Here is a 144,179-nt window from a genome sequence, read left to right on the forward strand (position 1 = left end):
AAATAATAATAAGAATAATATGATTTTGAAAGATTAAAGAGCCTAAGCTACATACGAAATCACAATCAATGCTAAAAAATAATACTCTCTATCATGGATAATAATGGATACAAAGATATGTAGCATGAAGGAAAGGGATGAAAAGAAAGGGGTCAATTTTGTGTCATTTTCTAGTGAAAGTATTTGGCACGTTGTTTGATTAGACTTGGGCAATTTATAGAAGGTGGACGACAAAGACCTTGTTTGTACAACTTCAACATTTTCGGATTCTGCCATCCATGTAGGTATATAATACCAACATCTCTTTCAATTTCATATGTATTTTTGGTGAACATCTCTTTCAGTTATTTTCTCTTAAAAAATTCTTCCTTGATATCAACTTTCTAATTCAGTTTTCCCACATTTTTTTTTTAGGTAATTAAGAAAAATTTCTGTTTGCATGCAATGTCTAGTACACTCATACGTAATATGCGAGAATATCAAGGATATCATATTGGAATAAGTAAGTTTTTTCATCAAAAGTGGGTACTACCTCATGCACAACTTTTAAATCTTATACATGCAAATTTGCCCTATTGAATTCCAATTTTCTACGTTTTGAAGTTGTGTTTCCATACACCACTATATTTAGACTAATATCACAACCTAACCGCTCAAGACATGGCACATCTGTCGATGAACGTCCGTAAATGAGCTCAACCCGACCCAATCCCCCTCCCCCTTCCCAATGACGGCATTCGAGTCCAAGTGAATTTCTCTTGTCGTGACTCTCACCCAAACTGAAATGTCCGATCAAATATTATGACCATGTTTGATATGTTAATTTCTAAATTCGAAACCTAATTGTTAAGCTAATTTAATTTTCTTTGATCAACATAATGCCAGCCAATAAAAAATATCAAACGAAAAATCGACTATGAGATGCGTATGGATTTATTCATTGGATAAGAAAAAGTGTAGAGAAGGGTGGCCAACAACATTATTGTTAGGTAGGTGATACTTAAGTTTTAATTGGACACAAAAGAAAACGGCGTTGCATCCTCATGCACTGGCAGGAGGGCTGGTTTTGCCACCAACACATGCATTTGCCATGATCACAAAGTTTGAGGCCACTAGATTACATTTAATTAGGAAGTCGCAATCAATGTCACGAGAACATACTTTGGCACTAGCCTCTTCTACTGCCATTGCTGAGTTAGGAGCCCTGTTAGCATGAGGACGTTGCCTTCTAACACTAACACATTTGCCATGATCGCAAAGTTTGAGACCGCTTGGATTACATTTAATTAGGAAGTCGCAATCAATATCACGAGAACATACGTTGGGGCCAGCCTCTTCTAATGCCACTACAGAGTTAGGAGCATGGTTAACATGAGGACAATGCCCTCCAACGCAAACACATTTGCCATGATCGCAAAGTTTGAGACAGCTTCGATTACATTTGATTAGGAAGTTGCAATCAATGTCACAAGAGCATACATTGGGGCCAGCCTATTCTAATACCACTACAGAGTTAGGAGCCTGGTTATTAGCATGAGGACGATGCCCTCCAATGCAAACACATTTGCCATGATCGTAAAGTTTAAGACCGCCTGGATTACATTTGATTAAGAAGTCGCAATTAATGTCACGAGAGCATACGTTTGCGCCGGCCTCTTCTAATGCCATTGCCGAGTTAGGAGCCTTGTCAGCATGAGGATGGTGCCCTCCAACGCAAACACATTTGCCATGATCGCAAAGTTTGAGACCACCTGGATTACATTTGATTAGGAAGTCGCAATCAATATCACGAGAGCATAAGTTGGCACCGGCCTCTTCTAATGCCACTACCGAGTTAGGAGCCTTTGTCAGCATGAGGACGTTGCCCTTCAATGCAAACACATTTTCCATGTTCACAAAGTTGGAAGTCGCAATCAATATCATGAGTGCATACATTGGCACCAGCCTCCTCTAATGCCACTGTCATGTTAAGAGCCTGGTCAGCATTAGGACGTTGCCCTCCAAGGCAAACACATTTGCCATGATCGCTAAGTTTGAGACCGCCTTGATTACATTTGATTAGGAAGTCGCAATCAATATCACCAGAGCATACGTTGGCGCTGGCCTTTTCTAATGCCACTGCAGAGTTAGGAGCCTAGTTAGCATGAGGACGATGCCCTCCAACACAAGCACATTTGTCATGATCACAAAGTTTTAGACCACCTGTATTAAATTTGATTAGGAAGTCACAATCAATGTCTCAAGAGCATACGTTAGTGCTGGCCTCCTCAGCTTTTGCTGCTTCCACTTCTGCAGTTGATCCTAACAATACTGATACACCTAAAGATAAGAATCGATAACGCAAATATTAAATAGTTGGAATATAGATTAATAAGGAACTAATCATGTGCATGTAATCAGTTTAGTAAGTAATGGAGGGACTTACAAATTGCAATACTGCAAAGGGAGGCAAAACCGATACCGAGAGAGGCGGCCATAGTTTTATGTGATAAGACTAGAAGGTGTGGCTGTTGATGTCACTGATGTGAGCTACTGAACTTGACTCCCTCTATATTTATACTGTGTGATATGACCCCATTTGCCCATTTTTGGACGTGAGATGGATTGTGGGCTATTACTTTGTTCCCTACTCGGATTACTTTCCTTCGAAATATATCTTTTTATTTCTTCTTCTTCTTTATTTTGCTCTGATATTATTATATTTCTTCTATAAATTGCAGATTTATTGGCCAGATTTTATGACAATTAGTCTACCATCCGAATTTTTTTCCTTGAAAACGTAACTTTGTATTTGTTCTATAAATTACAGATTATATACCGAGTCTGGCCATATTTTATGACAAAAGAGTGACTTGGTTACGTACCAAGCAAAAGCTCATTTCATTTGTTTAGAATTTCCCCACGAGTCATGTTTGTGTGCTAGGTTTCTAACACTAAATTTTCTACATTAATATCCTCAACTTCTTTTTCCCCTAAGTTTGAGTATGTCTGTGAGTTATTTCATATCTCAATTGTTTCAAATTTACAATCGTTCTACCTTCAAATTTTTTGGGTCACATTTTCATACCGTATATATGGATATGACAAAGCCATGCCATGAACAAACTGGATGAAATCTGTAGGTAAGGGCTTATTTTGCGTCATTTCTTGTGAAAATATTTGTCAGGTTGTTTTGTTATAAGATATTAGGTAAATTAAAATAAACTAATTTTCAAATATTCAAAAATAAAAAATAAAAAAATAAAAAGAGGTAGAAATTAGACGATTTTTTTTTCTATAATATTGAAAAATGTAAAATAAGTATAAAAAGTAAAAGTGGAGAAAAGGTAATGCTGAACTTAACTTAATATTTAATTTCTAAGCACATATTTAAATGCTAAAAAATAAAAGTGGAGAAGGAATAATAGTAGACTTAACCTAATAGTCGTGTTGATTTTTTTAATCCAAGTTGAAATGCTTCTATAAAAATTCAACTGCTTAAGACATGACATATCAGCTACCATAGACTTTTATATGGAGTATTTTCTATTTAAACATATACAGCAAACTGTGTGAATTACACCAAATTAAACCACCCCGACGCAATCCCCCCACCGCCAAAACGCCGACATCCACCAAATCACAAAACACAACTTGAAGCCTTTTTTTTCCTTCTCAATTCCTGATTTATTCATTTTTAATTGTTTCTTCATTTGATACATTTTTATTTTTCGTATTTTAATCTTTTGATCAAATATGCCTGCCAATAAAAACTATCAAAACCCAAAATCACAATACAATTATAAAATGCGTAATTGCGTATACATTTATTCATTAGATATGAAAAACTGTAGAGGCCAACAGAATTACTGTTACGACCAGCTAGTTAAAGCTTTAATTTTAATATGAACATATAATTTCTTTAACCAACACCCAGGAAGCCAGACGCATCTTACGCTGGTGCATTTGCCATGATCCTCATGCACTGGCAGGAGGAGGGGTGGTTTGGCCACTAACGCATTCGCATTCGCTATGATCGCAAATTTTGAGATTGCCTAGATTACATTGAATTAGAAAGTCATAATCGGTGTCATGAGAACATACGTACGTTGACATTTTTAAGAGGACGGTGCCTTCTAACGCAAATGCATTTGCTATGATCACAAAATTTGAGTTTGCCTGGATTACATTGAATTAGGAAGTCACAATCAGTGTCAAGAGAACATACGTTGACACTTTATGCCTTCTAACGCAAATGCTGCCATGATTGCAAACTTTAAGGTAGCCTAGAATTCTTTGAGTTAGGAAGTCACAATCAGTGTCAAGGGAACCTATGTTGACGCTTGCATAGGACGGTGCCTTCTAAACCAAAAGCATTTGCCATGATTGCAAAATTTGAGGTCACCTGGATTACATTCAAAATTTTCTAGTACCACTGCTTCCACTTTTGCAGTTGATCTTAAAAAGAGGGAGATTATATTCACACACCCCAAATTACTTTCCTCACACCTAAAAAGTGTTAGTGGTATGTAGAATATAAAAAAATATTAAAAAAATAAAAATGTAAGAGAAGTAATTTGATGTGTGTGAATATAATCTTTCCTAAAAATATTGACATGCCTGAAATAAATATCATGCAAATATTAATTAACTAGATCAAAGATTAATAAGAAAATGATCTTGTACATGTAATTTTAGCAGTGGGACAGAGACTGACATATTGCTATGCTGCAAAGGGTAACAAAGGAGCCCATTCCGGAAGAAGGAGCCATAGTCTTGCTGTATATTCTGGCTTGTATATATATACACACACACACATGTAGTAGAGAATTTTTGTTGTGAGCTCTTCATCCTAAACCCTTATATTTATAGTCGATATAATATGACTTTATTTTGTTTAGAAAAAATAAAACTAATATGAGATCTATATTGATTTTGCTACCTACCCAAATCACAAAACACAGCTTTAACTCTTTTTTTCTTGTCAATTCCTTATTTATTTATCTTGTGTCCACTGTAATTAAGGTTAATTGGGGAGGCTGATCATTTCACTGGGGGACACTGAGTTTCAATCGCAGCTGCGACTCTCACCCATACTGAAATATTCGATCAAATATTATGACCACATGTTTGATATGTGTTAATCTCCAAACCTAATTATTAAGCCAATTTAATTTAATTTGATCAACATAATGCCAGCAAATAAAAAATATCAAACGAAAGGTCCCAGTACAACTATGAAATGCGTATATATTTATTCATTGGACAAAAAAAAGTGTAGCGAAGGGTGGCCAGCAACATTACATTGTTGTTAGGCAGCTAACACTTCAGTTTTAATCGGACAAAACTTTAGGCAGCTAACACTTTAGTTTTAATTGGACAAAACTTAAGAAAACGGCCTTGCTATGATCCTCATGCACTAGCAGGAGGGCTGATTTTGCCACCAACGCGTATGCATTTGCCATGATCGCAGCGTTTGAGGTCACCTGGATTACGTTTAATTAGGAAGTCACAATCGATGTCATGAGAACATACGTTGGCACCAGCCTCTTCTAATGCCACTGCCGAGTCAGGAGCCTGGTTAGCATGAGAATGATGTGCTCCAATGCAAACACATTTGCCATGATCGCAAGGTTTGAGACCACTTGTATTACATTTAATTAGTAAGTCGCAATCAATGTCACGAGAGCATACGTTGGTGCTGGCCTCTTCTAATGTCACTACAAAGTTAGGAGCCTCATTAGCATGAGGACGGTGCCCTCCAATGCAAACACATTTGCCATGATCGCAAAGTTTGAAATCTCCTAGATTACATTTAATTACGAAGTCGCAATATCAATGTCATGAGAGCAAACTTTGGCTTATTTACCATATTTTCATATTAATTATCCCTAAGTTTTGTTATGGAATTGATTATAAAAGAGCCTTATTACTTTCATTTTCTCAGTTTCAGCCATTCTGCGCACGTAGGACGTTTTTGGTGATAAGTCAACTTTCGGGAGGAGTTTTGATGCAAGGCTAAGTGGAGAAGGAAGCTAAGAGGCTGAAGATTATTGTATCCGAATTTCATTATTTTCCATGAAGCCATTCATTCCAGTTTTACCAATTAATCCCGCAGAAGTTGTTTTCCCGTCAGAATTGTGCAGCTGTGGGAGAATGAAGATTTGAAGGCCTTCCCGATTTTTCCCAGTGGTGTGAGATATATTCCTGGAAAGATAAGAGATAAAGCTACGTTTCTTATATTTTTACAGAATTTTCCAGAAGAGAAATCAATCTGGTGTGCAAGACAAATGACGTGTTTCCCAAGCATTTGTGTCATTAATTGTTTAGGAGTTTGTTTTATTTAGGAGAGTTTCTCCCAGACATTTCAGGGTTTTTCTAGTATAAATAAGGTCCCTAAGATCTCTCTGTAGAGCCCCCGCATCCCCATATCACCCACACCATTACACCATTCACCATCTCTGCAATTTGTGAAGAAGAGCTTAGGGACGTGCTTTGCCATGGATTCTAGGTTCTATCTTTCTTTTATTTTTATTTCTATGTGTAACTAAGTTATTTTCTAAGGTTTATGATGAAGCCATGACATGAATATTTGCGAAGTACTTTGTTAATTATTATCCGATTATATGCCATGTTATATTCTTAATCTTTGTGGGTATTTTATTCTAGATTCGGATTTCTAATGATTGATCACCTTTAAGAATTTTGCATCTAGATATTTAGATAAATCTATGAGGATGACCAATCAATTAGGTTTACTGGAACTAAGATTAAGAAAAGTAGACAAATTAGTGAGGATGACCGATATCAAGCTAGTCCTACTTGGTTGACATGATTCTTCTACGCTTAATGGGTTTTTATGTGTTTAATTGTATGCCTAACCAATAGGATATAATTATCATGTAGAGATACAAGAGTTGATGCTTAACCACGGATTAATTCATACCTTAGAAAGAACAACCTTTAACATTGACATGGTAATTGACATTGACATGGTAATTGGATAGTAGTTGGCTCTAGGAAAAGTAAATAAGATTGTTATTGGTGGATTCATAACCTTAGGTTTTCTTGTGTCATTTGTGATTTTAATTAATTGTCTTTTATTTTTCTTGTTAATTATAGTCTTAATCAATTATTCAATTCAATCTATTTGTTGTTTGTTTAATTAAGTCTAATGTGATTAATCGGTTAGATTGGTGTTAAAGCAATCCATGTGGGATCGACCTCGTATTTGCATATATTACTACAATTGATTCATGCGCTTGCAAATACATTCAATGCAAATACATTCGCCATGATTGCAAAGTTTGAGACCACCTGGATTACATCTAATTAGGAAGTCACAATAAATGTTACGAGAGCATGCGTTGGCGGCTGCAGTTGATCCTAACAATACTGATACACCAAAAGAAAAAATCGATGACGCAAATTTTAACTAATTAGAATATAGATTAATAAGGAACTAATCTTGTACATGTAATAATTTAGTAAGTGAGTGAGAGAGACTTACAAATTGCAATACTGCAAAGGGTGGCAAAACCGATTCCGAGAGAAGCAGCCATAGTTTTATGCGATAAGACTAGAAACTTTGGTTGATGGGAGCTATACTGGCTGACTCCCTCTATATGTATACTCTGTGATATGGCTCCATTTGCCCATTTTTCGACGTGAGATGGAAAGTGGGTTATTATTTTGTTCCCTCCTCAGATTATTTTCATTTGAAATATGTCATTAATTGTATATTTTCTTCTTTTTTCAATCAGATATCATTATATTTCTTCTATAAATTACAGATTTAATACTAAATGTGGCCAGATTTCATGGCAATTAGAATCTACTAGATTCTTTTTTTCCCTTCAAAACGTATTATTATTTCTTTCTTCTATAAATTACAGATTATGTACTAGCCTGGCCATATTGTATGAGTGATTTCATATCTTAATTGTTTCAAATTTACAATAGTGCTACCGTCTTTTTTTTTTCCCGTCACAATGTCATAACATATATATGGCTATTACAATGCCATGCCATAAATAAACAGGACGAATATCTCTAGATAAGGGTTTATTTTGTGTCATTTTGTTGTGAAAGTATTTGTCACGTTGTTTGGTTAGAAGATATTTGATATATCGAAAATAAATCAAGTTTCAAATATTTAAAATTAAAAAAATAAAATAAATAAAGATGCTTGAAACTAGATGATTTTAATTTGTTTTTAATATTTAAAAAAAATGTAAAATGAGTATAAAAAATGTAAAAGAGAAGAAAAGGTAATGATCAGCTTAACCTCATTTTAGACCCAAATTTAAATGTCAAAAGATAAAAGTGGAGAAAAAGTAATAATAAACTTAACCTAATAGCTGTGTTTAATTTTTTGGATCTAAATGCACTATTTAGTAATTCATCTGCTTATGACATGATATCTCCACTATCATTGAATTTTATTAAGAGTTTTTTTATTTAAACATAGCAAACCGTCTGTTAATTACTTCAAATTAACTAACCCACCCCGACGCAATCCAACTTGAAGCCTTTTCCCCCTGTCAAATCCTGATTTATTCATCTTTAATTGTTTATTGATTTGATACATTTTTATTTCTCATATTTAGTTTGTATTAACTATTTATTCATTAGATAAGAAAAACCGTATTGCAGCCGATCAAGAAAGCCTTTCTTAATTAATAATGTCAATAATTCTGGGCCACTCTTTTTTATTGTCAATGTTTGATCAAGCCAACTACAGAAAGGAAATCAAAAACCACAACTCAAATATGAATTTGGTATCTAATTTTATTCATTAGATAAGAAAAAACTTAGCCGATCAAGGTCGGTTTTAGGGTGTCCAACTACATAATGCAACGTTCAGTAAAGGGACAAAACTTAGTTAGGGCTAGAGACTGACAATTCCGATGCACGCTTAAGTTCCTTGGCCTTCCATTCGGTATCGACAATCAGTGTGACGGGTCCTTCTACTGCCACTGCCGAGTTAGGAGCCTCGACAGAAGGAGGAGGGCCGGTTTGGCCTCCGATGCAAATGCATTCGCGAGTAATAGTATTGCAAAGTTTGAGGCCACCCGGTGGACATGTAATAACATATTCGCAATCTACGTCACGCAAACAAAGTTTGGTATCGACGGTTTTGTCTTCAGCTTCAACTTCTGCCGATGCTCTTAATAATAGTGACACACCTGAAAAATAGATACATATATATGTGTAAACAGTAAGAAATTTACAAACTAGCATTGTACATGTAATTTGAGAGAGAGAGAGAGAGAGAGAGAGAGAGAGAGAGTCACAGATTGCAAAACATAGGGTGACAAAGGAACCCATTCTGAAAGAAGCACCAGTAGTCTTGCAGTATAGATGATGAAGAATCCAAAATTTGATTTTTGTTGCGAGCTTCTCATCTAACTCCCTCTTTTTATTCAGTGGAAGATGACTTAGTTGATTGTTTTATGAGTGAAAACGCACGATATTCATTAATTAAGCATCAAAATAAACGTACAGAGGATAGATCACAACCTAGGTGAACCTCTGAAATCTTAATTAATTGATTGTTTTTATGTAATTAATTTTAAATATTTACTCCTCTAATTAAATAGATAAATTAATATTTCATTTTTCGGTTTAAAAAAGAGAAAATTAGAATCCCCCACTCTTTTTTTCATAATTGTTATTAAACATTTGTTTCTTTTAAAAATTTGATTAAGACGCTTTAACTAGTGTCCATCTATTCATTTTTAAATTTATTTTATTTACATGTCATTAGTTTATTTTTTAAAATAAAAATGCTATATGTTGATTTCCCACTTTATCCTTTTAGTTGATAAGGGGAATTTTTTTGGCTTGTCAGGATTTATACCTTTTTTAGGGATATTATTAATGGCTATTAACTAAATCACCAATATTATCTATAAACTTTGAATTTTGATTTTTTTTTTTGGTGTCAGGGTTTATACCTATTTTGTTGGCTCGTTCGCATCATAAAATTATTATTGAAATATAAAAGTTGTTGATAAAAAGGATGAGTTTGGAGTCTTTGGATTGAGATTAGTGCTATTCGGCATGAGATATATAATGTGAATTTTAAATTGAAATCAATTTGAAACGTATTCAGGTCAATTTGAAACATACCAATAACAACTTGAAACGTACCGATGATAAATTGAAACGTACCCATTTCACCTTGAAACGTTCAATAACAACTTGAAAAATACCAATGCTAAATTGAAACGTACCCATATATAAATGTGAATTTTAAATTGAAATCAATTTGAAACGTACTCAGGTCAATTTGAAACGTACCAATAACAACTTGTAACGTACCGATGCTAAATTGAAACATACCCATTCTAACTTAAAACGTACTAATATATCGGTTTGAAACGTACCAAATTATCCTTTAAAAGAAAATGTACCACTAAATTCTATTTCCGAAATGTACCATGGTACGTGAAAAAGATGGAAAGATGGGTAAAAAGTGTGCTAAAACAAGAAGCATACCCTTTGATATGGATACTTAGATCAAGAGGTGTGCATAAAATGAAATATGAAGGAAATGAATATGACCAACAAGGGAGAACAAAAGAGGGTTTGATCGGTTGATCGAGGAAAGCAATGACATGAAAAAATTGATGATGGTTGTAGAAGAAGATAGCACGTTAGTTACTTGTATGGTGTGGAGTTAGGAATAAAATGCACGTTAGAAGCATAATTAGATCAGGTTTGATGTGTTAAGATTTTTAAAACTAATCTACTACATTTTAGGAGATTTGGGATATTAACATGATAATTATTAATTAATTAAAGGTACATCATAATGGCAAATCGTGTAATATGCATTAAAAAGATGTTACTTATAAAATAAGTGGCACCTTAATTGTAGGAAGAATGTTTAATCAAATTCTTAAAAGAAGCAGATGTTTAATCCCATAAATTAAAAAAAAAAGCGCCTATATCAAAACTACCCTTTAAAAAAAGAGTGTTACTAGACCCACCCCATTGTCCTATTTCTACACCCACGTTATAATCTCACCCACCATAAAAAATAAGAAAAATAACCTACTATCTTCCCACCCACCATTGTCCCCAAAGTACCCTTCCAATCTCCACCCTTGACACCGTTCACCAGCACAGCCTACCCCTTCCCATAGCCATTATTGACTGATGAGAAGTACAACTTACCCCTTGACATCCATATTGCTTCTCTAGCCTGTTCTCCCATCTATTTTTTTTAATTATTTAAATAATATTTTAATATAAGGAAAATGATTATATTTATATGATTGAAATAGAGGGAAGTAAAATAGCGACCACCCTTCTGCAATTTTTACCACCATCCCGACTATCCCCATGGCTGACCACAGAGGTGATGCAACAATAGAACGAAGAATCAGTCGCTCAACCAATCATAGAATCAAAGCCGAAAGAATAAAAAATGAAATCGGTAGAGAAAGAAACTCCGATGACATCCATATATGGCTTGATGCATTCAGTGTGTTTGGGATTTGTACTACGACGAGCTCGACGAATACAAAGATCAATTCGTGATTCAATAATTTAGGATCCAATAAACATAAATTAAAATTAGAAGGAATAAAGTGACGACGAGACGTTTGGGAATTGAGATTACGAGTTGCTAGGAGTGTGGGTGGAAGTGAACGATCTGATCTTGTTTCCCTTAGTCCTTATTTGACATTTTACATGAGGATAAATTGGTAATTAAATTTTTTAATAAAGAATGGGTGTAGAAATAAGACAGAGGGGTGGTAATAGTAGCACTCTAAAAAAATAGTTTAATTATTTGATTGTTTAGAAAGCCAGGTCTTAGTAAATTTATTCATTCCAAACCAAAAATCACAACACCAATATGTAATTAATTTTAAATATTTACTCCTCTTATTGTATAGATAAATATTTCATTTTTCGGTTTTTTTTTAAAACCTTTTTTTTGTTCAACTTCATTTTTCGGTTAAAAAAAAAAGTTTAATTATTTGATTGTTCAGAAGGGTAGGTCTTAGTAAATTTATTCATTGCAAACCAAAAATCACAACAGCAATACGAAATGTGTAGTGATTTATTCCTCCTTTTTTTTTTTTTGGGACAAAGTGATTTATTCATTAGTTAAAGAAAAAGTGAGGCTGATTAACATTAATTAGTGCAGAGGACGATGATCTTCCTACATGCTTAATTTCATTGGGCTCCGACGCATTCGCCATAAGTATCATAAGTTTGAGGCCACTTGGAATACATTTAATTTGCCAAGTTAAGCGCCTCATTAGCTGGAGGAGGGTCTTTGGGGCCTTCAACGCATTCACAATTTCCATGAGCACAAAATTTGATGTCACCAGGCGGACACTGAACTGCGAATTCACAATCGACATCTCGCCAACATTTGGTGTCGACAACAACTTCTCCTACTGCCGTTGCCGAGTCATCAGCTGGAGGAGGTCTTTTCGGGCCTTCAACGCACTCACATTTTCCATGAACACAAAATTTGATGTTGCTTGGCGGGCAATGAACTGCGAAGTCACAACTGCTTCTTCTACTGCCGTCGAGTCATCAGCCTTTGTCCCAATATTTGCTTCCACTTCTGCAGATACTCCTAATAACAATCCTGATGCACCTGAAATATATATATATATATATATATATATATATATAAACATCATGAAAATATATTAATCAAAAGAATTAATATCAAAAAGAAACTAATAAGAGAGAGAGAGACTCACAGATGGCAATACTGAAAATCTAGACAACGAAACCCATTTTGAAAGAAGCAACAATTAGGATTTAGGGTTTATATAAATACGACGAGGAATGTGAAATTTGGTTTTTGTTGTGAGCTTCTCAACTGAGTCCCTCAACATTTTATAGTGGATCAAATGACTCCATTTATGGTTTAAAAATGAAAAGATGGGAAGATATTAATTAATTTTAAGAAATGCAGTTTGCTCCTTTTATTATTGGTCAAAAGAAATGTATCCCATCATTCCCATTAGTAAAAGTACATTACAAGCAGAGAAATTATTAGGTGATACCGTAGCATCAGTTGACAATGCTGAGTGGTGGTATTGATCCGCTAGAAATTTGACACCTATATAATTAAAACAAATTGGTGTCTGCCGTTAAAGGCTTAAAGCCCAATTACATAGTAAAGACGGTGTTGAATTTTTCTGGCAATGGTCAAGACCGAAGAGGCCGGCATAACGATCGCTAAGTCCTCCATTCTTTATACCTGCAATTTGTGTTCATCAATACATAATTTTGACAATGAAGACCATTCCGACAGACATGGCCACTGCCACAATAGATTTCAATTTTGTGAGCACCCCTTGAAGATGGGAGAAATCTAAACCTAGCTAGCTAATTGAAGATGGTGGTGGAGGGAGTTAGGTCATCTCCAACTGAAGGGTCCAGAGGGTCAGAGGGCCGAAAATAACCCAAAAACTGTCTCTAACTGAGGACTAGGCCAAATGGCTCGTGGAATCTGAGAGGGCCCCCCACAGAATCTAAAAGCGCTAGAGGGTTGGCCAGAAAAAATTTCCTATAACTTCTATTTCACAAAATTTGTTTCATTTTATTTTAAATTCTATTTTTTTCCTATAACTTCCTAAGCCATTATACAACATTAAATTAAATTAAGTAGCATGAAACAACATTAAACAATATGAAACAACATTAAATAACATTAACCAACATACAAATTATACAACATAAAAAAAACATTTAACAACATGAAACTTAAACGATATTTTTTAAAACATTTAACAACATAAAACTTAAACGCCTACCCCATGCTTCTTTTGGTCCAAAGATGTGCAACAAGATCATGTTGTAGGTACTTGTTTGTGGCATGAGAACGTATCATTCTATAGTACCTCATGTACTCATTTATAGAGATAATACCAGTTCTTGGATTGAAAGGAAAATTAGGCCCATCATATATTTTTGCACGAGCCCTTCTTGACCTATTTGGATCTTCTTGGTCGTCATCGGACTTTCGATTAATATACCCATCTCGCTTATCCTCCACTATCATATTGTGTAATATGATGCAAGACATCATGATGGAGTCCAAATTTTCTCGACTCCACCCTCTTGCTGGTTCGCTAATGATTTTTCAATGGCTAACTGACGTCAACTAGCCGTTGGTAGCTGACATCATGCTGACGTCACTTAGCCGTTAGATTTGAATTTAAGTTGTAGTTTTTAAATAATAAATTATGTTTGGCCCTATGGTCCTCGGTTAGAGACGGTTTTTTGTGACAGGGCTAAAACGAGCCCTATGGCCCTCGGTTGGAGACGGAAGCAAACATGGCCCTGCATTGTTCATTAAAATATTAATTTCTTGGAGGGCCAGAGGGCTAAAACGAGCCCTTTGGCCAGCCTTCGGTTGAAGATGGCCTTACTGGAAGCCAACAAATCGCTTGAAAGTTTGGGTGCTCAGCACTTGTTGTAATCATCCATTGAATATAAAGGAAAACTAATGAAAACAGTTTGAAAATTTTGAGATTTAACGATAAGGACAAAATAAAAAGGTAAAGTAAATAGTACCATAATTGGCTTTTTAGTGTAAAAATATGATTTTTCGTTAAAGTAAATAGTATCGGGAGCTATTTGTTAAAGTTCTCTGAATATAATTGACGAAATCAATTTCTAATTTTTTTGTTCTTTTGATTTGGTTTGGTATTAGAGCCTTTAGGGCTCCATAACTTTTCTTGATCTACTTTCCTAATTAACCAACAAGCTTTCATTGCAACACCGCTCCATTGTTCTTGATCCAATACCTGAGTAGTGGTGCAACCAATTCAACCCTAAACCCTAATTTAGCCTCTGGACCTTCTTTGTATTCGCGTGTTTGCTTGAATCCGGTAGGAGGATTTGGGCGTTGACGGCAGAAGCCGAATTGTTTTAACCATACACGTGTCAAATTTCTAGTAGATTAGCACCACCACTCATCGCTGCCAGTTGGTGCTACAGAATAACCTAATAATTTCTCTTACTAAGTGCATGTATTTTTCATAAATTTTTACAGTTAATGCTAGAGAAAAACATTGTTAGACTAAATTTATAAATTAAATGATGTGTCAATAATAAGAAATGAGCACGTTAATTAACAATTAAATAATAATCCAATTATCAACTTTCATGTTATTTTGTTTACAAAAATTTGATCTAAAAATTTAATTTCCTTAGCATTACCCAATTTCCATTATATTCTTTGAACCGGCCTAATTATTTTGGTTAGAAATATTTCCTGGTATTACAATATAATTTAATTTTACTTGGTACAACACAAAACAAATAATTTTATTTGATCATAATTCTTGGGCTTTTTAAATTAGGAGCCCACTTTTCTATCTCGACATTGCAAAAGAGTTTAATATATTTTATGGTAGTTAACTATCAACAGATCAGAGTGGCGCAGCGGAAGCGTGGTGGGCCCATAACCCACAGGTCCCAGGATCGAAACCTGGCTCTGATATAGTAGTGGCTTCCGGTGGCGTTCTATTTTTCGACTATTTTTTTTCCTTCCATCCCAAAAGCACTTTCGTACATTATCTTCTGCCTTTTTAAGTAGGGCCTTTTTGGATTTTTCTCTCTTTCCCAGAAGCACTTTTGTACTTATCTTCTGGTTCTGTATTTATCCTCGAGGAGAAGCACTTTTAGTCAAACTTCATACATCATAAACAGATTATGAGAAACACATGATCGCGTTTGGTTTGCATGTATTTTTAAAATGATTGAAATTGTTTTTAAAGAAAATATTTTTGGGTTTCAAAAACACTTAAAGAGTTTTTCCAGGATTTACTTGCATGCTTAATAAAAATTAGTTCTAAAAACATTTTCAACAAAAACGCTTTCGATCATTTTAAAAACACATCAAAACGAGCAATCTGTAAATACAATTTTTGCTTATAAGGCTTTTTCCTGTAGTTTTTCTTTTGGCTTTAAGTTCATGTCAAGATTCTTGATAAAAAAAATGTTCATGTAAAGATTCCTCTCTCTCGATCGTTTATATATATAAGGCTTTTTAGTTAGAATGATCCTTAAAATTTGCATAACTCCTCATTCGGGTTACTGAGATTTGAAATTGATAGAATTGGTCCCTGAGTTTGTCCACAATTAATCATTTTGGTCTTTCTGTGAAAAGTTTTCATAAAATAAGGACAAAATGATAAAAATACCCTCAACTTTTGTCAAATCATTTTGGTCTATTGTTTATTATATTGAGGGTAGTTTTGTCATTTGGATTCTTATTTAACATACTTTTTCACTAAAGGACCAGAATGATTAATGCTGGACAATCTCAGGAATCACTTTTATTAATTTCAAATCTCACAGATTAAATTAAAGAGTTAGACAAATCCCAATAACCTTTTGGCTAAAAAGCTTATATTATAAACACGAGTAGGCCAACGAGCCTACAACTGCTTTCTCAGCCATTCCTCTTAGCTATCTCTTTCGTCTTCTTCCTCCTCTCCTCTCAGTTCTCCTGTTCCTTCTCTCATGGCAGCAACAACATCATCAAGTACTTCTGCAGAAGCACTTCCCAATCTAAGAATCGTAGTAGAAAGCAACCCTTCCAATTCACGATTATCTGAGTTGGGTATTAACTCATGGCCCAAGTAAGTAATGTTAATTTCTCTTAGCTCTCTCATAGCGAGATCATCAGTTGTAAAGTTCGTTTATCTTCCTGAACATTTGCTTTAACAAAAACAATAACCTAAACTACTCTAACACGGGGAGAGGTCTAACCACATATGTTGTTTTTCATGATCATTTGATATTACAATATATGTTTCCTAGCTTGTCCGTCTCTCTGAAGTCTTGACACGCTTAATTAATTTGCCAGATATACTTTTGAACATTGGTTCTTAAAGTATTTTAGCTGGCTAGTACATCAGGATAGAGATTCAAACTCGTGTCCGAATTGAGGACCGGCCACTCAAACATGGCCGGTCTAACCACATATGTTGTTTTCATGACCATTTAGTTGATCCGTCCTTTTGAAATCTTGGCAATTAATTTGTTAGCTATACTTTCGAACTCGAGATTCTGAATGGAGATATTAATTTGTGTAATCAGATGGGGATGTCCACCGGGGAAGTACACATTGAAGTTTGATGCAGCAGAGACATGTTATCTGTTGAAAGGCAAGGTGAAGGTTTACCCTAGAAAAGGCTCGTCGTCATCTGATGAGGAGTTTGTAGAGTTTGGTGCTGGAGACCTTGTGACCATTCCCAAGGGACTCAGTTGCACATGGGACGTCTCAGTTGCTATTGATAAACACTACAAATTCGATTCTTCATGATCATATCATCTTCATCATCTTAACTAATTAACTAATTAAGCTATCTTCCATTAATTCCTGTAGCTTCTAGTTAATTTGCTTCTAGTTTATGTTTAAACATGAAGGGCCTGTAATTAAGCAAAAATTCTACAATGCACCGAAGCACTAAACGGTTAAATTAATATGGGTGGATTTTGAGTTTCTTAACGTTCAAATACTAGTGCATTTCATACACCAAAGTGTTGTAAAAAATCCGTAATTAATTAAGTTCTTGAATCCAAGATAGGAAAAAGGGATTAATGCAGTAGTTCTACTTTTGTTAATGCAAAGTGATCTTACTCCCTATGCGGATGAGATTATGATTTTATGGAGGTGCTTTTTTTGTTCTTTTTATTGGGCTGGTTTGGTATTGCTGTGCTTTGAAAAAAAAAACTATTTTTGCTGTGCTGTGAGAATAAGCAGCTGTGAAATAAAGCAGCAGAGTGTTTGGTAAACTTTTTTGTAAAAGTGCTTTGGAAAGAAAAAAAGCAGTATTATAGTGTTTGGTAAACTTTTATGTAAAACAGATGTGGCAAAGAGCCGATTTTTCAAAGCTGAGTTTTGCAGCTTCTTGTTTTTGGCTTTTTTTCATCCAAAACTGTGAAAAAAAGCTGAAGCTGAATGTTTACCAAACACAAAAACAACTCCTAGTTTTTTTTAGAATCACCTCAGTACCAAAGCAGGCCATTGACTGATCAGCTTATTTTTTAGGTTGTTGACTGAAAAAGCTTACTTTTAAGAGATCTTTCAGTGTGTTAGGAACACGGTCTTTGTACAGTAAGTGTCGTAATACAAATAATTTGATCCTTAAAGAGAAATTTCAATTGCTTGTATTATGATACTTGGTACACCTAGCTGTATTACTGGTACACTGAATTTTATTTTCTATTTTTAAATTGGATTTTTAACATGCAATACAATATTGCAGAAAAGCCTCCTTTTTGTAACTTTGAGCACGTGAAACCATATTTAAAATTTTCAGAGATCTCGGAACTTTTTTGACAATGTAGACATACAAATAATACAACAACAAATTAACAATACAATGCAAGCAAAAACAGATTTTTTTTGCTTTCAGTTGCTCTCACCCAAAATGCACACGATTCCAAATGTTACATGTGTTTTTGTCATCAGACTTTTGGCCAGGGAGTTTAATGAGTCAAATGGAAGAGTTGAGTTGGACGAGAGAATATTTTGATAGGGTTTCTGAGGGAAAGCATCATGTGTTTGTCCTCTTTGCTTCTTTTTCATCACTCCAGTGTGAATGTGACTAGAATATTTGATCATATCATACGCATGATGTCTTTTTATATCTTGTTTTCCTTTTCCCAGTTCTGCATGCTTTCGATGCCTTGACCATTTACGGTACTCCAAAAAGAACAATCTTTTCAATTTTTGTGCAGTTCTTAATATGCACGTTCATATTTTTACTAAAATCCAAGTGCTTTTTAGGAAGCACTTCTGAAAAAAGCGCAAACTTATAAGCGCTTTGGTTGGTAGAAAACACTTTTGGCCCTTCATGAAGCAATCCGGAACACTCACTAAATTATGAATCTTTGCAGTGCTATACTAAATTAAGGAGAAAATAATGTTAAGAACTCTTCAATTCCCATTTCCTTTTTCTGTTGTTTGTTTAACGTAGTATTGATTTTATGTGATATGGTGGTCTTCGAATTTCCGTTGATGATATCGATTGATTGTTGTGGTTATGTAGAGACCCACTGTGGAAGTAACCGATCACAAGGCCCATGGTTCCATTCCAGAGCCTGGATCAGTTGTCCTTGCTAGAGTAAGGGATCATCAACAAGATCATTGCATAACATAGCTCACTTTCTCCAATCATGAAGCAGATTGTTGGACTGATTCGTGTATGTAAATCTTGCCGACGTTTCTTTCATCATAGCAGGTTACCAAAGTGATGGAAAGGATGGCTTCAGCTGATATTATGTGTCTTGGCACGAAGTCTGAGCGGTATATGCAGTATTCCCCTTGAATAATGACTACATAGGCGTTGCATTTATCTCGTGCATATTCGGTTGTAGCTTGTCTAGTGAAGTTAGTTGCTGTTCTGTTTCGTTTTCAAAACGTCATTTGGTTTATAAGCTGTTTCTATCAACAGGCTTCAAGATGTAAGAGCCACCGAAATTGACAAAGTAGATATGCTTTCGTCTTTTCGCCAGGGTGACATTGTGAGAGCTCATGTTGTATCCTTTATGTGTGGAATGCCCCCGTTAGTACTAGGTTAAAAACATTGTCATGCAGATAAGATAGTTGTTAGCAGAGATGACGCCTTTCCGTTGCAGATAATTTTTTTTTTTTGGGGTGAACTTCGGTGATATGTTTAATACTACGTCAATTGTGCTTGATATTCATATTGCAGTGATTAGTTACGGAAACTGTTTCCTTGATTCTTTCAGTAAGCTGTCGCTTGGAGACGCTAAGGCTTATTATCTGTCAACCGCAAAGAATGAACTGGGCGTTATTTCTGCAGAGTGAAGCAGCAGCAGCAGCAGGTATATATATTTTCTGCTAGTGTTCACTGAATTTTTTGTTAGTGTTCACTGAATTTTTTGCTAGTGGTATAATCTTTTGACGCATATAAATGATTCATTTACAAATAGCGTTTCATCCTCATTTCATATGTGCATCGGCGTTTCACAAGTAACACTATCAAATCCACATGATGTGAACTCGGATGTGATTCTCTCTTTGTTCATCGTAGGTGAAATGATGGTGGCAAGAAGCTGGACAGAGATGCAGTGCCCCGGGACAGGGCAAATCAAGCATAGAAAGGTCGCTGAGGTCGGAGGATGAAAAGATGAACAGAGAATTAATGTGTTGTCTTCTTTCTTCTCCTTTCGTTCCTTTTTCGAAAGCGTGTAACCTTAGAGTTTCTTATAGATGGTGCTCAGGGAAATAGGTTAAAGTCAGAAGTTATGGTAGTCTGATATAAGATTTTGTAACTCCGTCGACTCCCCCATGCACCTCTATGTGAAGGTTTTACAAACTAGCAGTCCCCTGTTTACGGGGTCGCTTGCGTTTAACTACTTTGAAAAATTGTGCAAGAGACTGCGGTTTCTTGTTGAGTTGAGTTGTACTTGTATATGCTGCATATATTCATCCTATTCCAATATCATCATTCATTCATTTGAGTTAAGAGCTCACGAAAAAACTTGAGATTAAATTAAAATGTTTCATATAAAAGGCTAAGAATCCACCACACCAACGCGGGGTTTCGAAAATTACAAAGATTGATTCGGCATTGCATTTCCCTTATACCATGGAGATTGTATCCTCTTCACTGTCCGTGTCATCAACCGGATCTTGCATCGGCATCTCTTGGGGACAGAAGAAAGGCTTCGGAGGCATCTGCAAGGCTTCGACTTCACCTTCAAGCATCTCTACGACTTTGCTCATGGAAGGGCGATCCGCCGGCTTCAGTTGTATGCACCACAATGCAACCATGATCATCTTCTTGGCTACTTTCTTATCATTCTCACAGGCATCAACAATTTCAACACTCAATCCCTTTTCTAGTTGATCATAAATCCAGGAAGAGAAGTAAATTTGGCTTGAATTTTGTGCATGTGCATTCAAGTTCTTCCTCCGACCGGTCATTTCCATTAGCAACATTCCGAAGCTAAAAACATCAGCTTTGTACGAAACACCTCCGAGGTTTCTGTAGAACATTTCTGGAGCTATATATCCCATCGTGCCTCTTGGAGCAGTAAGAGAAAGAGTGTTATGATCTCTAGGGGAAAATCTCGCAAGACCAAAGTCGGAAATTTTAGCAGTGAAGTTCTCATCAAGAAGAATGTTGTGAGGTTTGATGTCAAAGTGTAGAATTTGCATATCACATCCCTCGTGTAGATATTCGATCGCACGAGCCACCCCACGAGCTATCTCATGCATTCTATCCCAACCAAGAACAACGCCTGTTTCCTTCTCTGAAAATATATATTTTTCGAGAGATCCTTTAGGCATGAAGTCGTAAACAAGAGCTCTTTTCGATTTCTCAGAAGAGAATCCAATTAGTTGCACCACATTGACATGATGGATTCTTCCAATTATGGCAACTTCATTGATGAAATCTTGCCCTTCATCTTTGGATCCACTCAACATCTTGACTGCAACACGATGACCATCCGACAGCTCTCCTTTGAAGACGGAACCAAAGCCCCCCTGTCCGAGTTTATCTTTGAAATCCATTGTAATCTTCTTAATATCTGAATATGAATACCTTCTGGGCATAAGATCCTTGTATGCATCCAAGAATTCTTCAACCGCCTCGTCCTTTCGGAATTTTTTCGAATAGACTCCTTGACTCAGTTGTTTTAGAGGAACTACTTCCATGGAGATCGCATCCTCTTCACTGTCCGTGTCATCAACCGGATCTTCCATCAGCATCTCTTGGGGACAGAGTAAAGGCTTCGGAGGCATCTGCAAGGCTTCGACTTCACCTTCAAGCATCTCTATGACTTTGCTCATGGAAGGGCGATCCGCCGGCTTCAGTTGTATGCACCACAATGCAACCATGATCATCTTCTTGGCTACTTTATTATCATTCTCACAGGCATCAACAATTTCAACACTCAATCCCTTTTCTAGTTGATCATAAATCCAGAGAGGGAAGTATATTTGGCTTGAATTTTCTACACATGCATTCAAGTTCTTCCTCCGACCGGTCATTTCCATTAGCAACATTCCGAAGCTATAAACATCAGCTTTGTACGAAACACCTCCGAGGTTTCTGTAGAACATTTCTGGAGCTATATATCCCATCGTGCCTCTTGCGGTACAATGAGAAAGACTGTTACGATCTCTAGGGGAAAATCTTGCAAGATCAAAGTCGGAGATTTTAGCATTGAGGTTCTCATCAAGAAGAATGTTGTGAGGTTTGATGTCGAAGTGTAGAATTTGTATATCACATCCCTCGTGTAGATATTTGATTGCACCAGCCACATCGAGAGCTATCTCGTGCATTCTATCCCAACCAAGAACAACACCTGTTTCCTTCTTCGAAAATATATATTTTTCGAGGGATCCATTAGGCATGAAGTCGTAAACAAGAGCTCTTTTCGATCTCTCAGAACAGAACCCAATTAGTTGCACCACATTGACATGATGGATTCTTCCAGTGTTGGCAACTTCATTGATGAAATCTGGCTCATCACCTTTGGATTTCCCCAACATCTTGACTGCAACACGAAGACCATCCGACAGCTCTCCTTTGAAGACGGAACCAAAGGCCCCCTGTCCGAGTTTATCTTTGAAATCCATTGTAATCTTCTTAATATCTGAATATGAATACCTTCTGGGCATAAGAATCTTATATGCATCCAAGAATTCTTCAACTGCGTCGTCCTTTCGGAACTTTCGAACTGCATCATTCAGGAGCTTTTTCCAAAAGCCTTTTTGACTGACTTTAATTTTTGTCTCAATCATCATTTTCTAAAACAACTTTGCCTACAATCTCTTGTACTTACAATAGAAGCAAAATTTTCAATTAAGCCTCTGGTAATGCAGACTCAAGAAGTCCAAAATAACAATAAATTGGCCTCTGCAATTTCTATGTATGGCATAGCTGCTTTTGCAATAACAAGAACTTGGCTTCCTCCCTTCATCTATAGTGGTCATCGCTTACATTCAAACTCATAGCCTATAATCATCAGAATCAATCATTTTCCATCCTATCTGCAATAGAGAAAAAGATACAGGAGAGAAAAAATCATCATCTCAAATTTTGTTTCTTTATGGAGGAGGATGGGGGGCTTTGATTAAATAGTACTAAAACTTTTGTATACTTTAAAATTGTTCTCAATTACTCTATAAAAACAAATAATGGGACACGTTCAATCAGAAAAAGAGGACCCTAACACGTTATTAAAAAAAAAAAAAATACAAATCCTATAGCAAAAACAAGCAACAAAAAAAAAAAAAAAAAAACATAGAACACAGACCTGGGAAGACCCAAGGAAGATGCAGTGGTGTAAAATGGCATAAGGACAGAGTTGCAAAAGTTTAGATGATCAACTTTGTTGTGATTGTGACCTAGAAATCGAATCGGCGGGAGGTGAAGTTTAGGAAAATTGGAAGAGTCAGGAAGGCAGATAGGAGGGGGAGGTAGCAGAAAAAGTCAGGAAAATTGGGTTGAAAGATGCCTCAGTGCTGTTGATGAGATTTCAAAATCTAGAGCATTAAATTAACTTAGCATAAATCAATGACTGAAGAAGTAAGAGGGATTTGCAGGTGATGTAAAGTGGGAGGAGAGACAATCTTGGTCCAGATGAAATTACTTGGAAGTTTCCTTGGAAGACTTTGACAGACTATTCGATGACAATGATGGTTGACAGGTGCATTTTAACCCAAAAGACAAAGAGACACCAACATTCAACGAATTAATAATTTAAAGTTGAAGGGTAGACCTGAATTTTTATTACATAATTCGTTACACATAACATATAAATAATATGGAAATAAAGGATTTTTGATCAACACGATAACTAATTAAGTCATACGATAACTAATTAAGTCATATGATAAAAACTTGTTATCAAATGATTGGTTTTTTTTTTTTTAACAAAATATATTATCTACACTAAGGGGGAGGGGGGTGGGCTTAGCCTCACAATGGGCTAGCAATAACGTGATTCAATCAGTTATTTGTTAAATATTATTTTCTCTATTTTAAACACGTTTAAAACATCTTAAGAGGCGTGTAATGCCGGTTATAAAAAAAGTATTTCGCACACGGATAATAATATGATTAAATTAATTGTCAATTTTTTTTTTTAATAAATGATATTATCTACACTAAGGGGGAATGGATGAGTTTAGCCTCACAATAAGCTAGCAATAATATGATTCAATCAATTGTTTATTAAATATTATTTTCTTTATTCTTAATGTAAATTTTATAGAGAACAATTTTATTATGTGAATTTAATTGCTTTAATTGGTTTATGAGGGATTTCTAGCATGATCTAAAATTATTCATTTACTTCAAATATTTGACTTTTCTTTTATCAATTTACGTATCTAAATATATCTAAAATATATAACTCGCGAGTAGCACGTTGTAATTTTAAAAATACATTCTGCATGAAGGCTAGTTAAAACTAAACGCGTTGAACCCATGCGACACGTTTGAATTTCATAATAAGAGACAACACGCATAATGATGCTAGGATTTTGACAAGTCCATACAGAAACCGCACAACAATTTCTGCAAAGACCAAATGGGAAATGTATTATTTTCACATAACGCATTAATTGACCAATTATTCACACCAATGGAGTATGGAGTACGGAGTTTGGATGAAATTACTTACAAGTTTCCTTGGAAGACTTTGAACAGACTATTCAATGACGATAATAGTTGATAGGTGCATTTAGACCAAAAGACAAAGAGACACCGGCTGGTTTGGAGTTTTGGCTTATTAAAAAAAAATCTAGAACGTATTTAATAAAATAAAAAGATGTATTTTTTTTTTTAAATGTTATCAATGATAGTAGAAAAATATAGAAAATCAGAAGTAGAGTTTACCATATTTCTAAAAAAATGTTGTTTTTTTCAAAGCATAGTGAACAAAGACATTTTCAAATGACAAGTATAGTTCCGCATATTTTACAAAATTACAATCTTTGTCCCTGTATTATTCTTATTGGTAATTATTATACCACATTAAATACCATAGTTATTTAACATATTTACAGCAATTTTATATAAAAATTTACCAAACATTAAGATATATATATATATATATATATTTTTTTTTTTTGTTAAAAACACTTTTACAAAAAAAAAGTTTACCAAACACTCAACAATTTTATTTTACTGCTTTTTATTCTCACAGCACAATAGAAACAGTTTTTTTTTATTTTTTATTTTTTATTTTTATAAAGTACAACAATACCAAACTAGCATTTAATACCAAATACATCGATTTCAACTTTCAGGTCTTCTTTTCTACTTTTTATTGTAGTTCACTACTTTTTTTTCTTCTTATTACTAGCGATATTAGTATTATTATTCAAAGCTATATTGTTTCGTGATTACAAGCGATATTAATATTTGCCATGAAGATGAAGATGAAGATGGTAGCTTTTGAATCTGGAATACGCAAGTTAAAAGGAAGAAAACCTGTCCAACCAGGAGGCAATCCACTATCAATAGCTCACTCTTATTTTCAACCAGCTCGCATTTTGTCGTGTTTGTTTGTTTCACAACAACTTTTTGGGCCGGGCTTAAGTTTTTGGGGGCAGACATAGGCCATTTAAGTATGCATCCTAAATAGAGGTTTTTGGGGCACAAACTTAAACTTAAATTCGGATTGGCCCCAAAACTTGAAAACGAATTTATCTATGCATGCAAGTGGCCATTTTCAATTGTGATGGAAATATGTTGTACCTTTGTATAACGGCGTGAGTTTGAATTTCGTATTGGCTAATTTAACATCTAACTTACTAACACGATCGTTCAACTCAAAAAAAAGAAAAAAAAACTTACCTATGCATGAGATTCCACTGTAACAATACTCCCATAATTACAAACTACCACACATTTAAACTTCTCCACATGCCAAAGAGAGCAGCATTATACTAAGAAGGACTACGTATCTATAAAAAATTGAGCATAAAATAAGTGATTCAAAACCCGTTTCAACTCGTTCCAAATTTCCGAGTAATAAACATTTATGTAAAACAGATGTGACAAAGAGCCGATTTTTATGTAAAACTTTTTGGTAAACTTTTATGTAAAACAGATGTGACAAAGAGCCGATTTTTCAAAGCTGAGTTTTGCAGCTTCTTGTTTTTGGCTTTTTTTCACCAAAAACTGTGAAAAAAAGCTGAAGCTGAATGTTTATCAAACACAAAAACAGCTCCTAGCTTTTTTCAGAATCACCTCAGTACCAAAGCAGGCCATTGACTGATCAGCTTATTTTTTAGGTTGTTGACCGAAAAAGCTTACTTTTAAGAGATCTTTCAGTGTGTTAGGAACACGGTCTTTGTACAGTAAGTGTCGTAATACAAATAATTTGATCCTTAAAGAGAAATTTCAATTGCTTGTATTATGATACTTGGTGCACCTAGCTGTATTACTGGTACACTGAATTTTTTTTCTATTTTTAAATTGGATTTTTAACATGCAATACAATATTGCAGAAAAGCCCTCCTTTTTGTAACTTTGAGCACGTGAAACCATATTTAAAATTTTCAGAAATCTCGGAACTTTTTTGACAATGTAGACATACAAATAATACAACAACAAATTAACAATACAATGCAAGCAAAAGCAGAATTTGTTTGCTTTCAGTTGCTCTCACCCAAAATGCACACGATTCCAAATGTTACATGTGTTTTTGTCATCAGACTTTTGGCCAGGGAGTTTAATGAGTCAAATGGAAGAGTTGAGTTGGACGAGAGAATATTTTGATAGGGTTTCTGAGGGAAAGCATCATGTGTTTGTCCTCTTTGCTTCTTTTTCATCACTCCAGTGTGAATGTGACTAGAATATTTGATCATATCATACGCATGATGTCTTTTTATATCTTGTTTTCCTTTTCCCAGTTCTGCATGCTTTCGATGCCTTGACCATTTACGGTACTCCAAAAAGAACAATCTTTTCAATTTTTGTGCAGTTCTTAATATGCACGTTCATATTTTTACTAAAATCCAAGTGCTTTTTAGGAAGCACTTCTGAAAAAAGCCCCAACTTATAAGCGCTTTGGTTGGTAGAAAACACTTTTGGCCCTTCATGAAGCAATCCGGAACACTCACTAAATTATGAATCTTTGAAGTGCTTTACTAAATTAAGGAGAAAATAAAGTTAAGAACTCTTCAATTCCCGTTTCCTTTTTCTGTTGTTTGTTTAACGTAGTATTGATTTTATGAACTTGTATGATATGGTGGTCTTCGAATTTCCGTTGATGATATCGATTGATTGTTGTGGTTATGTAGAGACCCACTGTGGAAGTAACCGATCACAAGGCCCATGGTTCCATTCCAGAGCCTGGATCAGTTGTCATTGCTAGAGTAAGGGATCATCAACAAGATCATTGCATAATATAGCACACTTTCTCCAATCATGAAGCAGATTGTTGGACTGATTCGTGTATGTAAATCTTGCCGACGTTTCTTTCATCATAGCAGGTTACCAAGGTGATGGAAAGGATGGCTTCAGCTGATATTATGTGTCTTGGCACGAAGTCTGAGCGGTATATGCAGTATTCCTTTTGAATAATGACCACATAGGCGTTGCATTTATCTCGTGCATATTCGGTTGTAGTTTGTCTAGTGAAGTTAGTTGCTGTTCTGTTTCGTTTTCAAAACGTCATTTGGTTTATAAGCTGTTTCTATCAACAGGCTTCAAGATGTAAGAGCCACCGAAATTGACAAAGTAGATATGCTTTCGTCTTTTCGCCAGGGTGACATTGTGAGAGCTCATGTTGTATCCTTTATGTGTGGAATGCCCCCGTTAGTACTAGGTTAAAAACATTGTCATGCAGATAAGATAGTTGGTGGCAGAGATGACGCCTTTCCGTTGCAGATAATTTTTTTTTTTTTTTGGGTGAACTTCAGTGATATGTTTAATACTACGTCAATTGTGCTTGATATTCATATTGCAGTGATTAGTTACGGAAACAGTTTCCTTGATTCTTTCAGTAAGCTGTCGCTTGGAGACGCCAAGGCTTATTATCTGTCAACCGCAAAGAATGAACTGGGCGCTATTTCTGCAGAGTGAAGCAGCAGCAGCAGGTATATGTATTTTCTGCTAGTGTTCACTGGATTTTTTGTTAGTGTTCACTGAATCTTTTGCTAGTGCTATAATCTTTTGACGCGTATAAATGACACATTTACAAATAGCGTCTCATCCTCATTTCATATGTGCATCGGCGTTTCACACGTAACACTATCAAATCCACATGATGTGAACTCGGATGTGATTCTCTCTTTGTTCATCGTAGGTGAAATGATGGTGGCTAGAAGCTGGTCAGAGATGCAGTGCCCCGGGACAGGGCAAATCAAGCATAGAAAGGTCGCTGAGGTCGGAGGATGAAAAGATGAACAGAGAATTAATGTGTTGTCTTCTTTCTTCTCCTTTTGTTCCTTTTTCGAAAGCATGTAACCTTAGAGTTTCTTATAGATGGTGTGCACAGGGAAATAGGTTGAAGTCGGAAGTTATGGTAGTCTGATATAAGATTTTGTAACTCCGTCGACTCCCCCATGCACCTCTATGTGAAGGGTTTTACAAACTGGCAGTCTCCTGTTTACGGGTTCGCTTACGTTTAACTACTTTGAAAAGTTGTGCAAGAGACTGCGGTTTCTTGTTGAGTTGAGTTGTACTTGTATATGCTGCATATATTCATCCTATTCCAATATCATCATTCATTCATTTGAGTTAAGAGCTCACGAAAAAACTTGAGATTAATTTAAAATGTTTCATATAAAAGGCTAAGAATCCACCACACCAACGCGGAGTTTCGAAAATTACAAAGATTGATAAGGCATTGCATTTCCCTTATACCATGGAGATTGTATCCTCTTCACTGTCCGTGTCATCAACCGGATCTTGCATCGGCATCTCTTGGGGACAGAAGAAAGGCTTCGGAGGTATCTGCAAGGCTTCGACTTCACCTTCAAGCATCTCTACGACTTTGCTCATGGAAGGGCGATCCGCCGGCTTCAGTTGTATGCACCACAATGCAACCATGATCATCTTCTTGGCTACTTTCTTATCATTCTCACAGGCATCAACACTTTCAACACTCAATCCCTTTTCTAGTTGATCATAAATCCAGGAAGGGAAGTAAATTTGGCTTGAATTTTGTGCATGTGCATTCAAGTTCTTCCTCCGACCGGTCATTTCCATTAGCAACATTCCGAAGCTATAAACATCAGCTTTGTACGAAACACCTCCGAGGTTTCTGTAGAACATTTCTGGAGCTATATATCCCATCGTGCCTCTTGGAGCAGTAAGAGAAAGAGTGTTATGATCTCTAGGGTAAAATCTTGCAAGACCAAAGTCGGAGATTTTAGCATTGAGGTTCTCATCAAGAAGAATGTTGTGGGGTTTGATGTCGAAGTGCAGAATTTGTATATCACATCCCTCGTGTAGATATTTGATTGCACCAGCCACCCCGAGAGCTATCTCGTGCATTCTATCCCAACCAAGAACAACGCCTTTTTCTTTCTCCAAAAATATATATTTTTCGAGGGATCCATTAGGCATGAAATCATAAACAAGAGCTCTTTTCGATCTCTCAGAACAGAATCCAATTAGTTGCACCACATTGACATGATGGATTCTTCCAATTGTGGCAACTTCATTGATGAAATCTTGCCCTTCACCTTTGGATCCACTCAACATCTTGACTGCAACAAGATGACCATCCGACAGCTCTCCTTTGAAGACGGAACCAAAGCCCCCCTGTCCGAGTTTATCTTTGAAAGCCATTGTAATCTTCTTAATATCTGAATATGAATACCTTCTGGGCATAAGATTCTTGTATGCATCCAAGAATTCTTCAACTGCCTCGTCCTTTCGGAATTTTTTCGAATAGACTCCTTGACTCAGTTGTTTTAAAGAAACTACAATCATCTTGAATTCTGAATAAAAGTACTTTCTTCTTCTAACATTCTTGCATGCATCCAAGAACTTTTGAACTGCATCATTCAGGAGCTTTTTCCAAAAGCCTTTTTGACTGACTTTAATTTTTAATTCAATCATCATTTTCATGATATCCGAAAACGAATACCTTGTTATTCGATTCTTGCAAGCAAGCAAGAATTCTTCTACTGCTGCATGCTTTGGGAACTTTTTCCAGTACAGTTTGTAGCAACAGAAACCCAACAAAATAACAACGCCGAGTATCATTCGCGCCATCAGAAACGCCCCTGCCATAAGAACACAGGAGGGTATTAGAAGTTCATCCTGTCATTGGAACTTCAATTTTCAAAATCCACCACGCAATACAAGCAAGTGTTACTTTTATATATCTATATTCTTTGGAATTTAATTTCAGCTAGTTAAAGAACATAAACATTCTTGAAAAAGACTTACCGATGATCTTGGCGGCTTCTAGGAGATCTGTGTGAAAACAGAACGAAGGGAAAAGATTAAACTCAGCAATTTTAAGAGCAACATAACAACATTAGCTATTAGAAAATGTGGTGCTAGTCAAAACTTACTGCGCTTCATGTCTTCACCGAAACCTGCAAAAGTTCATTAGTGTCAGTTAGAGATTGAAGAAAAAATCTTCATTTTAATTCATATAAAATTAACTTGAATTAGTGACTGTTCGCCAAAGTGATGAAACCATACTCACAGTGGAGGGATTGGTATCGGTCGTAGCAGTAACTGTCGAGGAGATATCCATCCCAATAAAGCTCTATACCGCTTCTCAAATGATCACGGATGAAAGAAAATGAAAGGCCACTTCCAGCTTGTGTGATATCATAAGAATATTGAACAATTCCGGTCAGATTACAAGAGGGTTGAAGATTGTCCACTCTATCTTTCACCATAATATAAGAATATGAGGTTGTAGCAGATGATGAGTTGGTAGTACTGCAGTTGATTTTTACGTAATCCGGAGACTCAACGGGTGACAAGCAATCAAAGAAAGATATATAATCGTGATCACCAACTAGCGAATATCCAAATTCATATCCATATCCATATCGATATCCATATTCGCTGAAATTATAAAACGTTAACCAGTTGAGTGGCCTAAAAGGGCAAGTATCGTTTAGCAAGCCAGGATCCACAACATGGATTGTACGATCCTTATAGTTGATTGGCGCTTTGACATAATATGTAGAATTAAAGAGATTGAAGGTGGTGCGATTATGCTCGCACGATAGCTCAGCTGGATAACGGGGGCAATTAACTTCAGAACCGTTTCTCAGGCTAAAAGGGTATCGAATGTCTAGAAGATCTCCACATGAAGCATGCCTCCGACACTCCTTAGCATCATGACACACTACAAAGCTGATAGCTATAACACATGCTAGTAGCCGGATTCTTCTCAGCATTGTAGTAAGCGATAAGATGAACGGAATTGAGGAGGAAGAAAAAGAATGAAAGATTGTCCTGTTATTTAGGACGGATTCTGCATATTTCACTTGGACTTTTGGTTAAGCAAGAAACATAGTTGCTTAAACTTACCAAGAAAGTTCCCCTGCTTGGAAATTCTTCTTTAAAAAGCATTTATGCTCAGAAGCACTTCTAGTAAAAGATTTCCATTAGAAGCACATTGAAATTTATAATAAAATTGTAAGTTTATCTTGGAAAAAAGTGTTTCCCAAAAGAACCACATAGCAAGTGCTTCTTCCATAAAGTACTTCATATACTTTTTTTAACCAAGAAGCACTTTTAACTTTTTGTGTTAAACATAGTCAGAAGCGCTTTTGATGATCTGAAAGCACTTTTGGAGAATGCTTAATCACAGAGACAGACAGTGATTGATGAGATGACCAAGACTAGTCAAGTGATAAGGCAATGGGTGGACACCAAACAATATGCAAACTTACAACAAGGCAAAAACTTTGAGAACAACTGCCTTTGGCTCTGCTGAAAGAGTAGAGATGAATATCGATAGCCAACTCCTCCAACCTCTGTTTTTCTTGCTGGTAATTTTCTTCGCCACGGCCATTAATGTCGTACCAAGCAAAGCAGCAGCTGATGATCATGGCACAGACTGCCCAATTTCACGGTGTAGGGATGATGGTCCCGTTATCAAGTTTCCCTTTCGCCTAAAAGACGATCCCCCACACTGTGGCCATCCACAGTTTGAGGTTTCTTGCTTGCAAAACAAGACAATGATTCAGCTCTCATCGTCATCGGGACTGTTTCCCATACGAACAATAGATTACAAACGGAAACAGTTTCGCGTCTACGATGCAAATGGTTGCCTCCCCAGACGCCTTCTTAACTTTACCATCTCCAGCAACTCATCTCAGCTCTTTGATATCTCCCGGCCCTATGATTACCGGTCCTATGATTACTCCTATTATTACCGGCCCTATGATTCCCTGTATTTCGACTGCGCTGCTTCATTAACTACTACTCTGATAGCAAACTTTACATTATTAAACTGTTCCACAGATCAAAACTTGACCAGAACCTTCAATGCGAACTACTTTCCTATCAGCTGTCTCAGTGTCCCAGGGCACCAAGTTCTGGCTTTTCCACCCGAAGCTTCTGTCGCTGATTTGCCTGTGCCAACTTGTAGCATTTGGAGAAAACTCCAATATCTTCCGTTACGAAGAGTGGATGGTAATAACAACCGACACAATTGTGGCGTGGGCAGTTTTCTGTGGCTGCGATGGAAATCATGGGATAATTTCCCATCATGCCAATACTGTGGACGATATTGCCATCCCAATAGCAGCACCAATCAGTTGGAGTGCCATCGTCCTCCACAACATCAAAAAGGTACTTCCCCGACCTTTACATTTCGCTTCAGAAATTGCAACATATATCCTGAAAAAATTTACTTTGTTTCCTCAATTCAACTCATTTTGTTTAACTTTTCTCCTTGTAATTTCAGGCCATGCATCAAGTAGGACGTCGATTATCTTGGGAGCGAGCGTAGCTTCATTTGCTCTTATATCAGCGGTGGCAGCAGTAGTATTTTTTTTCCATGTAAAACGATCAAAGAGCGTACAGGAGAAAGAGAATCAACTCAAAGTTGAAAGGTTCCTGAAGGATCACAAATCTCACGTACCAACGAGATACTCCTACGCCGATATTAAAAAGATGACAAATGGATTCAAGAAAAAGTTAGGTGAAGGAGGTTTCGGAAGCGTTTACAGTGGAGAGCTTCCAATTAATGGAGTTCCAGTCGCCGTAAAAGTCCTCGCTGACTCGAAAGGAAATGGAGAAGATTTTGTTAATGAAGTGGGAACCATTGGCAGAATTCATCATGTCAATGTGGTTCGTCTACTAGGTTTTTCTGCCGAAGTAGGCAAACGTGCGCTTATTTACGAGCTCATGCCAAACAGGTCCCTAGAGAACTTCATCACATCTAAAGATCAATCCAATAACACTTTGTTTGATTGGCAGAAACTTCATAACATCGTCAATGGTATAGCGAAGGGAATCGAGTATCTTCACCAAGGGTGCGACCGCATGATCCTCCACTTCGATATCAAGCCTCGTAACATACTGTTAGACCATGATTTCAGTCCTAAGATCTCGGATTTTGGTCTGGCTAAACTGTGTTCCAAAGAAGACAGTATCGTATCTATGACAGCTGCTAGAGGCACCGTGGGCTACATTGCACCAGAAGTGTTTAACGGGAACTTTGGGAACGTGTCACACAAGTCAGATGTGTACAGTTTCGGGATGCTGGTGCTTGAGATTGTTGGAGCTAGGAAGGAAACTGCTCTTGCTTCTGGCAACAATGAGGTCTACTTTCCAGAGTTGGTCTACAATCGTCTCGTTCAAGGAGAAGAGTTGGATTTGAAGCTAGATACCGATGAGGACACTCAGATTGCTAAGAAACTAGTGATTGTGGCACTTTGGTGCATCCAGTGGTACCCGGTGAATCGCCCTCCCATGAAAGCAGTTGTTAGAATGCTAGAAGGAGGCTCTGAAAACTTGAGCATGCCACCAAATCCATTTGCTTCCACAAGTGCACAGACAGATCAACCGAGAACAACACTGTCAAGTTAACTAGTCACACTAAATAATTGTGTCCTGCATATTTGTAAAAGTAGCACGAAAGCAACAATTAAAAGAGCTTTCTAATAAAATTTTACTGCCTGGTGGCTAGTAAATTATCATTTTACCATGTTTTCGGTTAGAACGGTCTATTAGAATGTGAGAATCCATCGTAAAACCAATTGACAATGGATGGAAATGCCATATCTTTTAAACTGTTCGCAAAGCTTTAAAATCTCAGGGCGTGTGGCGGAATGGGAGTCATTCCCCATTCCTGATTATTCTTTCGTTTACCAACTTAAACGGAATGTACAGTTCTGTGGGCCCACGTAAAATCAGGAATTCAATTCCTGATATCACCGGAATTGGATTACCTGGACGAAGGTAGTATTTGGATTGAATTGGATTACCTGGACGAAGGTAGTATTTGGATTCCGGGGAGAAGGCTCCATCCGGAATCAAATTATTCTTCCCAAAATGCCCTTCACCTTCAGTACTCCTTTCCATCGCTCCTGCGCTTCACCTTCATCGCCTGCGCCACACCTTCCATCTCCCCGTGTAGCCATGCCTTACTCCCCTGCCACTGCCTTACAAAACCCAACCCTCAAATCACCCAAACCACGGATAATAAACCCACAGATCCAGTGAAGAAATCACTCAAAATCTAGAAAATCTTGAAATTGAATTACTTGGCAGGTAGGATGGGTGGTGATTATGGGGTAGGTTGATTGGGAAAGATGAAAGCGAGGGGTAAAGGGGAGGGAGGAGTTTTTATCTTCTGCTGGGGAAGATGAAAGCGAGGTGTGGTGATTACGAGAGTTTGTTTGCTTGACTCACCGCCTCACCATTTCCGGCATATAAACAACTCCCTCTCTCTCCCATTTTAACTCTTCACTTTAATCAAATTAATAAAAATAACTAATGAAAATATTATTAAAAAAAAATATGGGAAACAAATAAAACAAAGAGAATAAGGGCATTTTAGTAATCATATTAACTTCTATTCCGATTCAGGTGAATTAGTATACAATTTATATGAATTTCGTTTCAATTTTACTCCGATTTCAGAACATTTAAGTAAATAACTTCAACATGAATCTGATTCTGACTCCTTCTCAATTCAATTCATCCTCAATCCAATTCCTCTATTTTAATTACGGTTACATAAACGCGTTCTCAATTTGAAAATTATGCTCCCAACACACATCCCTTATCTCATGTGTGGCAGCACACGTAAACAATACATATCAAATGACATGAAAGCACATGTTGCAAACACTTGAATAGTCCGCTCTTATAAATAGAATGCAAGTATTGACTTCAAAACTAATTGGAAATAGATGAAAGGTCCACAATCATTTAAACTAAGCGCGTTGAGCCCATGTGACATGTTTGAATTTCATAGTAGGAGACAACACGGGACTTTGACAAATTCATCCAGAAATCGGAATGAGGATTATCTCCGGATATTCTTTGTTCGGCTTTCAGAAAATTTTAATCGTGTTCGTTCATCATACATCGTGTAGTCATAAATCATTTTAATTCTTTTTATTTCAAATTAAACACAAACAGTACTTGACAAAAACTGACTGTATCATGTACGATAAATAGACATAATTAAAAAAATTTCAAAATCTTCACAAAAAGAATTCGAAGAGAATTCTCATTCCAGAAATCGCACCACAATTTCTGCCAAGACCAAATGGGAAATGTATATTTTTTCATATAACGCGTTAATTCACCGATTATTCACGTCATGGAGTATGGAATACTTTGTCAGAAATTGTGGTCTTTGTCTTTGTAGTGTTCCGGATGAAATTACTAACAAGTTTCCTTGGAAGACTTTGACAGACTATTCGATGACAATGATAGTTGACAGGTGCATTTTATCCCAAAAGACAAAGAGACCAACATTCAACGAATTAATAATTTAAAGTTGAAAAGTAAACTGATAATTTTTTACATGATTCGTTAACACGAGACATAAATAATAGGAAATAACGGATTTTGAATTAACACGATAACTAATCGGATCGTTATTGGATCACATTATAAGAACCCGTTAATAACATATCATTAACAAGTTTACACGAAGGTGACACGCTAGTAAACCATTTCAGCACGTTAAGAAAAAATTATTTTGATGATTTTAATTTTTTAAACTATTAAAAAAAATTACTATAAAATACAATAACCTTAGTGTGTGTGAGTGTGTGTATATATTGTGTTCTAAATATGTATTATTGTATTATTATTCTATGTAAATTAAAAAAAAATTAAATCTTATTTATTTATTTTTATACTAAAAAGTGAGATTAAAAAAATTATAAACACATTAAAAATAAAATATCAAGTAATTTAAAAAGACCAAACACATTAAAAAAATTATAATATTAATTTACAAGTGCGAAAAATATATAAAAAATATGTAAACCGATCGCACCATTTACGCTTTGAGGATGGATACATCGTCGTTTCAGTTTTTAAAACCATACAAACCCTTGTGAATGGTATTTTTAAGGGAGTTCAAAATAAATAAAAATCATAATCATTAACGTACGAGTCTAAAAAATGTGAAATCACATATAAACGCTCATGATTGTATCATTTACACTTAAACGATGGTTACATGCTTATTTAGATTTTTAAAACCCTCCAAATCTCATGAAAAACCAATTCCCTTCACTTTGCATATCCTTGAACATTTGGCTAACTCCCTTCATTTTGCATATCATTGAACATTTGGCATTTTTTGGTAATGTAACTAGGATTCTCTCCCCTCCTCTCACATTCTCTTATTTTGTCTTTCTCTTGCTATAAAAAATTAATTTAAGATGTTGACGTGGCCATCACATGTCTCTGTGTCCCTCGGTATCAACTTCTGGGTGTTCTACCCTCCACTTCTTTAGATTCAGTGCTAGTTACAGGAGAGATTTTTCAGTGTGACCGGTACACGGGGTGGTACACCACGTGTTACTATACAAATGGTGGGATATGTGTTTTAAAAAGTTAATAACTTAAAAAATAAAATTTCTCACCATTCTTATTAAAACACGTGATGTACCACTTATGTTCCCGTCACAACTAAAAATTTCTCCAGTTACAGCTTGCATCACGTTACGTTGATTAGAGAAATTTATTTTCCACTACGAAGTGTCGACAGTGTTAAAGTTTTAGACAAATGGTCAAAGATCAACTGGGGCCATCATCATAGGAGGGAGCATTAGCTTGTTTTGTTTTGCTTTTGGCAATGAAGTAGCCGTAAGAGAGAGATCCATTGCCAGAGCAACCTGACTATGTGTTACATGTGCGCTTCAGGCTGCACTCTTCCACCATGTAGTTAGACAACCAAATTGGAGAGATGAAAAGGAGAATCAAATGAAGATAGAAAGGTTCCTAAATGATCACAAATTCTACCTAAACTGTTAAACAAAACTTAAATATCTCAATTTATTTATGCTCCCAACACAGACTCTCTATCTTTCTTGTGGTAATACACGTGAACAATACATATCAGGTGACATAGAAGTACATGTTACCAACACGTAAATAGTCTACTCTCATAAATAAAATATAATCATTCAACTCAAAACCAATTGAGAATGGATAAAAAGTTCACAATTATTTAAACTAAACGCGTTGAACCCATGTGACACGTTTGAATTTCATAGTAAGAGACCATACGCCTACTGATCCTAGGGTTTTGACAAGTCCATCCAGAAATCGCACAACAATTTCTGCCAGACCAAATGGGAAATGTATTCTTTTCACATAACTCATTAATTGACCAATTATTCACACCGTGGAGTATGGAGTATATGGATGAAATTACTTACAAGTTTCCTTGGAAGACTTTGAACGGACTATTCAATGACAATGATAGTTTAGGATTTTGACAAGTCCATCCAGAAACCACACAACAATTTCTGGCAAGACCAAATGGGAAATGTATTCTTTTTACATAACTCATTAATTGACCAATTATTCACCCCAATGGAGCAGGGAGTTTGGATGAAATCACTTACAAGTTTCCTTGGAAGACTTTGGACAGACTACTCAATGACAATGATAGTTGATGGGTGCAATTAGACCAAAAGACAAAGAGACACCAATATTCAACAAATTAATAAATTAAAGTTGAAAAGTCTTAAGAATTTTTTAGGGCTGGTTCGGAGTTCTGATATTTTAGAAAACAGCTTATTAAAAAAAATCTAGGATGTGTTTGATAAAATAAAGGATTTTTTTTTTTTAAATGTTGTCAATGATAGTAGAAAAACATAGAAAATCAGAAGCAGAGTTTACCATGCTTCTAAAAAAATGTTTTTTTTTTTTTCAAAGCATGGTGAACAAAGACATTTTCAAGTGACAAGTATAGTCCCGTATATTTTACAAAATTACAATCTTTGTCCTTGTATTATTCTCATTGGCAATTATTATACCACATTAAATATCATTTATGTTTTTAGTCATTTAATATATTTACAACAATTTTATATAAAAGTTTACCAAACACTAAAATATTGTTTTTTTTTTTGGTTAAAAGCACTTTTACAAAAAAAAAAATTTACCAAACACTCAACAACTTTATTTTACCGCTGTTTATTCTCACAACACAGTATAAATAGTTTTTTTTTTTTTTTTTTTTTTTTAAGTACAGCAATACCAAACTAACCTTTAATACCAAATACATCAGTTTCAACTTTTATGTCTTTTTTTTTCCCCTACTTTTTCTTGTAGTTCACTACTTTATTTCTCTTATTACCAGCGATATTAGTATTATTATTCAAATCTAGCAACTAGCATTCATGCACGCGCTCATGCGCATGCTGAAGACATTTTTTGAATCATGACGTGCTACGCGTAACTTACATATTTTAAATTTATTTATATGAGTACATTGATAAAAGGAAAGTCAAATATTTGAAGTAAATGAATAATTTTAGATCATGCTAGAAAAAAAAAATCCCTCATAAATCAATTAAAGCAGCTGAATTCATAGGAGGGAGGCCATCATCATAGGAGGGAGCATAGCTTGTTTTGTTTTGCTTTTGGCAATGAAGTAGCCGTAAGAGAGATATCCATTGCCAGAGCAACCTGACTATGTGTTACATGTGCTCTTCAGGCTGCACTCTTCCACCATGTGGTTAGACAACCAAATTGGAGAGATGAAAAGGAGAATCAAATGAAGATAGAAAGGTTCCTAAATGATCACAAATTCTACCTAAACTGTTAAACAAAACTTAAATATCTCAATTTATTTATGCTTCCAACATAGACTTCCTATCTTTCTTGTGGTAATACACGTGAACAATACATATCAGGTGACATAGAAGTACATGTTACCAACACGTAAATAGTCTACTCTCATAAATAAAATATATCATCCAACTCAAAACCAATTGACAATGGATAAAAAGTTCACAATTATTTAAACTAAACGCGTTGAACCCATGTGACACGTTTGAATTTCATAGTAAGAGACCACACGCCTACTGATCCTAGGGTTTTGACAAGTCCATCCAGAAATCGCACAACAATTTCTGCCCGACCAAATGGGAAATGTATTCTTTTCGCATAACTCATTAATTGACCAATTATTCACACCGTGGAGTATGGAGTATATGGATGAAATTACTTACAAGTTTCCTTGGAAGACTTTGAACGGACTATTCAATGACAAAGTCCATCCAGAAACCACACAACAATTTCTGGCAAGACCAAATGGGAAATGTATTCTTTTCACATAACTCATTAATTGACCAATTATTCACCCCAATGGAGTAGGGAGTTTGGATGAAATCACTTACAAGTTTCCTTGGAAGACTTTGGATAGACTACTCAATGACAATGATAGTTGATGGGTGCAATTAGACCAAAAGACAAAGAGACACCAATATTCAACAAATTAATAAATTAAAGTTGAAAAGTCTTAAGAATTTTTTAGGGCTGGTTCGGAGTTCTGATATTTTAGAAAACAGCTTATTAAAAAAATCTAGGATGTGTTTGATAAAATAAAAGATTTTTTTATTTTTTTTAAAATGTTGTCAATGATAGTAGAAAAACATAGAAAATCAGAAGCAGAGTTTACCATGCTTCTAAAAAAATGTTTTTTTTTTCAAAGCATGGTGAACAAAGACATTTTCAAGTGACAAGTATAGTCCCGTATATTTTACAAAATTACAATCTTTGTCCTTGTATTATTCTCATTGGCAATTATTATACCACATTAAATACCATTTATGTTTTTAGTCATTTAATATATTTACAACAATTTTATATAAAAGTTTACTAAACACTAAGATATATATATATATATTTTTTTTTTGGTTAAAAGCACTTTTACAAAAAAAAAGTTTACCAAACACTCAACAACTTTATTTTACCGCTGTTTATTCTCACAGCACAGTATAAATAGTTTTTTTTTTTTTTTTTTTTTTTTTTTAAGTACAGCAATACCAAACTAACCTTTAATACCAAATACATCAGTTTCAACTTTTATGTCTTTTTTTTTCCCCTACGTTTTCTTGTAGTTCACTACTTTATTTCTCTTATTACCAGCGATATTAGTATTATTATTCAAAGCTAGCAACTAGCATTCATGCACGTGCTCATGCGCATGCTGAAGACATTTTTTGAATCATGGCGTGCTACCGTAACTTACATATTTTAAATTTATTTATATGAGTACATTGACAAAAGGAAAGTCAAATATTTGAAGTAAATGAATAATTTTACATCATGCTAGAAAAAAAAACCCCTCATAAACCAATTAAAGCAGCTGAATTCATATAATAAAACCGGTGTCTATAGAATTTAGATTAAGAATAGAGAAAATAATATTTAATAAACAATTGATTGAATCACATTATTGCTAGCCCATTGTGAGTCTAAACCCATCCCCTCTCCCTTGGTGTAGATAATATCTTTTGTTTAAAAAAAAAATCATTTGACAATTAATTTAATCACATTATTATCCACGTACGAAATACCTTTTTTATAACCGGCATTACACGCCTCTTAATATGTTTCAAACGTGTTTAAAAATAGAGAAATTGAATCATATTATTGCTAGCCTATTGTGAGATAATAATGATAAAAATAAAAAATAAAAAATAAAAAAACTGCACCAAAAAATTAATTATCAAAAAAAGCACTGTTAAAATTACAAAATTACCCTTGTATTATTTTATGCATTCTTTTTGCTGCTTTTGATTTTTGTTGAAGCCGTGACCCCAAAGTGGGGCTCCGGCTTTATATATAGAAGATATAGAAGATAGATAGATATTAATATTGCCATGAAGAGGGAAGCGTTTGAATCGGAATACACAAGTCAAAATGAAGAAAACCTATCCAACCAGGAGGCAATCCACTTTCAAAGCTCACTCTTATTTTCAACCAGCCCGCATTGTGTCATGTTTGTTTGTTTGTTTCACAACAACTTTTTGGGCCGGGCTTAAGTTTTTTGTGGGGTAGACATAGGCCATTTAAGTATGCGTCGTAAATGGAGATTTTGGGGGTATAAACTTAAACCTACATTTGAATTGGTCCCAAAACTTGAAAACTAATTTATCTATGCATGCAAGTGGCCATTTTCAACTGTGATTGAAATGTGTTGTGCCTTGTATGACGGCGTGAGTTTGAACTCCATCAGTGACTAATCTAATATCTAACTTGCTAATGCTATTGCTTGACTCAAAAAAAAAAAAAAAACACTTATCTATGCATGAGATTCCACTGTAACAATACTCCCATAATTACAAACTGCCACACATTTAAACTTCTCCACATGCCAAAGAGAGCAGCATTATACTAAGAAGGACTACGTATCCATAAAAAATTTAGCATAAAATAAGTGATTCAAAACCCGTTTCAACTCGTTCCAAATTTCCGAGTAATAAACATGTCCCGTGCCTAAAAGAAAACCTGCTCTCGAAACTACCAAAAATTTTAATTGGTGATCTGATAGAAATTTTCAAACAGTAAAATTGAAGCTTTATATGAGTAATCTCTAGTTTTTCCAAAGATGTAGGGATATTATTACAAGACTTATATGGGACTCCATTTTACTTACACCATGGAAGCCGTTTCTATAGCAGTATCTGTAAGCCTACATGTCTCTTCGACATCCGTCTCATCAGGTGGATCCTCCATCGGCATATCTTGGGGACAGAAGAAGGTTTCGGTGGCATGTGCATGTCTTCGACTTCACCTTCAAGCATCTCCACAACTTTTCTCATAGAAGGGCGATCTGCCGGCTTCAATTGTATGCACCACAGTGCAACCATGATCATCTTCTTTGCTACTTTCTTATCAATTTCACAGGCATTCTCAATTTCAATGCTCAATCCTTTTTCTAGTTGATCATAAATCCAAAAGGGAAGTATATATTTGGCTTGTATTTTCTGCATGAGCATGCATTCAAGTTCGTTCTATGTCCTGTCATTTCCAATAACAACATCCCCAAAGCTATGTATCCCATTGTGCTCCTTGCAGCTGTAACAGAAATGGTGGTGTGATCTTTAGGGTAAAGTCTTACAAACCCCAAAGTTGGAGATTTTTGAAGTGAAGTTTTCAAGTAGAATATTCATAGTGCAGAATCTGCATATCACAGCACTGATGTAGATATGCTTGAGGAATGCCGGTTGAAAAACTAAATTCCATATGATGAGTAGGTCAATGCCTTGGTAAGCAATTAGATGTACTGTTTTTTTAGGCTGGACTGATTAACTATAGTTTACTAAAGATTTTTGAAAATTTCTTACATAAAATTACTCTCTCTATTCTAATTACTCTTAAGAATTTAATCGTTCCCTTGGTTATCAAGAACCACGGGCTAAGAGTTATGACATGCCATGTTCCTAATCTGAGTTATGACATGCCATTTTCCTTTTAGAAGATATTTATATGGATGTTCAAAACGTATATTTAGCTGTGCCGGAAAAGACTAGTTTCCCTTTTTTTTCTTTATGGAAATCCAAGTACTTAAGATTTTGATGGAGCAATTGTCGATTATATTATCTTCAGAATGCATAACTAGGTTTCATGCATTTCTAGGCTAGCTGTATTTTTGGATCCTGTTGAACCCTTATAGATTGCAAAAGTAATGATTACAACCGGAAAGCTTCTGTCTGAAAGTTCAACATCGACAGTCACTGATGAACTAAAGAAGGAAAGTAGGATGCTGAAGGTTGACAATGTTACTGCACTTGTTGCAAGTAACAAGGGAGGCATTTATTCTATGTTCAATGGTGGATTAATGTCGTTGCCAACTGCAGTTTGGAGATCTTCAGCTCGAGCTAATATCAGATAAAGCCACCATAGGGGTCGTAATCAGCTTTGCTTTTGGGTAAATATACTTGCCTGTAACAACCTTACTTCTCTTTCGTGGGAGCTAGCTCAGGGCATCCAAAACATCCCGGAGAGTTCATTGCAGTATGCAAATGACAATGCTTTGATGCTGGCTAAGGTGCTCGAAAATAATCCGGCCCATACTTGTGGCCGTTTTTTTCTATTTAAACCTAGTGCCGCATACTAACATATGAAAATCTCTGAATGCAGTCTTTGAGGGGCGCTCTGCTTACTGTCTGCTATTCATCAGCGTTATTGTCTGCTTTTACTACTGTCGGACTTCTCTTACTCGGAAGACAACTAAAGTCACCAAACGAGAAGTGAGCTTCCTCGTGTCCTGTCTCCCTCGGTTTTGCTTTTGCCTCTCTCTGTATATGCAGAAGTCGATCGATGTATTTTATAATAGAATTGCCCGATATAAGTGGAATTAAATGTTGCTCGATAACAATCTCAAGAAGTGCATAAGAAGATTTTTTGTTAACAAAACTACTGTATCATGTAATTAACTCAGAATAATGTACAAGGTTGAGACCTCTTCTTTTGTGTTAATGCTGATTGTTGTTATCTTTTAAGAATCCGGATCCTCTCTGTGAGGATTCCAGAAATTCGTGAATTACGTCCGTTTATTGAACATCGTGTGGTCAGAAATCATTTTAAATATTTTTATTTAAAATTAAATACAAACGGTACTTGACAAAAAATGACCGCAAGATATACGATAAACAGACACGATTCACGAATTCTCAGGATCCTCGCCAAAATGATCCATAGAGGATCATGTTGGTACGTGTACATCGTTTTGGGAATTATTACCTGTTTATCGAAAAAAAATTGACCGATTTAAGCTATTGTTCTTAGATTGCAACAATTAGTAAACTACAACATGACGATAGAAACTAGAAGGACCAAAGTCGAACTTGGGCCAAACCACAGGGAGCAAGATTTTCGATGCAAATGACACCCAACCCATAAGAAGACAAGAAATCAAAACGATACTGGAAGTTGTTGCATAGTAAAAGAAGGCATTTTGAGCCCTACAAACATATTTCACATGGTGCATCACCGAGTGTGGCTAGCTTGGAAGGCTCAAGTTAACGTCGTTTACCATATTGGTTTACTCAGTGTGAATGGCTTAGAAGGCTCAACGTCAACGTGTTTACCATATCGGTTTACAGTTTTGAGCATAAACAGGCATCTGGCGAAAGGTTGTTATCATCAATTCAATTCTCTTAAGCATGGAGATTAAGTCAATGCTAACCCTAAATGTATATCTCACTGTTGCTAACTAATTAATTGATAAAAAAATGAGGCCGCCAGTAAGTACAATTAAGCCCAAATTAAACACACGTTGAGGAGAAAGCAAAAACAAACCAGTACCTTTGCATCCGCCAGCCACGAATGACGACGGAGGTTATTCAAAGATGTTGGATAGTGGCCAAATTAGGCTAGGAAACAAAACAATATTGATGAGGGAACATCATGATGAGGATTATGTTTCCTTGTTTGGTGGCTTGTTTTGTGGCTTAATTTGTTCCTTGTGGCTTTTTCAAAGCCATAATTATTTGGCTGGGATGAAGAAAAGCATAAAAAGAGATGGTGAGAGCATTTGGCTCAATAAGGAGGCATGGGTGAGAGAAATCAAGAGAGCTAGAGTGAAAGATCTCTTGTGAAAGAACTCTTGGGGTAGAGTGAGGCTCTTGGGAAAATTCTGTGAGTGGGTGTACAAGGGATATGGGATTGGGTTATGTCGATTTAACTCATGTGTAACTTGTACTGTTTTTCTCATAGTGAAGAGCAATATCTCTCCGAGGACGTAGGCAGGTTTTTGCCGAACCTCGTAAATTTCTCGGTGTCTTTATTTCTTGTATTTTAAACTATTCAACTGTGGGTTTGTATGTTGGTGAAGATAATCAGCCAAGGCACAACAATTGGTATCAGAGCTTTGTTGGAAGCTTTGGTTCATTGAAGGTTCAGATTTATTATTCACCATGATGACTACAAACATGTCGTTTTCAGTTGAGAAGTTTAATGGGAAGGGCAGTTTTACTCTCTGGCAGATGAGAGTAAAGGATGTCTTGACTCAACAAGGCTTGGTTAGAGCTTTGAAGGGAAAAGATGGGAAGCCTAAAGAAATGACAGATGACCAGTGGGAGGAGCTAGAGTCGCGTTGTGTTAGCACGATTCGACACTGCATAGCTGATAACATTATCAACAATGTTATGGATGAAGATTCTGCGCCTGCACTGTGGGAGAAGTTGGAAAAACTCTATATTGCTAAGAGTTTGACCAACAAGTTACATCTGAAGAGGAAGCTGTACAAGCTGAAGATGGATAAAGGCGGGAATCTCATGGACCACATGAATGTGTTCAATGGATACTTGGATCAATTGAGGAAAGTTGATGTTAAGGTTGAGGAAGAAGATAAAGCCCTCTTACTTCTTACCTCACTTCCAGATTCGTATGAGAATCTTGTGACAACCTTATTGCATGGAAAAGATACAGTAAGTTTGGAGCAGGTGCAGGCTTCTTTGGTGTCTTATGATACACAAAAGAGGAAGACCATTGTTGATGGTGGGCACGAGACTGCTTTAGCTGTTCAAGGTTGGAATCATGGAAGAAAATTGGGAGGAGGATTTGAGAGAGACAGCAGGTTCAAATCAAGCTCCAAAGGCAAGGGACCACAATGCTATGACTGCAAAGAATTCGGGCATAAAAAGATAAATTGTCCTTTGAGAAAAAGAAAGGATGATCTTGGTCCAGGTAGCAGCAATTTTGTGGCGGAAGACTTCGAGTATGCCCTCTAGGTACTCGAAGCAACACATCTCCTGGTGATGTATAGTCTCAAGTGTTGCAGGGGTTTTGCAGCAGGTGGAGCTATGAGATTCACAGGTGATGAGATGGTCCTGAAGAATGAGAAGTGTGAGGAATGTTTGTCTGGCTCGACGGGTGTTGCTGGAAATGGGTGCACTGACAAGTTTCCAAGTTGCAGACAATGAAGAGGAGGAAAACCTGCTGGAGGAGACGAGGATGTGTCGAGATCCTGTCTGAAGCTAAATGTTTTTTTTTTTTTGCTTGCAGCAGCTGCACATGCATTGGTAGTGACTGAATCGGAACAGGACCAACGAGGTTGATTCAGAGTGTGCATGCTGGTACGTAAGGCCAATGGACTTTGGTACAATTTGGCCAAGGTGGAGATTGTTGGATAGTGGCCAAATTAGGCTAGGAAACAAAACAATATTGATGAGGGAACATCATGATGAGGATTATGTTTCCTTGTTTGGTGGCTTGTTTTGTGGCTTAATTTGTTCCTTGTTTTGTGGCTTTTTCAAAGCCATAATTATTTGGCTGGGATGAAGAAAAGCATAAAAAGAGATGGTGAGAGCATTTGGCTCAATAAGGAGGCACGGGTGAGAGAAATCAAGAGAGCTAGAGTGAAAGATCTCTTGTGAAAGAACTCTTGGGGTAGAGTGAGGCTCTTGGGAAAATTCTGTGAGTGGGTGTACAAGGGATATGGGATTGGGTTATGTCGATTTAACTCATGTGTAACTTGTACTGTTTTTCTCATAGTGAAGAACAATATCTCTCCGAGGACGTAGGCAGGTTTTTGCCAAACCTCGTAAATTTCTCGGTGTCTTTATTTCTTGTATTTTAAACTATTCAACTGTGGGTTTGTATGTTGGTGAAGATAATCAGCCAAGGCACAACAAAAGACAGACTCACATGACATATGAACAGACAGGTATTAGTTAAGCAACCACCGTGGATGACTCGACGACTACGACGTCCCTAGTAATTTAAACTAATTATGTGGCGACCTGTTAGTGCATGAATTTTCTAGTAGACTTTATACACATATATAATCTTGAATACAAGTCCCACATCGGAGAATTAAGAAAATATATAAGTGCATGGTTTACTTTTAATTACACTTAAGTTTTCTGTGATAAAACTTAGCACCTAGAAACAGGTGGCTAAGTTGATACAGTATCATTGTAGTTATGAGTGGGCCATTGGCTCATCTCTATGAATATTTGACATGGTATTGAGTGAGTATGATTGTGAGTCTTGTGGATCTGTGCCATGCCGGAGTTATCGAGTTTATTCATAACATTGTTCGTGTTGTGCCCAAGTTACTGAGTGTAATGTAACACCATGTTTCTGTGCTTAATGTCTGATGTGGGATTGATTGCACAAGTGGCCCATATGTGCGTGGTCCAAAATGAGAAAGCGTATTGAATATAAGTCTTACATCAGAAATTGAGAAAATAAAGTACAATATGTAAGTGTATGGTTCCACTTTTTAATTACACCGAAATTTTTTATAATAAAATTCAACACTTAACAATAAGTAGTTAAGACTTAAAACATAACAATAAGTGACTAAAAATGGATTGACCCGTCTCTTCGAATATCTAACAATTAATATGTGTGTTTGTTTATAAAAAATGTCAAGGCGTTCTTGAGAGCATTAATGCTGTCATAAAATAATGAGGCAATACCTGCCGGTGTTTTTGGTTAATGCAACGTCCTAATCATTGCTAACGTAGTCCATGACATATGTTGAATAAGAGCTAATAAAACTAAAATTATTCCCAGATGACTATTCTGTTGGTTTAGATGACTCCAGCTTTATTGAGACGTCAAACAACTTATCTCTTCAGTTTGCATAAGGTTGTCATTTGCCATATAATTTTAGTTTTCAATATATCTAAAATATCTTCACTTGGTGTTACTATTGATTTCACGCTTCAGTTTTTAGGTGAATGCTTGTTTTCGATGTAGGGGTTGAGAGCTATCTATTTTGCCACTACTTTGCCGCTCCAGATTTTTGATCCGATTAAAGATGTTTGTATACTCAGTAACTATGGTGTTGATTTTGCACAAGTTTGATTCAAATTCCACTCTATTAAATCAGTACTTTACGACCAGTTGGGAGCCGTGATAATATACTTGGGAAATTGGTGAAAGAAAACAACTAAATAGAAAAGGTTATGGATTGAGGACTTGAAAATCACACATGGATGGAAGTAGCCTATGGACTACACCCAATAGATTAACATTGTTATGGATTGCGATTCACATGTCTCTTTAATATTCCTTCATTTTAATTATAACACGTGAACTCATACACTATGTGTCTTGTATTTTTGTATTTCTAAAAGAAAAGAAAATTTAGGACCACTCCTATATTTAGTATCATAATCAAACCAAATAAGTGTAGCTAGTTGCTTACTTGATCGATCCCTTCATCCGGAGGAACGTGTTTGATTGATATAAAGTAATGCAAAGTTTGCCAACCGGCCGGTGACAACGGGAGAGATAGTGATGTAATATTGACAATTATTCATACTGCAACTTGTAGTATACTAGAATTAAAATGTTGCTTTTTTTTAATGAAACTTGTAGTTGTCTAGGTGTTATTTTAATTTGCTAAATTTAAAATAGTCCGATCACCAAGTCGCCTCATCTTAGTTTATGTATGTATCTTCTTAAACTTTTGATTAAATAAACTACAAAATTGAAATGTTGTTGTTTTTTTTTTATTTTTATATAAAACTTGTAGTTGTCTAGGTGTATTTTTTTTTAATTTACTAAACTTAAAATAGTCGGATCTCCAAGTCGCCACATCTTAGTTTATGTATGTATCTTCTTAAACTTTTGATTAAATAAACTACAAAATTAATTTTTAATTTTTTAATTTTTATAAAACTAGTAGTTGTCTTGGTTTTTTTTTTTTTAATTTACTAAATTTAAAATAGTTGGATCTCCAAGTCACCACATCGTAGTTTATGTATATCATTTTTTTTTTATTTTTAGAAAACCTCGATGGTACAAGGAGAATTTTATTGATATAGAAAAAAAAAAAAAAAGGGTACACCTAGTCAGGGGGACATAAACCTAACCTCTCATAATACAAGAAAAAATGATAAAAAAAAATACATGAAAAGAAGGGGTGGGGGACATAAACCTTACCATTCTTGAGACAAAAACAACAAAGATACAAGGAAAAGAGGAGGGGACATGAAACTTAACCCCTTTAAGGCCGAACCTAAAGGTCGAACCTACAAAACAGAACAAGTAACATCACAAGGTTAAGAAAAAAGAAAAAGAAAGTGGTACAAACATATATGTCGAGATGCACATTAATTGAGAAGCGGAAGCCAGGCAAGCCAACATATATAGTCTGAAAACAAAGTAGCACAAACCGTCATTTGAGGGGAATCATGCCATACCAAAGTTGGAGAAGACAAGCCCATATTAGCAAAATTGTCTGCAACTACACTTCCTTCGTGATATATGTGAGAGGCATAGAAAGTCATCTTCCGAATGCGGTCTAAACAAATAGACCATTGCTTACGAAAAGGCCAAGAAGGATCAAAATCAGTCAATTAAAGGGCAAAAGTAACACCAGAATAGTCACTTTCCAGCCAAAGACAATGCCAAACTTTTGATTTATAAAACTATAAAAACAAAATGTTGTTTTTTTTATTTATAAAACTTGTAATTGTCTTGGTGTTTTTTTTTAATTTACTAAATTTAAAATAGTCAGATCTCCAAGTCGCCACATCTTAGTTTGTTGTATATACCTTCTTAAACTTTTGATTAATAAAATGACTAGAATTATTTCACCAATTATTGTGTCTAACTGATTGAATATTGCAACACATTAATAAATTTTGAATAAAGTTAGGTTTCACTATAAAACTAATTGGCAATATGGAGAGTAGTTCAATTTATTATAAGCTTTTGCATGATTTGGTCTCTCACCTATGTCGGACTTTATCCTCACATTATCACATGCCCCTTCACATGCTGTAAATTTTTAAGCTTAATATATGAACAACACAAATTGAATGATGTGGAATATGAAGAAAGGCGAGTTCTCCCATAAACCAATTTTGCAATGGGAGTAGCCCTACTTCTTAAATTTAGTGTTATTTGTCGTACTTGGGAGTATTAATTCTGTCATAAAGTAATGAGGCAATATGTCACATCCCAGCCCGAGGCGGATCACTTCCCGAACCCGCTCCACCACCGTAGCACGATATTGTCCGCTTTAAGCTTACCATTCCCTCATGGTTTTGTTTTTGGGAACTCACGAGCAACTTCCCAGTGGGTCACCCATCATGGGATTGTTCTAGCCCCCTTCTCGCTTAACTTTGGAGTTCCTACGGAACTCGAAGCCAGTGAGCTCCCAAATGCCTCGTGCTAAGTAGGGATGGGAATATACATTTAAGGATCACTCCTCTGGGCGATGTGGGATGTTACAATCCACCCCCCTTAGGGGCCCGACGTCCTCGTTGGCACACACGCGGCCAGGGTTAGACTTTGATACCAATTGTCACATCCCGGCCCGGGGCAGATCACTTCCCGGGCCCGCTCCACCACCGTAGCACGATATTGTCCGCTTTGGGCTTACCATTCCCTCACGGTTTTGTTTTTGGGAACTCACAAGCAACTTCCCAGTGGGTTACCCATCATGAGATTGCTCTAGCCCCCTTCTCGCTTAACTTCGGAGTTCCTACGGAATCCGAAGCCAGTGAGCTCCCAAAAGACCTCGTGCTAGGTAAGGATGAGAATATACATTTAAGGATCATTCCCCTGGGCGATGTGGGATGTTACACAATACCTCTCGGTTTTTCTGGTTAGTGCAACGTCCTAAATCATTGCTAGCGTAGCCTATGTTAATAAGAGCTAATAAAAATAAAATTATTCCCAGATGATCATTCTATTGGTTTTGATGACTCTAGCTTTACTGAGAGGTCAAACAATTTTTCTCTTCAGTTTGCACAAGGTTGTCATTTGCAATGTCATTTTAATTTTCAATATATTATCTAAATTACTGTACTAGTGATTGCACGTTTTAGCTTTTAACTTGAGCCTTGTTTTGGACATAGAGGTTGAGAGCTATCTATTTTGCCACTACTTTACTGCTTCAGATTTTTGGTCCGATTCGGATATTTGTTTACTCAACGACTATGGTATTGATATTGTACATGTGTGACACTTCATTGTATCAATTCGTTCTGACCAGTCATGAGCCGTGATAATATAGTTGGGAAAACTGGCGAAGAAAACAACTACATAAAAAGGATTATCGAGAACCTGAAAATCACACATGGATGGAAGCAACCTATGAACTACACCCAACAGGTTAACATCGTTATGCACCACGATTCATATGTCCCTTTAATACTCGTTCACTCTAAATACAACATGTGAAATGATACACTTTGTGTGACACCCCGTCCCGAATTATTTGTACCGTAGGTGTGAAATGGCGATAATGTCCTTGGTGGATATTTGCCATTTTGGTGTGTTGTTTTGTTGTTTTTGGTGGTTGACTCTACATAACACAGACATGCACCCATACTATACACTCCTGTGACTCCCTCTCTCTTCTTTCTCTCGGACTTTCTTCCATTTCCTTTGCAAGTGTACGGACGAACTTCGAAACCAACTTTTCACGTACAGATCGTTGTCTAGAAGTGGATTTTAAGGTCTTAGGGAGCTTTAGTATACTCTTACGAAGCTTGGGGAACAAGTTTGAAGGATTTTGGACGTCGAGATAGCAAGTTCTAAGGTTGGCCGGATTTTGCGAGGTTTCTTCAGCGAGATTCCGTGAATTTCAAGACTTGAAAGTGTTTCCGGCAAGAATTCGAGTTGTAGACGGCCGGGCTGACAACGGCAGTCGGTGAGACTCATTGGAGAAGACAAGGAATATTCCGTCAATTTTGACGGAATATACTAAAGGCGTCAGTTGTTTCGCATATAGGTGAGACCCATCCTGAGAACGAGTGCAGTCATTCGAGACAAGGGGGTTACGACCCTTCCACATATCAGTGAGTAGGCTTTTGGTTTTCCGTTTATACCTATATACTTGTGGTTTTTCCCAGAAAATGATATGGAATGTTTATATGTTTTAAATGCCATACATAGTGTTTGCCTATTTATTTATTTATGCATTAGTAGTTGCATATATGTATGTTTAGTACTGCGGACGCATAGGTAAGTGCCAGGTAAGTTTATGGTTTTTTATTGTGAATTAATGGTTATGTGAGATGCATAGAGAGCTTATAACCTGCATCTCCTGTGTTAGTGCTCCTGCCTAGAGTAGGGCACAGTCCTTCACGTGATGTTCACCTCCTGCACCACACGCTCATCTTGGATCCAAGTTAGGTGCACAGTCCTGTCGTACAGACCACTATAGGTGGTTCCGACTCGTAGGTGACCCGCAATTATTCACCCAGTCTTCACGTGATCGTAGCACTTGAGCGTATTTATTTACACCTAGTCCTGTCGTACATACCATTTTAGGTGGTTTCTACTCATGTGCAGGTATAGTTAGTGAGTTGGGGATTTGAGCTTTAGATTCAGCCGTACAGGTCACGTTAGGTGACTCCGGCTGCCATGTTTCTTGCATTGATTGACATTACCTGGGTTACTTACATTTTATGTGGAGGCATTCGACATGGCATATTTCTGAACATGTTTTCGATATAAGTGTATATTCTATTTTCTGGGAAATTATACAGGTTTTACGGAGAGGGGTTAGAACTTTGATAATGAAATGATTTTGAAAAACTTTGTTTTTGCCCGCTCACACTTTCTGTTTTGCGCCCTTCCAGGTTCTAGTTTGGATTGCTTTTTTGGTGGCTTACGAGGAATCCACGGCATATCTGACAAATTATCACCAGTGTAGGACCACCTCTGGGTGTGTTTAGTTAGTATTTGTTCCTCTGGACTGCACTATGCTTTCTGTGCTCTGAATTTTGCTTATCACACTTACACTTGCACTTGTATGTTAACTACATTGTTTTGTAGTTTGGTTTTAATTTTTTCATACTTTTATTATTAATTTTGCTTCCGCACTGTGCACATGGTTACGTTACTCTCACGTGACGGCCAGCACGCCTTAATTTCAGTCGGAGTGTGTCACTTTGTGTCTTTTTTTTGTATTTAAAAAAAAAATATATATGTAGAAAATTTAGGAGCACTTCTATATTTTATCATAATCAAACGAAATAAGTGTAGCTAGTTAATTGCTTCACCTGATCGATCCCTCCATCCGAGGAAAACGTCTTTGATCGATATAAATTAGTGCATGCGTATGAAATCCAATTTGTCAACTGCGTGGATACTTTGAATACGGTCTCTAATCAACTTAAACTTTAGATTAAAATCTAGTTTGTTCTAATTTTTTTAGAGTGATGTTATTCCAACTCCAATGTCCATTTGCAAAAAGACTGATAAGGACATTAATTATCTTGTTTTGCCTAATTTTAAAAAAAAAAGGAAAAAAGTCGGACGTGGGAGACGATTTGTCTACCTTAAACCCTAACTCATATTTTCATCTCCTTTCATTTAGAGAAAGTAAAAAAATATCAATGGACTTAGAAGATGACTTTTTCATTGAACAGGTGGAAGATGACACTTCTACGGAAGAGGTAGAAGATTCTGTTTCCATTGAAAAGGTAGAAGAATAATTTGTGTGTAGGTCATTTGAATTTGTCCATCGTATTTTTAAATTTATCGTTGTCGAATTCTTTTTAATTTGGATACCTCTGTCGTTTTCATTTGAATTTGCAGACTTTATTGATTTTTTTTTTATTCAAGTCCCTAACTTTTAATACACCTTGCCACATGTCTTTTCCATTTCAAAATTGTTTTCTTTATCATTTAAAACAATTAAAACTAGCAAAAATTGTTTTCAAAATATCTAACAAATTATGGAATTTAATTTCACATTCAAAGGGATTTTAAAGTCCCACATTTTGTGGCATTTAAAAGGCTCAAAAGAGATAAAAACGTTAGAAAACAACATAAAATTTCATTTGAAAAGAATGTATCCAACAATTCTAATAATTATGGGTACATATAATCAATTAATGTACCCATATTAGTATGGGTACATTAATATGGATATATTTTGAATGATTGATAAAAAGGCTTATGGGTACATAAGCTACAAGTGAAAAAATATTGTACCAATTACATAGTACTATCTATGAATTTTTGTGGATTGTGTAAATACAATTGATTACACACACACACACACATACCAAATGAGTAGTTCATGAATGTCTTTGATATTAATTGTTTTTAAACAAAGAAATTTGAAAATAAATGAGTTATTTATTTGAATTTGAAATTACAATTTTTTAGTTAAAAATAAATAACTGACTTGGAAATATATTAATAGTAAAATAATTATGTGTACCAAGTCCAGGGACCTTGATACCAATAACGTTTCAGTGATAGGATATTGATATCTAGGAACCGGAGCCTAATTTTTCTTTTTCTAATTTATTAAAATTAAAATAGTCGGATCTCCAAGTCGCCACATCTATACTATGTGTGTTGTATTTTGTATTTCTGAAATGACATAGAGAAAATTTAGGACCACTCCTATATTTAATATCATAAACAAACGAAATAATTGTAGCTAGTTGCTTCACTTGATATAAAGTAAGCATGGAAAATACGTATAAAACCCAATTTGCCAATTAGCCGGTGACAACGAGAGTGACTTTGGTGTAATACTGACGATGACACGTACTGCAACTTGTAGTTTACTAAATTAAGTGTTGTCTTTTTTATAAAACTTGTTGTTGTCTAGGTGTATTTTCCTAGTCTACTAAAATTAAAATAGTCGGATCTCCAAGTCGCCACGTCTTAGTTTATGCATAAACTTTCTTAAACTTTTGATTAATAAAAGGACTGAATTATTTCACCAATTATTGTGTCTAATAGATTGAATATTGCTAACATATTAATAAAATCAATTGACAATATGGAGTGTACTACAACTCCTTATAAGCCATTGCATGGATTGGTCCCTCATTGATATGTGGGAATTTATCCTTACATTTTCATACGCCCCTTGCATGTGGTGAATTTTCAAATCTAACAATTGTACAACACAAATTGTGTGACCTGAATTATTGGCCGTTGGGCTTTTATATGCGAGCTAACCTTCTTTAATACTATAGAAAAAAGTTGAGGTTCCATCATGAAACTAATTGACAATATGAAGACTATCCCAACATTTTAAATTTAGTGTTACCTAACAACACGCAATTATATTTAATATACAATTGTCTCTATCACATGGTTTCAGCATGAATGCGAGTGAACAATTAAATTAACAAGTTCCAAACTGTATTTTGTGTACATGCATGTGGGTAGGTAATTGCTGTAATCAGCATATGTAACTTGTAAGAAGTAACAGTTAGCTACTAATGAAAGTAAAGCAGTTGGAATACTCGGCCAGTGATTCAACTGATTAACATGTAGTTGACAAAAAATACCTAGCACTAGCAGAAGAGATTTTTTTATTATACCGGAAACACGACCCAGTACATTAATGTCATAATAAAAGTGGAGAGAAGTTTTTATTTTTCAAATTTCCATCGAATTGTATTATGATATTTGATGTACTGGGCCGTGTTTCCAATACATACACTAAAGAATCTCTTCACAAGCAGAACCAAACATGAAGGAGTAGTACTTTACGTACCAAATACCGTGCAAACTCATTCATCTGTACCGGCCGTTGCCCCTTCACGTGCATGAAGCTCCAAACGGAAACCCTAACATGTTATTACATTTAACCGAATTTGCTTAATTACTCCTTCGTTGGCTTTAAAGGACACATCATATACAAGATTCTATCATTGATAGATAACAAATACTAACACATTTTAGAATGATATAGAGTATGTGTGTGTGTGTGTGTGTGTGTGTGTGTGTGTTGGGGTGGGGGATTTAGAGACCGTATATATTTAGGTCAAGGGGGTGCCCGACCCTTTCGCTTCAGGTTGAAGAAATTTCAATGTGTAACCGGACGTATATATCACCTACAAATGTTTTTAGTAATATAATAAATATATTATTGAAAAGTATACCCTAATTGTATCCAAAATCCCCTCAAATTGGTTCCACCTGTAAATTCAAAATTTAATTGTGTGTAACATTATATAACATCATAGGTTTTACAATTTAATTTTTCTTAGTTGTATTTTAGAATCTCTTCGATTTAAAATTGAAAAACACTGTTTTTCCATTTCATCAATTTTGGTCCACACTGATTTTCTTTTTCATATATTCTTTTTCATATATGTTTTTCCATTTCATCAATTGTGCACAGTTGCATTAGTGCATGTCCACAGAGTCAACTTTCTCTCTATATAAAGCACAAAATCAAGTCTTCACTTCTTCACTCTTTCTCTCTCGGAGACGAAACTCACAAAACACATCATGGCCACTCTGACCTGCACAGCCTCCGACTTAGCCCCACTTCTCACCACCGCCACCACCGCCCTCAATGCCACTGCCCTCTCCGAATTCCTCTGCGGCCGCTTTAACACAATCTCCACCAAATTCGCTGACACCACCTACGCAGTCAACAACACTTACCTCCTCTTCTCCGCCTACCTTGTCTTCGCCATGCAGCTCGGCTTCGCCATGCTATGTGCCGGCTCCGTTCGTGCCAAGAACACCATGAATATCATGCTCACCAACGTCCTCGATGCCGCTGCCGGTGCCCTCTCCTATTACCTCTTCGGCTTTGCCTTTGCCTTCGGCGCTCCCTCCAACGCCTTCATCGGCCGACACTTCTTCGGCCTCCGAGACTTCCCCTCTGTATCCGGAGGAGACTACAGCTTCTTCCTCTACCAATGGGCTTTTGCCATAGCCGCCGCTGGCATCACCAGCGGCTCTATCGCGGAGAGAACGCAATTCGTCGCTTACCTCATTTACTCTTCTTTCCTAACCGGTTTTGTCTACCCGGTCGTGTCTCATTGGTTTTGGTCCGCTGACGGATGGGCCAGTCCAACCCGGCCCCATAACTTACTATTTGGTTCCGGTTCAATTGATTTTGCCGGTTCGGGTGTGGTCCACATGGTTGGAGGCATAGCCGGTTTATGGGGTGCCGTGATCGAGGGCCCGAGAATTGGCAGATTTGATCGAACCGGCCGATCTGTGGCCTTGCGTGGTCACAGCGCATCCCTAGTGGTTCTCGGTACGTTCTTGCTTTGGTTCGGGTGGTACGGGTTCAACCCCGGTTCATTTCTCACGATTTTGAAGAGTTACGGCGATGGTGGTACTTACTACGGTCAGTGGAGTGCCATTGGTAGGACAGCTGTCACAACGACATTGGCTGGCTGCACAGCCGCTCTCACTACCTTGTTCAGCAAGCGATTACTGGCGGGTCATTGGAACGTGCTCGACGTTTGTAACGGTCTGTTGGGTGGTTTTGCCGCGATCACCTCCGGGTGCTCGGTGGTGGAACCATGGGCGGCAATCGTGTGCGGGTTCGTGGCCGCATGGGTTTTGATAGGATGCAACAAGGTGGCGGAGAAGCTAAAATACGATGATCCATTGGAGGCTGCTCAGTTGCATGGTGGATGTGGAGCTTGGGGGCTGGTATTCACAGGGTTGTTTGCAACAGAAAAATATGTGAATGAGGTGTACTCCGGCAGGTCAGGACGGCCGTATGGGTTGTTTATGGGTGGTGGTGGGAGGCTGTTGGCGGCGCAAATTGTGCAGATTTTGGTGGTGGCAGGGTGGGTCAGTGCTACCATGGGCCCGCTGTTCTATGGGCTTCATAAGTTGAAGTTATTAAGGATCTCAAGGGAGGATGAGACTCAAGGGATGGATATGACAAGGCATGGTGGATTTGCTTATGTTTATCATGATGAAGATGATCCGTCCATTAAACCTGAGTTTATGATGCGGAGGGTTGAGCCTGTTAATGATGCCAGTCCTGCATAAGTGACTCCGTAATACATCTACACTACATAGTTATACTAAAATCAATCGTTCATACGTGATAAATTTCTACTTAGCAACCTAAGATGTGTAATGGTCACATATATAGTGAGTTTATGTGTAATGGTCTCACCAAGTAATATATGTTAGTAAGTTAAAATGACAAAGTTTGATTTCGCAAGCTCTGGGGAAGTTCTGATTTTTGTATATTTTATGAAGCTATATATATATTCACGGACAATACTTTATTTTCGAGAAGGAAAGTCCTCCTTCCTCATTAACGTGGCATCATTTCACCATATAATATGGATATATAAGTCGGGATCTTTCATTTTCTTTATAAGGGCCATCTCTAAAAAATTAATTAATTGGAGACTATTAGCCATCTATATATGTCATACAAATCGACAATTATGATAACAAGTAATAGTATGTCATTAATCTAGTGTTTGTAAGTATTTTTGGAAATTATTGAACGTTTAGACCTCACTTAGTGAGAAAACGCTTTGTTGTTATTGTTGTATTGAACGTTTAGCATCAAAGTGTTGATGCGTCATGCGGGCATGTTGTTAGAGTTATATCATTGGTAGATTTGTAATTAAGTACTAACCCTTTACTATATTTGTTTGAGTAATGCTAAGGAGACTAAATTTAGAAAACTAAAGGACATGAAAGTTAATGATTGGTTTATTACTTAAGTGTTGATAGATGTGCTCATTCTTATTGGTGACACATCATTTAGTTTGCAAATTTAGTCTCTCTAAGATTATCCTATTTGTTTTTGCGTACTTATTTGACCAAGTATTCGTAATTAACTTGAATAATGACACTAATTAGTTAAATAATATCATTGATTTTTTTTTTCTTAGTCTCAGAAGTCAGAAATATAGATATTCGTAATGGTATTTTCTAGATACACGTTACGGTTCGCATTGAATGGCCAAAGAACTTGGCTCTTCGAGATCACAATAGTTTCTAGCTACACGTTGACTTGCTTGTTTTCTTTTGGTAGTTTGGAATCCTCAATTCTACGATTTAAATATCATAATACAACTTAATTAAACTAGAATCTAAATATGAGAATGTAACATGTAATTTACTCTTTTATTTATTTTTTATAATTAAATAATTATGATATTTTATATGTAGATATTTTCAATTAATGATTAAAAACACTTTTTTAATTTCTCAAACATCTCCGCTTAATTCTTAGTATTGTTTTAATTTTATTTATTCAATCTGATAATAAGAAATATATGTGTGTGTGCGTGCGTGCTGTTCAAGGAGGATAAACTATGTGCATTCTATTTGGTGTACCTAAATGAAGTCGGATAATATCTAATGATGTCGGTCTTTTGCAAGAGTATCTGACAATCAAGGCGGTCAAGACAGCCCTGTTCAATTAAGCTTTCTCCTTTGTAAGGAGATAAATATGGAGGCATATACCATACATACATATGAATGCTGCATACAATGAACGTTAGTATAGGGCATGGCTACAGCATTTTATCTTTAACTATTAGAGGAATTGATTCCCAAATTCGTGCCTGCTATAGACAACTCTCTGGACTGTGATCAAATGTCCGATTGGGCAACTTTGTCTGTCAAATTCTCAATGCAAGTTTCAACATTCTCTTACACAGAATTTTATCTTTAATGATTAGATGCTGAATTAGAATGGAATAGGAAGACTTTGTGAGTACTTATAATTCCAAGAGATGAGCCAATCATCACTTTGCCATTTACCTCAGTAGCCATTTGAAGCATATACCAGTACTTTTGCTTTAATCTACCAAAACAAAGCGTTTTAGGGCTACTTTGGTATTGCTGTGCTTTTTAAAAAAATTGATTTTGTTATACTGTAAGAATAAACCGTTGTAATAATTTTTTTTTTTTTTGTAAAAGTGCTTTTAACAAAAAAAAAAAAAATAGTGTCTGAGTGTTTGATAAACTTTTATATAAATTGGTGTACATATGTTAAATGACTGAAAAAGATATGGTATTTAATGTGATATAATAATTGTTAAAGAGAATAATGTAGGGGCAATGATTGCAATTTTGTAAAATATGTGGGGTATACTTGCCATTTGAAAATTTTCATTAAATGGGCATTGAGTACTATACTTTAAAAAAAAAAAAAAAAATATTAGAAGCATGCATGGTAGACCTTACTTCTGCATTTCTATTGTCATTTACAACAATTTTTTTATAATTTTTTTTATTTTTTTTTGTTTTACAAAACACATTTGATGTTCCAGATATTTTAATAAGCTGGTTTTTTTTTTTTTTTTTTTAAAGCATCACAATCCCCAACCTGTCCTTAGGCAAAACTTATGAATCTCACTAAGATGCACTTAATGCTAAAACATGGCCTTAAACATATGAAATCTATCGTTTCGTCATCAGTATATATCTTGACTAGAAAACATCCATCAATAAATATAGCAATTAGAAAAATAATTTTAGTTTTCTTTTGGGGCCGTAATCAGCTTTTCGGGTAAATATACTTGCCTGTAACAACCTTACTTGTCTTTCGTGGGAGCTAGCTCAGGGCATCCAAAACATCCCGGAGAGTTCATTGCAGTATGCAAATGACAATGCTTTGATGCTGGCTATAAGGTGCTCGAAAATAATCCGGCCCATACTTGTAGCCGTTATTTTCTGTTTAAACCTAGTGCTGCATACTAACATATGAAAATCTCCGAATGCAGTCCTTGACGGGCGCTCTGCTTGCTGTCTGCTATTCATCAGCGTTATTGTCTGCTTTTACTACTGTCGGACTTCTCTTACTCGGAAGACAACTCAAGTCACCAAACGACAAGTGAGCTTCCTCGTGTCCTGCATCCCTCGGTTTTGCCTTTACCTCTCTCTGTATATGCAGAAGTCTATCGATGTATTTTATAATAGAATTGCCTGATGTAAGTGGAATTTAAATGTTGCTCAATAACAATCTCAAGAAGTGCATAAGAAGAATTTTTGTTAACAAAACAACCGTATCATGTAATTAACTCAGAATAATGTACAAGGTTGAGACCTGTTAATGCTGATTGTTGTTTACTTTTATGAATCCGGATCCTCGTCGGATCCTCTTTGTGAGGATCCCGGAGATCCATGAATCGTATCCCAACTTTTTAATTAGCTACTAAAGAAAGTAAAGCAGTTGGAATACTCGGCTAGTGATTCAATTGATTAACATGTAGTTGACAAAAAATACCTAGCACTAGCAGGAGAGATTTTTTTATTATATCGGAAACATGACCCAGTACATTGTCGTAATAAAAGTGGAGAGAAGTTTTTATTTTTAAAATTTCCATCAAATTATATTATGACACTTAATGTACTAGACTATATTTCCGATACACTGAAAAATCTCTTCACTAGCCGTACCAAACATGAAGGAGGAGTACTTTACGTACCAAATACCATGCAAACTCATTCATCTGTACGTACCGGCCGTTGCCCCTTCACGTGCATGAAGCTCCAAAGGGAGAAACCCTAACATGTTATTACATTCAACCTAATTTGCTTAATTACTCCTTCGTTGGCTTTAAAGGACACATCATATACAAGACTCTATCATTGATAGATAACAAATACTAACACATTTTAGAATGATACAGTGTGTGTGTGTGTGTTGGGGTGGGGGATTTAGAGGGTATATATTTAGGTCAAGGGGGTGCCCGACCCTTTCGCTTCAGGTTTAAGAAATTTCAATGTGTTATCGGACGTATATACCACCTAATAATGTTTTTAGTACGATAATAAATATATTATTGAACATTGTACCCTAATTGTATCCAAAATCCCCTCAAATTGGTTCCACCTGTAAATTCAAAATGTAATTGTGTGTAACATTATATAACATCATAGGTTCTACACTTTAATTTTTCTTTGTTGTATTTTAGAATCTCTTCAATTTAAAATTGAAAAATAAAGTGTTTTTCCGTTTCATCAATTTTGGTCCACACTGATTTGCTTTTTCTTATATTCTTGCCCACCATAATAGCACAGTTGCATAATTGCATTAGTGCATGTTCTCACCGTCGATTTTCTCTCTATATAAAGCACAAAATCAAGTCTTCACTTCTTCACTCTTTCTCTCTCTCTCTCGGAGACGAAACTCACAAAACACACCATGGCCACTCTGACCTGCACAGCCTCCGACTTAGCCCCACTTCTCGCCACCGCCACCACGGCCCTCAATGCCACTGCCCTCTCCGAATTCCTCTGCGGCCGCTTTAACACAATCTCCGCCAAATTCACTGACACCACCTACGCAGTCGACAACACTTACCTCCTCTTCTCCGCCTACCTTGTCTTCGCCATGCAGCTCGGCTTCGCCATGCTATGCGCCGGCTCCGTTCGTGCCAAGAACACCATGAATATCATGCTCACCAACGTCCTCGATGCCGCTGCCGGTGCCCTCTCCTATTACCTCTTCGGCTTTGCCTTTGCCTTCGGCGCTCCCTCCAACTCCTTCATCGGCCGACACTTCTTCGGCCTCCGAGACTTCCCCTCTGTATCCGGAGGAGACTACAGCTTCTTCCTGGGCTTTTGCCATAGTCGCCGCTGGCATCACCAGCGGCTCCATCGCCGAGAGAACGCAATTCGTTGCTTACCTCATTTACTCTTCTTTCGCAACCGGTTTTGTCTACCCGGTCGTGTCTCATTGGTTTTGGTCCGCTGACGGATGGGCCAGTCCAACCCGGCCCGATAACTTACTATTTGGTTCCGGTTCAATTGATTTTCCGGTTCGGGTGTGGTCCACATGGTTGGAGGCGTAGCCGGTTTATGGGGCGCCGTGATCGAAGGCCCGAGAATTGGTAGATTTGATCGAACCGGCCGATCTGTGGCCTTGCGGGGTCACAGCGCATCCCTAGTGGTTCTCGGTACGTTCTTGCTTTGGTTCGGGTGGTACGGGTTCAACCCCGGTTCATTTCTCACGATTTTGAAGAGTTACGGCGATGGTGGTACTTACTACGGTCAGTGGAGTGCCATTGGTAGGACAGCTGTCACAACGACATTGGCTGGCTGCACAGCCGCTCTCACTACCTTGTTCAGCAAGCGATCACTGGTGGGTCATTGGAACGTGCTCGACGTTTGTAACGGTCTGTTGGGTGGTTTTGCCGCGATCACCTCCGGGTGCTCGGTGGTGGAACCGTGGGCGGCAATCGTGTGCGGGTTCGTGGCCGCATGGGTTTTGATAGGATGCAACAAGGTGGCGGAGAAGCTAAAATACGATGATCCATTGGAGGCTGCTCAGTTGGATGGTGGATGTGGAGCTTGGGGGCTGATATTCACAGGGTTGTTTGCAACAGAAAAATATGTGAATGAGGTGTACTCCGGCTGGTCAGGGCGGCCGTATGGGTTGTTTATGGGTGGTGGTGGGAGGCTGTTGGCGGCGCAAATTGTGCAGATTTTGGTGGTGGCAGGCTGGGTCAGTGCTACCATGGGCCCGCTGTTCTATGGGCTTCATAAGTTGAAGTTATTGAGGATCTCGATGGAGGATGAGACTCAAGGGATGGATATGACAAGGCATGGTGGATTTGCTTATGTTTACCATGACGAAGATGATCCATCCATTAAACCTGAGGTTATGATGAGGAGGGTTGAGCCTGTTAATGATGCCAGTCCTGCATAAGTGACTCCATAATACATCTACACTACATAGTTGTGCTAAAATCAATTGTTCATGCGTGATAAATTTCTACTTAGCAATCTAAGATGCGTAATGGTCGCATATATAGTGAGTATATGTTTCATTACTGTTACTGTTAGTGCATAACATGCATGCATTATGCACTATGCATTTCCAAGTTCTATATATGTCTCTCACCAAGTAATATATGTTAGCAAGTTAAGATGACAAAGTTTGATTTCGCAAGCTCTTGGGAGGTTCTGATTTTAGTATTTTTTTTTGATGAAGCATTTGCGGACAATATTTCATTTTCAGGATCCTCTTCTAATCTAAGGATGAGGATTCTCATGATCAAGAGATGTGGACCGTTGGATAAAAATCCAACGACCCACATCCCTTGGTCATGAGGATCCTCATCCTTAGATTAGGAGAGGATCTTGGTCCCAAGAAGGAAAGTTTTCCTTCTTCATTAATGTGGCATCATTTCACCATATAATACGGATATATAAGTCGGGATCATTCATTTTCTTTATAAAGGCCATCTCTAAAAAATTAATTAATTGGAGACTATTAGCTGGGCCTAGCAATTCCTGACAAGACCCGATAATCTGACATGACACGATACGAAATTAACAGGTGTTAGGGTCTATACGATAACGAATCGGGTCGTTATCAGGTAACCTGATAAGCACCCGTTAAGATAACGGGTTGGTTCAGATATATACGTGGGTAACACGATACACGATAAGCAAAATATTAATTTTATAATTTTATAACCCTAAAAAAAATACTATAATAATTATATACATTAATATAACAATTTTATACCCCTAAAAACTATAATAATTATATATATATATTAAATTAAATATTAAAAATTGGTGACCGTTGGATCGGCTTAAATATACATACCATTCAATTTCTTAAGTGTTATACATACAAAATAAATAAATTTAAATCTACTTAATAAATATATATATATATACACACACACCATTGAACTTGATGGGATACGAATTATACGAAACTAATTTCAACGATCCAACCGTCAAACTTATTTGTATATGCTTCAAGATCGCATCAACAAAAAATCGCAAAAAAAAAAAAAAAAAAACATTCATAAATCAAGTAACGGGACAAAACTTTTCGACGGTTATCAACGAAAAATCACGATTTAACGGCTATTTTAACTTCGATTTTGATGATTTTTTTACAGTTACACTTCTTGACCCTATAAGAATACGGTGAATGAACTCGATCTTCAATTTAAAATATTTACACTAGTGGATACCACAAAATCTTATGTTATACTAAATGATAGTATGAATAAACTCTTAAGTGTTAGTGAATCTATTGTTTTGATGGGATATGCATTCTATGAAACTAATTTCAACGATCCAACCGTCAAACATGTTTGTATATGCTTCGAGATCACATATGCTAAAAATTGCAAAAAATAAACATTCACATATCAAGTAACGGGACAAAACTTTTTGACAGTTATTAACAAAAAATCACGATTTAATGGTTATTTTAACTCCAATTTTGATGATTATTTACACTACACACCTTAACCCTATATGAATACAATGAATGAACTCGATCTTCAATTTAATATATTTGCACTAGTGGATACCACAAAATCTTATGTTATACTTAATGAAAGTATGAATAAACTCTTAAGTGTTAGTGAATCTATTGTTTTGATGAGATACGCATTTTACGAAACTAATTTCAACGATCCAATTGTCAAACATATTTGTATATACTTTGAGATCGCATACATCAAAAATTGCAAAAAACAAACATTCAGAGATCAAGTAACGGGACAAAACTGTTCGACGATTATCAACGAAAAATCACGATTTAACAGTTATTTTAACTCCGATTTTGATGATTTTTTACAACTACACTCCTTAACCCTATATGAATACAATGAATGAATTCGATCTTCAATTTAAAATATTTACATTAGTGGATACCACAAAATCTTATGTTATACTTAATGAAAGTATGAATAAACTCTAAGTGTTAGTGAATCTATCGTTTTGATGAGATACGCATTCTACGAAACTAATTTCAACGATCCAACCGTCAAACTTGTTTGTGTATGCTTCAAAATTGCATACGCCAAAAATCGCAAAAAACAAACATTCAGAGATCAAGTAAAGAGACAAAACTGTTAGACGATTATCAACGAAAAATCACGATTTAACAGTTATTTTAACTCTGATTTTGATGATTTTTTACAACTACACTCCTTGACCCTATATGAATACAATGAATGAATTCGATCTTCAATTTAAAATATTTACATTAGTGGATACCGCAAAATCTTATGTCATGATGCTCGATGAAAATTGAGGATTTTGTAAAATGAATAACATGCAAGCTTTGAGTTCCATTGGCAAGGTTTAAATTTTTTAGAAAGGCTTCACAACCTTGAAAACAAAAGCTCTTTCATTTTGCATATCCTTGCACATTTAATACTTTGTAATATACTAGTAGTGTATGAATGTTTGTTTATTAGACTCTTATTTTTTAGTGTAGATGTAGTACTTAAACGACATATGTTTTAATATTTTGAAGTAATATTTATGTGGCAATGTGTGGTATGTGCAAATTTAAGAAAAGAAAATACTTTTCTTAACGGATCATAACGGGTGTGACATGACACGATCCATTATGATAACAGGTGTTACACGAAAATGATACGAACACGATAGACACGACCTGTTTGTCAGGCCTACAATTAGCCATCTATATATGTCATACAAATCGACAATTATGATAACAAGTAACATTCTCATAAATTGTCAATTCTTTTATTCATATATATATAATTAAACTGTCTCCAAATCGACAAGGAAATGGGATCTCACCAATGTGCAATTGATTTTCAAATGCATATCAAAGGGGTTTCTAGGCCATGGACATCTAAACAGTGCTTCTAGCTAGCAATCACTTTCACTTCAATACCCGTTGCTATGTCTAGCCAAACGAGATTATAATACTAATAGTACGTCATTAATCCAATGTTTGTAAGTATTTTTGGAAATTATTGAATGTTTAGACCTTAATTAGTGAGAAAAAGCTTTATTATTGTTGTTGTATTGAACGTTTAGCATCAATGACACGCCCCAACCCCGATATCCCTACATACCAGGGTAGGCATGTGCTGACCCACAACCGAGGGTGACGAAGCCATTTTGAACTTGCTTACCAATGAAATTATTACTAAGAAAAGATATGAACAAGGAAATGATATCTATACTGAGAAGACTCGAGGATAACTAAATCGAAGTGCCCTGAAGCAAGGATTATATGCCTCGATCCTAATTCCTGAAGGGGGTGCAAAACCAGAAAAGGTGAGTGGATCATAGTTTCTAATAATACTAATAATAGGAAAATATTTTATTTCTGAACATGGTAACCCCCTGTTTTGAAAACATATATAATACTACATATAGGTTTTATGAAAACCTTAACATGCCACGCAAAACCTTCGTAAAACATGTACGTGTAAAACCATACTAAAAAATGCTGAAAACATTGCCCGAAGGCAAATCTGTAAATCTCATTAGTGAAGTACTCAACTAGGGGTATCATAGTCATCCGAAAGCAGTACCTGTCCATCACCTGAAGGTGAAGCTGAATAAAATAGTTTAACATCCACACCGACACTAGCCATGGCTAGTGAAGCTGTCCGACATCGCTTTCGGTGGTGAAGCTGGGGGTATATAATATATCATATCTCATTCCTCCATCATCTGTGTCCTATGACCATAGACAATACGAGTGGTGTGCGGATGTGCCATATGATAACCCACTAGGTAAGCACTAAAAATGTATTTCAAAATCTCGTATCATAAATCCATGACAAATCATGTTCACACATCTATAAAATAAATCATCTTCGTAACTTCATAATATAAGTCATATTCGAGATCAATAAAAATCCATATATGCAAATCCCATAATTCACAACCGTTCATAAATGTAATTTCAATAAAATCATGAATATTCCGTAAAAGCAATTAAACCATGAATTTGATATAAACCATAATTATATAAATCCGGAAAACATAATTTAAAACGTATTAAATGCATGAATTATGAAATGCATGCTAGGCTAATATTTTATAAAAATATTTAAGTTAGGAAGGGGTTCACTCACAGATTTTATTGCCCGAGAACTGCTCGAACTAGCAAGGATGACGTTACATCTCGCCAACACACCTAAACACAATTAGGAACCATTTAGTAAAACTCATCGAATTTTCTGGAATTTTTCCATATTTTTCGTCCAACTTTGAGAGCTCATTCCAAGCTCGATACAAGCCAAAATCGAGTGATTCAAAATCTAAAATGTATTCAGGAATGTGGAGAAGAGATTCATACCCTTGGATGGCTCGAAGGAATATGGGGTTGGCCGGAAAAGTGTCTAGAATATGGCCAAACAGTCACGGTTTTGAATTTCCAGATTTCTGGAAAAATGCTTCCTGAGGTGTAATTCGTGCTAAAACCTTCACCAAAATCATTTTTAATCGTCAATAAAGTGATCTAGCCTACAGGAGAGGAATATAGGAGGAGTTTCGAAGCTCACCTTCACTGGAGACGGCGGTACATTGTCGGAAATGGATGCACAATTACTGTGTCGTGCACGAGAAGAGAAAGAGTGAGTGTTCTTGTCCCAGTCACTAGTTGGGGAGGGAAGCTGCTTGAAAGTGATGAATGCCGGAGTGATAAGGCGATCGTGGTGGTGATTAAAGGCTGCACGAGAAGAAGAAATTAGGGCTGAGGGGGTGATTTTATGTGTTTGTTTTGGCTGCAGCTGGAGTGAAGGAATGGTCACGGTAGAGAAGAAGATGATGAGGGAGATAGAGGGAGTGGAGCGACGGTGCCGGCCAAGAGGGAGAAGAAGTGAGATGTGTGTGTCTGATGGAGTGACAGAAAAGAAGAAATAGGCACGTAAAATGGGTCACGGGATGGGACCTGGCTTCCGTTTCAGTTTCATATACTCTCATTTTCTTCTATTTGTGAGATCACGATTAAGCAACGTCAACATTTTATATCACTATTTTTTCTTTCTTATTATCTCTATAAAAAAAGAATATAAAATATTAATGTAACTTAATTTTGATCACAAAAAAAAAAAAAAAAATGAGAGTGTATGAGAATTTAAGGGCAGAGAAACTAGGTCTCACGGGATGGAAGGAACCGTCCAGAAAAGCAGGGAAAGGTCTGCCACGTGGTAACCCGTGAGTGCTCCAAGGGTGGGATAAAAAAAATCTCCGCTTGTGAAATTACTCTAGCGTTTAAAATTCCGTAGAAGCATCATTTTAACTCTGAATTCGAATCTGTTTGCGCCCACGCGTCCGTAGCGACGAGTACTACGAGAATACTTCAAGAAAACAGATCTTACATGACGCGACAAGATAGTCAACAAAATTCAACGTATTTGCCTCGAAGGGCATTTTCATGAATTCACATTCTAAAATTATAAAAACTATAATTTTTTTGGGACAGGTCGTTACAATCAAAGTGTTGATGCGTCATGCGTGCATGTTACTTGTTAAAGTTATATCATTGGTAGATCCGTAATTAAGTACTAACCCTTCACTATATTTGTTTGAGTAATACTAGAGAGAATAAATTTGGAGACTAAAATTTGAAAACTAAAGGACATGAAAGTTGATGATTGGTTTATTACTTTTTTTTTTGCTAGGTACACCAAATAGATATTGTCAGATACTATATTTGTTGATGATTGATTTATTACTTAAGTATTGATAAATGTGCTTATTTCTATTGGTGACACTTCATTTAGTTTGTAAATTTAATCTCTCTAACATTACCCTATTTGTTTTCGCGTACTTATTTGACCAAGTATTCGTAATTAACATGAATAATGACACTAATTATTTAAATAATATCTTTGATTTTTTTTTTTTTTCTAAGTCTCAGAAGTCAGAAATATAGATATTTGTAATGGTATTTTCTAGATACACGTCACGGTTCGCATTGAATGGCCAAAGAACTTGGCTCTTCGAGATCACAATAGTTTCTAGCTACATGTTGACTTGCTTGTTTTCTATAGGTAGTTTGGAATCCTTAATTCTACGATTTAAATATCATAGTACAACTTAATTAAACTAGAATCTAAATCTGAGAATGTAACATGTAATTTACTCTTTTATTTATTTTTTATGATTAAATAATTATGATATTTTATATGTAGATATTTTCAATTAATGATAAAAACACTTTTTTAATTTCTCAGACATCTTCGCTTAATTCTTAGTATTGTTTTAATTTTATTTATTCAATCTGATAATAAGAAATATATGTATGTGCACGTGCGCGCTGTTCAAGAAAGATAAACCATGTGCATTCTATTTGGTGTAACTAAGTGAAGTCAGATAATATCTAATGATGTAGGTCTTTTGCAAGAGTATCTGACAATCAAGCTGGTTAGACAGCCCTGTTCAATTAAGTTTTCTCCCTTGTAAGGAGATAAATATGGAGGCATATACCATACATACATATGAATGCTGCATACAATGAACGTTATTAGTATACGGCATGGCTGCAGCATTTTATCTTTAACTATTAGAGGAATTGATTCCAAATTCATGCCTGCCATAGACAACTCTCTGGACTGTGATCAAATGTCCGATTGGGCAACTTTGTCTGTCAAATTCTCAATGCAAGTTTCAACATTCTCTTACACAGAATTTTATCTTTAATGATAATATGCTTAATTAGAATGGAATAGGAAGACTTTGTGAGTACTTATAATTCCAACAGATGAACCAATCATCACTTTGCCATTTACCTCAGTAGCCATTTGAAGCATATCCCAGTACTTTTGCTTTAATCTACCAAAAAAAGCGTTTTAGGGCTACTTTGGTATTACTGTGTTTTTTTTTTAAATTGATTTTGTTGTGCTGTAAGAATAAACAGCTGTAATAATTTTTTTTGCAAAAGTGTTTTTAACAAAAAAAAAAAAAAAATAGTGTCTGAGTGTTTGGTAAATTTTTATATAAATTGGTGTAAATATGTTAAATGACTAAAAAAGATATGGTATTTAATGTGACATAATAATTGTCAAAGAAAATAATGTACGGGCAATGATTGTAATTTTGTAAAATATGTGAGGGTATACTTGTCATTTGAAAATTTTCATTAAATGAGCATTGATTACTATGCTTTCAAAAAAAAAAAAAAAAAAAAATTTAAAAGCATGGTAGACCTTACTTCTGCTTTTCTATTGTCATTTACGACAATTCTTATTTATTTATTTATTTTTATTTATTTATTTTTTTAAACATGGCTTTAAGCATATGAAATCTATCGTTTCATCATCAGTAATATCTTGACTAGAAAACATCCATCGACATATATAGCAATTAGAAAAATAATTCTTAAGATTTACAAACAACAATTTTTCTCAAAATATGATCAAACCTTCCATCCATTTGATGATCTATACATACAAAAGCAGCGATCTCATTAATATTTGCGAGTGATGTTAACTTTGATCCTAAACTTGAGATTACCGACATGTTCCAAGGCTCCAAAGTCCAAACTCTAATTGGTTTTTCATCATTAATGATTCAAAAGCTTCCTGGTTATTCCTAGTCATTGACGTTTCAATAACTTCATGGTATCAATGCTACCATTAACAATAGCTTTCTCCTCCTCATTGTTGGTAATAGACAATTTAATACCTTCACAGCTATCAACACTACTATTACTCTTTCTTTTCCCCTTTCCACTTGGTAAACCCTAATTTACCATGCACCTTCAAACTATGATCAATTACTTTCACTTCCAGTGATCCACTAAGCTTTAATTCTTGGTCGTATTGTTCACAGAGAAATTTATTATCAACTACTCGGTTCTCTCGCATTGAGAAACGGTCATGATGAGTGTTCGAATCAGTAGCAAAAATATTCTTTTGTATTACCAATTTCTCCTAAGAACCACGTAAATAGTGAATCATGTTCTTGAATTCTATAAGCAAGTTGAGCCGGGAAGAAGGACTCGATAAAGACAGTCGCACATTCACTTTCTCTGCCCTTTTTCTCTCCCTCTTCTTCATCAACTCGTTTACTTTCTCTTCACTTTCTCTTCTAATACTTCTTATATTCATCTTGATCTTTGATGCCTCTAAAACCACTATTTTTGCTTTTCTAACACTCGTAAAACCTAGTAGAAGCAACTTTTTCTTCATCATGATTGATCAATTTTGTTTTCTTTGATTTGTTTTCAAACTAAATAAAATCCATCAAATCTCTTTGGTCAGCAAATCAATTTCTTTGTTCCGGTCTCTTGCCACTAGTTTAATTTCTTCTAAAATTCTGTTAAAAGACTCAAAACTCCACTTGTGGATCTTTTCCCTATCTTCACAGACCATCACCATCTTCGTCTTGTTCTTTAATTAGTTCCTTGGAACTTAAGAATACACCAGTCCTTGAAACAAAGAATTGAAAGGAGGAGAACCGAGTAATGTTACTTGGATAAAAATTTCAAAGGGATTCTTGGAGATATAGGCAGAACCCATTCCTTGGTGAACAAGCAAAAGAATAAGTATTCCTCAACCTAAAAGAACAATAATTATGATATACTAAAAAGAACTTTTCTATTCTTATTTCACCCGCATTGAAATTAAAACAACTAATTACTGAATTTTGGTAAACATTATTAAGAGCATCTCCACCAGTTCCCAATTGTCTTTGTAATTGGGTGAAATTGCTTTCTGCCCATAAAAATTTGTTCCAACAGTGAAAAATTGAGAGAGCAATTGTAGGAGGGTAGGTGGCATGGCAGCTGCCCTGCCAATTATTATAAGGGGTGTGATATCCATACACTCCATTTTACTTTTCACACACCTTTTTAATTTTCAGTTGTCAGATCGGATGAATTGAAGAAGATCAACGGACATAAATTATCAAGGGGTGTGCGAGAAGTAAAATGGAGTGTGTGGATAGCACACCCCTTATTACAAAGGTAGGCGCTCCCAATTGCACCAGCAAACAACCGTGGTCCCACCCACGTGAAGGACAAATGAGCCAAATAGAGCAACATTACTGTTATGTTTTATGGAGGATTATTTCCCCTCTTAATCTCTCTCCCCTTCCCTCTCCTTTTACTTAAATAGTTACGGTTAAGTCACGTCAACATCTTATATTGATTTTTTCATAGAGACAATAAGACAAAAAACAAAGTGTGAGAGGAGGGAAGGAGATGAGAATAAGAGAGGAAAGAATCCTACTCGATGTTTTTTAGTTGGACTTTCAAATGTTAATTTAGTGGACAAAAAGTTATAAAAATATTATTGAATTTGTATATTTTATTCTGTCACTTGCATCTATATCAACGGTCAATATTATTCTAAAAAGTAAAAAATTCAAAAAAATTACTAAAAGTTAAAAAAAAAAAAAAATACTCAATTTTTTTTCTACAAATACCCAACTATATATTAAAAACATAAATAAAAAATTTTAAAAAATATATTTGTGACTAGTAATCACCTTTGTACTTGCCGTTCCTCCTTCCAAACTACCGGATTTGCACAAAGACAATTACTATTTAGAGTGAAAGTAAGAATAATTTTATTGCCCCTGCCCTCCAACCAACTGGTGGAGATGCTCTAAGATATGGGATTTCTTACATACATTATTCCCAAAATTTGTTCTTTTTCCTATCCACTATGAGTCCGTACGAATTTGGGATCCAAACGAAGTCAAACAAATGCAAGAACCTAATTTTTCAAAGGATTTAACTTTAGCAAAACACCAGCAAATAATGGATGCAATTAAATTCCGAGATGAGACTTATATTTGGGAAGAACAATGCTACCAATGCCAAACACTACCACCATGGTCCACGGCCCGAGGGGTCCGAAGACGTTTGTATTTATTTCTCTTTGCAGTTAACTAATTTAGGGAATTCATTTCAGGGATGTATATCGTCTTTTCAGCATAGAATCACAGTTTGAATTCACTTGTATCCAAATATAAGTCTTATTTCAGCAGTAGCACTTCATTGACTACCAGAAGTAGACGAATTTTCTGTATTACAAAAAAACAATCAACTTTTATCCCATTAAGTGGTGTCGGTTATATGAATCCTAGAACGTCATTGACCTAGGTTTTGCGCTAAGTCTTTTGTTAACTCCAAGTGTCCCATATCTTTTTTTAGTCTCTTTCAAAGTTTCTCTAAGTTTTTCTCTACCCCTTTTGTCCTGGAACTATATTTCATAATCGCATGAATGAAATGATGATATACTGATTGTCAAAACAGAGGAAATTTTTTGAAAACACAGAGCCACCACCTTCCTTCTTATCTTAATATAAGCAAAGAAGCACTTCAAATGGCTAGGTAGTGACATAAACTAATCGTTACCGGGCGAAACCAAGAATCTTCGAGTATAATATATAGACATCGCACATGAACTCAACTATTAGGCAGAATTAATTAATCTTTATGATCCAAGAACCACAGGGTGCATAAGCGCATAAGATTAAATTGCAACACAAATGCTTCAACAAATTATTGAGAAAAACAAATACTACTAATATATGATGATCAAAGACTTAATCTACTTATATACGTCTTGCATATAAACCAACAATGTTATATATAGTACTATTGCCTTTATCGATCTTCGCAGGTTCTAGTTTCATTGCTCTCAAGCATCTACGGTTGAATGATTCACTGTTAGTCCTAGCTCTACTGACATGACAGACTATTTGTCCTCAAAATTAAACCTCTTATTACAAGAAAAATTTCATTCCTTAAAAGTATGTGAATTCCATCGGTCCATCTTCAATACGTGATACGTCCAACGACCGCGTGCAGAAAACCATTTGTCAATGGTCGCATATGGAAGAAAGAATACATAAGAATAATCACATATAACCATCTAATCTTCCATAAATATATGAACGAAAAACTCTTCCGTTAAGTAAAATTTAAAGGATCTACAAAACAGAAACAACAGTCTCAATTTTTGCAAGTGTTACATTTCGGAACTTGATACTGACATGTTGTCTAGTGGCTCCAGACTTCAACGGCTTCTTGGTCGCCGATGATTCAATTACTTCCTGGTTGGCACTCACACTACTACTATTACTACAATCGTTTGTATCTTTTTTCCACTCCTCATTTTTCTCTGTCATCGACAATTCAGCAGCTTCTTGCCTATCAACAGTGCTGCTAGTAATAGCATTAACATCTTTTTTAAGCTTAACCACTGCAAAGCGGATAGATTCTTTGCTGGCAAGATTGGGATCGTTAACTCGAAAAAACCAAACCTGAATCATATCCCCTATCTTAAACCCAACCCCCTCATCCCTAGAAATTGACTTCAATAGGCAAAATGTTGGAACCCCCAGTCCCACATCGGACAGAGGGAGAAGAGAAGAGTGCTTTAAATAGAAATACCCCTCTCTAATTAACACCGAGGCCTTTTGTGATAAAACCCCACACCTGAGGATTGTGCAGGTGGTTAAGTTGGGACAGTATCGGTGTTGTTGGAGTGGGCCCTCGGCCCGTCGACCTGAAAATTTCCACTTGGTATCAGAGCCAGGGGACGGGCCCGTACTGCCACGTGATTGGGTGGGTCCCCATTTGCCCCGCGTGATTGTCCACCTAGGCCAAAGATGCCACGTGTTTGGGTGGGTCCCCATTGGCCCCGCGTGATTGGGTGAGTCCCGACATGGCTCCACGTGGTTGCCGATGTGTGGAAATTCACGTGTGACCCATAAGTGGGGTCTCACGTGCGGGGGAGTGTTGGAACCCCCAGTCCCACATCGGACAGAGGGAGAAGAGAAGAGTGCTTTAAATAGAAATACCCCTCTCTAATTAACACCGAGGCCTTTTGTGATAAAACCCCACACCTGAGGATTGTGCAGGTGGTTAAGTTGGGACAGTATCGGTGTTGTTGGAGTGGGCCCTTATTGGAAGAAAGCATGGGTGTATAGTGACAGAAAGCATGGGTGTATGGTGACCTTTACTTTTCCATGTTTTCTGGGTGTATAGTGACAGAAAGCATGGGTGTATGGTGACCTTTACTTTTCCATGTTTTCCTCACCTTTACTTTTCCATGTTTTCTGCTTGTCCTCACCTTTCTTTCGGCTTCTGTTTTCTTTTCCATTCTTCCGCTCATTTATATGAGCTTTCCTTGTACTTGGTTTTACATAATACAAAATATAGACATTCAAAATTCAATATGGTATCAGAGCAGTGACCCTAACCGGCCTGTCTCTGTGATGTTCTCTTGAGAGATTTGTGAGCTTCTTGTCCTTCAATCATGGCTGAAGAAAGCTTAGTAAATTTGGAAGGAGACGGCTTTCATGCTACTCCACCATCACCACACTCAGATATTGATATCAACCCAAATCAACGTCTTAGTTCTGTCTTGCTAAATGAGTTTAACTATCTTCCATGGGAGATAGCAGTTTCTCTTGCTCTGGGAGGACGATCAAAGCTTGGTTATGTTAATGGTGCTATTCCAATGCCTGAGACTACCTCACCGGAGTATGATGCTTGGCTATGCAAAGACCAGTTGGTCATGTCGTGGCTACTCAATTCCATGGATCGTAAGATTGCAGAAATTTTTAGCTATGCTGAATCCTCCATGACTCTTTGGAAAAATCTCAAGGAAATGTATGGAAATCAGAACAATGTGGCTAGAGTGTTTCAGTTAAAGAAGGACATTGCTGGTTTGCAACAGGAAGGGAAGCCATTTGTGCAACATCTTGGAAAGCTGACCACTATGTGGAATGAGCTGAATGTGTATCGACCACACACCATCGACGCTGCTGTGCTAACTAAAAGAGCCGAGGAAGACAAAATATTCCAACTCCTAGCAAGCCTGAGTCCTGAATTCGAAGATCTTCGAAGTCATATCCTCATGAATCCCGACCTGCCTTCTTTTTCAAGTGTGTGTGCCACAATTCAAAGAGAAGAGGTTCGAAGGAAAGTCATGACCTTGGACATGAAGGCAAATATACCAGAAGCTAGGGCTTACTTCTCTAACCAAAAACTTGGTGAGGAGAGAGGCTACAAAGGAAAGAAAACTGGCTTAAAATGTAGCCATTGTGATGCTGGTGGGCACTCAAGAGATCGATGCTGGATTCTTCATCCAGAGTTAAAACCAAAGTTTCCTAGGGATAACAAAGGTGTCTCGAAAGGCTCGTACAACCCTTCTTACAAGGCAAATCATGTTGCCACAACTTCTTCTGATGGAGCACTGAAGTTCACCACTAATCCAGCTGCACTGATCAACGAGTTTGCTATGTTTCTTCACAAGAAACAAGGTCTTGGAGATAGTGAAGGACCACTAAATCAGTGTGACAACAATCAAACTGCATTACTAGGACAGTTTGCTGGCTTCCTAGCTGGAAATGAAGGCGTGGTACAAAGGGACATCCCAGGTATCTTACACTCCTTCTCAACTGCTCTCAACATTGGTAATGTGCATGATTATTGGATTATAGATTCTGGAGCCACTGATCATATGACTAACAAGTCTACAAACTTGCATAAATTTGAAAAATTTTCTATTCCATCCCAAGTGTCAGTTGCCAATGGAAAAAATGCTATGGTTGTGGGAAAAGGAAAAATACATTTGATCTCAAGTGATGTCGAGTCTGAGGCTCTTTATATTCCCTCATTCCCTTTTCAACTTTTATCTGTTAGCAAGATCACAAACTCATTAAATTGTCTTGCCATTTTCTCTCCCAAAAATGTGATCTTTCAGGATGTAGTCACCAAGAAGACGATTGGTGAAGGATTTTTCTTAAATGGTCTCTACTATCTTTCCAAGCATATTCAAGTTCCCAAGGTTTTTCAAGTCACTTCAAGCTTAGCTCAAGAACAACAACTTTGGCACCAACGTCTAGCATATCCTTCTGAAAAAGTTCTATCCACCTTGTTCCCAAATATGTGCAAAGTTACAAGTCCTTGTGATGTTTGTCATTTTTCTAAGTTTACTAGATTACCATTTACTTCCTCTTTGTCTAGGGCTAGTAACCCTTTTGAAATTGTGCATTCCGATGTTTGGGGACCAACTATAGAGTCTTTTGATGGATACAAATATTTTGTAACTTTTGTGGATGATTTCACAAGGATTACTTGGTTGTATCTTTTGAAATTTAAAAGTGAAGTGATGGAAGTTTTTCAAGATTTTCATAGACTTGTGGCCACCCAATTTGCTTCAAAAATTCATATTTTACGATCAGATAACGGCACAGAATATATGTCTCATAACATGTCACACTACTTGAGCACGCATGGTATATTACACCAAACAAGCTGTGTTGGAACACCTCAACAAAATGGGGTGGCCGAGAGGAAGAATAGAGATCTACTTGAGAAGACTAGAGCTCTTATGTTTCACATGAATGTGCCTAAGAAGTTTTGGTCTCAAGGAGTCCTTACTGCGGCATATCTCATCAATAGATTGCCTAGTAAAGTGTTGAATTTTAAATCACCTTATGAGGTCTTGAAAAATAGAAAGATCAACTTTTCCCATTTGAGAGTCTTTGGGTGTACATGCTTTGTTCACATTCAAACTCAAAATCATGACAAGCTAGACCTAAGGGCTGCCAAATGTGTCTTTCTAGGTTATTCATCTACCCAAAAAGGTTACAAGTGCTATAATTCAACAACTAGAAAAATGGTTGTTTCAAGGGATGTTAAATTTGAAGAACATGTTCCTTACTTCTCACAATCACTGGATTACTCTAGACAGGGGGAACATTTGATGGACTTATTTCCTTTTCCATATCCAAACGGAGAAGATGCAACATGCACTCCTAGTGATCATGTGCCGGATGATGTTAACCTTCACTCGGTGGAACATCTTGAAGATGAAAACCCTTCCTCATCAGAGATTCACACTGCACCCTCCAGTGATCCTTCCAACCATGATGTTGTTCAAATACCTGCAGTTCAATCTCCTACAGTTCGTCGCAATCCTGTACGAGAGAGGAAACTTCCATCCAAGTTGCATGATTATGTGACCTACACTGCCAGGTATTTTGATAGGAGCATATTTAGGCGACTTACTTAGCTTGTTTTCGTGCATCTATGTTGTTAATTCATAGTTGTTTTAGTAGTTTAAGCCATTTTCGTGTGTTTTTAGGTTCATATGGCTAAGGAAGCAAAAAGATGCATTTTGGAGCATTTTGGAGCAAAATTGGGCTTGGAATGGATAGCATATGCTTGGAGCCAAAGTGTTGGACGAATTTGAAAGCCTTGTATGCACTTTGAACATAAAACAAAGGGCCTAGCCCAATCAAACAATCCTTTGAGCTCAAAGGATTGTTTGATTGGGCTAGGCCCTTTGTTTTATGTTCAAAGTGCATACAAGGCTTTCAAATTCGTCCAACACTTTGGCTCCAAGCATATGCTATCCATTCCAAGCCCAATTTTGCTCCAAAATGCTCCAAAATGCATCTTTTTGCTTCCTTAGCCATATGAACCTAAAAACACACGAAAATGGCTTAAACTACTAAAACAACTATGAATTAACAACATAGATGCACGAAAACAAGCTAAGTAAGTCGCCTAAATATGCTCCTATCATATCCCGTGACTGATGTTATTGATTATAGCAAAGTCTCATCTTCTTTTGCTACATTCCTAAGTGCCATTAATGAAGCTCGAGAACCTCAAAGTTTTCAAGAAGCCAATCTTCACAGTGAGTGGAGAAATGCTATGGCAGAGGAGCTTCAAGCCCTCCATGAAAATAACACATGGACTATAGTGAAACTTCCAAAAGGAAAGAAGGCAGTGGGGAGTCGTTGGGTGTACAAAACTAAGTTTCATTCAGATGGCACAATCGAAAGGAATAAGGCTCGCTTGGTTGCTCGAGGTTTTACACAAACCTATGGCGTCGATTATAAAGAGACATTTGCTCCGGTGGCAAAAATGAACACTGTTAGAGGATTGTTGTCGGTTGCAATTAACAATGCATGGCCTCTCTTTCAAATGGATGTTAAAAATGCTTTCCTGCATGGTGAACTTGAAGAAGAGGTTTACATGAAGCTACCCCCAGGTCATCCTCAATTAAACAATCCAGAAATGGTGTGCAAACTCCATAAATCCATTTATGGTCTCAAGCAAAGTCCACGTGCATGGTATGCCAAGCTCAGTCATGTTCTGGAAAGGGTTGGTTTTTGTCGAAGTATTGCGGATTCTTCCCTATTTGTTCGTTCCAGCTTAGTGGGTAAACTAGTTGTGCTCATTTATGTTGATGATCTAATTGTGACAGGTGATAATATGTCAGAGATTAATGCTCTTAAACAGTATCTCAACAACAAGTTTGCTATCAAGGATCTTGGCACTCTCAAATACTTTCTGGGCATCGAGATAGCACACTCTCACAAGGGTTTCTTCCTCAACCAACGCAAGTATGTCATGGATCTTCTTCACGAAGCAAAAATGACAGATTGCAAGCCTGCTCGTACCCCCTTGGATAGCAACTTGAAGCTAAAAACTCACGGTGATCCAGTTCCCAATTTAAGTTACTATCAAAGAATGGTTGGCAAACTCATTTATCTGACTATCACACGTCCTGATATATCATATGCTGTCAGCATTGTTAGCCAGTTTATGCACTCTCCAAGCATGGATCATTTGAAAATTGTTCATCGTGTGCTACGTTATCTTAAGGGTTCCATTGGTAGAGGAATTCTTATGCGCAACAATAGTCACACTCAGATCTCAGGCTATACCGATGCTGACTGGGCAGGCAATTCTCTCGATCGCAAGTCTACCACTGGGTTTTGTACGTTTGTGGGAGGCAACCTAGTTACCTGGAAAAGCAAGAAACAAAGTGTTGTTGCACGCTCTAGTGCAGAGGCAGAGTATCGTGCTATGGCGTCCACTGCTTGTGAACTTATTTGGCTCAAAAGCCTTCTGTTGACTTTAGGTTTTCCTCATCAACAACCCATGTCCCTACACTGTGATAATCAGGCCGCGATGCACATTGCATCGAATCCTGTATTCCATGAGCGAACTAAACATATTGAAGTTGATTGTCACTACGTCAGAAATCAAGTTCAGTCCAAGGTGATCGACACTCACTACACGCGCAGTCATGATCAACTTGCGGATATTTTCACAAAAGGATTACCTTCTGTTGATTTTCAACGTCTTTTGTTCAAGCTTGGATCAATTAATCCCTTTGATCCAGCTTGAGGGGGAGTATTGGAAGAAAGCATGGGTGTATAGTGACAGAAAGCATGGGTGTATGGTGACCTTTACTTTTCCATGTTTTCTGGGTGTATAGTGACAGAAAGCATGGGTGTATGGTGACCTTTACTTTTCCATGTTTTCCTCACCTTTACTTTTCCATGTTTTCTGCTTGTCCTCACCTTTCTTTCGGCTTCTGTTTTCTTTTCCCTTCTTCCGCTCATTTATATGAGCTTTCCTTGTACTTGGTTTTACATAATACAAAATATAGACATTCAAAATTCAATACAAAATTATTGTTGTTGTGAGCTTTCCACTTGGTCGACCTTAAATCATCATGCACCTTTAAGCATGGATCTATCACTTTCACATATACCAATCCCTTGTCGTTCAATCTTTTATCATCTTCGCAGAGAAAGTTCTTATTAATCCCTTGATTCACTGGCATCGAGAGACGAGACCACTGCTCAAATCAGTCTTGAAAAGTTGTTTCTGGATCACCAATTGCACTTGGTAACCATGCAAGGATGCAATCTTTTCCTTGAATTCATTAGGCAACTCCGGTATTGGAGAGGGAATTGATGGAGCGGATGGTTTTGTGTTCGCCACTTTCTTGGCCGGCTTCTGCTTCTTCTTCTTCATCATCGAAATGCTAGGTTGCTCTTCAAGATCCTCATCACAATCCTTATAGTATTCATATTCATCTCTCCTGCTTCGGCTGCTGCTTCTGTAATCAAGCTTCCTGTCTTTATGATGATAACAAACAGAAGCAGGTTTTTCTTCATCATAGTAAGCAGAAGTAGCTTTCCGCTTCTCTGAATTTCTTGGCGGCTTTTCTTTCAAATTCAACCAAATCGATCACAACTCTCTTTTGGAGCAAGTCAAGTTCTTCGTCTCGGTTTCTCGCGACTGCTTTCACCTCCGCCAGAAGTTTGTTGAAAGACTCAACTTTAAGCTTTCGCACATCGTCCCATGTTATCGTTGTGGGAGTTTTGAGACTCCTATTGTCCCACATCGGGAAACATTGAATTATCAATGGCCTTTATATAGGTCTAGTCCTTTTTAATTTCAATAGGATTTTAATCATTAGGAAATGGATTGAAATCGTAGGATTTGTGGTCGTTGAATTAAGTTTTTAATTAATTTATTCATTAAAAAACGTTTTGATTAAGAGACAGCTCTTAAGTTTTTAATTAATTTATTCATTAAAAAACGTTTTGATTAAGAGACAGCTCTTAAAAAGAGTTGTGTATATCTGCAATCATACTTTTCAAGTATCATCATTTTTTCTTCCTCTTTAATTAATTAAAAAACGTTTCGATTAAAAGACACCTGCAATCATAGTTTTCAAGTATAGGGTGTGAAACAATCTATATATCTGTAATCATAGTTTCCAAGTATCATTATCTTTTTTTCCTCTTTTTTTCTTTCGTACAAAATTTTTAAAGAGTAAACACACAAAACAATTTGCTAGAATTTTATAATCCAGTACATGTTGTAGAATTAGGTAGTTGTGTTCTGGTCGAGCAGACATTGTAGAACCACAAGCACAAGAGTGGGACGGAAATACTGTTTGAATGACATAACTTTTGCACTAGCCTCTACCTTTGATTCATTCAAGTTAGTATCATTTTAATTTATATATTTATTGTGTAATTTCATTCTGTATTGCAAGTAATTTTGAGTAATAAAATATAAGTATTTCAAGTTTTGTATTCTGTTATTTTTGTTTCTAAATTGTTCTCCAATAACGGAATTTCTGAAACGTAGGAGGAATGGAGATAGCAAAGAATGTTTGTGCGAATTTGGAGGGCCAGACTGTACTGCTGGTAGGCTTTTATAAGAAAATAAACAGTCCTTGTTGATCAAGTAAAAGAAGCACGAACTATTTCCTAAACCTACAAGGACAATTGAAATTACTACTAGACATTGGTAATCAAATAAGGCTTCGAATTCCTTATTTCACCTGGATTTTGTTTTTAGTTTTTTAACTTTCGGCTTTCCCAGTACTGGTTTGTTACCTTAGCGAATCGAAAAAATATCTAAAAATCTTCACCGGATTAAAAGAAGCAGATGGTCTGTTAAGTAATTTAAAGGGTGGCACTGGTGGTAGTTTTCCCAAACGTGTGGGAATTGTTTCTTCTCGTACTGTAAGTAGGGGTGAATGTTTTGGAGTCAATTTAATTTTGACTGACACTGCAATACTAATTAGTAACTAGGCAAAAATAAGTAAGAGAGAAGGCCAAAAAGCAAGTAATTAACTTGACTGCCAAGTAATAATTAACAAAGCAAATGACGTTTTAATTAACATAGTGGCGGAAAACAATTATCCTCTATGTAATATGGTGCAAGTTGATTGTCACCAATTCTCTACCCCCTAACAACTAACTATTTAACACACTAACATTGTCACTTTATTAAAAAAAAATAAAAAATAAAAAATAAACAAATGTGCTCTTGACCCCTAACAGCTAACTTTTTAACTCATGTCGTTATCTTTCTGCTAGACAATAATAATTAACAAATATGCTCTTGATCATCTTTAGAATTTTTAACTGAGTTTTTACCCTAATTTTTTCAAAATCCTTTTTATACAAAGATAAATTTACAGTAAGGGGTGTGGTGAAATAAATTGGTTATGCACTCTCCATTTACGAAGTTTAATTCTAAGTCCTCTCACTTACGAGTGAATATGAATACAACTAGACATTTAATTTGTCCATTTGGTCGGTTACCTTACCTGACCTGGGTAGAATTCTCCACAGAATTCGCTTAGTTGGGGAGTATTAATTTCAAGTATGGCATGCATATGCAGGGCTTTGTTATCCTCCTAATTAACTGACAAATTAGCCTAGCTAGAATAAATGAAATGTAATTGAACATGAATTCAGCATGCAGTAGTAGTAAGTATTTGATGATTTGAATGAGATCCATCCAGAATTTAATACAGACTAGTCATAAAGGGCCTATGGTTGTGTACGATCGATCCACATAGCTTGATTACATATATGTGTGTGTATGTTATCAACTTATCTGCGCATTAACTTTCTCAAACAAATGTATGCACAGGTGAGAAGAAAGAAGTAAAGGCTGTTCAAGACTCTCAGAGTCGACTTCGACTTGAAGAAAAAGAAGAAGAAAAGGCTGTTATTTTTGCGGTGGTGCTGCGGGTTCCAATTATAGTGCATTTTGCTGGTATCTCCATCAACTCAAGTCCCATGTAATTAACTAGTGTTGGCGAGGGCTACAAAATAGTGTCTTCTTTTCTTCCGTAAGGGGTGGTGTTGCGGGCATCAAATAAGGTGTGCTACTCTACTTCTTGTATTAATTGTGGAAAGCTTGATCAACACTCGTCCTGGGACTGCCTAAAGAATAAGGGAGTGGAATTGGGACGTACGATTGCCGCATGCAGCGTCTAGGGAAGTCGTCGTCAAGTCATTCACGGTGGTTGCTTATGGTTGATTAATTTCCTCTGTATTTTCGTTGAGTAGCTTAACCACTAGATGGTACTTTGTCCGTTCATATGCCATGTGATTTGTCTTTGAATAAGCTCTGATCTTCAGCGTCCGTGTGTTTAATTTGGGTTCGGTTTGCGCTTAATTGTACTTACTGAGTCAATCGTGGAGGCTTGTTCTCCTACACAATATATCACAAAAAGAACACTATAGATTTAATTAGAGCTCATTTAGTTAAATATAAATTATTCCGTCGAGAATAAAAATATGCGGAGGAATAATTTTCGATGTGGCTAAGTCATCACCCACAGTTACGTGGAAAATTCGTCAAATATCGTGAATGGTGAAAGAAGAAACTCATAAGCAACTGTTTTTCTTTTTGGCATGAAGAAAACGGTGGGGAAAGTTCTACCCGACATAAAAATAAAATGAATTCTAAACAAAGTTTGCTATTTCCATGCTTGTTTGTGCAATTCTTAGTTTGCCTTATTTAGCTAATAATACACAACCCTAGCTAACTTTAGCTTCCTTCCTTGCAAAATGAAAACTGTGGCCCGGAATAGCAGAAACAAGAGTGGAAGGAGCACATCTGTAATTACATAATAATTAAAAAGAATTTGCTTATATTTATAGGAATTAATTAACTAAACTAGACCAATTACTCAATTAATAATATGGTACTCAAATATATCATTGGTGATGGTGATGATGATGTCATCATGGGCATTGTGCATTTCTCCCGGGGCCACCATAGTAGAAGTGAGTGCCCCATTCATTGTTGTAGGAGCTCTTGATGTCGTAGCAATTGGTATTTTCAGCCAAAGTTGACACATCCCGGACCGAGCTGAGGCTGTTGTCCGAGTCCACAATCTCTAGGTTTCGAAAATAGCTTGCTTTCCCAAACCCGTCTTCAGCGAAATGACCTGACCCCATTTGGGTGGCGGTGTGCTCGCCGTTGGCCCTCGAGTTCACAATCTCGCCGCCCCATTCCACCATAGTTGCCTTGTCCGCCAAGTGTGTAAATAGCTCTGCTGGCCAGTACCCTACCAGGGTATTGTCTCCAAATCCCATCCACCAATTTCCTAGCTTTGGATCCTATAATTAAACATACGCATGCATTCATTAACCAAATTGTTCTTCCACCTTAATTAATTTGTATGTTAATATTGGATGATTTGGATTACCTTCCATATAAGAATGGTGACATCGTATTGGTTGCTGGCATAGGATGAGACTGGGGAAATGGAAGCTCCAATAGCTATCCTGCTGTTTGTTTGGATAAATCCGGAACACAGAAGATTGTAGCACCCAGTTGCTTGATATGAATCTGTCTGTATTTTTTTTTAAATAAATAAAATAGAAGATTAAACGATATTACTTCTTCGAATTCTTTAAAGTATATTAAAGTTATCAAATAATTAAACAAATTAATATATGAATATTCATTGACATTGAAGCCTCTAACAATATCAAAGAATTAAATGGAGCCCATATTGCCAAATGATACATAGAGCAATATCCAAATATCTTTATTGTTGACTAACATGCATGCATATAGATTTTCAAAGCTCTAAGCCCATGCCCTAGAACTAGAATTTGCACAAAAAATGTGTAGTACTTTTTAACTAGACTTGATAAAATTCTATTCTAGCTACCTCTAGAATAGGGTGTTATTGAATGAAATTGGAAAAATGTGTGTTAGAACCAATTTCTTCATTTCCCAATAATGTCCTAAATGAAGACTTTCACATTACTACTTACTCAATGATTTTTCAGTATGCTAGAAATACTACTTGGTACACCAAGTGTTATCAAACAATTGGTTGAAATATTATTCTTTTCCAAGTGGCCAACCATCTGTATTATTATACTTGTTGTACCGGGTTGGGTTCTCGGCACATTGAAGAATCTCTCCTACTCAACATAGTTGTCACAAAAACAAATAGTTGTCATAAAATCTTTTATTTATTCTTTAAATAAAATAAAAAACCTACTCAGCATAGTCAAAATATTCATAAGTAATTGTCTGTCAACCATGTTGTTTAGTACTCAAATTAATTTGATGAATATATATAAAAGGCTTATCACTTGTGCAATGTGATTAAAGTGTAACAAGTAATTTCTTAGTACGTAATAAGTATTTACAGTTTGACATATAGTAATAAATACTTTATTAAAATTACACAAAGAAAAGCTTTTGTATGCATGACAAATTATGATTTACGCAAAGATTTGAGTATGGAAAATCACTAATCATTTTTTTTTTTTGGGAAAATAATCATGCCAAATATATACACCTAATTTGCAAGAGAGAAAGGGATAGAATCTGACCGTCCAGTAAGTGAACAATCTAGGTCTGCTGTCACCATAGAGCTCCGGACTGACCTGACTAGTGGAACAATCAAGGCTTCAGGAAATCGAAATTCAACTAATACCATATTCAAAGTAGATAATAGTAGTATTAAAAAAATGGGATAATCCTCTTAATTAGAGGTGATTTAATAATTAGACCTAATTAAGTGTACAAATAAGTAATAAATAATATAATAAATAAAATGGAAGAAGAACCTACCTGCCATCCAGCTTCTATGCTGTTGAGATCTGTGCCGTCGAACGACCCGGAAAGAACCCAAATCTGTGAGAGACTGAACTCGTTTACCTGTTCGATCGAAGGGGTCCAAACATTGATTGTAGCCCTAGCGCCATATAACTCTTGGGATGTTCCAGTGTACGCGATTGCATGCTACATAATTTTCAATCATACAACATAATCTCTGTTAAATAATCAATTAATGACCATTTACTTGGAATTAGAAAATCTGAAATTTCTATGTCATTTTTACACTGTATTGTTTGTTTGTAAATTGACATCCCTTCTGATCATATTTGGATAAGAGGTAATTAATGCTAAGGAGACCCAATTTGTAAACTAAATGATGTTGGTAGTGAATGATTGAATTATTATTTAAATGTTGATTAACGTGCTTATTTTTATCATTTGACTTAAAAAATTGATATCCTTAATGTTATCTTTATATAAATATAGTTCCTAATTGTACTACGAATGGCTTTCTGACACTGGGTCTGTTTGTACGGGATGCTCCGGAGACTTTGCTTTTTAATAAAGTTTATCAAAAAAAAAAAAAAAATCAATTTAGAATATGTAATTAGTTTTCATACTGAATTTGTTGATTAGTTTATCAAAAAGTATATTCTACATAAAATATAATAATTGTTAGATAATTGTAACATATAATCTTTATATCTAACAAAGATTGGCTTTTCGATAACTTAATTTATAGTCAAAGTATTATACTTCATGGTCCACACATATTTAATTTTCAACAACCTATACACATTTAATTTTCAACAATATATACAATTAAGAAATCATCTATCTATAGCTAACATAACCAAAAATTTAAAAAATCTATGTATAGCTAACAAATTGTGTCGTCCATTTAATGTTCTCGATTACTATGCATCATATCTAATTCCTTAATTTGTTAACTAAAATCCAACTTAATTGCAAAGAAAAAAGAAAAAGAAACACATGTTTCCAAGAAGATGATGCGATGAAGATGATCATGCAGTTGGAAAATATGTTGTTCTTTTTATAAAGGGCAGTGTTATTGGCACTTCAAAAATTTTATTCTACACTTCTCACAAGTGTATTTTTCTTTCTAAATATAGAAAGTTTAGAATGTAGAATGAGAATTTTGGAGTGCCAATAACAATTCTCTTTATAAAACAAATACCTAAATTATCTCTTCTATGAAATAGTATTTGAACTTTACTAAAATCATCAAGCACACTACCCTGATCAATTATTATAGCTCACATTTGCGGAAATAACACTTGTTATCATATCAAAATGATGATTAGGATGATATAATATATTATATATAATAGAACACATACACATATGTACAGGCACGATTTGATGAATAAATGGAGGCTTAAATTGGACGGGGAAATCATTAGGGTTTACCTCATGGCCATTCCCACTGACCACATCGGGGGCATCGACTCGTCTGGAAGCAAGATCAGCAGTAATATTCTTATTATTAATATTAAAACTGGTACGATGCTGTTTCTTCCCAAAGTCAAACAAAGACTTGGCCCTCAGCACATCATCCATTGTGCTCCGCCGTATAGGAACCGTTCCTCTCGGACATCTTGTCCCATTTCTATGCCACATTTGCTGCAGTACCCATGCACCCTTAATCACTCCTCCTCCTCCTTGATTAGCAGTGGCATTAATCACATTATTATTATCCTTAATCCCATCTAATTCGTCATCATTATTTTGCTTCATCTTCTTTGTTACTACTGCTTTTGGCCTTTCTGGTGCCTTTCTCTGCAGTTACACGTACACAAATATGATTACACAACAAATGAATAATGCATCAACACCAAACCCTAGCTCATGATTTATACCCGAGCTCATGATTTATTCGGCGACACCATTTAATTGACCTAACGAACTGTTTTTCTTTTGATACAAGAAGTTTTTTCACTAATCATCTAAACTACATGTAGGAAAATTCAAATTTAGGTACAAATCTTTTTACACTAAATAAATCTAAATTACGAAAAAGAATTCGAACGCAATTAGTACAAAAGGATCAATGCAGCACTACTGTGACTAATTATATTTTTAAGGAGGGTAGAGTGATGTGTGTGTGTGTGTGACCCCATCTTTTATTTGACAAAAAAAAACCGCATCTTTAAAAAAGTTACAAAAGTTAAATGTAAAGCTACAAATTCAATAAATTGTTGGGGAGTGAGAAAGGTCAACTTTTTAAGCTTTTTTTGTACCTGGATCTTGTGATTCTTTAAAAGAGGGTGATCCAAAGCTGGCTGTTTTCTTTTATGAACGCAATCTATGATATCTCCATCTGGACTCTGCAAAAATTGAAGGGAAAATTAATGTATATACATATGAAAGTACAAAATAATTATAAGCTAAATAATTTGATTTAATAATTATTACAAATTGTGAAAAAAGTCATAAAAATGCACATACTTGAATGGTCATAACAGCTGGCTTGTTGATCTTGTTCAAGTGCTTCTCAATCCTTTCCAGTCTCAAGCTGCTAACTTGCTTATTATGCCTTGTGTATTTCAGCTTTCCAGAATAAGCAGCTTCCACAGAAAGTGAAAAATTTTGGAAAAATATGCTGATGAGAAAAAAGTGCTTCAGAAGAAGAACAGGTGACAAGTGCTTTTCTCTCTTGTTCCTTCCACCAAGAGTAGTAGTAGTCCCCATGCTATTATCTCATTCAGTGGCAGAGATGAGAGACAATGGAAAGAAAAAGCTAGAAGCAGCTGCTAGAAGATGCAGAAGCACTTGACCATTACTGGTAAAACAAACAACACAACCAAATCTGACTATTTTGCTTGATATATTACTTGCACCAGACACCCACACACACAAACCACAAAACTTCAAGGAAAGGGACTTGATGCAATTTGCAACCAAGAGGGTCCTCTCTCTCTCTCTCTCTACACTTACAAAATTAATGGAGAGGAAGGGGAGGTGGGTGAAGGATAATTAAGCTCAGAGCACAGCGCAGAGAGAGAGACCCTTTAGAGCTTCAACATCAAGATCATCATTGCCTGCAACATTGGTTTCATATATATTGGAAGCACTGCTGCCTTTTCTTTTTAAAATTTTATAAACCTCTATCAGCAGCTTCTTAACAGGATCTCGTAGCAAAAACGAGACGATGTATACAAGTTGAGGGCAAAGAAATTTAAGGAGAGGGGAGGGCAGTGGGCAGTGGACAGGCTAGAAAAGCATTAAAAATGAAAATAAAAAGGGAGACCTACCCAATACCCCCAACTGAAACTTCCACCACCTTTTATTGCACTCCTTCAATGTGTATCTGCCCCAATACACTTTGCCATTAATATTTACTTGAAACCGCAAACCTTCCAATTCTTCGAACTTCTCTAGATCTTTATCTTTCTTTACTTCTCAGACTCTCCATATATTATTTTTTATGTGCGAGTATTTTTTTAATTTGTTTCTGTATGTACCTTCTTATATAAGTCTTCCAACCAAGTAACACTCATTTGGCGTATTCCTTGCTTCTAGCACATGGCATTGCATGCCCGGTCACCTTTTCTCACCTAAATGTAGGTATATCCGAATGTGAATAAGATATGTTACCATTTACAACATACACACACACACACACATATTATGTTGGAAGGAATCCAACCATGTAACTATCCTAATTCTAACATTTTAATTTAACCTCTATTTGATGAATGAACGAAAATGGGGTAAATTGAGACTAAATATACGAAAATGACAGTTTTAGGGGACAAAGTAAGACAAAACTTGTTTCAAATGGTAAAATGAGACTAAATATATAGTAATTTCCAAGGACAAATCAAGTAATAAGTTTTCCATTGAAGATAGAGTAATGTTTGGGAGACTATTTTATAAACTAAATGACATAGAAGTTGGTGATTGAATTATTACTTAATCGCTGATAAACGTGCTCATTTTCAATTGATGACACCTCATTTGATTTGCTAATTTAGTCTCTCTAACATTACTCTTAAAGATAACCTTACATGGATTGTATCATACATTTTCTGTCAACATATATAATTATAACGTCAAAGTTATAAATACGTAGAAACCAGCAAGCATCCAATTAGTTGTTACAACAATAAATGAATATGTCTAGGGTTTGAACTTTGAGGCGATGAAAACGAAACCCAAAGAGAGGACTATTCAAAATTCAACGTACTCGATCGATCGGGACAATGTGTCCCTTGATCTGTGCTACAAACGCACCATTCTCCATGTGTGTATACATTTCAGAAATAATGACAAAATTTTAGTAAATAAAGTAATGGATTGAATAATATGAAAATATTAGTGTGTTTAACATAATAAATGGGTAACCTTCTATTCTCGAATCTCGAATGCTTCTTCTTAATTTGCTCCTCATTAATAAATAAAAAATTTGGTTGTCAGTCTTCTCAACTCCACAAATCTGGATTTGACTCTTAAACTTTTAAATTTTCCATTTGCTTAAATACCCTCCACCACATCTCGTGATATTTTACTATAGCATCTCGTAAGATCTTTTGTTTGGAAAGTGATTTTGCTTGCGATCGAGAACAGCTTATATGCTTGGGTCATCACTACTATAGTATTCAAGTCTAATAATAGTGGAGAAAAATTTACACATGACAATGCATCATTGAATCATGACGCATGTAACGATGAACTTCTTTCATGTAAATCCTTGACACTTAAAAATATGAAGGACATAATAAGCGAAAAAGTGTTTCGGTTGGTTGAAAAGAAGAGTAGATCCGTTCGAAAATTAGGACAAACCCTTTATTTTTCATGCACAACTCTATTATTTTTTACAAAATTAAAGAAAAAATCAACATAGAGATAAATCGAAATATGCCGAAAGAGAAAAGGTCCTTTGGGTTCATATAAGTTGGTGGTATATACAGAGCATTGTTTTCTCAAAATTCAATAGCATGGTATATATGCCTTGTGGTAATCAAAGTGAGAGTGGTCCAACACCAATGTGTTTGAATCGATCAATTTACCTTGGAGCATGGGAAGTGCAGAAAAAAATGCAGAGTAGACCCTAGCTACTCTTGTGTGTGTGTGTGTATATATATGTTCACTGTAAATAATAATCCTGACAAAGTTAAAACCATGCATGCATGCATGGAAAATGATAAATAAGACAGGTAGCTACGTATATACGTACGTATTTCATTTAGAAATATTTTCTTTTTCTTTTTTAACAAAGTAGGAAATAAGTTGATTCATAGGACTGGTACAGATTTGGAGCTGCTTCGTATTTGAAATACATGACAAAAAAGGAAGAAAATCATATTTACCAATATTAACTTTTCCAGAATATTTTTTTTCCACCTAACTCAAGCCTCATGAAGGGTATTAATTTACGACTCCAGTTGAGAATGTTGGTTTCTTTGATTATTCAGATAGTTTCCATTTAACATGCTCAATATTTCAAAAACATTTCAAACGTGGGATTATAATTTCCCACTGACAATACTGAGGGCATTTTTTAAATTAAAAAAAATATTATATTGTGTTTCATTCAAACCAAATAAATTAACTGGAAGGAAGGGTAAATTCGCAAGTGTAATTAAATTCTGAAATTATACTAGTACGTAGTAAAACACCAAGTGAGTAAATTGGACAATGACCACACAGAATGGGGAGGGTCCCTTTGATCTAAAGCACTAATAAATAATTTGGTATATTAAAAAAGTGAGCACCTAGATATTAATGTAGCTTAATCGTGACCGTTGAAATAGAGATTTGAAAGGAAAAGAATTCTACTCCAATTAGCATATGTCTCAACAGTCAGTCCACAATGCTACCAGAAACAACTCTGAACTCATATGATATATGAAACGCTCATGCACATGCAGCTCACTGATAAAAGGGCATTTCAGTCTTTGCACCATACGCTTGCTTCTAAGCCAAGAAGGCTTGAATGGAAGACTCTGGCTGTAAACAGTATCACCCAACAATGTAAGTTTGTTAATTTACCAAGATAACCCTCTCTCTCTCTCTCTCTCTCTCTCTCTCTCTCTCTGTTGTGGTTGGAACAATCTGAACTTTGCAATCACTCATGGGGTGAGGGTCCTGAGGGAAGTTTTAACGGCTAAGGAAAGATTATATAGCATGAAACTTAAAAGGTGGCAAAACCCCTTGGTTAAGAAAGAGAGACCAATCATAATATTAGTTAGAACTTGCTTTGCTTTCTTTTTCCCAAACATCTACCAACCCATAAGTGGAAAGGAAGAAAAAGACCTTATGTTTGTCACCCATGAAAAGACACTTGGTATGGAATGGAACGAACCAAAGCGAATAAGTGATCGATAGAGATACAAAGGGGCCTAAAAGAAAGTTGATTCTAGTCGATGTGCATGCCTTCTTACTTTTTAGTTTTTAGTTAGAAATTTTTAAAGTTATATTTGGGTGAAAGGACATCCAAATTCTAAGAGATTCAACCAAGTTGGTAAAGAATGTACAACAAAATGTTGATAGGAGCGATTGGAAGTACACTCTATGATCATGAATTATTTGGTATCTCTCGTATATATCTTCGTAATGGTCATGCAGTTCATTTCTAATCCCTTATTTCTAGTGCTTTGCAATGTGTTTCTTCCTCACTTGAGTTGAATCCCTTGAAAAATTTAAAAGTCCATCACCCAACCATAGCCCTAAAGATGCTTGAACTAAATAATGTCTTTACGCAAAATGTGCTTGTTATTGGATTAGGGAGCAAATATCGTAATTGGTTTACAAAATTTTCAGATTTGCAATTTATTTGTCATATCCGACAGCATGGACTACTTTCAGCGACAAATTAAGGGCCTATAGCGACGACATAGTGAGGAAAGTTTCGTCGGTAAAATCCTTCTGCGGCAGAACTTTACTCTATGAAGGGGCGTTTTGTGTATATTTTGATGAGAGATCGGGAGTGGCATACTAGGAAGATGAAACACATGAAAGACAAAATGAAGCTTACAAAAATGGCCAAGCCGACGCGCGTCGCCCTCGTTCTATACATGATCCTCGAGTATATCCAATTAACAATTACATTGTACTTGTAATAATACCCAGGTTACAAAAATGGGTAAAGAAGCCTCTATGATTTGATCTTTGTGTATCCGCATTTCTGTGATTGAAAGGTGGCATGAAAACTTCTGTAGGCATCCCAAACGTATGGATTTTCTCTACCTCTCCACTCTTGGAGCAGCGGAAAACAAAATATCGCCTCGGTAAAGAACCAATTTTTCAGCCACTTGCCGTGTCCTCACCGTCTTCACTATCATCGCTGCAATTCCGTGATGTAGTAAGCAGTGCAAACCAATGACTAAAACCAGAGCACGGACTAGTAAAATCGATCATCGTATAATTATATTTTCATTTATATCTCATATATTATTATATCTTGAAGTATTGTATATACCTATTTTCGGGAAGCTTTGATATTCCTCTGGCATCCAAGCCTGTGATGAACTTTTGTGCAGCTTGAACATTTTCAGGACCTGGAAAAATGTGGAACCGAAACGGTTACAGCTGCAACCTTTCTGCAGAAACACTGTAACAGTTGCAGTAAAACAGTGCAAGTTAAGCAGAAAAAAGTACCCTTTGACAATTGGAAAGCACGCAGAGCACATCTTTCTGCTGCGAGTCTCATGGGAGTACTTCCATCTTTCAAGCATTCAGCAAGAGCCAGTCCAATAATATTGAAACGAGCCAAAAATAACCAAAGCATTTTCCTGTAATACAATTTACCGTGCATAAAATCCTTAATGATATGCACAGTTTCATAATTTCAACATGAAATTCTGAAAGCACAAAGCACATACCTTAGAACCTCGTTTTATAGCAGATAATGCCTTTCTTCTAACTTCACTAGAATCATCGCGCAAAGCCGACACTAAGGATGATATAATTTCCAAATGAAGTGACGTATTAGAAGGATCACTTCGGAGCTTATGAATCAGAAGTCTCCCAAATGCCTTGGTTGAAGTTTCACGCAGTGGGAGCTGTTTGAAGAAAAGAATCACTACTTTTTAAAGCATAAATCGATTAAAAAAATAAAAAATAAACGCAAATATCAAGATTAAGTACCTTCTCATCAATCAAGGCACCCTTAAGCTGGTCCAAGATAGACGGAAACTCTGGAGACAAACAAATAGTGGAAGGGTTGTGCCTGAGCATGGATGATATTGTGAGTCCATCGCCATGCCTAGCAGACAAGCTACGAGATGGTAGAAAATCATAGAGTTCCTGAAGCAGCTCTGTCAGTTGAACATCTTCTAGGTACTGATTATCAATAGTGAAAGTTAGGTCAACAATAAAGAAAATCATTTTAAAAGGAAGCGGATACAGAATCTTGAACTTCATGATTAAGTGAAAAATCAATCTAGAATCCGTAATTGCTAATCCAGAATTATCCATGGCATACCTGGGATGTGATCCCCAAAATGCTTGCAGCAGATCCTTAGGTTGCAAGTAGAGACGAGTTCTAAAAGCACTGCTCACACTTTTTCCAGCATGCTTTAGGACACCTTCAAGAGCAGACAAACTTGCCTCCCGAACTCCACTATCAGGAGCCTGACGGTGAAATGAGAAAGATTTGTTCAATCAAGATTTGAAATTTAAGTACATGAAAGAAGATTCTAAGTAACAATTACCTGCAAACTGGAAAGGAGGTCTCCAACTAAAGGGTCAACCCGGGTACTGAGAGCACTAAGCTTTCCGAGTGCAAGGGCAGCACTTGAACGAATGATTCTGCACTTGAAAAGTATCTAATATGCTGAATATATGGAGAAAACAAGCTGAACTACTTGTTCCCACTGTAGAAATATTTGAAATTTAAAACACAAGCAGTTGAAATGAAATCATTATGATTATAGCTATTTTCACATCGGGGACATTAGCTGAGACATCACTACTAAGACACGCACCATTTAAAGGACAACCCAAACCAAGTACCCGTGAACCAAAAAGCACATTGGCAAAACATTACTAGATGATTGTACTAAGCCAACCTTGTGCTATCCTGTAGACACTTTACAAATGTTGTCTGAAGCTGAGGAAGAAAAGGTTTCAGCGCCATTCCACCCTTTATTATCATAATTGTCAAGGTAGATAAAATAGCACTCTTCACTTGCCAAGGGAACCGGTCACCTTTTTATTTATCCGGATAAGAGGCCTGAAGTTGCAATCCAATAGTAGCCAGTAAGATTTATGGAAAGTTAGCATCCCGCATATATCAGGCTCAGTTACATTACAATACTGGCCTAGGTCATTAAAGCCAAACAATGTTAACTGAATCTACAATTTATGAAGCTAGTAAATAGTAATACAATAAAGACCATGAATATTTTCAACAGTTTGCCTCCCAGAGATTATTTCCTCAGGTAAAGACTCATGTTCTTTCATACAAATTAAAATTACAATGCTTGATTACTGAGGAGCCCAATGTCTAGAGACAAAGAAAAATAGATTGTAAATATAAACACGCGTTTCATTATTTTTACAGCCTCTACAAAACTTGAGTAATAAGCAAACAAAATCATTCCATTAATCAAGACATCAAGACACAATTTTATACATTGACATCAATGAGGTCAAAATGAGACATCAAATTTAGGGAACAAAGTTTATCTACCATTATTTAATCATACATACCCTGTGATTGGGATGACAAACTCTTTCAGTGCCTGTTCAGTTCACCGAGACCCAATGCTGCTTGCTCTCTTAGTTCAGCAGATCCACTTGTTAAACCCTAAAGGCGGTACAGGTAATACCCTAAAATGGCATGCCCAAAAAGGAATGTAAAGGTTCTTTTCCTTTTGCAGTACGATAAAAACAGAACTTTATTACTACAAAAGAAAACAAAACAAGCACAACAGACTAGGAGTCCGTAACTGCTGAAACAACAGCTGGACCAAAGCCCATGAAGCAGCCTCTCAAGGATTCTCCCTTTTACTTCCACAATTAAAATATAGAATTGAAGTGCACTTCCAAACCATTACAAACTAGCTATAATGATGTACGGTTGGTATGAACAAACATAGAACAAGACAATAATTTACTGCCTTTCATTTGACTTGAGCATCCAAGGAAAAGAATAGCAAACATACTTGGTGAAATAAGCAATGGTTGAAGTGCTTTTGGTAAACAAAACCCAGGTATGACAATTGGTCCACCCTGCAAGGTCATAAACACAACATGTTCCGGTTAATAGGCTAGGCCATTCACGGGAAAACATATAGACTACACAACATATGGAATTAATTTTAAACAAAAGCATCTGCAATACTTGGAATATTGCCTACCTTCTTTCTATGCTCCTTATCCCTGGAAGTAGATACAGCATCTCGTACTAATTTAATATATGAAGGAAGTACCGCCTTGGGAACTGAACTTACAACCCTAGAGAAAGCTTTCCAAGAAACCTGTTGAATAGAGGGTAACATACAATGTTATGTAATTGGAGTCAATAACAGAAGCTGAAATGCTAATAGCACATACCGCCACAGTAGCTGAATCAGAATCACTGAGCAAAACAATCAGGGTAGATATCACGTTTGGAGCTTCAGCAACCAAATATAATTTACTGTTTTTGAAGAAGTAGCTGATAAGGTATGAAGAACTTCTTCTAATTGAAGCCTGAAACCATGAATACAAAAGAGTGAGAGAGGGATATAAACAGGATTAAAGCATTCAATTACATTGTTAGTAAAACAACTTAATACCTGACTATCACTGACAGCTCGAACAAGCTCAGATATAAGAGATTCAACACCTCCCTCATCTATGACTAAAATCACAGTCTCAGCAGCCTCCTTTGCCAACTTTTGAATTTCCTAGAATTTCAAAAGGAAAAATATTCCAACCTGATTAGATTTCAAATTGCCAAAAAGGGAAAAGAAATATGTTCTTAAACAAGCCAGAAGATTGCAGACTGCAACAACGTACCTTCTCATCAGCACCCATTGCAGAAAGTAAAGCAGGAAGAACAGTACCAAGATGAGGGTTAAGACCAGGTCCAGCCACCTCAGCTACAGCTCCAACAGCATGTGCATTAAACGCACTGGATATGTCAGCAATTACAGTCAACAAGAAGCACCCACAAGGACATTATTATTTCAAAAATCAATGAAGGAATATAAAAAAGTAATTTGAGAAAGAAATACATACATAAGTGGCAGGTGGACCAGCTTGGGTAAGATGTGAGGCAAAACAGCAGAAATCCGGACACTAAAACAAAAAATACAGCAACTTAGCACGACAAAAGTTCTTCGAGTAAGAGAGCGCGAATGAGAGACATAAAATGTAAGTGGATATTTCACCTTAAGATTTGTTTGAGGCCATCAAGAGCAGTATCAGAAGTTTGATCATCCTCCAAAGCACGTAAAAGAGTGGGAACAATTTCATCGATTGCTTGCATTCCAGCACTCTACATTGTGACTCATATTTTAACTTTATTCAAAGATGACCATCTTAAAATCAAAATATATAATAAAATAGACAACGAACCTTGTAGAGAGTGTTAAATGCTAACCCAGCAGCCTCACTAACCTCGGGCATGCTGTTAACAATTAAAATGTAAGGGCCGCATTTTGAAGGAAAGAAAAATAATTCTAGACAGATTTGGAAATTCATAAATATCATAAGAGAAGACAAAACCTGTCCGAAAGAGCAGTTCGAATGGTTGGTATGAGCTCATCCATGAAACTCAACAACTGATTTTTTCCAGCACTGGCCATTACTTCACTCAGACCAATGCACACTCCCTGATATCACAAGAAAGTTAGAAATGTGTTAGCACACTAACCAAACTGATGCACTGGTTGGGCACTAAACCAAATGATACTTGCTTAGACAACCACAAAAATACATCCATGTTCAATTCCAAGACAAAACCCCTTTTTAGGGGTGAGACTAAATGATAATGAGAATGCTCAGTAAATAACACAGTTGCAGCATCATAACAAACAAAATAAAGAAGGAACTCTCACTCGTCTTTTGCCAACGTCAGAGTCCTTTAGCCCTTGGGATAAAATTGGGATGATCCATGGAAGTACTCTTGCACCAAGTTTCCTGACAAGCTCACCCAGTGATCGTCCAGCAACCTGCCGTCTTTCAGAGGACGATGAAGCAAGAGAGGCAATTAGAGTATTCATTAAAACTGGCATTATTTCCTTTAGAGTCTTCGGAGTATTTGCCACAATAGTTTTCCATACATGCAGAGCAGCCTGAAAAATGGTAATTTTGACTAAAAAGTTACGTATGCTCCGAAAATAAAACAAAAGATTGAACCCGTGCTAAGTAAGTACTCTCCCTACCTGACGAACTGATAAGCTGACATCTGTTCGAACCATATATAATGCAGCAAGAACTTCATCACGCTTTTCCCTTCCCAGAACCTCAATGATAGCCTGACCCTGTGCTTCAGTACTAGCACCTTCATCATCACTGCCACCCTCAAGTAAAGCTTTCCCAGAAGTTCCAGCAACCTGGATTTGAAGAGATTATCTCAGCAACCAAAGACTTAGAGACTTCACGCACGAAAAGAAAAAAAAAAGGAAACAGGGTGAAGACTTAATTACCTTAAATAAGAGATCACCCAATAATTCCACAGAGCTTTGCCGAATCTGCCAACTATCGTTAAAGATACCATCTTCAACAACAGGAAGGAGCAAAGGTAAAGACCTGGACGTAAAAGAAAACAGAAAAACAAAATGAAACCCATCAGATGGAAACCATTATGACAACATTATGGGCTGGTTTGGTATTGCTGTGCTTTGAAAAAAAACTGCTTCTACTGTGCTGTGAGAATAAGCTCATTTTTGCTGCTTCACGTTTTCAGCTTTTTTTCACCAGAAACTGTGAAAATAAGTTGTTTTTAAGTGTTTACCAAACACCATTTTGAGCTCAGCTTTTTTTGATACCCACTTTTTGTTCTGAGGTATATCAAGATTCAACCTTCGGTTCATATTTCGTCGACCAACCCTTCCTAATTCACATCTTTGTTGAAATTTTCCAAACAGGGTTTGCCGCTAAGCCAACCCTCCATATCTGGACGCTGGTTCAAGTCAACAGTGGCAAAGATTGCCAATGCCGGGGAAGCATCCCAAATTATGGAACATCCCACTCAAGTATGAGCACTCAGCCCAGAATGCAAATGAACGACCATTTATAATCCAATTATTCCCAAAAGGGTAAGATATTCAATGTTGCACAACATCCAGACTTGGGAATGATAATTAAATTTAGCACAAATTGGTAATATTTCCTAAGAAAAGTTCACTTTTGGTTGCCATCAAGGTCATTAAAGAGCAAAGTAGCTTTAACTGATAAAACCCATGGCACTGTCCAACAACCACAAGATTGAACCCCCACCCTCACCAGGATTAGAGGTTCACTGGACTAGAGAGATCAATCTCCTGTCTTGTAGCATATAGGTTCAATGGGCCTCCAATGGACCACAATTACCTTGTTATTCAATACTTTTCTAGACTAGAACAAATATCCAAGACTCTCCGACAAACAATTCATTAGAGAGCTATCACAATGATCAACCAGGGAAGTGCTTACGTTGTTGCGTAATGCTCAACCAGGATGCCCGACACCTAGTGCTGCCTCACGTACAAACTCATTTTCATTGGCGAGACCTGTAAGAGTATAAGCTCCCATTAAGTTTAAATAGAGCACCAGAGTCTTATTGTGATATATGATACCATATTTTACAGAATACCAAAACTCCACACACTGTACTTACCATCTAAAATAGCAGGCAGCACCAGCTGTAAATAGTTCTGGAATTGGACGCCCAATGACCTTGGTAAATACTACAATCAATTCCCAAACAATACATGACCATTAAACAGAGCTGGTAAAACAAATACTTGCAGTAGTGGTTAAAATGTTTAAAACATGCTGTCTTCACCTTAAATAATGTTAAATATCCATCATGGACAGACGCTTTTTGATGAGAACAGTTTCGGATAATATCAGGAAGTGCAAGCTCAAAGTACTCAGTTCCAAGTGCAGCTAATACCTGGATTGGATCAAATGTCTCTCAGCAAAGCAAGGAAATAATTATAGCAGGTATATACGGAAAAAATAAATACACGTCTGCATAAAGAATCATCATTGTCAAATGCCCGCCATATTGACACTATGGATAACATGTTTTCCAGCTTACAAGTATATATATACTCTTTCCTTGACCTATTTTTTTTATTAAGTTTCAATAAGGATATTTCCACTAAATACATTGAAAGTAAAATGGGCGGGAGTCATTTAATTATTGGATAAAAAAGAGAGCATACATTGGATGAAATAAATGGCCTAAGAAAGTTATGACATTATAATTCACAGCATAAATAATTGGCTTGTAATCATTAACATTACAATGAATGCATGATCTAAAACTTAGTGGGATTTGAGCGAAAGGAAACCAATGAACATTTAAGTTACCAAGTAATGCAAAAGAACTCACTCTTACCTTCAATATACAAAAAGCTACGATCAAATTATAGCATATTTCTAATAAATGTAATACCCGATATAAATATGACCATGTTCCCAGCTTTTCGAGCATGCAATTATATTTCCCTTTTCAAAGTAACAATTAATATGATATGTAACAGAAGTTTAACCATGCTCAGACAAAAAATAAAGAAAGAATTTCTTAGTTTAAAGAGTAAAGCTGACCTCGCTCAACCCTTGAGCTGCTCCAGAGCGCTCAACATTACTATTATCAGATTTAAGTGTATGAAATAACCAGGGAACGAGATCTGGGAAATGATCTTCGCCCATTTCCCTTATAAGGGATCGAAGGGCCCTTGCTGCAACTGACCGAACTTCTGGAATTGGATCCACAAGAACCTAGTTTTGGGGCATACAAGTACTTAGAAAACAGTTATATAGAAGAGTCAAATATACCACTCTTGAAAAATGGTACCTTTTTCACTTCAGGAAGAAGTAAGCCAATATATGGAATCATATCCTTAGGTTCAGTAACTAATGAGCACATGTTGCCAACTATTTGTGCTGCTTTCTTTGTAGTCTCAGCACTCCTTTCCCGTAGCCCTCTATGTACTATTGGCACCAACAGTGCCAGTCAATTGTATTAATAAAAGTGGTCTGCAAAGAATTCAAAACGTTCAAATAAATAAATGAAGGAAACAAAGTTAAAATAAAGTGGCAGAGTTCACCATTCAAATCCTTACCTGTAAGAGAATATCAAGAGAGTACTTTGTATGGTCATTGGGATCTGAAAGACCCAGTAGAAGAGTAGGAACAAGGGAAGCTATTTCAGGATTCTTTATTACACTCCCAACCTAAGAATAGAACAAAAACAAAATGCATTAACAATGATTATAAAGTATAAATAGGTATCTCATTGCAAAATTTAAAAACCTGTTGAAGTGCCGTTTGTCCTGCTGACTGGACTTTAGGATGTGTATCTGTTAAAACCTGCAGGTGCAATAACAAGGTTAAGAACAAAGCATAAGACAACAATATACATATTCTAAAAGTGCTACATAAACTAATGTCCATATAAAGACAAACCTCAGTCAATTTTGGAACAATCTTCGGGGAGACACTGAGATAGCTGTTGAGGAGTGCAATAGGCCATAGCCCCAAGCAGTTGGACACTACTTTGTTTTGTACGCCAAGATTTATCTTCAAGACCCTATCAAAATAATGTATTTATATAAAATGACAAATTTGAAGATTAAGAAAATTTCCCAATAAGTTTATAAATAAATAGGTAAGGTATAAGATAATTACCTTCAAAAGAGATGGAAGAACCAGTTTAACTCCTTGAGCACTGAGTTGAGACATCATTGCACGAGCTGAACACTCAGCACCTTCACGAACGGCAACAACTTGAGCCGAGAATGAAACCAACAGTAGTGGCAACATTTTAATTACAAACCTGCATCAGAAAGATGATAGGAGGACAGATAGAGAGAGTTCAGGTGAATATTAAAGTCCATAAAGAAAACTTCTTTGATCATAACCTATCACTTACCGTTCAAATAGTCTTCCGAGTGATTCACAGAGACACTCAAATCCGAGAAAAGCTCCTTCACGACATTTGGCTGAATTCCTGTAATGGAAAGGAGATACAAAAATGAAAAGCTGCATCCCCAAAAAATAAAAAAAATAGAAAAAATAAAATGCATAAGAAACAAAAGTTTTGAGTAATCTAGCAATCTTGCAACAATAATTGACTCACAACACCAAGACCCTTCTATTCTAGAAGTTGCAACAGAAGTTTCAAAAGATTCATAACTAATGATAAGAGGAAAGAAAACTCCACAACCTCAGAATCAACAATTATTTGTCCCCACAGAATATACTAGCTTAAGAGTAGTCCAACAACACAGTGATGATATCTATCAATCATTCAATGACTAATCAATATATGTTTGGAAACATCACTATACAAAACTCACAAAATATAATTGTCTACAACATATATAGAAATGCCAGTCAACTTCTTAAACCAGGGTTAGAAATCCAACCTGTCTACGAGTCCTTGTAGTCGAGCTACAATCCCATATTTCTTCAAGCAAGAAATACCGAATCCCTTGACCACTCCAGCAAGCCCAAAAAGCAGCTCCACAGCGTTCCCCATATTTGTCACTCTTCATCAGTTTATCCAAAAGCCTCGAGACAAGAGCTGGTCCATCATCCTTGTACAGAGAAAAGAATAGGATTAGCTTTCCTCTTAACGTCAATACTGTATCTATCAACATAAACAAAGTCATAAGACAATGGAAAAAACAAAACTTGATCAAAGAGGAAAACTATTGTAGCTACACTTGAGTCGTGTCATCCTTGCTTCGACTGCATTAGTGGAGACAGGCATGCAGATACAGCCCGCTGAATGGAGTGTTTAGCACATCCAACAACTTCTCAACAACAACATGAACTTTTGGATCATCCTGTTCCAGAGTACAGACAAACGCTAAACTGTGAATTCCGGAAAGCTGTGGTCACTGGTTATCTCACAAAAGAAAAAGGAAGGGAAGGGATGAAATCAAAAAAAGGAAAGAGTAAAGACAGTACCTTTGCCAAATGTTTTGCCAATGCTCCAGTGAAAATAACAACTCCCTCGCGTACCAAATCATATTTCTCTTCATCTGATGCCTAAAGTTAAGTTATTGTCTAAGATAAATTATGAGGTTCATGTAGTAGCTGGGCATGGAAACAACAGTGTCAGCCATTTAACACAAAAACAGACATGACCTGAAATAAAAACTATAATAATTTTGCAACCATCACTAGTTAGGAAGTGAGAAAAACCTTTTTGTTCAAGTAGTTCTCAAAGATGGGAAATAGCAAGGAAACATTATCCCTGCCATGCTTATCAATAATCATAATACCAGCATTGATCATTCTTCCCCTAACATCGGCATTAGGATCACCCTGCATATTGAGAAGCAACGACAAACTGGTTAAAGTTAACTATGTCTCCTTTCTGACAAGGACTATACAATATCTCTTTTCAATTGAATGCATTGTTCATGCTTTCGAAACAACGGTGATGTAAATCTTACTAGTGCTCTTGAAATAAGAAATGTCATAACAACAGGAAGGTCTTTTGTTCTGAGTACATCAGCAGAAGAATTTAATGCTAAGGCTACACCTTGTCGACCCAGCCAACCAGCATCAACATTCTCCTCAGTCAAACCAGCATCACGGATATACAGAGAAAATAAAGTAGAAAGAGACTCCTGCATTACAGTAATTATTATAACATTACTACTTGAGAGACAGGTATAAGAAGGTCAATGCAGGTTTGATACTTCAAAGTCAGACAAACCTGTATAGAATCAGGACATTCATCCAAAGCAGCTGCTAATGCCTCCGCAGCAGCAAAATGGACATTATAATTGATATGGGTAAGTGCTTTGAAAAGGCCTGAATAGTCAGTCCCAAAGTCATGCCCATATCGATCCCATAAATCCTCTGCTGCTTCTGCAACGGACTAAAGCAAAAGCATAAAGAAAACAAATGAGACTAGAAACATGTTTGCATAGCAATAGAATATTTTACATTAGTGAAGGAGAAAAGTTTATAACTGTAAACTAAAATACAGATAAATCTCCATCTTAAGCTTCAGCCATAAGATGGGACCCTTATCCATTAGTCAACATATACACTCTTAACTTTTGAAAAATAATTGGTACACCAAACCTTTTCTGGGTCATGTAAAGCAACCCAAATGCCTGTAGCGACTTCAACATTCTGAGGAAGAGACCGACTGGCAACAGCAGGAATACATTTGACAGCACTAAGGCAGGCCATTCTAACATGAACATCATTTGCATAAACCCCGTACAGAGCCTGAAGATAGACATCATGAAGGATGAGTATCATCAACGCACATCAAAGAAAAAAAATTAAAGTACAAATAGAAATAACATACTGCTGCCACTTCATCTGGTTGCAGGCCCAAACACAACTCGTTCAACGCAGGTCCAACAGAGGCTTCATAAGCTGGAACAACACCGAGTACATGATAAAGAACCTGTAAAAAGAAGTGAATTAGAGAAGAACAACAAATAAGGATACTATGAAATTATTGGAAACGGAGAATTTTGCTGAAGGAAAATTCAGTAACTGAAATCATTTGAAGCCTTGGAAGGGGTAATAGGGGGTCCATGTGCAGATATAGAATCTGAAGCACATCATTGTGAAGTCCCGTCTTCTTAGAGCATAACAGAATTTGCTCCATTATCTGACAACATGAACATCAAAAGGGATTAGCCAGAGAGAAGAAGCACAGTATAGTTGAATCGGTTAAATGGGAAAGCAGGAAAACTTACAGGGAACACAACTGTAAAAGAATCTACAGGAAGAGGTCCCGATTTACAAGATACAGAAAGGCCATTAATTATTCGCTCAAAAAGACTCAAAGATGGTGTTTCATTGACTTCCCCTTCACCAACCGATGGAAACATATCCAACACAAGACGAACTTCTTCAGTCCCAACTAAGCGCAAAGCTGTAGCAATGTCAAGGGCCCAATTACAAAGAGGTGGAGAAGTGCATCTAGAGAGTTTCGCCACAGTTTTATATGCCACGTCACTCACTATCGGGGACCTTAGCAATGGATCAACATAGTTAACCTGATATTAGATAACAGGTCAAACCTATTAACACAATATATTATACAGAAAATTCAGGTCTGAAATATGTTAACAAAGTTCATAACAAATGGAAAATAAAGGGATATATGGGCAATAAAATAAGAGACGGAAGCAGATATAAATCATCAAATTCCTGACATAATAAAATGTTTCCTATTGACAATAATATTAAGGAAGGCCGGAGATCATACACCACTGAGATAGGAGCAAATCAGCAAGCCAAATTATATTCTATGAAAAGTAGAAACAAAAGGATATTTCAATGAACTACTTAAAGACTAACAAAGATTTCACATATTCTGGCTCTTGGAAGCATAAGGAAGGAAGATGACTGTGCGCGAAAATAGGATTAGCAATTGCCATTTCCCCAAGAGCTGCAAGTATGGAAGACAGATTTTTCTGTATTTCTCAGACCTTCTCACGTATGGATGCCTCCTCCCTAAGTTGAACCTCACGCGCTTCCTACTTTGCAGTCTTTCCTTTATCTGGCAAATTGAAATATTGTAATGCTACTGAATAAATAAATAAAATAAAAACATTAAAACAAAAATTCCACTTAAAAAAGAGAGGCAACAACAATTCACCAGGTTTCTTTGCAGACTTTCCAGTTTCCCTTTTACCCACAGAATTATTGGTTTGCTCAACTTTTGCAGAATGATTGGAACCACCATGGTCTTGTGAATAAATACAAATGCGACACCATAAAAATTAAGAATTACTTTCAAAAAAAAGAAGACATGAATAAATAAAAGAAACTGTTTGGTACCATGTCATCTAGGTCTTCATACATCTGAAAACGGCCCTTTGCTTGTTTCATGTTCTTAGCAGCGACAGACTCTGCAATGTAGACACCTTGCTCACTGGAAAGCATGCCTTCAGGGGTATGAAAAATCTGAAACATTACAAGTGGAAACAAATTTGAAATAAACTACAAAACAAAGTAAATTGACATAGTTTAAGTAAATTACAAAGTGTAACACAGTAAATGTTAGTGAAAGTTGGTGAAATTACTAACTTAAAGGCCGATGGACAATAAGAAACCAAAAAAATTCTAACAAAAAGAAAGGAAAAAAAATGGAGCACAGTTATCAGGCAAGGTCAACAACTAAGTTACTGACATTTTACCAAGACCCAAAATATGCATAGTTGCCCAACATATCATGCAAATACAATAAATACAACCCTATCTTTGCAAGTTTCACCTCTTCATTTCCTGGAAATAAGAACATTGGTCAGCAATAAACACCCAAAACTTCGGCCACAAAGATTAAACATAAACAAAAATGAATAGGACACGCAATTAGAAAGCTAAGTGACGATCTAAATCCAAAAAGGATAAAGTAAACAAATTTTAATACCAAGAAGAAAAGTAGGAGAAAATTGTTGATAAAATAGTTTTAAAGACAAAATAATATAAGACTACAAGTTCACTTCGTACCATCATCCTTGTAACAAGTTAGAAGGAAACTACATAAGGTTTGTGACAGGCTGTTAAGGTGTTTCCCATCTGGAGCATTACACATTTCTTGCAGTGTGTTGATCATGCCAATCCTCTGATATGGAAGTGTAAGTCTTCCCTCTGAGCCTGCTTAAATGGAAATGTTAATTAAAGAACACAAGCAGACTTTAAAAACCAACTTAACCATAATGAAGAATATTTGAAGCCGCTTAACAGTGTGCTCAAATAAGGAAATGTAAAGGAAATATAGTGGGGACTTGTCTTTTCCCTAATTTGAATATTAATCTGACTGAGGCAGATATGGACTTACCTCCTAACCCCACTCTTTGTTCCTAATTAGTGAGATAGGAAAACGAGAAGTGAAAGAAACTTCCACCAAATTTTAAAAAAGTCCCTTCCTTACCCATTCACCTACAGAAGAAAAAGAAGAAACTAAAAGGATACACTGATAAATTCATTAACAACAAGATTGTGTTCCCTTCAGTTAATAATTTCTTTCTCAGTATATTCCCTCTTCATTACTACTTTCCTTTCTGTTCCATCCATTTCAAAACTTCCAAAGTAATAAAATAATCAGGAACCAACCTCCAATTACAGATTTGACAGCATTGAACATTGCTTCTAAGGCATCTGGATTACTAGACTTTTGGCTCAAGCATCATATAACTGCCAGTGCCACAACCCTTCTGCCTTTGTCCACATGCTGAGCCTGAGGCAATACCACTGAAAGAATTTCAACGGCATACTTGCTTAAATCAAGGTTGACTGATTTCAACAGAATCCCAACCGACTCCAATACAATCTCTGGGTTGCGTTTCAGCATTTTAACAGCAGATGGAAGCACAATATTTTGAAAATCTTCGTGCAACATATGTTTAAAAAGTGGATGAAAAGCTTCACTTAGGCCCCTTGCTGGCTTTTCTCTTGCATTTAAGATTGCCTTGAGATATATCTCCAAAAATGTTGGCTGTGAAAAGCAATGGATGGGTTAAAAGCTTTGGCACATAATGCCACATGAATATGAACTTAAAGATAAATACAAATGGGGCTAGCCCCTTCAATACATGATCATGAAATACCAAATCTCTCACCTTGCATTGTTCATACAAAGAAGATGATTTGCTTGAGGTACTTGAGTACTCTAATAACAACCATATTAATTCAGAACTATCTTTGTATGGGATACGGGCATCTTTGAGTTCCTCTATATACATTTTGTAGATGTCTGGTGACTGATGAAACAAAAAATATGAAATGTTATGAGCAAAAAAAAATGTGAAGTTATGGAAGGATACTTATTCTTAAACAGAAGGTTCAACGGGCTAAACCTGAGAAAATAAGTGACAAAATGTCTTCTTGTAAGCCCTTCGCTCATGGAAAGACCTTTGCATAACAAGATTAAGTAACAATGCCTGCACTGTGGCAACTCTACACATAGCATTCTTCGAGACACTGGCAAACTTACTCTTACTCAATAGAAGACCTGAACAAGGGTTGCCGCAAAACTTTTCATGAAGGAAACCTCTTGTAAACCTTTTGTAATGATGTCATCAACAGCTTTCTTGGACCCACGATCATCGTAAATGTACAATGTTTTAAATATTATATCTATCAATGGCAATACTGCCTCGGTACCTATTTCTGTAGAATTCAAAATGGCAAGTAACTTTAGAAATAGAATGTGCTTGGATAATCAGCTCATAGAAAAACCCCAAAGGATTATGCATTAAAGTAAGCTCACTCTAATCCCAGTACCAAATTATCTAGGTGCCCACTACCAAATTATCTAGGTGTCCGCTGCCCAGTACTGGAAAACGTTATGTGCATAACTAGTCACACAGGAGATCAGTATAAGAAAAGATGGGACGAAAAGCAAATAAATTTAACTTTTCATAATCACAATTGACATAAAGAATAAAACTTTCCATTTAGCATTCCTGTAAACTAATGTTAATACTTAAATCTTCTTCAGCTTCGTTATTCAAAATGAATTAACCACCTAATACATAATAATGTCTCATTGCTCGAAGATATTCATCAGCTTCGTTAGTTTTCCACATCTGTTTCTTTAGCTAATTCTGTAAAGCAAACACACATTTGTGTAAAAATACGGTAAATTTCATCAAGCAACAATTTTAACAAAACAAAACCGTGCAAGCAAAGCCATTGCCTAACAAATTTACTCTTTACACCAATAATTAACAATAGTACATTAGCTTCAACAGTTCATCAAAATCGAGTTTAATTCGAATTTCTACATACTAAATTCAATTAGCAATACGTTATTTTGGTGTTCTATTTTCCTTCAATACACACAGATTTTACACACACACAAATTTCATGAATTTCACGTATGCATGCTAGGACGGCTGGAACAAGTTTAAATTTTTCAGAAATGACTGGAATTACAGTGAAATTGAAATCGAGAACCAAGATTATCACTAACCGAAGCCGCTGAGAACGGCGGGAATTTCATCACGGAAGATCCGAACCCGTTTCTTGGTGGAGTTGGTGGAGACCGACCCGGCGATGGAGAGGAGTGACTCGGTCGGAGTCGCCATAGGAAAACGGGCAGGGAGATCCGAATGGAGGATCCGGTTGGGAATGCAGAAGGTTTGTTCTCTGCGAGTTCAGTTCGCTGCTGTGAATGTCGTCAGAGTTGGAGGGAGTGACGTCAGAATGGTTAATGGGCCACTTTGGGTAGTTTGGGCTTGGATCGAATGAGGCTGTGGAGCCCATTTCAGAAAAACACAGTGAAACTTTTGGAGGCTAAAAGGCCCCTATTCCCTAAGGCCCGATACATGAAAATTTTACGATATTTGGGTTTTTTTTTTTTTTTTTGTCAAGATCACGAGGTGTCCCCACATCCGAAGGGTGGGACTAATCTTCGCTTGAGGTTCGGTTTGCCTCTGGCTACAAGGTGCTCTCAGCTGGTTTCAAACCCTTGCTAGAAAGGCACCAGGGAATCTGCCAACTGAAGGTGGCAATTTGAAGACGGTGACAGAATCATAAATAAGTTTACATTTGATGACAATATTGTAACTAAAATTAAAGTTTGGAGGCAATCAAAGTATCATAAACACTTAAGTTGAAGTTTTTCAGAAACAATATTGTTTCTTATTAAATTACATTTCTATCCCATATTTTTACATTTCTGCCTCATATTTTTTATTCATATTTTGTTTTAATTAGAGGGTTAAACTAGTAATTTTATAGAATTTTGGTTGACAATGAGTATTTTATTAATTAGTAGAGGTAAAGCTTTGCTTCTATTAGAAAAATGATATAATATGGTCTCCTAAAATGTGATATATGTAGTTTAAAGTAGTGTTTTATTAATCAGTAGATGCAGAAGTTGTTTCTCATCTCATCATGATGCAGACTGACTTCACATTCAAAGGTTATCAGGTAACGTCTAGTGTTTGCTGTGAGTCCAAAGCTGAAAGCTCAAATCGTTTGACGTCTATAACTTTAACAGTAGTGGAAAGCAGGCAGCTGTTCTTTTTGCACAGAACCTGGGCGTCATGCAGGTGGAAATGCAGGGCGGGGGATGCACTGGTGGTCATCAATGCATTGCAGAAGGACACGGCGGCTCTAGGAAATGGTCAGTTTGGGAATATTTTGCAGGATGCAAGTCACATGTTAAAATCCTTTCTGAGGTTGAAGGCTACGTTTGGTCCGGGTGAGACAAATAAGGTTGTACATCGGCTCGTAAGATTGGGCTTATCGTTGGATGCTCAAGTTTCTTTGAAGAACATTCAGATGTAATTTTAGATTTGCTTTTAGAGGATAGTATTCCTTCTTAATTTTAGAGGTGCAAGACGCTCTTTTTCCTTTGAATCGGATTGAAAGCCCCGACAAGATTTTTATCGAGGTCCATTGTAAGCACCTTATCCTCGTTGTGTGTACAGTTCCTTTCTCATTAATGGAATATCGTACCTTCTTCAAAAAAAAAAAAAAAAAAAAAACAGTAATGGAAAGCAATCATGTCTTTTACATCTTTGTGCGTATTCAATTTCAATTGATTATCTTCTTAAACAATTAACTATCTAATTCATTAATGTCATCGTGTTTATAATTAAATAATTAAATGAAATGTTGACATACATCTAACAGTTATAGCCATTAAAATTTTAATTTCTGCACCAATTAGATATATCTCCTATTAATCTCGTCTATTCAGCTTTCGACCTTTCGTGTCATCCAAAAAAAAATTGCATATATTTTGTGACAAATCTCTATAAACCCTAAACATGTGACAAGTATTTGTAACTCGTTCTGCCTGTGTACCTGTGACAGCAAGCCTCCGTAAACCCTAAACACGTGGCCAATTCTAAATGAAAAACTAGCTACTTGTCCGCTCGCATGCAGCATACAGTACGTAAGTATTTCTGTACACACAAATAATCCAATTCAAAAAAGGGAGACTCAAATAATCCAATTCAAAAACACACTAAAAATTAAGCACGGGAAAATAAAAAAAAATAAAAAAAGGAACATAGACAGCACATAACTTCAAGCTTAAGGAGTTGAAACAATTATACAGGTGTAGGTTGACCGTAGAACACATGTTCATCGAGGATTGTGTTCTACAGCAACAGCCAAGCAATTGTTTTACACATGTCTATATCCTCAATGCCTTGCCTTCCTAAAAAAATTACACAAAAAATTTTGCTTGCTAATAAAAGGATCAGATTTGGCCCTAATTAGGGTTTTAATCAAGTCGTGGACATGGAGAAGGAAGATAGGAGGGAAATAAGAGAGGAGGAGGAGGAGGAGGAGATAGCATGGGGCCGTCGAGAAAAGGTTGCATGAAAGGGAAGGGAGGGCCGGAGAATGCTTTGTGTAGCTTTAAGCGGAGTGAGGCAGCGGACGTGGGGGAAATGGGTGGCGGAGATTCGAGATCCGAATCGAGCAGCTAGGCTTTGGCTAGGGACTTTCAACACTTCGACGGGGGCAGCACTTGCTTATGATGAAGCAGCTAGAAAGCTCTACGGCTCCTCCACCAAGCTCAATTTGCCGGACGACCACCACCCCCCGTCCTCATCGTTGTCATCTGCTAATTCGACCTCTTCAATCAGTAAGTCTACCACTGAGTCTGGGAACTCTGAGGGGTTCGAGTAGTGGCAGTAGAATCAGTAGTGGTGATGGTGTGAAGCTTCCTTGGCTTCATTGATGGTTGGAGGTTGGAGTGTTGGAGATGATTTGTGGGAGAGTGGCAGTGGAGGTGGTAGTAGTGGTACCACTGTTGTGTGTTGAGTAATTGGGGCGCAGTTTGTGGAGAAAAGGATTTCATAGAGATGAATGACATGGGAGATATGATGGGGTTGGGAGGTGATGAGTTCATAAATTGGGATGCTTTGGAAGCTCCATTATGGAACTAATTAATTAGCTAGTAGAGTTTGTAAAGGGGCACATATGTCATAGACTAGTAATAACTTGTGTACACAAGAGTTCAAATCTTCTATGCCTAAAATTCTTTGTGGCCTCTTCATGCTTGATTTACTTGAGTGGCACATGTACGTCTTTTTAACTTAATTTATGTTTAGTTTTTTTTTTTTATTGAAAAGATAAATTGAAGGGTTTACATTAGTAGGTGATGCTTAAATGAATTATCATGTGTCAACAAATGAAATAGGTGACAGAGACCACAAAAATTTTTTGGTGCATAAGATTTAAACTCATATAGGCAGCTTTATATGGTCTCGTAGAGAGCCACTTTTGTTTCTTTAAATGTTTTTTGGTTGGGTTATGATTTTCATCTATTTCCTCGTTGATGTTAGTGGAACAAAATATGATGTGCATATCGTTTATTAATTTATTTTTCTGCTATTTTTTTCCAAAGCTTCTTTCTTAATTTTTGGTTGTCAAATCAAATTATTGAAGAAAAATTAATGACAAAAATTAACAAGAGTATGTGAGAGGTAAAAAGGGTGCTTGAGAAATAAAAAAAGATAAGTGAATAGCACTACCCTCGCAAAATTACAATATTATTCAACTTAATTGAAGTTTGACATATATCTAATTGCTTTAAAATGCTAAAAAGATTATATTTTAAAACATCACGTTGTATCACTTCTCTAATAAATATAAAATTTGTATTTGTGAGCACTTTACCAAAGAGGTAATACATTGTGGTATATGACCTCGATGACATTATTTAACTTTGCTACTTGTAGCCTTATAGGCCAAGAAAGTTGTAAATAATTTGTGGCCAAAAAGGATGAGTACAGCGCCCAATCAAACAGCACTTCTCAGGCTAGGAAAGTTGTAAATAACGTGGGGCTAACAATTGTTTATAGTTTGTGACCAAACCCACGTCTCAAAAAAGGCGAGTGATATAGACTTATAGCTTAAGTAATTAAGAACGTTTATTCATATAATCATGTACATTCAAAAGTTATACATTGAAGTTAAGCTATAAGCCCCAAAGATACTAAGTTTATCCATTTTATCTTGGACAATATGTTATAAAACTCGTTTCTCTTGATTCTCTCATATGAAATATTATTAGCGTAGATCCATAGAACTATTGATTTTTAGGCCATAATAACACTTTGCGTGACCAAAATAGTTTGTGTGTGTAAACAGAGATGGACATAGATCTATGTGCCGGATCTTCTAGATCATGGTGGTTCGACTCATTTCAGGGCGGTGGATGAGTTTGAGTCCCGTCATGGAGACTACTTGCCTCCCCAGTGTTTTCTTTGTACTAGATTTCACATATTCAATGTTTTTCATAGAAAAAAATAATAATTATCGGATTAAACTAGCAAACACATTCATTCTCAAACATAAAAGTAAGAAGAAAAAAAATTTATTTGTTGTTTTTATTTAAAAAAAACAATTATTTAAGAATAGTTTTGTAAAATGTTACTAAACGAGCCCTAACATCCGGCCATAAAAATTTATATAAAAGATACTTTGGATGCGGTTCCTAATTCCAAACATTCTTTGACCAAAATCTTAACGGTATTTAAAGTTTGATCAAAGTCTATTGACTTTGTATACCTCATTATATTACTAGTAATATTTATATTGTTATAGTTTTGACATCAATTGTTTGATATTTTATGAGATTTATAATCCTATAAATTTAAAATCCCTCTTTATAATAATATTAGAAACGGCTACAATAAAAATAAAAAAAATTCAAACATTTTGTTTGCATACATGGATAAAAACTATGAAACAATAAGAAATAATAAATGGCAAAAATATGTATCCGTAGTGTTAAAAAAATTGGTACATTTTACAAAAAAAAATTGGTACATTTCACATATAACAAAGTGGTACATTAATAAAGAAGAACGGGTATATTATAAATAAATTAGGGTACAAATAAAAGATTAAAAAATTATGAGTACAAATGAAATTTTAAAAAATATGGGCGCAAAAAGAAATTAATACATGGGTACAAATTAAAACTAAAAAGAAAATACTACAGATTTAAAAAAGGTTGCAAATTAAGGGGGGTGTAGTCAAACTAAGATTTTAAAGGATTTTAAAAGTGATAAATTTGATAGAATTTAAGAGGATTAAAGACTCTTACAAAATTCATATGGATTTTTAAAGAATTTGAATAGATTGTGGTGGATTGTGGTGGAAGGATTTGAAATCCTAGGGGGTGAGGTTGGATTCTTTTTAGTCTTGGTTATATATACTTTTGGCTCTCAAATCCCATAAAATCCACAACTTATTGAAATCCTCCAAAATCTTAATTTTTTTAATACACTTGGATTTGGATGGATTTTAAAATCCTTTAAAATCTTTTAATTGACTGCACCTAGATTTTAAAGGATTCTAAAATCCTTTAATTGACTACACCTAGATTTGAATGGATTTCAAAATCTTTTAAAATCTTTTAATTGACTACACTAGGATTTTAAAGTCTTTTAAAATCCTCTCAAATCCTAGTTTGACTACACCCCCCCCCTAAAAGTGGGTACAAACTATAAATATAAATATATGATATAAAGTTTAGCCATAAAACATAAATATACCATATGTAATTTTTCTATCATTGATTAATTATACAATGTCACGTGACGGTAAACATAAGGGCACAAAAATAAATTAATACATGGGTACAAATTAAAACTGAAAAGAAAATTGGCACAAATTAAAAATGGTTTAAAAATTAAAAATGGGACAAACTAAAAATAAAAATATATGATAAAAAATTTAGCCATAAATATAAATATACTAATTGTAACATTTTTAACACTAAAGGAATATATTTAAAAAAAATTATTATTGAAATTATTAATGATAATGCTATTAACACCCAAGGACCTTGATCAAAAATTGAAAAGGAATAAGGTTTTAGTCAATGGCGTAGCAAAAGAAGGGATAAGAGCCTAATTTCTCCTTTATATAATTTGCCGAAAACAAAAAGGAAGAGGAGAACCTTGGTAGCCCTAGAAATTGGGTGTGTACAATGGCGCTTATTATCAAATGAGTAGTGCTAAGTAGATCAATTTTTTAGACCATATTTGCAAACCATGTGACGTGTTATCAATAGAAAATAAACACATTAATCAATACTGAAGTAATAATCTAATCATCAACAACCACAACATAAGATTTACAAAATATGATTTATATTGATGATTTTCCTTGCATTATCCTTGTCAGATACCCAACCTACATGCCCACTCAAAAGCAAACTGAAAACCCAGCATTCCATCAAATTTCTTTAGCTTTTTAGCTAAAATGGTCTTTGAGATTGACATAACTTCCCACTTTCGTTCCTGATAATGAAAATCGATAGAAGTAGTCCATGAGTTTGTCCACCATAATCATTTTGATCATTCCGTGAAAAACCTGTCAATATAAATTGTCTCGTGAACGACCACGTGACCAGCTTTTTAAGGGTATTTTTGTGAAACCAACCCCTCAACTTATATTGACAGATTTTTCCCAAAACAAAATAACTTACGGTGGATAAATTTAGAGATCACTTCTATCTATTTTCAATATTAAGACTAAAGTAAGAAATTATGTAAATCTCATAAATTATTTTGGCTAACGCCAATATCTTTTATTAGTTGATTGAAGTGCAGGCTGAAGGCTTATCAAAGTTGCAATTCACATATCTCAGTAATAGTTTTCCCCATATCATTAATTAATGTATACCCAAAAGTTTTCTTTTCTACTTAATTCTTGCGTGTTTAGTGTTAAAAGCAACAATCATTTGCGCAAACCTAATTCACCTGTTTTTCCTTTATAATCAAAATCCTCGACCAAAAACCTGAAGTCAGACACTTCTTTCCCAACTAAACATACAAAAAAGGCTAATTACGCAACTGCATGTAGTCCAAATGTCCAATATCCCAGTGATAGAGTGTTGAGTTTCTACCAATACGTTCTAGATTCGAAACTCTCTCCTTCTTAAATTATTTTGATAATATCGAATTATTCCTCCTCCCCTTAATAATAATATTTTTTTAAAATGGCTAATTATGCAGCTAGGCAATTGGATTTTTGACAACTTGGTGCAAACAGAAAACATTGTTTCCTTAACATGTCAAACAAAACCACAAAGAACTTGTGTAACTCAACTGGTTAATAATGTTTGTCCTCACACGCGAGATTTTGTGTTCAATATTCAAATCACCCTCCCCACTATTGCTTATATCTAGAAAAAGAAAGAATGTCACCGAGAACATAAATATGGTAGAGTATGAGTTAAAATTGAGTAAGATTGTGACACTTGTCATAAGAGTAGGAGCTGTATTAGTTAGTTAGTTGAGATTGTTTGTAAAGATAACCACTGTATCTTGTATTACTTGTTCATTAAGAAAAGATACACAAAGCCACATATTCTTCCTTTTTCTTCTTCTCTCTGTACTAAAACTGTTTTTCCTTTTACATACATCAAGATCTTCATCTGATATAGGTTAACATAGTATCAGAGCCAGGTTAGTGGCTGAAAGATTCAATCAAGAATCAGGCTGGATTATGGGGAAAGTTTTAGTCTTGTAGTTAAACCAACTACAGTTAGACTTGTAGTGGCCTTTGCAGCATATTTTGGTTGGAATCTGAGACAATTCGATGTCAAGAATGCATTTCTACATGGCATTCTTCAAGAAGCTGTATATATGGCTCAGCCACCTAGGTTTGTGGATCCAAATCATTCTACATTGGTCTGCAAACTTCAAAAATCATTATATGGTTTAAAACAAGCTCCTAGAGCTTGGAATGAGATATTCACCACATTTCTCCCTAAACTGGGGTTTAAGAACATACTCTGATTCCTCTATCTTTGTACACAAGTGGATTCTAGTATTGTGGTACTTCTATTGTATGTTGATGATATTATCATTACAGGCAATGCAACTAGTGCAATTCAAGAATTTAGTCAGGCTCTCACAGCTGAATTTGAGATAAAGGACATAGGTCCATTGCACTAATTTCTGGGTATTCAAATTTCCAAGACCAAAAATGGTTTATTCTTGTCATAGACTAAATATGTGCAGGATCTATTGTCTAAAACAGAAATGGTTAAGTCCAAATCTTGTGATACTCCTTGCTTACCTATAATAGATTGCTTGAAGATGATAGTCAGCCTTATGGGAATCGAACTTTGTACAGAAGCATTGTTGGGGCATTGCAATATTTACCTTTAGCAGACTTGATATTGCATTCTTTGTGCATCAGGTCTACAAGTTTATGCAAAATCCAATGGTTGCACACTTTACTGTTGTGAAGAGAATTTTGAGATACTTACAAGGTACTATGCACTTGGAAAGTACCTACACCAAAGGAGATTTAAATTTAAAAGCATTCAATGATGCTGATTATGTAGGAGATCCCAATGACAGAAGGTCAACCACTTGTTTGGTAGTGTTTCTTGGTTCTAATCCCATTTCCTGGTCTTCCAAGAAACAACAAACTGTTTCCCGGTCATCAACTGAGGTTGAGTATCATGCATTGTCAACCACTTCTACATAAATTGATTGGATTAAGCAGCTTCTTGTGTTTATGCAAGTTCCTGTAACTTCAGCTCCAATGTTATTTTGTGAAAACATGTCAGCTATTGCCCTCTCATTCAATCCAGTTCAACATCAAAATACAAAGTATATATACTGAAATAGATGTGCACTTTGTTAGGGAAAGAGTGGCCAAACAACAACTATTTGTGCAATTTGTATCTTCAAAAGAACAATTTGCAGATATACTTACCAAAGGGTTGAGTGCTCCTTTATTTCAAAGTTCAAACTCATTGTAACGATCTCATGCTTAGTTCATCAAAGCATGAAATTGAGGGGGATGTTAGAGTATGAGTTAGATTGTGACACTTGTCATAAGATTAGGAGCTATGTTATTTAGTTAGTTGAGATTGGTTTGTATAAATAACAACTCTACCTTCTATTACTTGCACAATAAGAATAGATATACAAAGCTACATATTCTTCCTTCTTCTTCTTCTCTATACCGAAACTGTTCTTCCTTTTACATCAAGATCTTCATCTGATATAGGTTAACAAAATACAAGTTCCCACGATCTAGCCATCAATTTAAGGAGTTACTGGAAAAGTTATCCCAAGAATATGAAGTACTGAAAACTGGCAAATAATATCAACAAAGTTCTATTACAATATGAATCTATACTGCATCTTGGGATCTAGAAAATTAATTATTTACGACGACATGAATTTATACTCTTACCTTTGTACTTGTTGGGAATTTAAGGGCCTGAAAAGATTGGTTTATGGTTATAGTACTTTGGGAATCTGTGGAACCTGGCCAGTTGGCTGCTTGTCTAATTATGCCATGCACGTGAAGGGTTTGTTGCAGAGGAAGCTGGGGACAATATTGTAGCAAATTTTATTTTATAATATATAGTATCACATAGAAGCTTACCAAACTATTCTTGAATTTGTTTTCATTTACTCGGCTAAACAATTCTGTTATGACTTTCAAAAGTTTTTGATTATCAGTTGTAACCAGAAATTTATTGTGATTTGTGTTTTCTATATACAAAGAGATATTTTACATTAAATATTCATCTAACTACGAGACTTGAAATTCAAATTTGGATACTGAGGAAGCGTTATGCTATAATCAAGTTGGCTAAGCCCAAATATGGGTTATGATGATTTGTAGCTTGCACTTAGTAAGTTAGAAGCCTTACTTTTGTTCCCCAGTTGCTGTGAAATTTTAACCTCATGAATTTATTGAACTCAAGTTTGCATGGCTGCAGATATAATCTCTACTAGGGCTCTAGCCTATGATCTGATTTTTCATTAAGCAGTAATGAAGCACATTCGCAAGAGGAGGTTTCAGTAGACCAAAGGATTGTGTGTGAGTTCTGAAGAAGCCGATGACAGATAAGTGCTTTTACAATTTGCAGCTTTGCTTTGCACTTAAAAAACAAAATGGGGTTGCTCCTTTTGCTGCTACTGTTACTTGAGTGACACTTAAACGACAAAATAGTACATGCATGTTGAACTGTTGATGTTACTGCTAAGAGATACATGTAAACAACATTTATACTCCATCAGCATCAATCTTCACATTTGACTTCTTTAAAAACTTGATCACTAACAATCTAGCAAGGTCTTAATTGTGTCGAACGATGAAATAACTGCCTCTTATTCCACCAATCTTAATCAGATGTGATGTGTTGAATAATCCCAAATCATTTTCTTTGTAAAGGGACATCTTCCCATTGTTTGGTAATCTAATTCCACAAAACTCATTGCAAATGTTGTGTTGTTAGTATGCTTCCGAGAGTTCCTCTATTTGTCTTAAAAAAGGGATCATATACCTAAAATTTTCACAGTTAGTTTAATGTACATTACGATGACATATGAAGTGCCTCTTGGAAGTAGATAGATCAAACCCCACCTCATTTATTTAGGTCACATGGCTTATTTATCTGTTGTACGTCATTTCTCTGCCCCCTCTTATAACCAATACATGCATCATGTTCCTATGTAAGGCAAAGCTAAAAACTGCATCAAACTTCCCCCGAATAGTTGGGATGAGATAGGGCTGACTCATTTAGCTGCTAAAACTAATTACATTAACATAGCGATATATAAACCTGCCAAGTCATAATTAGATAAATAAATAGATTTAGAGAGTGATGGACATCCTTAAGTTCTATATTTATCAACGTACTAATTAGGGGTTGCAGGATATGAGGGAGGTCAGATGGCTATGAAATTGACCTTATTATAAGAGTCCAGCTTTTAAACCATTAAAAGAAAAACTGCAGAATGATAAAGAAGAAAATGAAGTTCAATATTGTTATTTCCTTTTAGATTGGGGGATCACCGTATAGGTCACATGAATAGAGAGATAGAAAAAACATGATATAACTAGTCACGTGATGAAAAAGACAGAAAGAAAAAATATATATCATTGGTTGCATTCAAGATTGTGCTTTTCAGTTGGCTTATGATAAAACTCTCTTACGTGACAAGAGATAAAAAAAAGCGAGATATGTAGTCGCGAAATGACAACAAAAGAGGAAACACATATCATTGCTTGCACGCAAAATTTTCTTTGCAATTGGCTTATGATATAACAGCTTCCAGGATGACTGAATGCTGAAGGCGTACTACAATTATTGCTTGATAAAAAATATATCCTCATTATATATGCTGCTGAATTTTATTTTATGACATTGGAAACTGTACTTAGAGGAGGATGCACACTAGTACTTAGGTGGTCTAAAGATCACCCGAAGTTCAGAGAATATACATATGAAGATCTTCCAATGACCCTCTGAATGTTTTGTACGAGTCCCTTTGTATCTATTTAGTGTTTGATGTAATACTTGCTAGACACATCTCAACAGGTTACATGGACAAAACTCAATAAATTTCTCGATATCAATCATCAAGTGTTCAATGAATTGTCTCGGTGAATAAACTGAAATTTGTTTTGCACACTTCGTGCTATATTTTTATCGAAAAAACTTGGACATTTAACACTAGAACCATGCAAATTCAAATCTTAAATCCTGAATCCATCACTTATTGTACCACCTTCGCAATTCCTGAAAAATCTAATTTATTGAAGCTGTAACATGTCGGTGGAAAACTAGCACGCAGGAATTGACTCAAAGGTAAAAAAAATAAAAAAAAAAACAACCTAAATTCCAAAATTTTAATCTGATTTGCAGTAATTTGCATGCTAAAATTGTTACCTATGCTAACATAGCCAACCTAACAATGAAAGCAATGCAAAGTAAGTCGTGTGCGTGGCACGTTATACGTAGATCGTAATTAAATAGTGAATAACTACCACATGCTAGTGGTTGCTCAAATAATTCTTCAATATTTAATTTAACCTACTGGAGCTACCAGAGATTTGCATGTTTAAAATGGTGGCCCTCCTGGATTCTAATCCGCTGGAGGTAGAGCACGCCATTAATATGGTGCCAAACAATTGAAGCAGGAGCAATATATAAAGCAATAAGCTCACTCACTTCCCAGTAGAATAAATTTGAGTTCAGAGCTTACACGACGAAGTACACGTTTGAGTTAGCTGTTCTGGGATTTCTTAGTGCAATTATTTCACCATGCATACCATTTTTGTTTCTTGGGTTGTTCTAGGTCTGCTTGCTGCTTGTGCTGGCCGTCAAGCAGAGGCACGGGCTTTTTTTGTGTTTGGAGATTCGTTGGTGGACAACGGAAACAACGACTACTTGGCCACCACTGCCAGGGCCGACTCCTACCCTTACGGCATAGATTATCCTACTCACCGACCCACCGGTCGTTTCTCGAATGGCCTTAACATACCAGATCTTATCAGTACGGTTCTTACGTGCATTTTGTATTATATATCTTTTGTTACATTTTATCTGGCTATAGCTTAGTGATTATATATTTGTTGTAACATATTTTTGCATTATTTTCATATTTTCAGGTGAGCAAATTGGCTCAGAACCCACGTTGCCCTACTTGAGCCCACAACTCACTGGACAAAACCTACTTGTTGGTGCCAACTTTGCTTCTGCCGGGATTGGAATTCTCAACGACACTGGAATCCAATTTGTACGTCCTCTTTAAGCTTATTATATTAGTTGTCTCTATCTAGCATGCGCCCACCACAATGATGGTATCCCAAACTAATGACACTATGATGCATAATGTTAAATCTTGTACATGACAGTTCATGGTTAGTTTGGGATACCCCTGTAGTGTAAGCCTAAGTGTGAGATAAGTTTCTGGTAAGAGAAGGAGCAGTCCACTCTTTATATATAGTTGATGGTAATATTTGTACAATTAAACTATTAAAGTATGCAAATTACATTTTTTTTTTTTTTTTTTTTTGCGTTTTTACTTTTAAATTACCACAAACAATTAAAAAGCAGACTTCCTAATCTAAGCAATGTCCAAAAATGCTACATTTTACAGCTCAACATAATCCGAATCTACAAACAGTTGGAATACTTTCAGCAATACCAGACCAGAGTGAGTGCTTTAGTTGGACCTGAGCAGGCTCAACGACTTGTCAACGAAGCACTTATTCTGATTACCCTCGGAGGCAATGATTTTGTCAACAACTACTACTTGTTGCCCTTCTCTGCTAGATCTCGCCAATTCTCTCTCCCGGACTATGTTGTCTACCTTATCTCCGAGTACCGCAAAGTTCTAGAGGTAACTATATACGTCTATGACAACTTTTACGAAGTGTCAATTATGTTTCCGTCATTGTTTTTGTTACTGCTAATAGTTGCACTATGCACTCGCTATTATTACTTCAGCATTATTATCCTTTTCATTATTTAAGTAACATGGAGTGCATATAAGAAATGTTCTCCAACTACCAAGTAATTAAAAAAATACAGTCACTCACTATGAGATGTGATATTAAGATTTAATAATAATGTATGTGATTTTAATGTTTTAATCTTAAATTCTGATAAGAAATTTAAAGAGATGTGACTAAATCTGGTGACATAAAAAACACGACTCCCATATGAATGTACGTAGAGAATGGTCACAAGAAAGTTAATTAGGATAGATAAGAGGAGTAATGGGTGATGTGACGATTGGGTAAGCATGGAGTATTCAGAAGATTTGGAGGACATGTTTGGTTTGGTTGGTGTGATCAGCAAGCAATATGACATTTTCATTAATGTATTCTGCCCAAAAGCACTTATGACGACTATCAGCCTGCATTCAAGTCTCTTGCTGGGGACAAAATAATAATATACATCAGAATGTTCACTTTTATTAGACAAACCATCGTTAGCTTAAAGAAGTTGTTTACTTGTTAACAATCCAAGTTAACACATTTCATCAAAGATAGTATAGTTCGACACCACATCTGACAAATTAACAAATAAGTGGGTGAATAAGTCTCGAGGTTTTGAACTCTAACCTAGAGCTCTAATATCATGCTAGACAAATAGACTCTGAGCGCGCTAACTTAAACTATTAAGAAATAGACCAAAGAAGTAAGATAACACGTCCCTCGTTTAGAGGTACATACTTTCGAACATTTTTTCCTTCGCTAATTTACATGAATAATTCCTTGTTATGTCACTGGCTAGGTCAATATGTTTCAAACTCTACATGCTTTCTACAATATGATGTTTTTACTTCATATTTTCAAATACAGAGGCTGTATGAATTAGGAGCTCGTAAGGTTTTGGTGACAGGCACAGGGCCACTAGGGTGTGTTCCTGCAGAGTTGGCTCTGCACAGCAGAAACGGCGAATGCGCAGTGGAGCTGCAGCGAGCGGCTTCCTTGTTCAACCCGCAACTAGTCGATATGATCAACAGCCTGAATAGCCAATTTGGCTCAGATGCATTTGTTGCTGCAAATGCATATGAAATGAACATGGATTTTGTCTCCGATCCTCAAGCTTATGGTGCGTAGATCTAATAAGTTGCATAACATCTAACAACATTATGGTCCGCATGTCTAAAACTTTGAAGGAGCTCGTAACTTAGTTGGTTGAGAGCATTCATATCTGCACACAAGGTCTAGCATGTGTTTGGGGTTTAGGGTTCCGATCCCTTATATGACTCCCCCTCTAGAGATTAATGTTTTCTGGTGTTTGTTTTGCAGGCTTTGTTACTTCAAAGATAGCTTGCTGTGGCCAAGGACCCTACAATGGGATTGGACTCTGCACAATTGCCTCCAACTTGTGCCCAAACAGAGATTTGTACGCGTTTTGGGATCCTTTCCATCCTTCTGAGAAGGCAAACAGAATTATTGTGCAGAAAATCTTTACCGGGTCCAACAAGTACATGAATCCAATGAACCTCAGCACTATTTTGGCCTTGGACACTAAGACCTAGAAGTACGTACTAGTTAAATAACTAGAACTACGAGGGGTGTGATTGTTTTTTAACGTAAGATTATCATCGTTTCCTCAATTTGTCTTCGTTAGTATTGCTTATTTAGCATTATTTTCCTTATGTCCTGGAAAACGCTAGTGTAATACTGTAATTTTGTTTTCATTGGTTTGTCTATTTAATAATAATTTCAAGCTTAATTAGCTTTGTCATTGTTTTGTTCCCTCACTCTCTTGTCATAAACCTTACATTCAAACATCGTAGTTTGTTACCAACCCTATCTCATCTTCGAAGACCAACTGGCTATTAGTCTAACGAAAATTCTCTTCTGAATGTTTGAAATAGATTCTAAGTTCAAACCTCTCCTCCCCGATAAATTGTTGAGAGTAAAGTTTCTAGTCGACAAAAACAAAACACATACTTCAAGTTCTAAGGACGAAAACATATTTACTCCAACAGTCTCAAACATTCAAGGCCCAAAACTAAAGGGCCGACACGTTAAAGTGAAGCATTATATGACTGCCCAATAGGCCTAAATTGTGATATCATAGCTGTGATGGAATCGAATAATATTGGAGGTCTGATGTGGCAGGAGATGGAGGCTTGAGCTGGGAATGAAGTTTCAGGTTGGGGATTGCGTTTGAGGCGACGAGTTGGGAGTGAACGAGTGAGACGGGAGGGAGGGAACCAGTAGATGCCAGAGCAAGGAAGAGGACGATGCGAGATGTGAGGGTAGGATTGCCGTGTTACAAAATTTCATTAAGCATTACTGCAAATAGTTGCTTCCGTTTTCAGCTGTTTCTCACAGTGATTTTGAAAATAAGCACTTCTTGGCTAAGTTACAGTTACCAAACACAATATTGAGCCCAACTTTTTTTTCATTCCCGCTTTTAAAAAAATTTAAGCAGTACCAAACTGGTACTAAATCTTCTGCTCAACACACCTAAAGAAGTCCATAGCTTTCGTTTTTTGAGGCTTAATTTTATTCAATTTTTCTAACTGTTTTTTGGCTTAGATTTCTAACTTGATTTTAGGAAACAATCAAGCCAGTCGCAGAGAAATTAAATTTTTACCTGAAAAAATAGATCGGTTGAGAAACAACCTGTTATTGGGAGCAAACGCTAATAAACTTAACAAATGTTAAGAACAAATACACACATTATAATTTTAGTATAATGGTACATCACGGACGATATTTTAAGTAGAGTAATGATATTCACACGTCGTTTCTTAGCTCTCACACACTCATTTTAATTTTCAACCATCAAATTAAATAACTTAAAAAAGATCAAACGATATAAATCAAACATAAAATATATAAGTATAGCATCGCTCTTATGTCACAAACTTATTAAGGGACGACTCCACAGCTATGGAGTATGGACGTATGAACACTGAAATAAATTTGGTATAGGACAGATGTCAGCCTGACGTCTGATATGAACGCATCTCTTCAACTCGATTAACTTGGCCTCTAAATGTGTTGCACACCATATAATATGTATTATTATACATAGGAGGCTTTAATAATGGGGTGAGTTGTAAGGCTTACACCATGTCAAACTTCAATGATCTGAACCATCTATTTTTCAAGTTGCACCTCTTATATCATTCTTGCAAAATATTAGTCAAACCGGAAATATTTGAGACATCTAATTGAGTTAAAAAAAATTAACGAATTCTATAAGAAGCAATGAAATTTCATCGTAATAATTAAATAAGCAAATAGTTTCGGATTGAATTGAATTTTTGCAAGGATAATCTATAAATCGAGACTTACAAAATAGACGTTCGGATCGTTGAAGTTCGACGTAGAGTGGGTTCCACAACTAATCCTCATTTTTTGAAAAGTATAGGATCCCTTCCCTTAATGAACATTTACCTATAGATCGATGTGTGTTCGACTTTTCCCCTTCCATATTATCACTTGATGCTTGTAACAAAAGAAGACTAAAGTGCAATTAGGTTATTCATTGTATTTAGCTTATGTTCTCTAACATTATGGTTTATAACCTATACCTTCTTCAAATTAGGGCTAAAGAGCGTATATTATATACCTATAGACTAATGTTGTATGTTCGATTGTTTCCTCCTTCAATATCGCTCGGTGCTTGCTACAAAAGAAACCTAAAGTATAATTAAGTTCAATGTATTTACCTTAAGTTCTATGTGCTTGTTACTTTTGAATTTTTTTTGTTCTTAATTGTGCTGCAAGTTTCCTTTTGAAGCTAGCTAGCCACAGCTGCTAGCTGCAGGTCAAGGGTCGGCATGAGTTTCGAGCGCCATGCACTGGGGGAAATTAAAGAGCCTCAAAAGTTGGTTGAGAGAAAAAGAGTTGAATAAAATTTGCAACCCTCGGGAAAGCTAAGGCTTTTCTTTTTGTTAGTTGAACCGTTCCCAGCAAAGTTATTTCGTACGAACGATGTTGTTGTGTAGTAGTTGGTATTATTAAGGCTCCCTCAGCTCTATTATTACTTCATGCATGTTGCTCTAGACGTACTAGGGATGACAATTCTAACTGTTAAACTCGATAACCGTCCAAATGGAACGGATTTGGGTATGGAAGTTTGGGTATATTCTGGATATGGAGAAAAACCGCTTATATTATTTGGTTATGGTTTTGGATATGGTTATAGAGGTCCCCAAACTGTATCCATAACCGAATCCGACCCTATTAGTAAATAATATATATATATATATGTGTGTGTGTGTGTGTGTGCGTATTTGTATATCCATTATTCACCGAACCATTACCTTGAGAATACAAAAGTTGCATTTTGTAGGAAAGTAAAGTTTTGAATCAAAATCAATGTGAATTCAATGGTGCTTATGTGAGATATCAAAGACAACCCAACATCATCAGTGTTTTAATTTTTATACTCAACAAGATCCATTCGTTGGACCATTTTGTACATCAATGACGAAATTAATATCTATTAACTTATAATGTCTTAACTGAACGAATATATTTTTTGTATTGACGAAGATGGATATACTCGTTAACCGATGGGGAATCCGTTACCCGGTGAGTATGGTTGTGGATAATACCCGATGGTTAATTTGCAGTTATGAATATGGTTAATTTTCGTGATTATGAGGATAAATATAACATTTCCGTTCCCAAACCAAACCGTTGCCATCCCTAAGACGTACCAATAATTTTGAGGAGTAAATTCTGGGGCCCCAAATACAATTCTATGAAGTAGTAAAACGCGTTTGTGTTATAAAGTATCTTCTCGGCAAGAGAAACTTACAATACAACGTGACATATGCATGACAAGATCGAGAAATATATATTGCTTCATGCAAGTTCTTCGCCTTCTCAACTCAACTAGACGCAGTGAAAGGCAAAACTCCCACATCAAGAAAGGACCAAACCTTATAATGACATACAAGAAGTTTGACTATTCCCCATATTTTCATATTACTGATAGTATTTTGGCAGAATTGTGTGAAGCCCAACGACACAAGTATTTTACGTCCTCCAATTTGTGATGTCTACATGTTAGACTTAAACATTCATCACATGTGAGACGGTGTGTGAGAATGTGAAGAAATATCTATCAGAAGTTTACCAAAGCTTGCATGTCCTTGTAGCTAGAGAGTTGGACTTAAACATGTTAGACTTAAACATTCATCACATGTGAGACGGTGTGTGAGAATGTGAAGAAATATCTTATATCAGAAGTTTACTAAAGCTTGCATGTCCTTGTAGCTAGAGAGTTGGACTACTCTCAATCTCTATATTACCAACTGATTTTATGATAAAACCTCAATTTCCTTTGTAGACAAATTATGTTAAAGCACGTAGGCTTGCAGCTATGCTTTTGTATTGAATCTAGGGTTTCAATCACATTCCAATCACCAATAATTATTCTAAACAACTTTTTCAGGGCCATAATGATTTGAAATTGAGAATGTTAGCAAAAGATTTAGGAGCTGTGAGAGTAGTTGGTTTTGCAATCAAATATCTACGAACTATGTTGACTAAATAATTGACCCATTCATATGGTTACAATTAGTTTTGGTCACATGCCCTGGTAGTAAGTTTTTATAGGTTAGCAAAACTGCTGGGAGTGAAAATGTTAAGTCTGTAAGTTATATTCGCAGGTGCTTCTTATATTCTACGGCTTCTAATTAAATTATAACCAAAGATGCATGGTCAATCTTTAGCGTAAGCATTAAGTAAGCAAGCTATCTTTGAGGAGAAGCCTATTTTGTTTGCAGACTACCCACTAAGCCGTGACACACCAATGGCTAAGAAGGGTACGTACCATAAGGTCAACTTCTTTTGGCAAAGAAGGACTAAAAGCCAACAGCCATAATAATTAATTTACTGGCACCAAATTTGAATTATCATTATATATAGCGATGTTGGTATGGTAATTGTCACAAGCAAAGTTTTAAGAAGAAATGTCATTCAAGATGTGGAATTTTCTTCACAAATAATTGACCGCCACCTGTCCCGTTTACTTGCATGTGAAATTGATGTCCTATTAATTTGATGTTTTCCCATCGGTGAAACTAGAAATTTTGCAAGAATTTATAAGAGGTTGAGTTACTTTTCATATTGCCAAATTGGTTTTATGGTAGAACCCCAACTTTCTTTCTAGTACTAGAGCAGGTTGGCCCACGTGTAAAGCCCAAAGGCCACACTTGCTCCACGTCACTCAATTCGTGTTGTCAAGCATCTGACTTGAAAATGTTGCCACATGCGAGGGAGCATGTGAGGATGTGGAGGTAAAAGAGTCTCACATCGGTGAAAGGAGAAACTTTGCAAGGCTAAGAAGTTGGGCTACTCCCAACATTGCCAATTGGTTTAAGGTGGAACCCCAACTTTCCTTCGGGTATCAGAGCAGGTTGGCTCATGTGTGAACGGCCACACTTGCTCCACATCACCCAATTCTTGTTGTTCACATGTTTGACTTGAAAATTTGCTATACGTGAGAGGGCGTGTGAGGATTTGAAGGTAAAAGAGTCTCACATCGGTGAAAGAAGAAACCTTGTAAGGAGTTATAAGAGGTTGAACTACTTTTCATATTTCCAATTAGTTTTATGATGGAACCCAACTTTCTTCATGGAATACTAGTGTTTTCAAATAAGAACAATTTATCAGCAGCAGGTTAATTTGATCCCTTCCAACACTACTAGACCTTTAGCACACAAGGTTTGAAAAGCAAAAACTGTAAAAATCAGGTTGAGGGTGAGCTAGAGAACAAACTTGAACAGCGTATATGCAAGTTTAATTGAAGTTGTTTTAACTATTATAAATCTGATAGATTTGATGCAAGCGTGGTCTAGCTTGTCTAGAAAATCTGTTGTTTCATCGGGTATATGGTCGTGTTGAAAACACTCGTCAGGCTATGGACATAATGCTGTGCATTTATCCTTGGTTGTAGGAGCATGACTTGTCTACACTAGCTACTGTGGCAGATTCTAAATCAACAACGCATTGTAATGAATTTTTAACTTTCTATATGTACGCACTAATGCATTGATGGTTTTAACTATCTTTATAGTAACGGATCGCGTAGGAAGTCTCTCTCCAGTTCGAGGACATACTTTGATGAGCCTGACCCAACTGACAATTACACCAATTTTTTCTCATTTTTGAGTTGACTTGGTAGTAGATTAACCTAAAGCCAAAATAATACTGACCAAATTTACGAAATCTTGGTCGAAAAGCCACTTCAATTGATCAACAGGAAGCAGAAATTTCAAACCTAGCTTTTCTTTTTCTTTTGCATTGCCAACCATACAAGGTATTGTCATAAACACAAACTACAATATAGCTTTGCTTTTGTACAAGTGGGCCTAAGATTTTGCTCCAATTGTCAAGCACCCCTACCTCTATATAACCCACCTCTCATCTATTCAAATTTCCCCACAAACACGGTGATCTTTGTCCAATCATAAGAAAAGATCTAGTCCAAACTCCTTTCTATTTTCTTCGTTAGGTTACTCCCAAGAAGTCAAAAGCCAATCCCATGGCTAGCTCATTGGCCATTTTTTGTGTGGTCATGGCGTTGGGAATGTTGAGTTGTGGGGCTGAGGCTCGTGCCTTTTTTGTGTTTGGAGACTCACTGGTCGACAATGGTAACAACAACTACTTAGCCACCAGTGCTCGTGCCGACTCTCCTCCTTACGGCATTGACTATCCCAACCGTCAACCCACCGGCCGTTTCTCCAATGGCCTCACCATTCCTGACTATATCAGTTAGGCTTTCTTCCATTCTCTTTTTCTTTCCGATTTTTCGGGTTCTTTTCTCGTTATTCACATGTACTGAATTGACCTAATATGTGTGTGTGTGTGTGTGTGTGTGTGTGTGTGTGTAGGTCAGAATCTTGGTGCAGAACCTACATTGCCATACTTGAGTCCACAGCTCACAGGGCAAAAGCTACTAGTTGGTGCAAACTTTGCCTCCGCTGGCATTGGAATTCTCAATGACACTGGGGTTCAGTTTGTAAGTTTTCTTTTAAACCAAATAGAGGATCATGCGAGAGATTAGCTCTTCAGTGCCCGTCATGGGCACAAAAGTGCTACATGCTAGTAAATTAATTAACTTGGTAAAGCTGTCAACCAACAAATTTTTTTTTGAACAAGTAATGGATGGATATGTGTGAAATTTTCAGGCAAATATAATCAGAATGCCATTGCAATTGCTAAACTTCCAACAATACCAGCAAAGGTTGTCTGCCCAAATCGGACCTCAACGGACCAAACAGCTCGTAAATCAAGCACTCGTCCTCCTCACCGTCGGCGGCAACGATTTTGTCAACAACTACTACCTAGTGCCTTTCTCCGCAAGATCTCGCCAGTTTTCTCTGCCAGACTATGTCAAATACCTCATTTCCGAGCTCCGAAAAATTCTCTTGGTAACCAACTCCTAATGTGGCTAAGTTTGAAAATAACTTGCTAGCTAAGCGACAATGTCACATGTTAATGACTTATAATTATGTGTTATTTGATCATTCTTTGTTTCATAACTTACAGAAAATGTATGATCTTGGAGTACGAAGGGTTTTGGTGACGGGGACAGGACCGATGGGCTGCGTGCCTGCTGAATTGGCCATGAGAAGCAGGAATGGAGAATGCGCAGCAGAGCTGCAACGAGCGTCGGCTCTGTACAACCCGCAACTCATTCAGATGCTGAGATCAGTCAACAGCCAACTCGGTTCTGATGTCTTCGTTGCTGCCAACATACAGGAGACCCGCAATGACTTCATCAGGAACCCTCAAACATTTGGTAAATTAATTATACAATATACATTTATATCAATTTTATGTTCATGACCTAATATTATGATCATGGATTAAGTTTTGTTCAAAAGATTAACCTATTTAGGAATCTCCTAATCTACACTTATTTTCAACCCCACCAATCATTTTGTCTCTTACTATACATTTTTTTTTTGTGTTGGTGACATAAAGTTGCTTGTTTAATTTATGTTGTGCAGGATTTACTACATCAAAGATTGCATGCTGTGGGCAAGGACCTTACAATGGCTTGGGGCTGTGCACAAGAGCTTCCAATTTGTGCCCGAACCGCGACCTATACGCTTTCTGGGATGCATTTCATCCGTCCGAAAAGGGAAACAGACTGATCGTTGAGAATATTTTGACAGGGGATGAAAAGTACATGTACCCCATGAATCTTAGCACCATCTTGGCTTTGGATTCCAGGACCTAAGACATATTTCCATGTGAAACTAATATTTATGTGTACTAGATTATGATCTGTGTTGAATGCCAGTACTATCTGCCATTTATGTTTGTGCGTCGCTGGGATGTCTAGTGATTAAAAACTGATTGGCTTCCCAATTGCTTTCTAGTTTTTGTAATGGTTTGATTTGCAAGATTTTCCCCAGGGTGATAATGTAAAACTTACCGACAACTTAAGTACAATCATTTTAATTTACATTGAGTCGTTTTGTTCATGCTTGTGGAATTTATTATCACTTGCTCAATCTATCAGGTGTGGGATTTTATTACAAAATGTCTCGTTATTAGATAGTGGGTAATCGTATTTATATTCATCTTGGTATAATCCAAGTGGTAGAACGAACCTACCTGCCTTTGGCTCTAATACCATGTGGAATTTTCAAAGATACAGGCCGAGGACCCCGCGTCCAACGATATTGTCCCCAATTTGATAATTAGCACTTGTCCAATATAATTTAGAGTAATAGTTAAAGTAGAGTAATCATATTTAAACTCTTATTTCTTCTTCCCTTTGGCCGATGTGGGATAGCCAACATTGCTTGATCAAATTTGCTAATGTTGGTTTATTTGTAGCTATTGAACATACCGTGACCATTTCTTCGTGTTACATGGGTGCGTGATTTGTCTAATCTCTTCCTAAAATATTCAAAAGTTCGTTTTTTGTAACCAAAATGAGTTAATAATAGTTATTTATGTGCTCGAAGTTTAGTGTTTGATCTCCCCTTCTCCAATATTGCTTATATCAATAGCTTCCGGAAACCTGGATTAGGCTGGCAGGCCTAGACCATAGAGACAAATAGAAACTAGACCTGACTAAGATGTAAAAAATTGGAAGGACACCTAGGTTCAAGCCAAAAATATTGGGGGCATGAATTTTTAAAATTTTTGGTAACATGAGACGAAGATTTTAATAAGAATCCAATGAGTATTTTCCAATATGTAAATTTACTCAAGCCAAAAAAAAGGGCTGAAAATAGAGAAAAAAACAAGGATCACAATGCATGCTGGCTCATGATTGTAAGGGTATTTGAATGCATGCTAAGCTAATAAGCTTCATACAATTAGGTGTGGGAATTTTGTGTTGAATTGAAACCAGTGTTGGTAATTTGGTATTGAAATAATGCAAGCTTATGAAGAAAGTTGAAGTTTCACCGTAAATTTAATTGGTAATATGGAAGTAGTTCAGTCTCTCATAAGCACATGCAAGATCTCTCATTTCCCCAATGTGTGATTCACTCTCAACACGCTCCCTCACATGTGGAGGATTTTCAAGCCTAACATGCGGATAACAAAAATCGAGTGACGTGGAGCACGTGTGACCGTTAGGCTTCACATAGGACAATCTACTTTAATACCATGAAGAAAGTTGTTCTACCACAAAACCAATTGACAATATATAAAGTAGCCCAATTTTTTATAAGCACATGCAAACTCCCTCTTTTCTCCAATGAGATTCACTCAACATCAGCGTTAGGTAAAAACAGCTTTTGATGTGGGGACAAGTCTTAAATATACCAAATGTTGGATAACATTAAAACAAACAACTCTTGAATTATCTTTGTGCGTGACCATGGTTGTCCCAAAATCTTTCAAGAAAAAAAAAACAAAACAAAACTGCAAATGAATTGATAGAAAAACAGTCTCTTTGCAAACAAAGTAAGAGTAAGTCTGCAATCAATAGACGTTCCCTCCTCAATTCTTGTAAAGCAAGGAGCCTTGTTGGCTTGAGCTCACCCTCATTGCATGCATCTCCTTTGCATTGTAAACGCATACAACAGAGCAATCCTCTACCAATTCATTAGCAATATATTGTTCTTTTCTCTCAAGATTACCAGAAAGCCTTTAACTTCTGCAAATAAGGAATGCTCTATCCTCGGCGTCTCCGCTGCAAAAGAGATGGATTAAGTGAGGAAGATAAAAAAAAAATCAAAGAAAAATTGACACAGTTATGTCATATTAGTACATGACATTGATAAAAAAAAAAACTTAAAATTGGAATAAGAAGCCCATTCAATCGGCGTTATAATTCTTAATTACAAAGAAGGGAGTGGATTCGACAAAGCAGAAGGAATAGCACTGGATCTCTGGTGCAAAGGGAAGGGGAAGGGGAGGATCGAAATCTTGTTCTCCACAATTGCCAATCTTTCTTAAGCCAATCTCTTTTCCAATCTAAGATCTCCACAATTGCCAATCTTTCTTAAGTGCGGTTTATTTTTTCTTGAGTTATCTATAGGCATATGGCTTTTGAATAGTATCATTAAATTTCTTAATGATATTTTTCCATCCAATTTTACTAACATGACCAACTTTTGGATTTCCGGATAATGTTTCATCTACACTAGTCCTTATAAATGCCTCAATAGTTGCATTATTGATGCAGGACAAGCCAAGGGTTCTCGAGGAGACGGGTGATGATAACCTGGAATAAATTAAAATATATTTTGCTTTGTGCAATTGAAGTGAGTGATTTCTCCTTCTCCAATCAAGCATTTGGCTTGGTCGTGTTAGCGAATTCACGATTAGCAACGTGAGCGAGCTCCGTTGCCCCAGTTGAGTGACTCCCAGGTTATCATCCCCCGTCTCCTCGAGAACCCTTGGCTTGTCCTGCATCAATTATCCCATATTGCCTTACTCTTCTTTTCATTATCATCCCCGTGTTCAAATTCTGTGAACCTATTTTGTGTGGCCTCTCAGTGGCATTTTATTATTGATTGGTACGTGTTAAGTTTATGATAACAAAGTTAAGAAAGTTTATAGACATGTGTGTCAATCAATGAAAAAAGTCACAGAAAAACCACACACAAAATAAATGCATAAAATTTGAATTTATTGTCCCCATTTGCATCTTGTGAATCCTTAACTACATTCTTTGAAATTTCTATCTCGAGTAAGAGAAAAAGAAAAAAAAACATAGAACATAATAACTGTTAACGTAGAAAGATCAAGAAATATAGCTAGGGTTTCAAGAACTAGAGAGAGATTGAAAAAGATAGAGAAGGAGATTTCATATATTCTGTTTTCTTCTTTTGTTTTCTTACCATGCAAGCTATTACATTGGTGTATATATATTGAGAATAACATCTCTAACTAACTAACTAAAAGATACAATCTTATGACACTTGGCATGATCCTAACCATTCTTTATATTCTTACATTCCCCCGCAAACTCATGGTGAGGGAGACCAAGCATGAGGTTGAAGCAATGAGAGCGAAATAGAGGAGTACTGAGACCCTTTGTGAGGATATCGGCAAATTGTTCGCGGGAGGACACAAACTGAACAAGAAGCTTTTTCTGAGCAACCCGTTCTCTCACAAAGTGCACGTCAATCTCGATATGCTTTGTCCGTTGATGTTGAACAGGGTTGAACGATAGGGCAATAGCAGAGAGATTATCACAGAAAAGGACAGGAGCAGTAGTAGGGCTAATATGCATAAACTTCAGCAATTGCTGAATCCAGTCAAGTTCAGCAGATGTGATCGACATAGCTCGATACTCAGCCTCGGTAGAGGAGCGAGAGACCATAGTTTGTTTCTTAGAAGACCACGAGATAGGATTGTTTCCTAGAAACACAACCATGCCAGTAGTTGAACGCCGATCATTCGGGTTTCCTGCCCAATTTGCGTCACTGAACGCCTTCAAGGATAACTCACCCCGAGTATAAGAAATACCAACGGATAACGTACCCTTGAGATATCTCAAGATACATTTAACTGCAGTGAAGTGAGACACCATGGGAGACTGCATAAATTGACAAACCTGATGAACGGAGAAGGCAATATCGGGGCGAGTAAATGTAAGATATTGTAATGCACCAACGATGCTCCGATATGCAGTGGGATTGTTATAAGGGGTACCATCATCTTTAAGAAGTCTGTTGTAGGGCAAGCATGGTGTATCACAAGCTTTACAGTCGACCATCTCAACTTTCGCCAAGAGATCCTGTATATACTTTGTCTGGGACAAAAATAAGCCTTGAGAAGTCTTGGTGATCTGAATCCCGAGAAAATAATGAAGCTCGCCCAAGTCTTTGATATCAAACTCAGTGGTCAAGGATTAAATGACCTGTTGAATGACTATAGAAGAATTCCCAGAGATAATAATATCATCGACATAGAGTAAAAGAATGACAACATTACTTCCAACAGCCTTGACAAATAAGGAAGAGTCAGAATATGTAGACTAGAATCCGAGAGAGGGAAGAAAACTTGTGAACCGTTCATTCCAGGCATGAGGAGCCTGTTTCAAACCATACAGGGACTTATGCAGTTTACACACAAAACCAGGCCGAGAAGTATCCTCAAAACCCGGTGGTTGAGTCATATAGACTTCTTCATTCAATACTCCATGCAGAAATGCATTCTTGACATCCAACTGTCGAAGAGACCAATTAAAATGAGCTGCCAAGGCTAGTACTAAGTGCACAGTGGTTGGCTTAACCACTGGACTAAAGGTCTCCCCATAATCCAAACCAGGCTCTTGACTAAACCCCTTAGCAACCAGGCGAGCCTTATGTCGAGCAATTGAACCATCCAAATTCTTTTTAAGTTTGAACACCCATTTGCACCCAACTAGATTCTTATCGAGGGGTAGAGGAACTAAGCTCCAAGTCTGTTGATACTCCAATGCAGCAAGCTCTTCTCTCATAGCACTCAACCAAACTGGAACTTTTAAAGCAGATTTATGAGTGGCAGGTTCCACTTGAGTGAGATCAATGAGACTAGAATCAGGAACCGTGCTGAGAAACACCTTCTTCTTGATTATACCATTTTTACTCCGAGTTTGCATAGGATGCAAGTTAAGTGGGGCAATAGGCAATACCACTTGAAGAAACTCAGTTCTAAAATCAGGATCCACAGGGAGTGTAGTGGATGAGCTTGTAGGGACAGTAATGGACAGAGGGGAAACATGATCAGGTGATGGCAGTGGTATAGAACCAGGAAGAGATTGTAGAGATCCAGGAGACTGTGGAATGGATGGTGAGGAGATATGAACACCAGGTGATGTCGAGGAAGATTGAGGTTGGGATGGTGGAGTTTGAACCTGATGCTGAACTAGTATATTATCCATAGTAAGAACAGGAGATGGAGTGGAGGGTTGAGACACATGTGATTGAACAAACTGGGGTGTAGAAGGCATAGTCAAACGAGGATAAGGAAATCGAGACTCATCAAAAACAACATGCCTCGATATATATACTCTACTCTTTAATACATCAAAGCAAATGAAACCTTTGTACTTTGAGGCATAACCAAGAAATAAACACTCAGTGGTTTTAGGTTGTAACTTAGTGTGATTATAAGGTCTCAACAGTGGAAAACAAGAACAACCGAACACTCTAAGATGTGTTAAGAGGGGAGGGACTCCAAATAATCTTTCAAAAGGTGAACAGTTTTGCAAGGTTGAGGTAGGCATACGATTGATAAGATATACAGCTGCTTGACAGGCAAAGAACCAGAAAGGAGAGGGTAATTGTGCAGATTGTAATAGGGTGATAGTGGTTTCGACAATGTGTCTATGTTTCCTCTCAGCCAATCCATTTTGTTATGGGGTATGGGGACAAGATATATGATGCAAAATGCCTTTGCTATGAAGAAAACGCTTAAGTTTACCACTGCTATACTCTCCACCACCATCAGATTGTAAAGTTTTGATACACACAGAAAATTGAGTTTGCACAAATGAATGAAAGGCAACAAAGGTTTCAAAGAAATCTGATTTATTGACAATAGGGAACAACCAACAATATCGAGTGCACTCATCAATGAGAGTCACATAATATCGATATCCATCAATGGAAGTACATGGAGAAGGACCCCAAAGGTCACTATGCACAACCTCAAAAGGAATTACAAATTTATTATTACTAGACTGAAACGGCAGTTTCATGAATTTGCCCTCTAAACAACCATGACATAGCAAAGGGATATCATCCTTTTTACACAAAATGGAGGACTTATGTAACATGATATTGACAATGGTATTATAAGGGTGTCCTAACCTACTATGCCAGAGATGACACGCACCGACCCCGATATTCCCCGAATACCAAGATAGGCACGTGCTGGCCGACACCCGAAGGTGACGAAAGCTATTTATTGAGTGTAGAAACTGAAAACAAAGGTGTAAATAAGGTTTATGAATATAAAAGAATAATTAATATGCAAATAAGGACCGTGTTCAGAGCACACCTCTAACCTAGAACACTAGAAGAAAATAATATAAAATTGAATGAGACAAAGAAGTGGGTCCTACACCACGAGGACTCGAAGATGCCGATGCGGAAGTGCCTGGACGTCGGGATTGTAAGCCTCGATTCTAAGTTCTAAAGGGGGCGCAAAACAAACATGAGTGGACCAAGTTTATATATATATATATATATATAATAAAACAGTTATCAACATACTAACCCCCAGGTTTTATGAAAACACATATATAATGATAAATATAGGTTTTCTGAAACCTAGCATGTCGTGCAATATCTCAAATCATAATTCGCATAAATAATAAACACTAGTGAATGTCCGATACAACTCTCCAGGCCCCATGCCGGCTCTCCGTCTCTGAGCAGACAGTCAGAGGAAAACACGCTCCAGGCCCTATGCCAACACCAAACCATCGCCCGGGACGGACCGGATCTATCCCTACGTCCCGTAGCGGAAAGCACCACTAGGTAAGTACAAAACCAGTGAACATACATATATTGAAAATCAACTTCATAGTATAAAGTCATGCATCATCTATACTATAAAGAGGTGTTCTAAACATGTTCTAAATATCATATTGTCATCCATCAGATATTCTATAAGAACATGGGTTATAGGAAAAATAGTAATAATTCAAACTAGCCTCAGTAACTATGTTATCTCGTAAAACGTTTCATAAAACATACTCATCAAATCATGCTTTTCATGTATGCATTTCTACTATCAAAACATGCATTTTTAGAAGGGGTCCACTCACAGTACTTCGCCATCAAAAAGCCACGCCATCTAGCGAAGAAGGAAACTCTACAGATAATCGCCCCTAAGCACATAAAGGGTATATTTAGTCAAACTCTACTCAAACGATTGAATTTGGGGAAACGGACATCGGAAACGGGTTTAGAACGTCGAAATTAGCCTAGGAAGGGTCCCGCACGAAAACCCAAAAAGTCAACGGTCAAAGTCAACGCTGGCTGTTGACCGGTAAAAGTCAAAGTCAACTCTGACCGTTGACCAGGTCAACGGGTCACGGGTTTGGGCTTTAGGGTTTTAGGTTAGGGTAATTGGGTTTAGGTTTTAGGTGGGTTGGGTTTGGGTTAGAAGGAAAGTGGGTTTGGGTTTGAAACCTCACGGCCCAATGGCCCAATTAAAAGGGTAATGGGTTTGGGCTTGGCAGGAAAGGCCCAAAGGCCTTGGGTTTGGAGTTCGCCGGATTCCAAGGAGGGAGAAGGCCGGTTTTCGGCCGGAGAATTCCCAAGCTCCGTTGGAGCTCAAAACTCAACCAAAACATGTCATTCAATATACCAAATTGAAGCTCCGAAGGTAAGGAATCGAAATATACCCTTGGTTCCCGTCATTGTGGCCGGAGTTGGCCGGAAAACAGCCTGGAAACCACGGGTGTCCGCCGGAAACTGGGTAAGATTCAAATGAGCATAACTTCTTCAATACTCAATGAAATTGGGTGAAACAAAAAGGAAAGTTGTAGTACTCAGCGAGATGAAAAGATTGACACCTTGTACGTTGGCCAAATCGCCGTGGTTTGGCCGGAAATTTCCTCGAAAGTCACTGAGGTCGCCGGAAACTGGGTAAGATTCAAATGAGTATAACTTCTTCAATACTCAATGAAATTGGGTGAAACAAAAAGGAAAGTTGTAGTACTCAGCGAGACGAAGAGATTGATACCTTGCACACCGGCCAACTCGCCGTGGTTTGGCCGAAAATTTCCTCGAAAGGAGCGGTGCTCGCCGGAAAACTGGGAAATGTCTCCGAGGTGGTTTCTTCATGGTTTGACGTCCAAAACACAACCACGGGGTTAGAAAAGAGCTATAGGTGTGGGCATGGGTGTGTGTGTGTGTGGTCTTGTCGGAGAAAAGAGCACCAAAAGGGGGGAAAGGAGAGAGCACGGGAAGAGAGAGTGAGGGAGAAGAGAGAGACTTTTCAGAAGAAAAAAAAACAAAAGAAAAGGGAAAGGGAAGGAACCAGGGAACAAAAACAGGGGGTGCGCCCTTTGGGCTCACCAATTAAGACTCAAAAACAATTTTAAAAAGGAAGGTATCCCTAAACTTAGTGAAAATATAAAAATACCCATTTTCTTCCGTAAATTCCGGGAAAGGTTGTTACAAGAGATTAGAACTAACACGCTGGCCAAGAAATGCAGAAGCTTGAGAAGTGCTGTGAGTATGAAGGGATGGATGAGTGGCTAGTGAAGGAAGAGGGTAAAGTCCATTACTGCATTGCCCTTTGTATAATATCCTCCCTGTGGCTTTGTCCTGGATCCAGAAAGAATAAGCATCAAATATTAACCAACAATTGTTATCGAGACAGATCCTGTGAACTGATAACAAGTTGTTGGAAAGTCGAGGAACATAGAGAACTGAATTAAGTTTAAGAGGATGCACAGGTGTTCGAATAACAGAACTACCAATATGAGTTATTTGCAAACCTTCACCATTAGCCGTTTGCACTGTTTCATTGGTAGGATAAGGAGATGCCAAAGTCAGGTTACTAAGATCAGCCGTCATATGATTTGTAGCTCCTGAGTCAGTGATCCAGACTTATGGTTGTTGATGAGAAGTAGATCCTAGAGATACTTGAGAACGAGATGTGTGCAGTGCTTACATTTGAGGTGGAGTAGGAAATGCTGGTGTAGAAGGAACAGATGCACGAGCATGCGATTGAGAATGATGAGGACCACCATAGTTAGGCCCTTTGTCATTGAAAAAACAATACCAAGTGGTATGATTTGCTTTACCACAAATATGACAGCCCTGTCGATCCATTTGTGTTGAAGTACAAAATGGAGCAGTGTGACCAAAAGTATTGCACAACTGACAAGGGACTTGTGGAGGTACATGCTGACCAAAAAACGATGGTGGATGAGGACCAAGCACTCCAGAGGAACCATGAGTCGAATTAGAAAAATTATTGAAATACTGTTGTCTCGGATTAGGATTAGGATAGCTATATCCTTGATTAAACTTCCCTTTACCCTTCCTATTGTTATTAGCTGATCTATACCCACCTGGAGGACCAGAATAGCCACCATGAGGACCAAGAGTATGGGAAGAAAACCCAAGATTAGGACTTGCAGACTGAGACATGCCTGTAGAGAGTTTAAGGCTAGAATTATCAGCAACCATTGCAGTCATGAATTGAGAGTTCACGGTACTGTCCACAATCAGTTCTTCAGCAAGCAGTTGCACACGAAATTCTTTGAGAGAGATGACATGCTCACGTCCCCTTATCACACTACGAAAAATATTGTACTCGGAGGGTAGCCCATTAAGAGCGAGGATAACAATATCCTCATCATCAAAAGTGACTCCAGCAGCAGACAAATAATCCTAAGCCTCCTTAATACGTTGCATGTATTGAGACACCGAGTCAGAACCCTTTCGAATAGTCTGAAGATTGGACTTAAGCTGAAAAATACTAGTCCGCGAAACGGCTGAAAACTGTTCTTTCAACCGATTCCACAAATCACAAGCACTAGTGCTACCAATCGCACATGAAATTGCAACTGGTGATAAAGTAGCAGTGATCAGCTGCATTAAAGCACGATCATGCATTTTCCAAACAATGTAGGCTTCATCCTCAGATCGAGTAGAAGTATCAGAACAAGTAACATACCGAGGTGGACAAACATGCGATCCATCAACAAACCCCATGATACCGTGACCCTCAAGCAGCAATTGCATTTGAAAATGCCAATTCAAGTAATTAGACTCATCAAGCTTAACATTCACAGATGTAGAGATTGTAGAAATAAGAGTAGTAATCGGAGATTGTAGAATTTGTAATTGCGACGCAGTCACCATATTTGCAGAAGAAAGATGAACAAAAAGAAAGAGGAAATAGCACAAACACCTTGTGTGCACAATCGTAAACTCGCAGAAAGAAGGAGATGAAGAACACCAGAAACCCTAGAGATCAGAAAAGAAAGAAAATACCAGAAGTCTGCCAGCGAAATTCACAGACGGAGAAGATGAGCGGAAGCAGCCAGAAGATCGAAGTAAGCAGTGTGAGCATCAATGGCGAATGATACCATGTTAACGTAGAAAGATCAAGAAATATAGCTAGGGTTTCAAGAACTAGAGAGAGATTGAAAAAGAGAGATAAGGAGATTTCATATATTCTGTTTTCTTCTTTTGTTTTCTTACCATGCAAGCTATTACATTGGTGTATATATATTGAGAATAACATCTCTAACTAACTAACTAAAAGATACAATCTTATGACACTTGGCATGATCCTAACCATTCTTTATATTCTTACAATAACAACATACACCACTGCATTATGAATTGATTATGTCCTAGTTAACAACGCATAGACCCAAAATTACAAGCTTAAAAATAAAAAAATAGGAGCAGTCATAGAAAGCTAGCAGACACAAAGAACAAATGAGAAAGAAAAGTATTTTTAGGCCTTCTGACACGGTGACACCTCATCTGTCAATCATAAGTCTCAATTACTAACGTGGGTTTAGAGTTTTCAAGTCAAATTCAATCAATGCATGAAGTCTGCACCACTCAATTTACCAGTTACGGGCAATAGACAAACTGGCATTGTTAAATTCAAATGTATGTGCATGAAGATAGAGAAAGGCTTGGGAAAGATGCAGACCAAGAGAGTGACTGCTTCAGTCTTTAGCACGATATGAAAAACTCGTGGGTTTTTTTATATGGCAGTGTTAAATCTAGAAAAAATTGGTAAATACAATTTTGATATTTTCTTAAAGTCTAAAGGCATTTTAGATTGTCTAAATAAAAATATAGGAATAGTTTAGAAAGACTTTTTATATTAGCATCCCACAAAATATTGAATGCACCCCATATTAAAATTTAATATTAAATAACTTATTTACCCCATTATGCAATGATAATCTTGACCTTATTAGGTTTTTTTTTTTATAAAAAAATTCTAAATACACCTCAAATCAGTTTTAGCGTATTATTTATTTTCTCAATTATCAAAACCCTCCCACCCTCCATTGTTGAACAAAACTCTAACCAATGAAACTATAAACATGTTGATTGAGAAAAATTGCTTTTGATGAACGGGCTGTTGAAGACTCTGTCGATCCTGACTTGAAGAAGAAGAAAAAAAAAAGAAAAAAAAAAAAAAAACAAGGGTTGTTAAAGACACTCTGAGTCAACTCCAACTTGAAGAAGAAAAAAAGGTTGTTGAAGACTCTCCGACTTTCGTCTACAAGTATAATTGCATTTTTTGTGGGACTGAGAAATGCGGCCATGATTATAATATTTGTCCAGTCTGCTTTAAGGGTCGCCACCCTCGTGAACTTTGCCCACACAGGAGGTTTGTCCCGAAAAAATTTCATTAAAGGGAGTCAAATACTTCCCGTGTTTTCACCTGGCATT

General features: G+C 36.5%; 10 protein-coding genes, 2 long non-coding RNA genes, 1 other non-coding gene and 3 pseudogenes across 17 annotated transcripts in view; 11 read left to right on the forward strand and 5 right to left on the reverse strand.

The window, feature by feature from the left end:
• The first annotated feature begins 15,397 nt into the window (after nt 1-15,397).
• On the forward strand, nt 15,398-15,469 carry TRNAM-CAU. Its single transcript has one exon. It is a non-coding gene; the product is annotated as a tRNA-Met (tRNA).
• A 944-nt stretch (nt 15,470-16,413) lies between these two features.
• On the forward strand, nt 16,414-17,493 carry LOC103935710. Its single transcript, XM_009345519.3, has 2 exons — nt 16,414-16,613; nt 17,074-17,493. The coding sequence occupies exons 1-2, from the start codon at nt 16,495-16,497 to the stop codon at nt 17,297-17,299; spliced, it is 345 nt and encodes a 114-aa protein (XP_009343794.2). The 5' UTR covers nt 16,414-16,494; the 3' UTR covers nt 17,300-17,493.
• Nucleotides 17,494-18,987: 1,494 nt separating this feature from the next.
• Nucleotides 18,988-20,362, forward strand: LOC125473872. 2 transcript variants are annotated; one of them, XR_007255657.1, is made up of 3 exons: nt 18,988-19,521; nt 19,735-19,830; nt 20,040-20,362. It is a non-coding gene; the product is annotated as an uncharacterized LOC125473872 (long non-coding RNA). The 2 variants fall into 2 exon arrangements; XR_007255658.1 differs by having other exon boundaries at nt 19,739-19,830.
• A 116-nt stretch (nt 20,363-20,478) lies between these two features.
• LOC125473868 (cysteine-rich receptor-like protein kinase 34) lies at nt 20,479-34,842 on the reverse strand. 2 transcript variants are annotated; one of them, XM_048577240.1, is made up of 2 exons: nt 34,397-34,842; nt 20,479-23,011 (listed from the first exon to the last, which is right to left on the reverse strand). In XM_048577240.1, the coding sequence occupies exon 2, from the start codon at nt 22,763-22,765 to the stop codon at nt 20,591-20,593; it is 2,175 nt and encodes a 724-aa protein (XP_048433197.1). In that variant the 5' UTR covers nt 22,766-23,011; nt 34,397-34,842; the 3' UTR covers nt 20,479-20,590. The 2 variants fall into 2 exon arrangements, with proteins under 2 accessions (XP_048433197.1, XP_048433196.1); XM_048577239.1 differs by lacking the exon at nt 34,397-34,842 and adding an exon at nt 23,278-23,735.
• Nucleotides 23,538-28,651, forward strand: LOC103935709 (annotated as a pseudogene).
• On the reverse strand, nt 28,727-30,960 carry LOC125473870 (rust resistance kinase Lr10-like). Its single transcript, XM_048577242.1, has 3 exons — nt 30,381-30,960; nt 30,104-30,214; nt 28,727-30,046 (listed from the first exon to the last, which is right to left on the reverse strand). The coding sequence occupies exons 2-3, from the start codon at nt 30,201-30,203 to the stop codon at nt 28,839-28,841; spliced, it is 1,308 nt and encodes a 435-aa protein (XP_048433199.1). The 5' UTR covers nt 30,204-30,214; nt 30,381-30,960; the 3' UTR covers nt 28,727-28,838.
• Nucleotides 30,343-31,354, reverse strand: LOC103935708. Its single transcript, XM_009345518.3, has 3 exons — nt 30,646-31,354; nt 30,509-30,532; nt 30,343-30,407 (listed from the first exon to the last, which is right to left on the reverse strand). Exons 1-3 carry the CDS (start codon nt 31,352-31,354, stop codon nt 30,343-30,345), a joined length of 798 nt encoding a protein of 265 aa, XP_009343793.2.
• On the forward strand, nt 31,841-34,113 carry LOC125473922 (rust resistance kinase Lr10-like). Its single transcript, XM_048577344.1, has 2 exons — nt 31,841-32,756; nt 32,872-34,113. Exons 1-2 carry the CDS (start codon nt 31,841-31,843, stop codon nt 33,996-33,998), a joined length of 2,043 nt encoding a protein of 680 aa, XP_048433301.1. The 3' UTR covers nt 33,999-34,113.
• A 6,465-nt stretch (nt 34,843-41,307) lies between the features above and the next one.
• LOC125473871 lies at nt 41,308-43,883 on the forward strand. 2 transcript variants are annotated; one of them, XR_007255656.1, is made up of 2 exons: nt 41,308-43,452; nt 43,545-43,883. It is a non-coding gene; the product is annotated as an uncharacterized LOC125473871 (long non-coding RNA). The 2 variants fall into 2 exon arrangements; XR_007255655.1 differs by having other exon boundaries at nt 41,308-43,332.
• A 12,679-nt stretch (nt 43,884-56,562) lies between these two features.
• LOC125473869 (ammonium transporter 1 member 2-like) lies at nt 56,563-58,204 on the forward strand. Its single transcript, XM_048577241.1, has one exon. It carries the CDS (start codon nt 56,595-56,597, stop codon nt 58,107-58,109), a length of 1,515 nt encoding a protein of 504 aa, XP_048433198.1. The 5' UTR covers nt 56,563-56,594; the 3' UTR covers nt 58,110-58,204.
• A 2,492-nt stretch (nt 58,205-60,696) lies between these two features.
• Nucleotides 60,697-63,849, forward strand: LOC125472123 (ammonium transporter 1 member 2-like). The gene is given in 5 exon segments (XM_048573203.1): nt 60,697-60,721; nt 60,816-60,915; nt 62,238-62,651; nt 62,653-62,852; nt 62,855-63,849. Coding segments are annotated over 5 exon segments (1,617 nt in total). The 5' UTR covers nt 60,697-60,711; the 3' UTR covers nt 63,748-63,849.
• Nucleotides 63,850-84,842: 20,993 nt separating this feature from the next.
• LOC103940365 lies at nt 84,843-90,223 on the reverse strand. Its single transcript, XM_009350466.3, has 7 exons — nt 89,443-90,223; nt 89,235-89,321; nt 88,405-88,773; nt 86,986-87,156; nt 86,745-86,798; nt 85,598-85,744; nt 84,843-85,508 (listed from the first exon to the last, which is right to left on the reverse strand). Exons 1-7 carry the CDS (start codon nt 89,683-89,685, stop codon nt 85,131-85,133), a joined length of 1,449 nt encoding a protein of 482 aa, XP_009348741.2. The 5' UTR covers nt 89,686-90,223; the 3' UTR covers nt 84,843-85,130.
• A 3,733-nt stretch (nt 90,224-93,956) lies between these two features.
• LOC103940364 lies at nt 93,957-110,258 on the reverse strand (annotated as a pseudogene).
• A 1,865-nt stretch (nt 110,259-112,123) lies between these two features.
• LOC125472125 lies at nt 112,124-113,260 on the forward strand (annotated as a pseudogene).
• An 8,715-nt stretch (nt 113,261-121,975) lies between these two features.
• On the forward strand, nt 121,976-125,086 carry LOC103940362 (GDSL esterase/lipase LTL1-like). The gene is made up of 5 exons (XM_009350464.2): nt 121,976-122,375; nt 122,491-122,618; nt 122,982-123,224; nt 124,192-124,444; nt 124,645-125,086. The coding sequence occupies exons 1-5, from the start codon at nt 122,144-122,146 to the stop codon at nt 124,875-124,877; spliced, it is 1,089 nt and encodes a 362-aa protein (XP_009348739.2). The 5' UTR covers nt 121,976-122,143; the 3' UTR covers nt 124,878-125,086.
• A 5,664-nt stretch (nt 125,087-130,750) lies between these two features.
• The window catches only part of LOC103940363 (GDSL esterase/lipase LTL1), a 30,149-nt gene continuing 16,720 nt past the window's right edge, over nt 130,751-144,179 (forward strand). The window contains exons 1-5 of one of the 2 annotated variants that reach the window (XM_048577243.1): nt 130,751-131,090; nt 131,211-131,338; nt 131,508-131,750; nt 131,869-132,121; nt 132,333-132,568. In XM_048577243.1, the coding sequence (XP_048433200.1) occupies nt 130,862-131,090; nt 131,211-131,338; nt 131,508-131,750; nt 131,869-132,121; nt 132,333-132,565 (1,086 nt within the window). In that variant the 5' untranslated portion in view covers nt 130,751-130,861 and the 3' untranslated portion in view covers nt 132,566-132,568. Of the gene's footprint in view, nt 131,091-131,210; nt 131,339-131,507; nt 131,751-131,868; nt 132,122-132,332; nt 132,798-144,179 lie in introns of those variants that run through there. The other variant, XM_009350465.3, reaches the window with a different exon arrangement.

Source organism: the organism of the source record quoted next, unplaced genomic scaffold, assembly GCF_019419815.1.
Source record: "Pyrus x bretschneideri cultivar Hongxiangsu unplaced genomic scaffold, Pyrus_bretschneideri_v1 Contig11, whole genome shotgun sequence".
Taxonomy (NCBI): domain Eukaryota; kingdom Viridiplantae; phylum Streptophyta; class Magnoliopsida; order Rosales; family Rosaceae; genus Pyrus; species Pyrus x bretschneideri.

Bases quoted from the DNA above. Each gene is read 5' to 3' on its own strand.
- LOC103935710 (XM_009345519.3), top strand. From the start codon at position 16,495: ATGGCAGCAACAACATCATCAAGTACTTCTGCAGAAGCACTTCCCAAT. The intron at 16,614-17,073 runs GTAAGTAATGTT...TTGTGTAATCAG, and splicing joins GGTATTAACTCATGGCCCAA to ATGGGGATGTCCACCGGGGA.
- LOC125473868 (XM_048577240.1), bottom strand. From the start codon at position 22,765: ATGATGATTGAGACAAAAATTAAAGTCAGTCAAAAAGGCTTTTGGAAA.
- LOC125473870 (XM_048577242.1), bottom strand. From the start codon at position 30,203: ATGGCGCGAATGATACTCGGCGTTGTTATTTTGTTGGGTTTCTGTTGC. The intron at 30,047-30,103 runs TGCTTGCTTGCA...TCATGAAAATGA, and splicing joins TGCAGCAGTAGAAGAATTCT to TGATTGAATTAAAAATTAAA.
- LOC103935708 (XM_009345518.3), bottom strand. From the start codon at position 31,354: ATGCTGAGAAGAATCCGGCTACTAGCATGTGTTATAGCTATCAGCTTT. The intron at 30,533-30,645 runs GTGAGTATGGTT...GAACTTTTGCAG, and splicing joins CCGATACCAATCCCTCCACT to GTTTCGGTGAAGACATGAAG. The intron at 30,408-30,508 runs GTAAGTTTTGAC...GTTTTCACACAG, and splicing joins CGGTGAAGACATGAAGCGCA to ATCTCCTAGAAGCCGCCAAG.
- LOC125473922 (XM_048577344.1), top strand. From the start codon at position 31,841: ATGCAAACTTACAACAAGGCAAAAACTTTGAGAACAACTGCCTTTGGC. The intron at 32,757-32,871 runs GTACTTCCCCGA...TTGTAATTTCAG, and splicing joins TCCTCCACAACATCAAAAAG to GCCATGCATCAAGTAGGACG.
- LOC125473869 (XM_048577241.1), top strand. From the start codon at position 56,595: ATGGCCACTCTGACCTGCACAGCCTCCGACTTAGCCCCACTTCTCACC.
- LOC103940365 (XM_009350466.3), bottom strand. From the start codon at position 89,685: ATGGGGACTACTACTACTCTTGGTGGAAGGAACAAGAGAGAAAAGCAC. The intron at 89,322-89,442 runs GTATGTGCATTT...CAATTTTTGCAG, and splicing joins CAGCTGTTATGACCATTCAA to AGTCCAGATGGAGATATCAT. The intron at 86,799-86,985 runs GTAGGTTCTTCT...TCCACTAGTCAG, and splicing joins GCATAGAAGCTGGATGGCAG to GTCAGTCCGGAGCTCTATGG.
- LOC103940362 (XM_009350464.2), top strand. From the start codon at position 122,144: ATGCATACCATTTTTGTTTCTTGGGTTGTTCTAGGTCTGCTTGCTGCT. The intron at 122,619-122,981 runs GTACGTCCTCTT...TACATTTTACAG, and splicing joins ACGACACTGGAATCCAATTT to CTCAACATAATCCGAATCTA. The intron at 123,225-124,191 runs GTAACTATATAC...TTTCAAATACAG, and splicing joins AGTACCGCAAAGTTCTAGAG to AGGCTGTATGAATTAGGAGC.